The 144179-nt window shown below is 40.8% G+C and overlaps 5 protein-coding genes and 2 long non-coding RNA genes across 32 annotated transcripts; 3 read left to right on the forward strand and 4 right to left on the reverse strand.

Annotated features, from left to right (window-relative positions):
- Nucleotides 1-28137: 28137 nt before the first annotated feature.
- Nucleotides 28138-48018, reverse strand: LOC116698303 (TBC1 domain family, member 4). 7 transcript variants are annotated; one of them, XM_032530139.1, is made up of 21 exons: nucleotides 47837-48018; nucleotides 46470-46559; nucleotides 45929-46033; nucleotides 45670-45802; nucleotides 45396-45487; nucleotides 45120-45230; nucleotides 44158-44280; nucleotides 43499-43558; nucleotides 41167-41384; nucleotides 40527-40679; nucleotides 38820-38977; nucleotides 38167-38379; nucleotides 36774-36776; nucleotides 36161-36322; nucleotides 35897-36055; nucleotides 35582-35682; nucleotides 35322-35465; nucleotides 33496-33655; nucleotides 33202-33371; nucleotides 31385-31561; nucleotides 28138-30682 (listed from the first exon to the last, which is right to left on the reverse strand). In XM_032530139.1, exons 1-21 carry the CDS (start codon nucleotides 47846-47848, stop codon nucleotides 30452-30454), a joined length of 2775 nt encoding a protein of 924 aa, XP_032386030.1. In that variant the 5' UTR covers nucleotides 47849-48018; the 3' UTR covers nucleotides 28138-30451. The 7 variants fall into 7 exon arrangements, with proteins under 7 accessions (XP_032386030.1, XP_032386033.1, XP_032386032.1 ...); XM_032530142.1 differs by lacking the exon at nucleotides 40527-40679; XM_032530141.1 differs by lacking the exon at nucleotides 36774-36776.
- Nucleotides 48019-48701: 683 nt separating this feature from the next.
- On the reverse strand, nucleotides 48702-59804 carry LOC116698304 (TBC1 domain family member 4-like). The gene is made up of 3 exons (XM_032530148.1): nucleotides 58771-59804; nucleotides 49080-49208; nucleotides 48702-48996 (listed from the first exon to the last, which is right to left on the reverse strand). Exons 1-3 carry the CDS (start codon nucleotides 59167-59169, stop codon nucleotides 48730-48732), a joined length of 795 nt encoding a protein of 264 aa, XP_032386039.1. The 5' UTR covers nucleotides 59170-59804; the 3' UTR covers nucleotides 48702-48729.
- Nucleotides 59065-60814, forward strand: LOC116698306 (uncharacterized). Its single transcript, XR_004334180.1, has 2 exons — nucleotides 59065-59271; nucleotides 59773-60814. It is a non-coding gene; the product is annotated as an uncharacterized LOC116698306 (long non-coding RNA).
- commd6 (COMM domain containing 6) lies at nucleotides 60288-64183 on the reverse strand. Of its 2 annotated transcripts, none has more exons than XM_032530150.1 (7): nucleotides 63915-64183; nucleotides 62736-62794; nucleotides 62287-62349; nucleotides 62113-62189; nucleotides 61620-61788; nucleotides 61368-61520; nucleotides 60288-61293 (listed from the first exon to the last, which is right to left on the reverse strand). In XM_032530150.1, the coding sequence occupies exons 1-7, from the start codon at nucleotides 63937-63939 to the stop codon at nucleotides 61243-61245; spliced, it is 597 nt and encodes a 198-aa protein (XP_032386041.1). In that variant the 5' UTR covers nucleotides 63940-64183; the 3' UTR covers nucleotides 60288-61242. The 2 variants fall into 2 exon arrangements, with proteins under 2 accessions (XP_032386041.1, XP_032386040.1); XM_032530149.1 differs by having other exon boundaries at nucleotides 62113-62192.
- Nucleotides 64184-66860: 2677 nt separating this feature from the next.
- On the forward strand, nucleotides 66861-70688 carry uchl3 (ubiquitin carboxyl-terminal esterase L3 (ubiquitin thiolesterase)). Its single transcript, XM_032530172.1, has 9 exons — nucleotides 66861-67026; nucleotides 67203-67214; nucleotides 67997-68125; nucleotides 68243-68399; nucleotides 68761-68846; nucleotides 69512-69559; nucleotides 69690-69765; nucleotides 69941-69999; nucleotides 70077-70688. Exons 1-9 carry the CDS (start codon nucleotides 66985-66987, stop codon nucleotides 70164-70166), a joined length of 699 nt encoding a protein of 232 aa, XP_032386063.1. The 5' UTR covers nucleotides 66861-66984; the 3' UTR covers nucleotides 70167-70688.
- On the reverse strand, nucleotides 70250-71045 carry LOC116698310 (uncharacterized). Its single transcript, XR_004334181.1, has 2 exons — nucleotides 71006-71045; nucleotides 70250-70370 (listed from the first exon to the last, which is right to left on the reverse strand). It is a non-coding gene; the product is annotated as an uncharacterized LOC116698310 (long non-coding RNA).
- Nucleotides 71046-71763: 718 nt separating this feature from the next.
- lmo7a (LIM domain 7a) lies at nucleotides 71764-120678 on the forward strand. Of its 19 annotated transcripts, XM_032530153.1 has the most exons (32): nucleotides 71847-71991; nucleotides 72228-72342; nucleotides 78205-78275; nucleotides 80131-80200; nucleotides 86523-86629; nucleotides 95002-95032; nucleotides 96230-96343; nucleotides 97268-97478; nucleotides 98251-98500; nucleotides 102985-103014; nucleotides 103746-103860; nucleotides 104718-104854; nucleotides 105396-106086; nucleotides 106598-106885; nucleotides 107285-107399; nucleotides 109083-109244; nucleotides 110120-110301; nucleotides 110395-110458; nucleotides 110804-110860; nucleotides 111151-111192; nucleotides 112178-112203; nucleotides 112600-112707; nucleotides 114515-114601; nucleotides 115096-115484; nucleotides 115711-115767; nucleotides 116771-116826; nucleotides 117051-117209; nucleotides 117611-117794; nucleotides 118068-118379; nucleotides 119178-119286; nucleotides 119777-119879; nucleotides 119966-120678. In XM_032530153.1, exons 2-32 carry the CDS (start codon nucleotides 72274-72276, stop codon nucleotides 119986-119988), a joined length of 4419 nt encoding a protein of 1472 aa, XP_032386044.1. In that variant the 5' UTR covers nucleotides 71847-71991; nucleotides 72228-72273; the 3' UTR covers nucleotides 119989-120678. The 19 variants fall into 19 exon arrangements, with proteins under 19 accessions (XP_032386060.1, XP_032386059.1, XP_032386043.1 ...); XM_032530152.1 differs by having other exon boundaries at nucleotides 71767-72342; XM_032530159.1 differs by having other exon boundaries at nucleotides 71767-72342; nucleotides 110201-110301.
- Nucleotides 120679-144179: the final 23501 nt, after the last annotated feature.

The following is a 144179-nucleotide window of genomic DNA, read 5'->3' on the forward strand; positions in this document are numbered from 1 at the left end:
AAGCTCATTGTGGGACTGGCTTTAGTGGCTGTAATTCTGCACCAAGGTTACATTTTGGGAAAGAGACATCAGATATGATATTAGGGGATCAGTAAAGCCTATATAAAAGCATCCAAAGAGCACCATGTCATGGGACCTTTAAGTTTGTATGAACAATATCTATTATTTCTTTCCTCTCGGTTGTCTCGGTTGTATTTTAGTTTCTGGTCCAACAGTAAAATGTCACATTTCTGCCTGCTGTTTAAAGGACCAGCCTTGAATAACATGCTGGAACATTCCCCAGTAATGATTGCTTTTAAAATATCTTCTATGTAGTGAGCCACCGTACCCATGTCATTTTACTCCCGGTGTCTCCGGCTCGATAAAAGGTATCTCTGTGGTATAAAAGGCTGATGCTGCTCATTGCCCACAGCCAGTCCCCTGGGAGCTTTAATTAAGGTAAGGAAGCAGGACCCATCTACGTGGCTGATAGAGGCCAATACCTACTCTACATTGTGCTTTATTGTGGGGCTGGAGAAGCATGATTGAGAGAGCCAGAGATGATACAGAGACTGAGAGAGAAAAAATACTATTTTCAGTAGTACAGTGAGGCTGGTCCAACTGCTGCCCACTTAATATTCATTCTGTTTCACTTGAGATACAGTAAGTCTTGTGTTTGCAATGAATGGAGGATAAAATGGTTGGGTGGAGACGAGACGATGGCGCGAAGGGGATGGAGGACGAGATTAATAAGGTTAAATAGGCAGGATAGAGGTATGGTTCTATAAGGTTGAATTAAGAAGTGTATTTTGTGGCTGCCTGAATAAGGAGGGGCTCTAGGTGTCCAATGGGAAGAGGAGTTGGTTGAATGAATGGATGAACAGAATAATGGAGAGGAGGGATGATCTGGCAGTGGTGTAAATTCTACTGGGATATAATTGTAAGATACAAAACCAATCAGCTATTGAAGACTGGTTAAATATTGCTTTAAATATTTTTAATTTTTAAGCATTTTGATAAAGAGTTGTGTACGTGGAGTTAGACGATTTTAGATATCATTACCTGAAGATTGCGTGTCTGAATACATATTTAAAAACAATGTAGCCTGCCAGAATAATTGAGTTTTACGTCAGTTTCACCCATTTTGTATTTAATCGTGGTGAAATAAGACTGTGTTAAACAATATCAGTGAACCTCCAAAATAGCTTTTTTTGTGTGTGTTTCCATGACACCTACTACAGCAGCCATAAGCACAGCCAACTACCAACCAATCACACCATAAGAACAGCTCTTAGGGTAAAAGAAAGCCCAAACAGAACTGGAAATGCACTACATTTAACTGCACACACAGCTAAATGCACACTGGATTTATTTTAGTTGCAACTGAAGCTGCATGAAAACATCATGTATGTGCATGTTGCAGCAATTTAAACCAATACAACATGCTTTTTTAGTTACACATTCAAACTCCCTCCAATGTCAATTTCTTCTCTGCTTAATCTGACATACTTGCTGTCCAAAAACCTGTTGTTTTTAAGCGATCAGTAAATCTGCACAATGCTGTTCAATTGCCTAAAACCACAGACACACAGACATATAGTTACTCATCTCACAGTCTTGAGTGCATTGATACATGGCAATTAATTCATATTAATATGACATTGCCAATCTCAGAGAAAAAAATCTGATTTGTGTGATGAGAGGGCTGGCTAGTTAATAGGCGCTTTGAAGGCTCTGTGTGTGATGGAACATTAATGTAACATCAGCTGTAGGCCCAGTGATGATCCTTATAATGACGTCCTGAGGAGTTCTTTCAAAAGAAATCCTTGCTGTGTAACTGGTGCCCCAGGAGCCTTGGCATGTGTTGAAGGAAGGCAGGCGGAGTGGAGCACAAACAGGCGCTTCGAGGGAGATGGAAGAGGGAGGAGTGTGGACATAAAAAAAGAGGAGGAAGCTGCAGAGATCTTTTGAGAAGAGTGTGAAGAGGAAGAAGAATGACAAGGGATGGTGGGAGATGGTCTGAGGGACAATGGGGGAGGGATCAGGAATGGGAAGGGAGGTATCTGAAGGGGGTCGTTGCTCCAGTCAGAGCTCCCTGTGTCATCCTGGTGCACCTAGTAGGGTTTAACACCAGAGACGCCTCTCCCAAGGCTACGTCCACTCAAAAAGGTTGCTAATGTGTGACCCTGGGGTGGGAGCAGTTCAAAGGAGGTGTGGGTGTTTGGGGGCATCATTTGAGGAGCGGCATAATAAGCTGTAAGACATCATCAAGGGCATTATCATTACACACTTTTTCCTTGCATCATTTGACCCAATCTCATCAAATTATTGTAACACCATTCATCATTTAGTCACACCAGCAAAATGTCTACACTCAGTGGGCAAGTATTCTTACTGTGCAAAGGAAGCCTGTATTTTTCTCAGTAAAAATGGAAGGGAAAGAAGTGTGGTGTGAAATGTTGCAAGTGAACAATGTGATGCTCCCTTCCTGTTGTCTCCGGCTGAACTTTAGACCCTGGCCTGAAAGAACAGACATACCAGACAAGGAAGTAGGAAGCAGAGAAGCAAAACACAACCTGTTACTGTACAGCCAGGATGGAGGAAGGGAGGTGGAACGGGGGACAATCTCCTAATATTTGTTGACTTGGAGGACATCACTATAATCAATACACTAAAAACACATATTGCATTCCATTTTGAAGGACACACGGTGGAATTTAATTTACCGCTTTCATTTATTTTTGCATATGCTTTGAATAGAATATCAAAAGAGTAATAGAATCAACAGGACAACAAAAAGTATAAAGTGGCTGCAAGAAAACTGAGAGTGAAGAGTAAACATGAAACCTTGAAAGTAGGATGGACAAGAATAGTCATACTGTCAGACAGTCTTGATTTCTAGGCAATAAAGTGCTCACCCATGGAGCTTCTCTTTATCCCCTGCAGTCCCACTCTGCTCTCACTGTGAATGCCCAACACAATAGGGCCACATACACAAAATAAGAATTACTTTCAGCTTCACAAGTCAAAGTTTTTTTGTCCTCCAGAATGAAATCTGAGATGCACACGACTCTCTTTCTGTCTGCTACACAGGTTTGCTAAAAGAGAATACTACCACAGCCTTATACAACATTTTTGACTCGACGCTCAATAATGGAATTTAATTGCATTGACATTTGTGTACTTGCTTGATTTCTCAAAACTCTGCATCACACAGACAAATACAATCCTATTCACAATCCACATATGATTACATTTCACAACAAGGTGTCATGTTTGCTGCTGCTGCTTTGTTCAAGCAGAAAATATTTTTTCTTGCAGTACAAAAACGTCTAACAGTGTCACTCAAGAACTCCTTATGCTACAGTCAGGGATGTGCAGCAGCCTATATAGTGAGCGTGTCACAATGTTTTTTTTCTTTCATGTCAGAATCATTTTGAAAAATTAAAATCATTGTTATGTTTAGATAGCCCCTGCAGATATGTTTTAAGAAAATATTCTGCTTGGAAAAAAATAATTAGTGTAACATTTGTTTCCAAAAAAAACGTATTGTTAAAGTAAATGAATAATCTGAATCAGTATGTGAAAACAGTCTTCTAGTACCAAACTCTGCACATGCGCGCCTAGGTAAAGTACCAATGAGCCAAGCAAAAAAAGAATTGCTTTCTGTCTTTTGCTTCAGATAATGTCTTAATCATGCAATTATTTTATGTGATTACACATTGTATTAGTTAGGATGACCCCTGGCCTTTCCTGCCATTCTGACCTTGTTTTTCCGCTACCTGGTGGCAGGGTTCGTGCCAACTTCAGCTTGGGCAACTTCGTGCAAACACCTGGGCCAGTGTGCCCAGTCTGGAGAGCCCTGGATGCTTCCAACTGTCTATTCCTTCCATGCAGGCACTTGTTTCTTTATGTTGCAGTTCCTCTTAGGTTCTTCTCTTTATTGTGTTTACACTCACCCCACAACACAGTTCCTCCACTCTCATGCACCCCCTTCAGAAATGATTCCACTGACCTCCACTCTCTGTGTGCTTTTTGTACCTTTGTTGTGTAACCTATTTAATTAATCTCACTTTGTTTAATAAATTACTTTTTTTAACTTTGAAAAATGTGTCTCCCACTTTGTCATGTCTTTTACGAGCCAGGTTGTTCTTAATTCTTTATTCCTCTGTAATAGCACAGATTCATACTTTCTTATGTACCTCCGTATTGTTCTTGTTTGACACAGATGTTCCATGACTTTACCTTCTATTAATTCATACCCGGATGTTTTCAAATCACAATTAACAGAACATTGACTATAAACAGTGTATAAAACATACTTTATGTGATTGAGATTGATTTTTGATGATGAATCTGCTACAGATGTACAGATCCTTTTATTAACTAATTCATTTGAAAATACCAAACATGTCCGGGTTTTTATTAAAGTAAACTTGAGGATTCTGCCATTTATTTTTTTATATGTTGTGTTTTCTCTGATCCTGCAGAAGATTCATATGATGCAATAACTTGGTGACTTTGAATTAATTCAATGTAATTTAGATGATTTCTTTTTCAAAACAGATTGCTGAATTTTCACAGTGAATGAGGGTTTGGACATGGAAGTGGATGCAGTGCATACAGTATGCAACTCAAGAGTATGCACTTTACTACAACTACTATACAACAGTGTGTAGCTAATCTTAGGTTTATACCCCCACTGGGACCTCCACATCAGATCTAACTACCTTCCCAGATGTATTGGCCCCTCGGTCTCTCTTAATCTGATATGGATATTATAAAAAAGAAGTAAGAAGTAAATTATATATATATGTATATATCATGTGCATCTGTCATGAACTTATAGCTTCCAAGCAAGCAGCGATGTGGTCTATGACATTGGTGGGTTCATTATTAAAGTGACAGGAAAGACAGACAGGAGTAGCTGAAATGCTCTTAAACAATAAAACACACTGTTGGAGTATGACACTTTACGATTTACAAAGTACAATTTAGCCCCGTTTCCATTGCCTTCAATGTTGTGTAAGTGTCACGTGTATATGCAGCTGCAAGTAGAAGAAAAGAATACAGTAAGATAGTGACAAATGAGAAGTAGATAGAAGAGGAAATGAACACCAGAGAAATCCAGAAGAAAAGCAAAACTGAGAAATGGACTGTTAGGACATCTGCTTGCTCTGGGAGCCTCCCCAGGTCTAGTGGCCATGCATGCATGTGTCTGTGTGCATGCGTGTGTTTGTCCAGGCGTCAGTACACCTGCACAGACTGAGTGGGTTGGCTCAGTGGGTTGGCTCAGTGGGCTGGCTTGGAGCTCCGTGGATCCCCCTCCAGGCCAGCTCTCTGTCAGGCCCTGCCAAGGTCAGCCTCCTGCCAGGGGGGGAAGGGTTGGGGGGGGGGGAACGCTTCAGCATGACCACCAGGGCCTCTGCACGCTGTGTCTAATAGCAACCGCAAAGCTTTTGTACACATGCACACACACACACACCACACACACACACACACACACACACACACACACACACACACACACACACACACACACATACACACACTCCTAAAATGAACTTTAACATCAATGCAGAGTCACAATAAATTCTAGACATAGAAATACAATCAAGGAAGGGAGTGCTTGTAGCAAGCCTATTGCATTTTCACTCTACAAATAAGACAAACGAAAAGAGACGGAAATAGTTTGAATTAGCTGACAAAGGAACTATAGCTGCAGAGCTTAAGAGGATGAAAGGGTAGCTTGGAAAGTAACAAGGCATCCTGTGTGTTTTATAACTGCTAGCTCCGTATTATGTCCATTCCATAGCTATTCATTACCTGGATCAGCTTTCTAGGTGGCTAGACCCAGGGTGGAGCCTCAGACACTGAAGCCACCCTGAAATTCCAGAGTCACTTATGTACACACAAGAAGAGCTACAAGGAATATCATGCAAAGGCTGTAAATTTCATATCAGGCATCAGCAAATGCAAAACCACTGAGTGACAATGCAACACAATGACACTCATGTGGGGAAGGTTCACTGTTGGCATATCTTCAGGTTTACTCTTTGTTGTTTTGAGTTTTGACCAGAAGATACAGTGAGGAGTGGCTCAGCGAGAGATAAGCTTCCTCACATAGCAATGGGGACACCTGATTTGTATGGCAGCATTGAAGTAATTATCCACTGCCACTCCTCCACATCCCCGCTGCTGTCGAGCCTGTCATCAACACTGGTGTGTGTGTGTGTGTGTGGTGTGTGTGTGTGTGTGTGTGTGTGTGTGTGTGTGTGTGTGTGTGCGTGCGTGTGAAGCAGGGGCTGATCAGCCACCAGAGCCCTCAGTGTTGCTCTTTTGTTGCTCTTTTCCCAGCCAGCAGCCCTTTGGTTTTGTTGCGGCAAGACCTCGTGTTGTTCCCCTTTGGCAGCTCGACCCCTCCCAGACTCTCCCCCCTCACCTCCTTCTTCCCCTCACCTCCCTCTGCCTCACCTCCCTCAACTCCCTCCCAGGCGTTGGGTATAGAGGGAACAGCCAGTGCTCTCCAAACACAAGGACAGAAGCTGCCAGCAGGTAGCCATGGCAACAGCTTCTCTCTCACCCGCCACTTCCCCGCTTGGTAAAAGGGAGTGTGGAAAATTGCTGGGCCCCTCTCTCCTCTCTACGCTCTCACACAGTCCAAATTAGACGGGTCACAGTGTTTTTCTGGCACCCGTTTAAATAATCATAGAGATGGATGTGCGTAGAGGGAGAAGGAGGAAGAAAGAGAGGTGAGGCGGGGGCATGCCAAGAAAGTAGAATGGGGGTGTTAATCGAAAAGACGCAGATTGCTGCACAACAAATGATTTTTTTCCAGACATAAGACTGTGGTGGGTGTAGACAAGGATGCTTGAGATATTTGCAAGCCATGGTGCAGAACTTATCTTGCTAATGCAAGTGCAGGAGGGAAGGCTCAAGTCGTAATAATTTCAATAGCTGCGTCTCAGTGAGAGGATGTGAATGTCTGGGAGACAAATCAATTCCTTTTTTTCGAGCTGAAGGTTCTTTTGCAGATCCATCTCTGTAACTTGCAGTTTAGTGTCTGAAACATCAGAACAACGTACGTGAACAGTAGTGAATATCCAGACCTCTCTAACTCTTGTTTGCTTATACGTTGCCATTGGCAGATATACAGTACAGCAGAGGTCTTACACACTTTTTATGGCACACATGTTTCTATGCACTTCTGCTGCCAGCTGATGTAAAGCTCTTGGTGTCCTTCGGACAGTTTATGTATCTAGGCAGAGGTGCTGATATTAGGAAACAAGAAATTGCATGATGGAAAACCCAGAAATGTTTTCTTTTCATGAGCTCCTGACACAGGCCTCCTCTGGCTTAATAGCATGCTGGCTTTCGAAAATAATTCAACCCTGCTTATTTTCTACTTGATTTACTCTGTGCAAACCTTCCCACATCAGGCCAGGTTTTGATATTAAGCCAATTTCAGCAATATGTTAAGTCTGCACCAGCAGCCGAAAGAAAACTTTAGAATACAGCCACAGGATTACATCACAGCCAAACAATGTCTATTTTTACCCCAGCTCAAGTTTTTCTTACTTCCAGGAATTTCCAAAACAGGAGAAATCTGAAAGATTGAGCACAGTGCTGCAAAAAATGAATTTAACCGCAGTCATAAAAGCAGGGTCATGACAGGGATTAAACATCATCCAGGGGTGTTTGGAGTTGTAATATATGAGGGTTGAGACAGGGCAGGTCTGTGTAGAAACAACTAGTTCCAGGTTTTTATCCCAGAAGGTTGCATTGTTGAAAAAGTTTTAATACATTGAAATATGCGAAATGTGAAACATTCTAGTACTATTCTAACATGAAATACAGTAATTTATTGAACCGGTTTATTCTATCTAGTTTGGTCCCTTATTATAAGAAAAAGTGTAAGAAACCTTTCAACGAATGCTCTTGCTTTAACATTTTGCTTTGACTGTTTTACGGTTTTAATGTGAAGACAAACGATTGATGAATCATTTCCAAAGAGAAGCAAAAATGCAGAAGTAATGCATATGTCATTACAAGAATGTTTTCATCAAGTGGACATGCTGTTTGCATTAGGTAAGTAACAGACAGTTGTAGCTTACCTAGCGTATCTAAGGTGAATGGTGGAAAAGTTCTCACTATTGGGAGGTGATTGGAGACCCTGAATGCGAGGTTCATGACATGATGTTCAGGTGCTGCCCCGAATTGTAGAGACACAATATTATGTCTGCTGTGTGTGTGGGTGTGAATGTGGGTGCTCTCACAAGCTTGCTTGACTTTTCCACATTAATACCAGATGGCCCTTCCCATCATGGCCAATGAAGGAATTCAGCTGGCAGGACCCTTTCTGTTCATGGTCAGTGTGTGTGTGTGTGTGTGTGTGTGTGGTGTGTGTGTGTGTGTGTGTGTGTGTGTGTGTGTGTGTGTGTGTGTGTGTGTGTGTGTGTGGTGTGTGTGTGTCTCCTTGTGCTCCTTCTCTCCCACCACACACTGACCATTTGTATTCTGGGCAAACAGATGAGGCTCCAGGCCCGCTGCCCTGCTCCCCTGCAGCCTGTCCCCCCGGGAGGGCATCTGTGGGTCTGCACTGGGCAGATAGGGCAGACCCAACATGGCAGCACTTTAAAGACCACCTTACTGGTCCGCAGAGAGGTTATGTGTTTGGATTTGGGTGTGTGGGCCTCAGTGTTGGCCTGCTGAGATATCCTGCCTTCCATTTCTTTGTTTCGAGCGGTTTCTTTTTCTGAACAGAATTCTGGGGGAAAAGAAATCCCCTGACTCCTGTGTGAATCTCAAAAACGTCCATACAGTGGTAGTCATTGCTTACTGTTTTTAAAAAACCCTAATGACATTTCATTGTATGGTAAAACATAGTGAAACTGTATGATTTAAAATAAACTGATGACAGAAAAACACTGGGAGTGATCAGGATTCTCCATCACACACTTAGTAGTCACTCAGAGAGGGCATGTCTCCATCCTCTCCGAAAACATGCGTGGTCAGTCCATAAGTGTTGTTTGAGAGAGTATTTAAATTCAAACTTAGAGTGGCTCATTTAAAATAACCCAAGCATCTCTGATAGACCCCTATTTTTAACCCCCACCCCCTCATTCATCCATCCATCCATCTTCGTCCGCTTATCGGGTCGCAGGGGGAGCAGCTCCAGCAGGGGACCCCAAACTTCCCTTTCCCGAGCCACATTAACCAGCGTCGACTGGGGGATCCCGAGGCGTTCCCAGGCCTGGTTGGAGATATAATCCCTCCATCTAGTCCTGGGTCTTCCCTGAGGCCTCCTCCAAGCTGGACATGCCTGGAACACCTCCCTAGGGAGGCACCCAGGAGGCATCACTACCAGATGCCCGGACCACCTCAATTGGCTCCTTTCGACGTAAAGGAAGCGGCTCCACTCCGAGCTCCTCACGGATGACAGAGCTTCTCACCCTTTCTCTAAGGGAGACGCCAGTCACCCTCCTAAGGAAACCAATTTCGGCCACCTGTACCTTGGATCTTGTTCTTTCAGTCATGACCCAGCCTTCATGACCATAGGTGAGGGTAGGAACGAAAACTGACCAGTAGATCGAGAGCTTTGCCTTCTGGCTCAGCTCTCCTTTTGTCACAACGGTGTGATAAATTAAATGTAATGCCGCACCCGCTGCCGACCAATCTCCCGCTGCATTGTCCACTCACTCGCGAACAAGACCCCAAGGTATTTAAACTCCTTCACTTGGGGTGAGGACTCACTCCCTACCTGAAGAAGGCACTTCATCACTTTCCTGCTGAGAACCATGGCCTCAGATTTAGAGGTGCTGATCCTCATCCCAGCCGCTTCACACTCGGCTGTGAACCGATCCAGTGAGTGCTGAAGGTCACAGGCCGAAGATGCCATCAGGACCACCCCCTCTCCACAGCTATTCACCCTACAAGCAATATTTGTTGATTTGCAGTAACACACATAAAACCACAAATACACACTCGCACTGCAAAATTGTGCATGTGTAGAAGTCTCAGCACACACACACACACACACACACACACACACACACACACACACACACACAACACACACACACACACACACACACACAGACAGAGGGTGCCGAGCCATAAAGGAATGCAGAGCGGTATAATCACAGCATCATCAGCTCTGTCCTCTGAGAGAGCGGGCCAATAATGCCCCTCTAATTGAATAACTTATCCACAGCTATTTCCCAGGGGGCCAAGCTGCAAGGCACAGTCGCAGAGAGAGGGGGGCAGATGGCGCTGAACAGAGCAGATCAGCATCCTCCAAGTACCACAATGAAAGGTGGAGTTAGACAAACACACATGATCACTCAGTATATTGCATTCATGCTTACGGGCGGCAACATTCTGTCCATTTTATTTCACATTTCCAACAATTGACAAATAAACCAACATATACTGTGTAAATGCCCTTTAAGTCAGCACTACTGTATCTGATAAATAACTAAGCACTGAATCGTCTGCTTCTATTAAAGCACATAGCTCCGTCTTTGTTGCCTTTTTTCTTTTAAAGCATTGTTGAATCTCACTGTGTATGTCGATGAGAGCAGGGCTTCTCTCTTATGTGAGGCTGAAAAGCCTGCTATATCCCCAAGCCTCAGGGTGAGGATAATTCCCCTTAAGACCTCCCAAATTCTGGATCCTTGTTCAGCCACCCTTGGGCTCACATCAGGGGGTAACTATACATTCTGTTTCCTTTTCTCCCTTTAGACAGCATACCACCCTGGGAGAGAACACACATGTTGTACATAATACTTTCCATGTAAGCGTTGTTGCATTTTGATCATGCATCCTTCTGATTCTCAGTGGGAAGAAATTGTATCTCCAAACTGGAAATGCATTGGCCGGTCCTTCTACAACCTTACAGTATGTATGCCTACAATAAAGCTGAGCTCAGTACGAACTATGCCACATGGCAACTCCTCATTGTGCCATTTTGATTGAACAGAGATCTTGAGTCCTGATGATTCAGTGTGTTTTTGCCAGCTAACTAGCTGAACTCCTCTCTGGTGAGTTGTACCTCATCAACATGCATGATATCAACCCAGGTCGATACCTTTATGCCCACAAGCAGAGTTGAAGTCAATGGAATTTTTATTAGGAAACAATAATGGGAGGAGGGGGTATGAGGTGGAGAAAAAGAAAGCGAGGTGTAAGGAGAGGTAGTACATTGATTTACCCTTCATAGTTCGTTGCACTACATTTACCCAGCAGAGTGCTCAAATTAGTGCCCTCCAGCTCTCTCCCAATTAGTTTCCACAGAGACAAGGTGTAGAGCTAGTCACTGGCCTCATTACCTCTCCTCTCTCCTTCTCTCTCCCCCTCTTTCTCACTGAGTAAACCACCCTCTAACTCTCTTTCTCTCTGTTTTTAGTTTTCCCCTCTCTTCAGCCTTCAGCCTCTCTCATCTCCTCCACTTTTTTGCATTTCAGTCCTCCCCAGCCTTTATTTGTGCTTTCTCTGTCTGTCTCTCCAGTTCAACATTTATTTCTCTGTGTTTAAAGTGGGGAGCAGGCTGAGGAGAGTACATTCATCACTAGGCAAAGGAAGTGGAGTTGGTTGCCAGAGACTCAACCACCTGATGAAGAATAGATGATGTTTTTCTTTTGTCGCGTGACTCTGTGGAGCTCTGTAGTTCAGCACAGTCAAGGATACTGTATGAAATTTCCTGCTAATTCAAAAGAGAAATCCTTTTAGCACATTTTTGTGTTAACTTTACCGAAAGATGCACATGCAACATACAATAATTATTTCTGATTTGTGTTCAACAATTAAGCATGTAAATGGTTCACAAGGTTTATAGATATGTTTGTTTTGACAGCCTTTTTATCCCTCGTTTTTTTCCATGTTATGCAACTACAGACTCATTTTTGTATTCTGACAGTGATGTATTTACTCTTGTTTTTCTGTTGGAGTTTGAATAGCTAGAGGTGGCCTTCTTTTAGTTGTTTGTCCTCACTAAAGGACAATATCCACGTACATTATAGACATTTTTATAACACTTCATTGTCATTTTGTCTCATCATTGCCAGGTGTCCGATCCCACAACAGTGATTTCTTTGTATCTATAAAATGCAATGTATTGCATTGTGAGATTGTAAGCAGAAAGAAGCGTACACACCGTGGACACATTTTTTGTTCCACTTAAAATAAAAATATATCCAGCTACCCAACCTTTAAGCTAATTAAATTTCTTTAGCTTGGAAAGTTTTCCTTAACAAAAGGGCTTGATAATATTTTAGATATTTAACTGTCTATCATTAACATGTTATGTAATGCTACTGTATTGCCTGCTTTATTTGAACAAGGACAATGCATAAAGAAAATTAACCTTATTAGAAACGAGTAGAGATGTAGTGTACTGGGTTTTAGCAAATTGCTATTCCTGCCCTGAGCCCCGTGGTAGATATTACAAGAAGATTAGACAACTTGCAAGTGGTTGACCATTGTTTGTTGAATTGTTATTTCTGAGCGGAGTGTAACAAAGTTCCTTAGGGGAGGCAGAGCATTATGAATGATTTTAAAGATTAAGCAAACATTGAGTGCATGATATAAAATTTCAAAATTGTACAGATTATATGTAGCAAATATACTACACTAGTGATATTGACATGTTTTTGTATCATGCATTCCAAGAGCGTTTATTTAATGACTCGAGTGGTCATTAGACTTGTCATACAGTAAGGGTAAGAAAGACTCATTGCATTTAAATAAATGTGATCAACTACAAGTGAACATTTGCATGGTAAGATTTTATTGTGTTACCAAGCTTTTTAATATGCTGTTTGAGGTCAAGAGTTGGATCACGAGTGACACTCAAGTATTTAAACATGTTTTTATTCTTTGTTTCTAAGTTTGTATCTATTGGAGAAGTACAGAGTTACTATCTTTCCAACATTTAGAGTAAGACAAGAGTCATTTAGGAATTCCGCAACATTTTCCATTTCCTTTGATAATTTTGTGGTGACTTCTAATGTGTTTTCACATGGTTGTTTAGCACAGAGTTTCGTCTGCATACATTATATTTCAAGATCATTGCAAACAAATGGGAGATTATATTTAAGAGCAGTGGTTCTAAAATCAAGCCTTGTGGCACTCCCAAGTTTTTATGGGTTGTTTATCTGCGCACACTGTTGTCAGCCACTTAGGTATGATTTAATCCAGTTGTGTGCAGTTAGCAGTCAGCCAGTTTGTTGAGTAGTATTTAATGGTTTACTGCATCAAACACATGTATCAAGCAACATGTCAAGCACCCCTTCTTTATACTTTTGCTTAGACTTAAAGGAAGTCGCAGCATGCCGTGTCAGTTTTTCTGAGACCTAATTGCATAGAGTGTAAAAAGGAATCAAGGTGTAAAATCAGTTGTTCTGCTACCACCTTACCAATGACCATTGACATGGCATGGAGTACGTTGATGTCTCTAGAGTTGCTTGTATACATTATAGCCAGTCAAGGTACTTGGAAAAGTGGTCTCATTAATAGATATGTTTATTATTTGAGTTATAGGGGAGGTTATGCTTTCTTTATTTATTTATTTTTTAGAAAAGCATTACTGTATATGTTCGTTGCATTTCGGTTGAATATGGTTGAGTGGATTATGTTGACCTTTGTCTCATTTGCCTGTGTCGTAATTTAAGCAGATGTAGCCTAACATGGCTAAGTCTTAACTGAAAACAGAGAGTAGCAAAACAAATGTAGATTTGTATCTTAAAATTAGAATCAATTTCTTACAAATACTATGATGTGATCCCTTTTGGTAATACCTTGGCCTTCCATTGGAACAAACACTTTTTGCCTGCAAAAAAAGCAAACACCTTCTTGCTCAATCGCACCCCCTAGAGATTTCTCCTCCTTTCCCTCCCTCTATGTATAAACCAAGAGAGAATCTGGGTGAGGTGTCAGGCCAATGTACTGCCTGCAACAAAAAAGCCGCCCTGTCCACCCCAGACCCAGATGTTCCTTATTGATCCCCCTGTGGTTTTGGCTGAATGTAACTGGTCTATCTATCTATCTATCTATCTATCTATCTATCTATCTACATATCTCTCTCTCTCTCTATCTCTCTCTCTCTCTCTCTCTCTCTCTCTCTTTCTCTCTTACAGCATGTCTAGTCAAAGCTGGTCGAAGTGCTGTTTCCACTCTGAAGTTTATAATGCATCTTTCTCCCTCAATCCCTCCCTCATGTCCACAATGCTGTCTTGCTCAGCCCCTCTTGGCTGTTTCTGGTTACATTAATAATGTAGCATGCCTCACTGTATGATGTTGCATTGGGTTGCTGTGGCACCACAGAGAGGCTGTCTACCTTTCTGGGAGACGCTGCAACTGGTTGCCAAGGAGTTGGTTTCAGGGAGAAGGCAAGGAGGAGGAGGAGTGTAAAGTAGAGGTCTGGCAAAGAGAGAGAAAACGGCAAAGACAAAGAGAGTGAGAGGAAACAGACTGGGAGTGTGAGAGGGAAAAAGAGTAAAAGAGAGAAAGCATATCAGTTGGAAAAAAGGCAGACTGAGCAAGGCAAGCCAGTACTAGCTCATACTAAACCGTTGCTCATCACGATCTGCACATATCTAAATCTGAAATAAATTCTAAAACAAAACACACACAAAAAACAGACAAAGCAGGTGGGATACTTCTGAAGGCAGGTTTAGTGTAAGAAATACAACACAGGTATGCTGGTTGTCAAATGTTCTTTGGTGTAATGTGGTTGGTACTGTGGAGTTTTGTGGATTACACTGTTGTTAGAAATGTTTTTACTGAGCTTACTAGGTAGTATAAAATGGCCCTTGAATTCCCAAAAGAAATGACCAAGTTTATATTTTAACTTTCTTTGTAAATTATTATGTTTTCACGTAAGAAAAGAAATACCATAAATTATTTAGATGTGTAGTTTGTAGACTGCATTGTGGGTGGAACATGTCATTCACTGTGCATATTTATGGCATTACAAGCATAGACATGGTTCCTGAAGGAATTGATGGATTGAGCTGCTTGTCAATTTCTTACTTAAAGGTATTTCCCTATAACCACCAGGTTTAAGGCTGTGTACACACACATATTGTCATATACAGATCCACCATAACTGCTTGATATGTATGTGAAAGCTGACTCTACGCCTTCCAGCCCTAGCACAGTATTTTTGACGTGGTTAATCTGATTCTGTAGCAAGGGTAACGCAAGCAAGGGTTGTGTCAGAGATGTCTCTTTTTACCAGTGAGCTGCTCCTACATCAATGAGATTGTCTTTATCTGCCTGCTTGCAGCTTGGGCTCAGATTCTGCCCTCTATATACGGGCGCTGGGTCGTGGGAGGCATGTGGGCGAAGGTGCGTGGCATCCGGCCTAATGCACAGCCTGGAGAGAAATACTAACACTTCATATTCACTGTGACTTCAACACTGCCACAGTTGAGGCTCACACATTTGGATAGAGATTTTCAGTGAATGAGTCACAGGTTTGAAAGATATTTCATGGGACATGGTCTTCTAATTTAGTGGTGGTGTAAAATGAAAAGAGTCAAATGCAAACCGATTGCAGTCATCCATGTAGCATTGTCAGCCGCACAAGAGAATGGTGTGCTAGGTGTCATCAGTTTTAGTAGAAAAATACTGTTTATAAAAGTCTTGCCACAAACTGCCTCTCCTCAGACCCCAGGACTGCCTCATGTTTGACTCAGGATATTTCCCGCTGTATCACATTCCACTGTTGTTCCGTTATTCGTGACCGGTTCCCTGCCTCATCCTGCCGAAACGGTCCCATAAACTCACATCCAACCCTGAAGTCCTCCCTATGCAGGGGGCATTCCAGAAGTGTTACTTTTCTAAAGCCTTTCACCACATTCAAAGAAACACATACATACTGTACATGCAGACACACTGTGCTGTTACCCTTGCCCTAAAAATACAAGAAAAAAGCAAAAACTTGTGTTTTTAATATTGTAACAAAACCATACAACAGGAATCATGCACTATTTTAACTCAGATTTGTTTAATTGTATACACCTTTGGCTTTATTACAGTATATAAATCAGTACTACCCAATGTTGTATGTTTCTTGTTCAAGGACATTCTGTCAAATGGAGATCTACTATCAATGTGATCTTTTTAACCCCACAAACTATTGAAAAAAGGGCTATTCACATAATGTCATATGCTTGCTTCACTTCTCACTTGACTTCATAAATGATACATGTTTCCTCAACTCAGTTAATCTAAACTGTATGGAAATTTTATCGAGAACATTTGTGAGATTGTTTTTGACTTTTTTATCACTAAAGGTAAATAACAAGTCTTCACTTCATACTGCCTCGTGTCTGTTGGCTGTTTTACACTGTCAACTTCCCTATTGACAGTTCCCTATTAGCAGTACACGTTTGAGACATTGGTGTCTCTTATCAGTCTAGGCAGTGGAATGATATCACAACTTATTATGCTGTTTACATTAATTACTGTATACTCTAATTTGATGCAGGTGGTAATTTGATGTTTAGTAGTCAGTGACATTTTGTAATGAGTGTGCTTCAATTTTTATTTAAGGTACAACAAGCCTGGCAAATGCCTGGCACCCAAAAGTTTTAACTCATCCACCATCTTAACATTTTCTCCCCTACATCTGTAAAGGAGCAAGTGCACATATGGTGGTCAGTGTGTTCAGACAAACTCTTGTGGTGTTCCCAAGTGAACTCTGCACATCAATTATTCAGTTCGATCACCTAGCCTTCCTTCCTGCTGTAGAGGGACCTGCTTTGCTGTACAGGCAGGCGCAGACAGGGAGGATGGGGGCAGCCCTGTAGATAGCCTGACTGGAGTCGAAAGAGGGCTGGAACAGGAGCAGTCATTGAAGTTTCCCCAAGAGTATGGACATAGGAGAGGATAACAAGACCCTAGGGTGGCTGGTGTGGGCCCTCACTCTTCAAAAACCATAAATGTATTCCCCTTCATCCAGACATATCTACAGTCTGTGTCAGCAAAACAATACACACACACACCCAGCTTTGTTGGAACAGAGATTTTTCACTTTTTGTTTTACCCTATACTTTGTTCAGAACTTAAAATATAAGATAAGATAACAAAATATTTTACAAACTTGTTCTTAATTTTTTTTTACTACCAATCTGATGCAGTAACATTTTACTCTGGAACCATCTTACAATGCCAAACTTTTGCAAGGCAACCAAATAACCCCATTTTATCCAAAAACACATATCACAAACCTTCTTTTTGCTGACCTAAAGTGGTTTAGCTTCTCACCTTACTGCAGTGATGTAGAGGTGTACCCCAGTATGTGGCAGTACACTGGGATGGCAATCTTAGGTGATACTTAGTTTAAAGTGCCACAGAGTTAATTTCTGACCTAGTCTCGCTTTACCAGACCCTCCTTCAAAGCGTGCTGAAGGAGGGTCTGGCTACTTGACATAGCATTCGCGGATGGGAGGAAAACATGCTCTGGTTTAGTGGCATTTCTTTAAACCGATCGGAATTGTCATGGGCGGTGCTACACTCTGCACAGAGCCTCTGCAATATAGTTGTGCAAGAGAAAACTCAGATTGGACAGATAGTCTAGCTAGCTGTCTCAATTTACCATGCAGAGATCTGAGCAGTAGTCAACAATAGTCCTCATTTATCCACCAAATTCCAACACAATAAAAGCGGAAGGAAATTGAAAATATGTGCATCCGGTGGAATTTCCTGCGGCACCAGAGCAATCCCGGAAGTCTAACGTCAAAGACTACTTCTGACCTAACCCAACCGCACCAATCATTAAAGGTGCAACAGATTTCAAACTTTTAATGAGGGCAATGAAACACTGCTTTTCAGTCTGGTGTGTAGTTCAAGATTTTGGGATACATGTTTATTTGCTTTCTTGATACCATGTCCGCATGGTAATTATGTAGGCTTACTGAAGTCCGCAGCCAGTTAGCTTAGCTTAGCATTGAGACTATAAAGGGAAAACAACTTGTGCTGAACTATTTTTGGTTGGAATTAGTTGCCAAGCAACCAGCAGAACCTTCAGAAGGCTACTGGTCCTGGCTAACAAACCAAGGTACTATTTTTTGTTTTTGCTTTGTTTTTTAACTTTGGATATTGCCCGGCTAGCTGTGTCCCCCTGTTTCCAGTCTGTATGTTAAGCTAAGCTAAACAGCTGCTAGCTCTAGCTGTATATTTGATGTACAGACATGAGAGAGGCATCTGTCTTCTCATCTAACGGTTGGCAAGAACACAAATATTTCCCAAAATGTAGCATTAATAAGTTACTCTTTCATGTTGTAAAATAACACAATAAATGTCATATTTTACTTGCAAAGCTACTTCCTGGCTTATCTTTGACCCTATTGTACTTTCAAGAAGCATAAAACAGTTTCACAATGCAGAGCATTTACGCTCATTTTCGTTTATTTAGGTAAACTGGAGACTTGTTTTAAATCTGCCTGGTTTTCAGAAAACTTGTGTTACCTGAGCAATGCCAAGCCAGTGGTGTCACCACATCCCTATGTCCATGCAATCAAATGCGGTGTGTAAAATTTGGTCCAAAACAGCTTCAAATTAAAATTCACACATATTCACACACCAATGTTGCATCATCGGGAGTAACTCAAGGTTCAGTTTTTGCTCAAGGACACTTCGGCATGGGACTGCAGGGCCAGGGTTCGAACCACAGACCTTCAGATTGTTAGATGACCGCTGTACCACTGGAACCACATCAGAAATAATTGAAATAATGAGCATAGTTAAAACGGACAGAGGAAAGCAGGCACAGGTCTTGTTTTCATTTTAAGCCCATCACCAAAGTAATTTTAGCTACAACACCACAGAACAAAGCAACCAAAAATTGTAATGTGAAATGTGTCCAGCAGTTGACTTGGCGATCCAACACCTTTGTGTATTGTGCAGATGTACAGAGAAGCATTTAAAAGAGCCATAACTAACTGAATGACTCCTGAGGGAGGCTGTTCTGACTGACGTATGTGTCTTTGGGGTCTAACTGCACAGGACTGTTGTTCTCCCTTGTATGCCTGCCTGGCCTGTTGGGCCCAATACCACGGCTTTCCAGAAAGACCCCCAAGCGATGCTGCATTCAGCCAGGCTGAGCAGTAAGCTGAAATTAAAGCTGTTTCACTGTGGTTAAATAGTTGGACAGTGAGAGCATGGGGTGGCCCCAAGTCAAGGCTAAGGCTGTCTGGGCTAGTGAGTGGAAATCTGAAAAAAGGCTAGGGTTTGGGGAGGAGAAAGGGAAACATGCAAAAAAAAGGATTAGGGTACCTGGTTAGAAGGATTTTTCGGATTCTGATGAGAAGGAAAAGATAAGAAATGTATGTAGATGTTTTCTGTAGTACTTCAGATCTACTGTACTGTCACTGCTCGTTCGCCTGCTTGGATAGCAGCACACTGGGAAGGAATGCATTACATAAGATATTTGCTCAACAGGACATACATAGTGTTAGCATGTCCAGTGGTCATCTAAATGGAAACAGGAGAGGCTGAAAGAAATTTGATAGTGTTTTACAAAAAAAGTATATACATATTAATACATATATATATATATATGTTATCCAGATGCCATGTAAAAATACATCAGCATCTATCATCTAACAATTTTAATAATTGCTTTCAGTTTTTCCAATTGTTCTATAATTAGTTGGTAGTAATACAGCTGGAAAAGCTGATCATGTGGTTTTCTGAGGGTTAGTTGCCTGTGGCTGGACTTCAGCCACAAAGTTGGAAGTGTTTATTGAATTATATAACTGCTTGGCATAAATCTGGGCTAAGGAGCAAGGGGTGGATCTCCAAGGTCCCCCCTCCCATTGCTTGCTGGGTTTGACCCTAAGTCCGGCCCACATTCTTCACCCTCTGTTCACTGCGTTTTGAGGGGATCTGTGTATTTTTCACAGGCCATTCTCTTAAGGGGGCTCAATACAAAACATTATCAAACTGCACAACGTTCACAGATGATTTAATCCCTGGGCCCTAAAGCATACACCGAAAGAATCACGCATGATTGTGATCACAACATTGTACTTGCTGTTATTTTATTTTTTTATGCATGTTGGATACTGTACAAGAGAAACGTTTTCTTAATGTTTCAGGCCACAGTGAATTGGCCACACATAATGACTGGAATGGAAAAGAGTGTACTCCTAAGCCAAGTTCCTTTAAATCCACAGGGGTTCATGCAATGTATGGATCAGTCTTCCAGGAGGAAAGCGAGCCAAGACATCTGTGTGACTAGCAGGGACTGATCCCTTCTACAAGAACACTGTGAAGAAGAGAACCAGGATTATCTGGTCACATTGCATATCCCAGGCATGTATACTCTTCACAATAGTACATACCCTGCCTCGCTGATATCCATTAAGTGCTCTGTGTCAAATTTATAATGCAATTTAAATAATGCATCCCAATCGGCATTACTGTTAGATACACACACATATTTGTGAGGTGGAACTCTTCTGTGGACAAGCATTTATAATCTTATCTGAAATTGTGCAGTAAGGGAAACTTTCAGTGAGAATGTATCTTTCCCTCCAATAATCCACACTGTGTGGAGGTTTTCATTATCCACTATCCACTGTGTTCCTGTTCAGTGGGGTCTCTGTGCCCAGTTGAGAATCCAACTAGCCTGAGGGTAAAAGGATGGTAACGGGGATGACGGGAAAACAGGGTTAAAATATTTCATTGCATTATGTTTTACACTTGCAATAATGCAGTAAAAGTGAAGATTATTTCATCACCGCATGATTGCGATATCCAACATGCTTGTAATTTGACTTTGTAGTGTGAGTAAATCAGCGATTTAGGCAATTGTGAATGGCTATTGGGAGAAACAGTGAATTCATGCCTGAAACTATGACATAAAGCAGTACTGTGCTAGTGATTTACTAGCACAGCTAGCTTTACTGAGATTTGTCAGTGGACATAGAGGTTCCTTTTGATATTGTTGCATTCAGAATATCTACAGTATATTGTGCAAGTACATGTGATGCGTACATGACAAGAGTCTGTGTTTGTACATGCAGGAGCGTACAGGAATGGAGCTTGTGTTCTCACATATGTGACCTCCTGTGTCCTAGAATGTTGCCTCCACCCAACCACACCCCCGTTACACACACATACACACACACACACACACACACACACCGCACAGACAAACACACACACGTATTCCACCCTAGACAGGCCAGGTTGCCAGAGCTACACAAACTCCCACCCATTAGCGGCAGGATTCCAGGATAACCATGGCAACCAGTCTCTCACCCCCGGGGAGACGAGCAGTAGAACTGAAAGGCTCCATTCAATTTCCACATCCCAGTACAGCACTCACAAAAGAACACACATGCACACTTTTTCACACACTAACACACACTCACTGACAAGCACAAACACACACTGACTGACAAGCACACACATACACACACACACACACTCTCACACACACAGACATGGACACGTCCAACGCAACCCACTTGCTCTAACAGCCTCGCAGTCACTCCAGCCTTCCCTGCCTGCCTCCACTGGGGTGAGTGGGAGCTTGTTAGAGAGACCGCACACTACATCCTCTCACCCACGGTTCTGGACTGCACATACACAGCGCACCAGTGAAGCATTAATTACACCTCACTCATTGTGATTAGACACACTATTAGAGGAAGCCGACAGACTCTTTATTTCATACATAAAGATTACGTTTTTCTGTCTCTGTCACATGGCAGACACAGGGAGGTGAGATTGGTATCATGTAGAGTAATTTTCTTTGACGCTTTTTTTTTTTACATTATCTCTTCTGTGCACAGACATTAAAACACAGGTTTGAGAGAAATTATATACATAGAGCAAAATTGGTATGTGATAGGTGCGGTTACAGTATCAATTCAGTGGCTAATAAGGATGTATTTATGATTGCTGGTGAAACCTCCACCATCCCACTTGAGTGAGGGCAGTATGCTTCCCAAGTCTCCGGTGTCTCAAACAGCCAAATGTACTCGCTGGGTATAACCAAGAGAAGAAAGAAAATGTCAATGACGCACAGTGGGAAATCAACTTCTAAGTACCACAGATAGTATCACAGGAAATGAGGTAGAGAGGCATTGGGGTGGAAGAGAATTGGTAGGAAGGGGTTATTATAAAAGGAGCACATTATGAGATCCTGAGAGCGAAAAATGAAGGAAGGCAATGAGGAGGTACGGGCAGAAAGAGACTGTCATAGAAATGTAATTGATGGACAAACAGAGTTCAGAAGCGCAGGGTGTTTATTTTTTCCTGTTCACATTAGAGCCTACACAAACCATTAGATGTGTGTGCAGCTTGAATCAATTTGAAAAAGATCTATTCAAGAAGATCTTGAATGGCAAGCATACAGCACTCAGCCTCTTATCAGCACAATACTTGTTTTCTGTTATCTTGATGGCAGATAGTGAGGAGGTGAAGATGTACGAGGGTGCACAGCCGTGTCTTGTTAAGATGGATGGACAGGTGGGAAGACTGGCAAAGTATAGGTCAGCAAATATGATAAAAGGATGTAATGCTGTTTTGGAAACAATGCAGGGAGGGAGGAAGTGAGATCTGGAACAAGGGAGGGAGGAAGGGAGCGTGAAGTTAGGCTGGCACTAATGACGGGTACGCCCAGGGCCACACAAGTACAGCTGTCTACCCTCCCAACTTCAGCCATGTCAGAACAACACAATAAAACCCAGTGTGTTAGTCTGTGCTTACAAGAACAGCTGGGTGGCTTGGTGAAAAGGAAAAAAAGTGAGAGAGGAGAATTGTGAATCACCAAATCCTATCATCTCGGCCTTGAGCTGGTAGAGTTCCTTGAACAAAACCCAGTGATGCTCAGGGAGGCTGGTTTAGAAATGAGCCAGTGGTGGGGGACACTTAAACCCCTGGCAGCCTCTGCTTGGACAAATCATTTTGCTTTCACAAAGTTTCAAGAGGCTGACGTCAGAATGTGTCCAGAGTGCACTGAGTCACACACATGCAGGCCCACCACCTTGTCTATGCGTTGGTGCCCTTAGTGCCCTTGTGAAAAGGATGTGCGTACAAACATTGCATGATGTCAAAAGTACTTCACCAACCTCACCTCACATCAAAGAGAGTCCCTTACCACTGATATCATTCACCCATGTCCTACAGGGCTTAACCCTGAACACACAAACAGATAAAGTCAGCTCAAAAGACTTGATCTTTACATATATCATTTGCACTTTTATTGGACAGACCTACAGTACATGTAGGAGGATATCTGCCTGTCTGACTCATTCCATTTCTGTCTGACCACCTCCTCCTTCCAGCAATCTCTTTGTCTCTCGCTGTCTCTTTCTCCTCCTCTCTCGCCTGTGTTTGTCTTACAGTTTTTTTTTTTGATTGCTTAAACACTATTTTGAAAGCAGGGACCGGTTTTTCAAAACACTATACACACTTGAGACAACCACACACCCAGAATCAGCAGAACACCTCAGACCCTTTGCAAAATGAGACACTCTTGCAAAAACTATACACTAATTTATAAAAAAATAAAATAAACATATGTTGACTTAATTCAGTTTAAACCAGTTGAACACTGCTGTTGCTAACCTAAAACACTTTTAGCAATTCTATTTCTCAGTAATTAGAGTACTGTAAATGAAGTACACAGAGAAAGTGCAAATACACAATAAGTTTACCAAACACTACACAAGACCAATACTGCAGACTGAGGAAAATAGAATTTATTTCTCTTCATATACCCAAATCAGTCAACATGTCAACATGGAGAATCACAACAAAACATGCCCCAGTTGTCACACACCTACTACAGTAGTGTGCATAACTATGTTAACTCAGCAAACATAAAATACTGTATCCAGTATAGGTTACCATTACAGACAACAACAAAAAAGTACAGAAAATACTAGGCAATATCCCTTTTTTAAGCAGGATCTGGCCAGAGAATTTCATCAACATCACAGCAACTATCCTCATTGGCAAGACAACGTGGGAAGAACCGTCTTGAATGTTGAATCCATCCTTGCACAGCTACAAGTCAACCTGTTCACAGGTGTCCTCCATGGCTTGAATGAGGGGTACCTCTTCCTCTACCACCTTCTCCTCTGTGGATTCCCCCTTTCACCATCCCTCTTCTTCTGACTCCTTTCATTTTGGTTGAAGGCAGGTGAACTTACCTGCTCCACCTGAAAGTGTGTCTACAATTAAGCAATCATGTGTTTACACACCTGATGGCTGGGTTACACAGATTGTCTTTGGAATTGCAAGAAATTGACATTGTGATATACTTCTGTGTCTAATGAATACAAATGTGTTTAGTGTTTTGCAGATCACTGTGATTTTTAAATTTCAAAAAGTGTGAAGTTGACATTGTGCTTATAGTGGTGCACATCTGGGCCAATGTTTTGCTCCTTGAGTGTAAGGTTTGATAGTTGTGTGATACTTTTAATTTCAGTGTGTAATCATTGCTGAGGTGATGTGGGCCAGGTAGAGCCAGTGGATGATGTGATTAGAAGCGTCTCAGGCGCAAAGTATGTACTCTGATCATTCCAGTCACCTGGGGATTTGTTGAGGATCTCCAGGTGGAAAATGGCCTCAATAAGATCTTCTAGTTACTTACGGTGTTTAAGCCTCACCTCTTTTTTGGCCTTTATTTTTTTTTAAAGTGTCAGCAACAATGCTGCCCAAGATGTCTGTGAGCACGGTCATTGAGCATAGAGACCAGAGGGAATAGAGGGTTAGGTTAGAACGTCTTTGGCAATTTAAAATGTCTGTGTGTGTAGTATATACATATATATCTGTAATCTCCATTTGTGCGTGTGTGTGTGTGTGTGTGTAATGATGCTGAGTGTGTTTTTCAGGCCTCCAGAGGCTACGCAGATGAATGAAGCATTGGATCAGGTAAGCCGGGCGATACTCCCAAGCATGCGCTGCAGCTGGTCCCGAGGGATTTTAAGTAGTGTGTCTGCCAGACTGTTGGGGGGCAGGGTGGGGGGAGTAGCTCTTATCAGAAAAAAAAGATGAAGATGGTTTAGACATGACAGGCGTGTCATTAATCACAAAATTCTCCAGGCAGTGTTCTGCTCACAATGGAGAGAACCAAAGGAATGGACTTGAGTAGTCATTGGAATACGGGGTGTGTGTGTGTGTGTGTGTGTGTGTGTGTGTGTGTGTGTGTGTGTGTGTGTGTTTTGTTCTGTGTTACTTCTGTGGCTTAATTATTGCCAAATTCTCTATTCCTTCTTCCTTTCTTTGCTATGGTCATTTACCATGAGCCCCTCTGGCAGCTATATCCATGACAGGTACAGCGAGAGAAAAGACTCTGTAGGAAGCAAATCTGTCACCGTGCTAACTAAAACATGTCAGTGCGGTGGTGGTAGTGCTGTGTGTCTGTGTGCCCCCTTGTGCGTTCCTGTGCAGTGTGGATAGCTGATTGGAACCCAAGGCTGCTGCAGTGGAGAATGTATTTCATAGCTTTTGAGAAGGAAGAGACAAGGAAGGAGCTTTGAAAGACCTGGAGCAGCCGGTGTATCTGCAAAGTAGGGGGATAGGGGGAAAGATAGGGAGAGAAATCAAGGCATAGCTAAACTATGAAATGCAGTCAAATGTGTCTGTGAGTGTGTGTGTGTGTGTGTGTGTGTGTGTGTGTGTGTGTGTGTGTGTGTGTGTGTGTGTGTGTGTGTGTGTGTGTGTGTGTGTGTTGTGTGTGTGTGTGTGTTCCTGGCCTCCGGGGAGCCAACTCCTCTCTCTGGACTAGACAGAGCCCACCTGAGTCTCTTTCCCACCCCTCCAGCTGTTTCCTTCTCGACATCTAACCCCCAACCCCCATCACTCTTATCTCCATCCTCCAAAGTCAGTAACTCCCCATCTCTGCAGCCAAGCCTGCTGCTTAAATGAGCTCATTCACTGTACAGTGCTGATGTATTTCTACAGTCACATAATGTTTTTGTATTATAACCACATTATTGCTTTGAATTGTATTGTGGATAACTGTGCTGCAAGGGAAAAGATCAGCTATTCCATGACCTGGAATGCTTTACAGTGACAGCTGTAGCCCAGTGTTTTCTACTGAAACAACTCTAGCTTTTAGACTGCGCCACAAGAAGAGCAGTATGAATTCCCATATAAGGCAGGAGGACCCTTTCTAACTCCTTCTCCCTCCTCATTCTCCTCCTCCACGCTCCCTCTTCTACCCCTTCACTTTCAGCAACCAGCTCACACTGTCAGCTCACTCTTCCCTTTCTGCAAAGGCCAGGTCTAATGCCCTTACAACACACACACAAATTATATATATATATATATATATATATACACACACACACACATATAGTAGTCCTTTTGGTGCCTTTTTCCTGTTTTGTCTGGTAAATTTAGATAACTGTACAGACATCTAAAAGCGAAAGAGGGGGCACCTGTAACGCTTAAAGGTGTAACATTACGAGTGGCCGCTGTTCTGACTCGGGTGCCCGGGGAACCCACCAACAATTACATTAGCATTAGCATCATTTCAACAAGTTAATAAAGCACTGAAACGATTTTGGAAAGATTATTTTTTAGGTACAATAGAATCTTTGGTGTTAAGATCGATCAACATTGAAATCAATCACTATTAATAAATAAGGTATCTGTTGTATTACAGTGTTGCAAAGTGGGAAGTAATCGATGACAAAACGATGCCATGTGGCAGCAAAAAATTATTACGTTTACTTAGGACCCCCCTCCCCCTCCCCCCCAAAAAAAGAATCAAGGTTTTTATTGAATCGTGGATCAAAAATCGTGAACCAAACCGAACAAACATCGTTACAGCCCTATCTATATATATATATATAATATATATATATATATATATATATATATATATATATATATATATATATGTCATTTGTGTTTTCAGTCTGTCATACCTGTCTGGACATCTGCATGCTACATTTTCATCTGTAAGCTCCACAATACAGTTAATATTATACCAAATCTTCAGATCAAGCCTCACAATACCAATGGGAGGTAGGAGGAGAGCGGGAAGCAGAGTGGGAGGTAGAGATGGATTGAAAGATGAATACAGTGAAGACGAAGAGAAAGTCAAAAACACAAACAGAGCTGATAAGACCTTCGGCAGAGGAAGTGTCGTTCTCAGCCAATCCCCAGTAGACTCCCAGTATCTCTTCCCCTGCTGCAGGATGTGTTCTTGTGTGGGAATACGCAAGGAATGTAGCCCCTTTTGTTTAGTGTGCGATAGGCTCCTGCTTGGCAGTCATTTGTGTGCCTTACTGTATGTGTGACAAGCTCCAGGCTTGGCAGAGGCTGATCAGAGCAACACTCAGACCTTTCTGGGTAAGACCCTCCTAGGAAAACAATGACTGGTCTTATGGCTGCTAGCTTTCAAAGCCTCTCCTTGGCTGATGGAGCTCCTGCTGGGCTCTCACTGTGGTTCATAATGATAGACTACATTAAACAAAGGGCTAAGGAAGCACCAGTCGCTCCCATTATTTTTTGTCTGAGGTACCCCTTGCCATGTCACCATTCATCCGTTGTTTTCACCATTTATCCAATATAATACTTTTAATGTTAGCTAACTATTTCAAGTATTTCAGTTTATCAAACATGTTCACTATCAGTACACTTTCCATATCTATTTCAACCATTTATCCATTTGTTTTAGATAAATGTTAAGACTTGCTAAATTGTTTACTAATTTTCATGCACTCTCAAACGCAATGCAATACATAGTAGTCTGGCTGGGAGTCCCTGATCCACATCAAAGAGGTTTTATCAAACTCACGTTTTTTCTGTATTTAATTTGTCAGAAATCAAGCATGTGAGGAATATTGATTTAATTCACAACAATATGGCCTATTCAGAAATGTAGACATGGTTGAACGTTTGGGATACTTTGTAAAGGGGAACATTTTACAGAGGATTTTTGTTTCCCACTGGAGACCTGTAGTTCTCTATGCTCAAGGCATTAACAAAGAACTTTAAATAGACTCTCTAAAACTGCCGAAGCCTACCTTGGCCTTTTACGCAATAATACGTCTACACACAGAGACCATTTCAGCTTCAGGCAGCATCCTACACTTGAATGCTACCTTGCAGAGCAGGAAAGGAACATGAGTTCTTTATGAGAGTTTAACTGACTAGTAAAGACATGAGTAGACAGAAAACAAGGCAAGGTGAAGTTTATTGAAGAATTCTGTTTTTGTGTAGCCCTCATGTTGACAGAAAACAATCCATCTATTATTAAGTGTCTTTCCTTACAACACAGTGATACAAGCACTATTTAGTAGTCAGGATCACTGTTAAAATAAAGAACCTTTGCTAACCACAAGGATGCGCTTAACAGATATCGACAAAATGGTCTCATATCTCCGATGAATTATTATTCATCGGAGATATTATTTATTTTTGGCACAAAGGAATACGATGAGTTTTTACTGCCAATATTTGGTGTCTTTTTAAGCTTTTGTCCTAGTACACACCTAAAGAAAGCTGAAAAGGTGTAGTGACAAAAAAGTAATCACATTTCACATCACAGCATTTTGGATTCATTCATTTTTGAAAAGCAACCACATATTTAGTTTAATTGTCAATTCAATTATGCACAAATACTGCAGATAAGCAAAAGAGGCAGGAAAGGTGTGTAGGACAGAATCCTACGTATCCTTTAACAGATTTCGGAATACATTGTTTGATATATTTCACTTTCTGAACTGTTGAGAGAGCTCCTGCTGTTCAGAGGTGAACATTTCTCCACTATTTATGAAAGGTTTGGTGCAAACCTTTCAAAAACAGAATTTCCAAAAACAGAATTACTGCAGCTCCTGTGACTTAGCAAAAGTAAGCAAGTCTCTGGGTATATGCAAAGACCCAGGATTGCTGAACATATTGCATTGTATGCCAAAGGATATGTCTGCTTGGACTACATTTTGAGAATAAAAACTTTACACTGAAACGGACACAAATGTGTCACCAAGGACAGAAAGACGTTAGTAAGTACTTTTCATGACCTTGGTTTCAATGTAAGGCTGCTTTATGAAAGCGGAGTCAAGCCCAGGACCGTTTTGCTTTCAATAAGAACTGCCGATGGTGAGTCAGACAGGGAGGTGGGATAAAACAAAACTAATGAGAGCCAGGGAAGCCTTGCTGAACTCATTTAAACTGTCTGCCAATACAGTCAGACAGTTCACTGCACAGCTTGTTTGTATGCAAGTGTGTGTGTGTGTACATATACTGTATATATTACCAAGCATCAGGGGAGACTACCCCATTCAAAAAGGAAACTGATTAGCGTCTTCTTCTTTTCTGATTTACGTGTTGTCTTGAATTCTTTAGCCAAACCACACTAGCTGTTTGTAGACACGCCTTCCAGAAATACAGGAAGAGAGGGTGTTGCTACTTTTGTCACACCTCTGGCTGACAAAAACAAAAATGTCATACAAAACTTTTAGTACAGAAGCATGTGGTGTACATTCACATCGCTCCTCTTTTTGGTGCCTCCTGGGGTTCTTAAATTCTGCCTCGGTGTCTGAATGTGTTGCTCAAACAAGGCAACACCGCGGTCAGTCACACAGGAAACTGAGAAGGCAGACGACCTCACGTCCTGCCTGAGATTTGGAAGAAACACTTCCTCTTTAAAAAGCAGTAAGTGCACGTTTTAGAGATCTCTCACTTGAAGGCAGTGGTGCGGTGCAGGGGGATGAGCAACAAGATACCATATATGTCAGATGAAATTTAAAGCCTAATATGGCAGACAGGCAGTCAGATGTCTCTGTTGTGAAAAGAATGTTATCTCAATGATCTTTGGAGAGAAATTGCATTCACACATTTCAAGTGAATACAAGGAAATGACAAAGCAATGTGATTACTCTGGGGCAGAGTTTCCATCACAGACACAAGTTCAAAAACAACAATAACAATGGGGCATCAACTCAAGGATTATGCACATCGGTAACGGCTAGAAGTTGAACCTGAAGTCCAAAAGATTGTTTGCTAACACAAACAACTTCTGTTCAATGCTTTTGTGGTGCTACTAAGACTCAGTAACTACATCAAGGCAGTGCTCAAAAGAGATTAGCAGAGGCAGACATATTTCTCTTGTATCAATCTTGAAAATCTCCCCGTGGTTACAAAAAAGATCTGAATAAGAAAGTGCATCTCAATTTCACCTACAAACTGGCAGTGAAACAGATCAGAAAGAACAGCAGCTTTGATGCACTGATAGAACAGTCTGTTTGCTAATATAACTGAAACCATCCTCCCACTGCTCGGATGTAAGCTGACGAATACCATGTAGATTTCCCATACAGACTGCACATCTTAAGTCCAGACATCACACATTTATAAAAGCCTGCTACTCTTGTGCAGCAGTACAACAATAGCGGTGGAGCTCAGCAGCCATCCAATAAAGCAGGCTCCATTTGTTCACTTCAGTCTCTGCCTGTGCATCTGTCCAGAGCAGACAGCCCCCTGGTTGCCATCAGGGCTTCTTGGCTACAGTTTTGGCTTTCCCATTGGGTCCTGTTTTGATCTGGGTCATCTCCACATCTGTCAGGGCGTCAGGGGGAAGGCATGAGCGCATGCGTTCAATGGTCTTCTGGTGAGCTGCCCTCTCCTGCTCCAGAGAGCGAATCATGTGCTTCATTTTGCTCTCCCGAGAAAGGAAGTTCTCTACATTCGTCTCCAGTGTCTGAATCTTCTGCCGTGCAGCCTTGAGGACACAAACATTGTACCTCAGTGAATACAGGGCGCACCACAAAGACAGACATTTGGACAGAGGGTAAACACAAAGCAGAGTCGGCACATGACGTTGTACCAGAACCATAGCACAAAATCTCAACCAAAGTGCCTTCAAATAAGATTGCAGTTCATACAGAATCCAGACTTTGTGTAATTCCCTTGTTAAATGCTGTAGTAACAGTTATCCAACACAAGTCTAAGAGTCACTGATTTTTCTTTGTCACATCAGATATGAGAGCAGCTCAACTCTTTGAACCTAATTAATACGAGGGCCGTCAGGTATGACTTAGTACAACACATCCCACTACACAGATTCCCAAACTACTAATCAAAATGTTAAGAGCATTTAAAGAGAATATAGTGTACAATCCCTTTGTCTTGCTATCATTTTGCATTGATTTTTTTTCTTGTGTTATAGTGCCATCTATGGGTAGTCTTTGTGGATCTCTAAAAAACATTTTGACAGAACTGTTCACCAGCCCATCAAAAGAAGGAATTAGAAACTGACCAGTAAACTAAATACCTCCCGCAATTACACATTAAGTCCCTTAATAATCAAACATTAAAATAATGAATATCATTATAAATTATAGTCCCAGCATTTGTAGTTGTTTCCCAAAACTATTGATAATGAAAGGTAACAATTGAGGAGAGCAATGTCTCTCTTCCTTACCTGAAGTTTTTCCAGCAGGTCCATGTTCTGTTTCTTTAACTGCACATTGGTCTTTTCAAGTTTGTCGAGCCGGTCGGAGTCGTCAGGCAGCGGCCCGGAATCCAACATCTCATCCTGCAGGACATGGTACTCCACCTCGTACGCATGCAGCTGCTTGGAGATGTCCATCTCCATTACCTGGCAAACAACAGGTTATACAGTAAGACAGATGGCAAAAAACTGACAAGTCATTATAGTAAATGTAAATGCTGTATTTATAAAGCGCTTTTCCAGTCTTAACAACTGCTCAAAGCGCTTTTACATCTACAGGGAACATTCACCATTCACACACATTCATACACTGTGGCCGGGGCTGCCGTACAAGGTGCCACCTGCTCATCAGATAAATTTTCACACACATTCACACTCTGATGCGCAGCACCGGGGGCAACTCGGGGTTCAGTATCTTGCCCAAGGACACTTCGGCAATGACTGCAGGGGCGGGGATCGAACCACCAACCTTCCGATTGGCAGGCAACCGCCTATTATAGTATAATGATATGGTTACAAAAACTAATGGCAAGGTCCAGCAAAATAAGTCTGTATAAAGAGTTTAAAGTCAGTGATTTGAAAGAGTGACATCTTTAGGAGGAATAAATGGGCTTTGAGTTAAATGCCACACACCTGCTGGGGAAGCTGGAAAGTATTGAGAGACGGAGCAGCACATTGTGGATTTTGGTATATGCATGGGATTTGAATAGAAAATAGAATAGAATGTCTTTATTGTCATTATACACATGTGCAATACCTATGCAACGAGATTGAATATAACATAGAATAAAATATAAGTAGTGCAAAAGAAAGGGGGGGGAGGCTATATACATGTATAAAAAAAAGTAAGAAAGAAAAATATGGTTTGAATACGCATTATGAAAATATTATTACTCATTTGATGACAACAACAACAAAAATTACAATAGTGCCAACCTTATCCACTTTTCTTTAATTGCAGGATACTATTTGCCCACAGTCAAATCTTGAAAAAGTGACAATCAAATCTCTACTTTTTGAAAAAAGAAAACTATTGTGTTACAAGTTAAAGGGTTTGAAAAATCGGTTTTATTTATGACTAAATCCATTCAGTAATAGTACTTTTGCCAGGAGGTACTGTAATAGAGTAGTGCAACAGTATAAATTATCTTAATAACTGAACATCACCAAAGCAATTCTTCTATATACGGCAAATACACATACAATCAAAATGTTATGGTTATAGTTTTCTTTGCAGTAAAGTCGGGAAATTTACATTTTATTTGTATTTTTTATTTGTTCTCCTCTCCAGATTGATCTAATCCTTTATTTAAACATGTTTCATTAAGATTGTGTCTTGCATTACTGTAAGTAGGAATACTGGATTTTTAATAATGTGACACCTCTTAACACATTTTCCACTATCACAAGAATCAAGAACCTATCAGCTTACCACTACAATAAAGCTGTGGTTAAAAGACCACTCATGAACAAAGATTAAGTGGACATTCATCATTGTGTCCAATGATCTGGAAACCTGGGACTGTATGTCACCCTTTTTTTTAAACTTCCCACTCTTTTTGTTTTCGTAGATAATTTTTTGGGCAGTTTTAGGCCTTTATTTCCACAAAACAGATTAAGACATGAAAGGGGAGAGATAGGGGGAATGACATGCAGTAAAGGGTCGCAGGTCAGAGACCAACCCGCAGCCACCAACCAGCAGCCACCGCATCGAGGAGTAAACCTTTATATATGTGCGCCTGCTTTACCAATTGACCTAACCCGGCCACTAACTTCCCACTCTGTACCTTTGCAATGGTCTGCTCCATCTGAGTCTGAGTGAGGGCGGGAAGTGTAGTCTTCAGGAAGTCTACAATGCTCTCAAACGTGTCACACTCCACTATCTCCCCCTCATGGCTGCTCAGCAGACAGAGGGCCACTTTAAAGATGGCCCCGGTCCCTTGCACAAATACAAAATCTGAAAAAAATCAAACACAGCACAACAATAAAACACCAATGTTTAACAACCTTTTTTCTTTAAGTTGTAACTATTACAGAGCAATTTAAATGTCAACCTCCTATAGATATATATACATATATACCAAAGACGCGGGACACAAAGTTGAGGGGGAACTGTGAGGCGAAGAGAGTGAGGAACCACGGCGCTGCGTAGAGGCTCGGGCAGATCTCGTGCTCCTCGAAGTGATTGTACAATTCGCGATGGTAGTCGTGTAACAATCTGGAGAGCTGGTACATCTGAACCTGGGAAAAAAAAGACAGTGTGCATGGGCATAAACAGACACATTTAAACAGATGATGAAACACACAGGACAAAACATGTTGTGCGAGAACAAACTGGTATATCTGGATCTGCAGGGGACAGAGTACCACTGACCAATCTGAGAATTATTAGCTGGCGGATGAACATTTACCCAAGCTGGGAGCTCCTTAAAGTATCACCAGTGTTGTTTTAGAGACTTGCTCAGACACGCATCGAGAGCCAGCATTTGATGAGCTGTCCTAACTCTCTAACAATGTATTACAGTAATCCTGACAAGTGCGACCGTGAAATGCACAGCAGACTGAAATGAGAAGCAGAAGTTAGCTCAAGCTAAAATTAGAATGTTATCAGTCTCACAATTTCCTGACCGTTACAAAGAAGACAAATAATACCTTAACCTCCTCGTACTGAACCACTGCACAGAGAAAATGGCACAATTCCCTTTTTTTGTTTTGCAACCTTGGGATAGGTCTTAAAAGAACAGAACTGCAGAGTAGAAAGAGCCAAGAGAGCTCTGCTTGGCTAAATGGTTACATGTTATAGATTAAACATTACCACGCCTGCTGATGTTTTCACAGGTCAGCTGATGTTTAACAGAAACTAACAGAGCAGACATGCAGGTGTGGTTTAAATAAGAGGTGGAGACACTTGACTACTGTTTGATGTTACTAAACTAACTACTCCCACAAGGCCTTTTACAGCAGGCAGATGACAGCTAAAATGTGAATGTTAAAGTCCAAATGTGCTTGTTACTCACATACTGTTTTAACGAGTTGAAAATGTACTGTACACATTTTTATAACACTTACGTGTGAAGCCACTGTGTGTAGAGTTCTTATGTGATTAAAGCTGTTTCATTATTCCAAACCAAAATGCTCCAATTATTAGGAGCCCAAGTTATTATTAGATGATAAAATTAGCCAATCCTAGTGAAAACTGAAGCTATCTATGTATTGCTGTTGTTGTTTTTTGTTGGTATTCATAGTGGCTTTAATGTTTAGAGGATTTAACTTCCTGCAGTTGCCAATGTTCACGTGATTACCACTTTATTTACAGTATGGTAATCGCTGTAATTTTGCTACTATTGAGATTTAGAGCCATGGTTCTGGTACAAAGTCATCCAAGTGCAGACTCTGTGCTTTATGTTAACCCTCATCCAAATGTCTGTCTTTGTGGTGCACCCTGTATTTACTGGGGCACAATGTCTGTGTCCTCCAGGCTGCACGGCAGAAGATTCAGACACTGGAGACGAGTGTAGAGAGCTGCAGCGGACTGAACCAATCGGCGTCCTGTGAGGAGCTACTGGCAGCTATGGGAGTGGTTTAGGTGTGTTTAGCGACTGCAACAAAATGACAATGCTGAACGTGATAGACAGATGGTTCATCAAATCACCTGCCAGGTATTTTTGTAAAGTGCATGCCCTTTTCAAATGGTGGCTTATCAGACAACAAGCCATCTGGTGCTTCAGGTTACTAGTTTGGCTCTAATTTGACCTTTTTGAAATTGATTTTTGTTGCAACATGTAAATATGCCTTATTCTGATCCCTAAATTATCTTGCAGGATATTGTACACAAATGTTACCACATAGTAACAAGATCCTTCAACATGTTCTAATATGTGGTCCTCCCACCCATTCATATACTGACCTGCAGAGAGACCATATCAGGTCTGAACTGCTGCCTGATGCCAAGGTCATACATGAGGAACTTCAACATGTCAAAGGCCTGTTCTTCGCTCATGTGCAGCAGCAGCACTCCAGCCACAAAGCTGATACCCTGGCAGTAGCCAACCTGTGTGGCACAAAAAAAGAGCACAAAATATGTACAACCAAATGTCATGACATTCACCACAATGTGGCATTACAGTGATGCACTGTGGGGAGAAGAAACAGGATTATAGTATGTACCTCTGTATCCAGCAGAGAATATGCTTTCAGGAGGTTGTAGAGGGAAAGTTGCCCTGCACCCAGCTGGGCTGAGAAGTACTGATGGGTAGGAAAGGTCCGGCCTGAGCATGTATGCAGAAAAGATATAATTATTCACTTTCTGTGAGATTTTAATGTGATAAGGCATTAGAGATAATCTTTCTAAACAAAAATAAGAAGAATAACAACCAAACTCCTAAGTCAACTACTTCCCCTGAAATATTTAACAAATTCCATGACTTTTCTTTGTTTTCTGCAACTGTGAGGACCCCCTTTTTTTCACAATTATATGCACACCTAGATCCACCAAAATAGAATGCTGCTGTGCGGTGAGCTGCTTGAGCAGGTCATGGTAGGGGGTGTCTGGGGCTTGCTGACGCTGGGGCAGCTTGTGACGCAGCCGGTGCTGATGGGAAAGGAGCAACCAGACCTCCCCACGCCTGCTCTTGGGAACACCTGCACACAAAAATAAAGTGAGCTCATTCAAAAATTCACACACGTACAGCTCGTACATGAGGACGTCTTCACAACTGATTTTCTCACACACACACGCACACGCACCTTGGCAGAGTGCACGATACATCTCCTCCTCGTCCTGTGGAACTGTTGTCCTGCCCGGGGCAGTCAGTTTTCTCTCCCACAATGCCTGTGCCTCTTTGGAGCATGGGCCAACTTCCTGGTAGTTCAGCTTTATCTTGCGGATGTGCAGCTCATCCCTGCTCGCTACAACACAATCACCAAAACAAAAAGAGATAAAAGAACATATTTAACGTACATTTTATCAGTTAAGATTCTCTTGTCGCACCAGAAAATCAATACAACCAACAAAAGGAGGCCTGTACTTCATAAAAGATTAAAAACTTTTAGCTGAGGAAAAGACACCCGATGTGAGAGCAAGCGTGGATATAATATACTAAGGCATTTTGTCACCAGTTACCATGGAAAGCCTACCACGTAAACACAAGCCATAATACCCACATTAACATCAACGATCCATCCTTATTATGTTGGAGGCATGGAGAAGCTCCATCAAGATGGAGTGGGGAGAGGCACAGCAGACAAAAGAAACAAAAACATCACCATAAAGGTACGATCGTCCCTAAACATGCAACACCCGAAATCATGCAAAACATCCATCTGGTTTGATCCCCAGGACTGCTTTTATATTTCTTACCTTCTATTGAAAACGGTTATTCAGTTAGGTCCTCAGACCAGCATTGGTGTCATAGTAACAAACAAAGGGAAAGAGATGTGTTGGTATAATATAATGTAATGTAACGGCTACAAATAGCTACAGCTTTTATTCCATTTCCTCCCTTTCTCTGAAAGCAAGCTGTTCATTTGTCCATTTGTTTAAGCTAGGGATGCATACAACTGACATTATGACCAGACATTATGGTCTGGTCATTTACAAGATGGGGTTTACTTCACTTCACTGAAAATATGCATTTTTGATTATGAAGTAGCTAATTTAGTGTCTCAAATGGCCTCTATTTCTCCTTATCTACTCCATGCTTCCTTTGTTAGTTCACTTCCTGTTTAGACACAAGTGTTATTTAGGGGAGGACAAAAAAAAAAAAAAGAAATCCAAAAAAAGAAAAAATTGGAATACACCCTAAATAAGCTGGGCCAATAGATGCCGATATTCCAAATACTATATCCTGTTTGTTTAACATTTACTGTTCTCTATTTCTCATACATACACTTTAATCTACTGCTCGTTTGTATGCTTGCATATCTGCATGGGCTCATAACGTGTGTGTACTGTACCACCAAAACATGTTGCTTTAAATACATTTCAGCATTGGACTTCTCAAAATAAACAGAAATGACAGCGTAAGGAGCATCCCTGGCCATGCTTATAAAGCTTTAGTTAGTAACAACAAGACTGTAACTGTTAAGAGTGTGTGATTAAGGCTGAATGTAAAAACATTCATGGGGAGGGGAAGAAAAGGGACAGGAGTGAAAGTTACAAGTAATAAATATCTTTACGACCTTAACAATAAGACCCAGTGTGAGCCAATTTCAAGAGTAACAGTCCCATGACAGATTATAAATACTACCATTGTCTGCAGAGAAACAAATACACTAGATGATATCTGGGAATGATACTGGGAAACGACGGTGAAGACTTCAACAGATGATGAGTTTGATGGTTTCAGGTTAACTGCAGCATTTATTCAAACGGTGAACAAACTCGCAGTACAAGGGAGCCGCTGTTGTACGCACACGCAAGCATCTGCACAAGAGTGACTCCTGAACATCAGAATATCTTATTTATATTCTTCTTGTCCTCCCACATTCCAGTCCATCTATGTCTGTGGGACAGGGTTACCTCAAAACTAACCCTTGTGTGGAAGATCCTTAAAATAGATGAAATACATTTGAAAACCTGCATGCTTAAATATTCCAGCTATTACTAGACATCAACGAATACTGAATGATCTAGCAGCAACAAGACCACGTCACTTAATCATGTTTTTCATATTTATCTTCCATGTGACCAAAGGAAGGATTTGTTTTAGGGCGACTATAATATTTTGTGTACAGTAGTAACTGCAACTCACCCTCCAGTCTCTGGTTCTCCTTTTCCATGCGCAGAAGAAGGATCTGCTGGTGAATGGCAGTCTTCCAGAGGGCCCGGTAGTCAGCCCCTGTCCTCTTAGGCCTCTCCCCAGACAGGGGGTCACCTGCCTGTGGCAGCAGACGCCCAGAAGGATCCAGACTCAAATCCAAGCCACGAGGAGAGAGAGGCAACAGCTCCCTGCCATCAGAGTGGTCTGAAACACAACATCCAAAAACATCATAAGTAAGACACAATATTTCATATGAAAAAAGGTATCTAATGACTGTGTGTGCTAGTTGGTAATGCTTGTTGGTCAATGTTATTAATTTCCTGGATCTGGAAATAATCTGCCAGCTACATTTTTTAAGCTCTCTTGAGTAAGCTAAGAGAGACTATGCTAAAGGCAGGAAAACTGGCCATGAGAACAGGTAGGAGGATCACTTTCACAAGCTTTGTTATCAGTGTTTACCTGACAAGGATGAAGTTGGAAAATTCCTCTCTTTCCTTTCAACCCTTACTGCTTTTTCCATTTATAAAGACAGGAATCAAATGCCTTGTACTCATTTTGAATGCACTTGTAGCTTATTCAGAGCATATTAATTGTGCATCATGTTGCGCCTTGCCTGAACTGTGCATGGGATTGTGTTACCAGACCTGGGTGCTGCATCGATGCAGACGGCTTGTTCATAGGTGAAGCGACCCTCAGGAAGATCTTCTGTCTCCAGGAGACCCTGCGTGGGATCGGAGGGAGGCCCCCACTCACTGAGTCACTGCTGCAGCCAGACAGGGTCCTCTTCCTGTGTTCTCCATTGCTACAAGAGAAGATGCAGCACCACAGACACACAATAAATGACTCAGGTATCATCTAACACCAAAACCCTTTTAACAAACACACATTGTTCAGTTTACAAATGCACATACACCTAACCTCTCCACTCAGGAAACATTATACAAGCTTCTGATCAACAAACTCTCTGATGAGAAATGGTCGAGCTGAACCTTTAAACACGATTTAAAAAAAACATGTACCAGGCATTGACTGATTCCCAATGTCCATGTTATTAGGGCAAAAATGTTAGTGTTAATGTAGTTAATGTAAAATGACAACAGACATCAGCCACTCAAACAGCCACAGCTGAGGCACATGCATGTTTTCTGGAAAAAATATGCTTTTGTTAGTGGAGAAGAAAACTTGGTTGCTGAGCTGCTGGAGGTACTGAAAAACATCATGTTCACTGCTTCATGTTACTTATGTTTCACATTTATCAGAGTCATAATAACCAGGCCTTGAAATTCCACCTTCCAGCGCAACAATGCAGACAATGTAGCGAACAAGGTAGGTGCTGTACTAAATCCTAAAAAGGTTCCATGTTTAAACAGATTAAAAATCCTCACTTGATAGTATAACCTTTTAACATCTGCCAGCAAAAGTCACAAAGAAAGTCAGATAAAAGACATCCCTGTTATTTTACAGGTCAACAGACAAAACAAAAATATGTTCAGATTCAAATACCCAGCAGGTCAAGGCTTTTCAACAGGTTGTCTTTAAACCTTCTCCTATTCATCATCAGAGGCAATGTGCTCCTTTTTCCGCATTATCAACAAATGTGCTCAGAGGATTGGACTGCTATCAGAGGAGAAAAACATCCTGTGGAAATGCCATTTTACAATGGTCCGCCTTAGTGAGTCTCATTTATAATGGAAATGTTAACCTTTACTTTCTGCCATCCAGACACCTAGTAGAGCCTGTCAATGTAGCGCTGAGAGAGAGGAGACTCTGGGGGTACACAGCGGTAAGTCTTCTTTTCCTGAACATACTATATCAGCTGATTGATTAGAGCAGCTGATCATCAACAGCAACCTTTCAAAAATAAATAGATCCCTGAACTGAGTCAGCATGATGCATCACGGATAGCACTGCTCATGAAAGCTAATGGCACGAGTGTAAAGTGCAGTTAATAAAGGCTATACATCCAGGTTAAATACAGTTCTGCCATGCAAAAAAGCTTAAACTTCACATGCAAATACAACAAGAAAGGGGCGGATCAGCATCCCCTTCTACTTCTGAGAGAAACAGGAAAAGGGCGGGTCCAGCTGCAGAGACGATGGGGGGAAAAAAGAAACAGCTGCAAAGTACTTTTACCAATAAAAAGGTTGCTGTGGCTAAACAGGAAAAAGGTGTGAATATACAGGGACAAATGAAGCTGGGGGTTAAAAGGTTTGGACAGCCAACAAGTATGCGGCGTCTGCCATCCCAGCAAAGATCAGTATGTCCTTCCCACCCATCTCATCTGTCCCTCTGTCCCTGGCCGATGTGCTTGGATCTAAGTAGGGAGGGTTTGTCTTAGCACCCCCTCTCACCTCTTGAGGCTCCCACTGTCTGCCAGGGAGCTCAGGGAGCCCAGTGAGCCCTGGTAAAAGCTTTTCAGGAAAGTGGGGGCAGAGAAGGAGGAAGGGAGGCTGTAGGTGGATTCGCTCTCCGAAACGCTGCGTTTTCTCGAGACAGCTATGGGACTGGGCAAGGCAAACATGATTTGCCCACAAGTAAAAAAAAACAAACAAACACATTACACAAAAGAAAGGAGCTTGTGGTCAGAGCACAGAAAAAAACACTGAGGAACACATGAGGGGATCAAACAGTGACAGGAAACTTGTGATGCTATTGTTGAAGGATAGTGGTGCAGGAGGTGGAGAGGTTTTGGACTGATCAAAGTTCTGCCGACAGATTGCATTGTCTGTGTGCATCAAAGGTTAACTAAATATATGGTTGGTGTTAAACTGATTGGACTGATTAAAAGAGAAGCTACAGGTGCTGATTTTTGAAGCAAAGTTAGCATTCGTCATATCTTCAAACAGAAAACTTGCTCCTATAGAAACATTTTAGTACAGTTCACATCCACTCTGCAACATTACCCAACAGACGCATATTCTGCATTGATCGTTCCTTTTTACCACAGCTCAAACTAGGCAGGCAGTGACTGGTAAGTGAGGTGTAAGTTACCTGCCCTGCAGCAGTTCTGGGTTAACAGACTGTTGTCTGCGCAGTGGAGCCTGTTTGCTCTGGTTGGCCAGCTGGCCGTCGAAGGAGATGCGTTTCTTTACAGGAGGATGGCTGAAAGTGTGGGCACGCCGGCGGAAATGCAGGCCGTTTTCCGGGTCGTCGTCATGAATAGCAGGGGGGGAACCTGGAGGGGAGTGACCGGGAGATTCCTCATCTTGCTGAGGAGGACAGAATGTAAAAGAGAAAAAGATGTCAGTGCATAAGTAAGAAACCTTTTACAGAGATTTTATATCGCCATATTTAAGCATAATTGGATTTTCTGATGTGTCCGACTGTTTAACTGAGTGACAGGGAGAAATGATGAGATAATGGTAAATTCATTCATTCATTCATTCATTCATTCAAACCTTTATTTAACCAGGATAAGAAACCTCATTGAGATTAAAAATCTCTTTTACAAGAGTGTCCTGGCTATTGGCAGCAGCGCAGTTTCAAATAGACACAGAGACACTTACAGGTAAATACATACACACACTTTCACTCATCATATTCAAACAACAATGTCACCATAAAAACCTGGGTCCTAAATCAATTTAAAAACAGTGACATACAGACTGCCTTTCTGCAAGGTCCTTTAAAAAGCCTTTAAAAGAATAAAGTGAGACCAACTCCTTCATTCTGAAGGTGATTCCATGCAGAAGGTGCTGCAAAATTAAAGTTTTTTTTGCCAAAGTAATGATAAAAAATTATAACAAATTCCACCCAAATATTCTGCATAACCTAGGTACAAATCAGGCAAAATTAAAATGGTACCAATCAAGCTAAAAGTTTTTGGAAGTGATCCACACACAGCAAAGCCCAAAGTCAAATACAAAAAAAAACATCTCAACTACAGGTATGCACTCACCTAGCCAATGAAACCCTAAATCAAGACTCGTTCCAGGTTTAACTTTCTACTCAACACTCCCGGACTCAGTGTTGCCTCAAGCCTGGTACAACTCCCACATCTATTGTATTCTAATGGACAATGTCCTGTGACTCGCAGCATTACACACTATTGGTCGAACCCTCCAATCTCCTCCCTTGATGCTTTTACAGACCTCCCTCCCTAACATCTGACATGACAGGAGAAATTCAGCAATGGTTGTGCTGCTTTTTTTCCAATAAGCATAGAAAAAACAAAAAAACAGCAAGGTCTAATAGAGCTACTACTAATCCAATGTTAATGACATTGCAGGTTGCAAAAGGTCTGTTAGTCTGCTGCGCACGTGTTCATGCTAGATGTCACTGTCAGCTGAATGGCTTAATTGTGATTTGTAGATTTTAGGAAAACACTGATAAGATAAAGTGACTGAGGGACACTTGTATAGTGCCATGTCCCATGACAGGGCTAAGGAAGAGGAAGCCGGGACAGGCATGGCTCAGCAGTCACACAACTGGACATCCTGCCTTGAATTTCCTGCTCGACATCAGCATCCTGACACAATCCCCAGATGACTAATTATTCGCTTTATCGCGGGGGCAACAACATTCTTCTGACCGCCAATGATATAACAAAGAGGAGCACAGGTGAGCATTGGAAGCAAAGACACCAGAATTTCCTTGTACATCCAGAATACTCACATACAGTGTAATGAGATAATGCCACATCCTTTTGCAACAACAGAAGGGCATCTTAATGACACACATAATGCTTATGAAAACACAAATACTTGGTACACATGTGTAGGGTTTACTTAATAAAATCCCATCACTTGAAGCTGCCACTTGAGGGGCATTTCATATTTCTAGTAAATCTGACATGAAATGATTGTTGCAACAGGCATAAGTAACTCTTATTACACCTACATTGTCCATTTCAGATCTCTGTCCATTAACAACTATAAGCAACACTAGGCGAACATTTTAAATACATCAGTGGAGTGCTCTCAACTACATCATGACTGATGGGAAGTCATACGGACTACATTGCACACTCACTTCACATCCTGCACAGCAGTGACACAGTGGAGCAAACAACCCCAAATGGTTCTCTGACAGCTCTGCAAACGCACCCCCTGCTGTACTGTTCTGTCTTTTGGCCAATGCAGCTGTATCATGAATCAATGTGGAAATAATGTGCAGACACGTCTCCATGTGAGAAAAGAAATGTTGGCAGCCTCCAGCTACTGACATTGATGAAGTGAAAGCACATGCCTATCACACTTGCCCTTTCTTGAGGACAGAGATGGAATAACATGCTTTTAAAAGCCACTGGGTAAAAAGTGAGAATTTCCAGAGTCCCTCGTGTAAAGTTATGGGAATTCTCGTGCTCCCCCTCAAGGACACTTACTCTTTCAAAACTGCTGATGCTTCCCATGCTTCCCAAGCGGCCCCGCATCCGGCTGGCACCCTGGTGAACGAGATGATTTTACAATTTTGCTCAAGTTCCGAAAAACAAATATACAATATACATAAATAATAACAATCCCTTTTCAAAAGTGTACCAATTGTTCATGATAAACAGTGCTGTTTGGATTGTTGAAGGTTGTAAAACAATGATTAGCAATGAATCAGAAAGTCATAAATGGCAAGAAATAAAAAAAGGCTAATGTTTTCTGACTTGATAAAATGAACAATGTTGTTTGGCTAAGTCTCTGAGACAATAACAGATGGCAGCAGAGGTCTCAGATTGCCTGGATCCCTCTACTTAGGAATTATTCTGCTGTCTCACTGGCAGATATGGGTCATTTCAAATCCCCTGCATGACAATGACACAGAAACCGCAACTGATACAAAGTGAAAGCAGAGAGAGACATAAAAGTACACAGCACAGTGGCTATATTCTGTCAGGGGTGGAGAAAAACTAGAGTCAGAGACAGGGAATAAACTGGAAAAGAGGAGACCAAAGTGGTAGATAAAAAAAAAGCAAGATAATAACTTAAGATGGATACGGGGTAAGAAAAGAAAAGGGAACATGTTAAATAAAGAAAAAACTCTCTTGTGACCCACCCTTGAAAAGATGTTCTCCAGGGAGCTGGTAAGGGAGGAGCGTGCTTTATTCTTAAAAATATCAAGTTTAAAGCGACTGCTGGTGGCTGTGATATCTCCCACGGATAAGCTGTTTGCTGCATTCTGTCAGAGAAAACAATTGGCAGAATAAAAAAATATATATAAAAATCACAGAAATAATTAATAAAATGCAACTTTCACTGGGAGCTTTCGGTACACAAAATCGGTAAGCAGACAGTAGCAAACCCCACGGTCAAAAATAATCCTGGATCTGTTGTTCTGCCATTTAAAAATGATATCATTTAAAGACAATCCCTAAGGGCTAGATCATGCCAATGTAATAATCTTCAACCCTTTGATACTTTAATGGCATGCATTTCCGCAGCAACTTGATTCAATTGATATCCAGCTTAGGTCCTATGCAGGAATATTACACTTCCAAATGCTGAAGTGATGAACTTTATATTTAAGATAGCAGCATCAATAGCAGCCATCACAGGGAACTAAAATCTTATAATCTATACTAAAATTCTATGCTACCCTGCAGTCACTCACAAATCAACAAAAGTTGCATCAACAAAAGAAAACCCAGTTTGACTTGCTTGTTGGGATTCAAGAACTCAACCTGTCTTGTTTTGGAGTAAATAAGGATGTTGATTTTTTTCTTTACTCAATGTTTTCTGTTGCCTTTTCTATTTAAAGTTGCTACTATACCAACACAAAAGTCCAGAGGAAACTCTGAGGTCTAGAGGGCTTAGACACATTAAAGTCTGTGCTATTTTGCAAAAAAGAGAAATCTTTTCTGAAACCTTTAAGGTTTAAATTGACTTTTGTCAAATTTCAAGGATGTTGAAAGGCCCTTTTTAAACTTTTTAGGCATTGACACTATACCCTCTCAGTTCTTAGGTAAAATTAAAATGAAATCTCAGGAATCAAATCTACTGTGACTGATTGTTATTTACCTGTGGTGCCTCTCCGATGTGGAGGTGGGACTTCTGTTTGGTTCCACAGAGCTGTCTCAGATGGAGAATCACCAGCTCATTCTCCTCTTGGTCTGAGCCGGGCTTCAATTTCTGCAGATATGGATACACAAACACTTAAAAGCCAAGATGGGGAAAAAACACTGCTTTAAAGCAGATGCAGCAGTCTTGAGAAATGAATCACCAAAAAAACTGTCAATATGTCACACTTTTTCCAGATACTAAAGTGTGCTTTCTCTATGTAGAGCCAAACCTTACCTGAACTCGCTCAAAAATCTCAGCCTGCTCATTGTCAGTCAGCTGGGAGAGATATTTTTGGATAGCTAGCTTTGCACGGGGTGGGTAGAGACCTGGAAACAGAAGAGGAAATGGGAATGCTCTTTTATGTTGCTGTAAGTCTGAGAAACAGTCAATGTTTTTCAAATTTCTTGCGGGAGTCATCCCAAAAGGATTATTAAAAGATAAGTCTAAGTCTAAGTCTATGCATCAGTATATTCATGAGTCAAGCCAGAGAGAGTTTTACTTGGCTTACCTTCAATCCGCTCGCAGAGCTTGTGCAGGCCATGCATGGGGCAGGCTTCACACAGCTGGATCTCAGTCTTGTTGCTCTGTAAGGCGGCTGCAGTAGTGAAGGCCTGCTTCAGCGTCAGCATCACTTCATCCACCTGACACATGCAGGCAAACGTAGGGACAAGACACACACACAAAAAGACAAAACAGATTAAAATATAAGTATCGGGTTAAGGGAGAAAGCTAAAGCAACTTTAATGCACATGTTTTGTGTGACTCACCAGGGACTCACTGGCACACTGGAAAACGTAGCACACATACTGACTGGGACCAGACTCTGATGGGTCCCGACAGATGAATCCAAAATGGTCGGACTGCTTAACACCCTGAGTCAAATTCAAGACAAACAGGAAACTTTGTAATCAGTCTAGCAGTACAAATCATTAAAAAAACTGAGAAGACAGCACATCACTGACACCGTAATGGCTTTTGACATTTTTGGTTATCAAATTCCATTCAATTAGTAAAATGACCACTTTGCTCACACTAAACAGTGCATTACATGCCGAATGTCTATTTAAAGTAGTGGGATTACATCAGGCAGTAACACAAAAGAAAATATTTCTACATCACTATAAAAGATGGGATTTGCCATCAAATTAAGGCTGGAAAATAAAAGGCTTGCTGTGCAGTAAATACAGGCAGTAATGCATTAGATGTCTAGTAAAGAAATGCATAAAATGAGCCTTATTGTTAGGACTGCAGCAGAGACAGAAAAGAGAGGCTTTTTAGTTTAAATACAGCAAGTAAAAATAAACCAACCTGACAGCAGGATGAGATATCTTTGAAGATCTTCTCCAGCACCACTGTTTTGCTGTCTGGACTTATGAGATTTACTTCAAAACGGCCAACCTGTGAAACACAAAAATATATTATGATCAAATCGATACATGCATGAACACATGGAAAAAAGAACTTGCATAAAACAATAATATCTTAATGCTGTTTGTGGATCATGGCTATAAGTTTATTTGAAGACAATTTCATTGTCATGTATCTCATGTCTATTCTGAAACCCGCTCGGTGACGTACATAAACACACTCGGGCACTGTCAACATCAAGGTCATCAAGTCTGCACCAACGATTTTTCCCATAATTGACTGCTATGTGTGTATCATATTGAGCGTTGTGCTCTAGTTTTTAAAATTAGCTTCATAAAAGGAAATGGACATAATGTGTGAGGAATAGCAGCTGGCTCACTCTGCAGCCTGCATGCCTTTCCCAAAGTGGTGGTTTTACATTTACACAGAAGTAGCGCTGAAGTCCCAAATTCTACTAAGGAGTTCCAGCCCTCTAACTGAGGCGGTAACACTGGGCCGACCTAGTCCGTACATAACTGCCAGCCATGAGCACATAAAAGGATTTGCAGTAGCAAGAACTTCAGAACTATATGCAGACAGGGTTTCATTGACAGATGGCCCTAAGCAAGCATTTGGTTTTGTGGTGTGACAGATGGGAGTCAAGTGAAGAACACATCCATCCATCTTATTGACAAAAGGGATGTGTGTGTGTGTGTGGTGTGTGTGTGTGTGTGTGTGTGTGTGTGTGTGTGTGTGTGTGTGTGTGGTGTGTGTGTGTGTGTTGTGTGTGTGTGTGTGTGTAGTTCTGCACATAAACCTAACATCCACTACACTATTGGAAAGAACATGAGAACATCGCTGTTATGATAAAGCTCCTCATCTACAGTCAGCTGGACACAGAGTTAAGAAACCTCTGACACACTCATTCTAAGACCGAGACATTGGCAAAAGTACAGCTCAGCATTAGGGCAGAACGATTTGGGGAAAAAAACAAATTGTGACTGAATGATTCTTTTTTTTTTAAGCTACATATTGCACTTTCTACAACCATGTTAAATGAAGTATTACAAAATAAATTTAAAATCCACTGAAAATGGGACCTTTCTGTAAACAATCTGAGATATGTAACATTATCCCAGCCTTTATCTTACGTAAAAATAATAATAAAAAGAGGAATAACAAATGTTACGCCAAACACGTAACTAAACCTTCATGTTGATTAACCCCGGGCCCTTTTTCGATTACAATTTGCATTTTTTAAATCGGATTTAGATTTGAAAAAAAATTTCATCTTTTAACCCCCAAACAGCATTTTTAAATGTCCTTACCGGAAAGAGCATAGTACGTTTTGCTGAAAGAGGGCGGAAATGGTTGGGTGCACTTGAGTGTCTACGGCTTGGGCCCCGTGACGCCTTCCCCCCTTCTTCTGCAGACTCCCTGCCAGGCTGCGCCGCGTACGGGAAATCCTGGGGGTCCCAAACCCCCAAACCCCAGGATGCCCTGGGGGGAAAGCTCCCGGGTGCCCGACGGGATGTAGAAACTTCCGAAAAATAAACGCAAAAACACAAGCTTTTTTTTTAGATTTTAATACCGACACTTTAACATATTTTACGGGAAAGGCCCCCACATTAAAAACAATTTTTCCAATTCATTTATTTTCCCTTTTTAAATTTACATACAAATTTTACAGAAAAAAAAAGGGAAAAAAAAAGACAATTAAAACTACAAATACTCCTATTTAATACAAGAGCAAACCTTTTTCAAATAACATCTTTTCATGAAGATCAAATGGTGAGGGGTGCTGACTTTTTGCCCAGAAAATGACAGGGGAAAGTTTAAAATACCATGGTGGGAGACAGGGGCCTCAACCCAATCAGGCGGGTTTTTAATGAGCTATTTGGGCTGGCGCGAGGATTTTCGGGGCCACCTTTGGACATTAAAAACACTGTAGCTCAGATCAGCATTTCGCTGTACGGTGCATTTAAATTCTTTGAACAAAAACATTTAGTCAAATCTGAACACTTTTTAAAAAAAGTGGAGCCCCCTTCTGTTAATTGGATTTTCATGTTAACCGTGAACTTTTAAAAACTTTTTAACACATAAAAAGGGGTAGGGGTAGCGAAGGGGAAAGTGGCTGTAAACTGACCAACGCTACTTGCAGATTCAGCTTTGACCTTCTGTAGCAATGTGCATACACATTATTTTGAAAAAACAGCTATTCCTAATCGTCAATCTGCTTGAGACTCTTACCTCCAACTCCCGACATGTCCTCCACTCCAGGGCCTCCGGGGTCTTCTATACTCTCATTCAGAACAGAGGAGAGAGGGTCTCCTTCTTCCCCTATTAACAGCTCCACAGGGGTACTCTCTGTGGACCCTTGCCGACCGCTGAGCAGCCGCAGGCGCTTGCGCTCACCCTCATGCAGACGGAACTTATCGATGCAGTCATCAATGAGGGTGACTGGAGCCTTTTTTTGCAAAACTGTCACCTGGAATTATTTTTAATTCAGAAACATTAATACAACTGCCCAATTGAAAATACTTCATATTTGAGGAGCGCATTCATTTCCACCTTGCCACAGTAAAGCACTTCAAACTTCTGGGAGTTGTAGAAGGCCTCGTCAGCTTCCTGTTTTGGCTTAGCATCTTCCTTTAGGGCTGATTTGGACACTTGGCGAATACTGCTGATCACCTCAGGGACCTGTATGAAAGGAGAGTGGATCAAGGGGATGAGATGAATAGGAAGACATTAACGAGGAAAACCATAACAAACGAGTAAGGGAAGCATACTTGAACGCCAGCAGGGTTTCTCTGCAGCTCTTCCTACAACTGAACAACAACAACATCAACTGCAATAACTCTATTAACGCCAAAGACACAGTTTGTGATTTGTTTCCAGTTTCTATATCAAAAAAAAAAATCACATCACATTAATGCACAAACAGAAGTCAACCCAGAACAGGTAAAAGTATGTTTAGCTGACAGTTGCAGTTCAGCCAGGAACTTGCTTTGATTGACAAATAATATGACCTGACTTCATATTGTGACTTTAAATGACTCAAGGCTAAAATAAAAACAAGGGCACAAGATGTGAACTAACCAAGGCTAGTCAACAGCAGACGGACCGAACACTACATTGGTAACAGAAGTAGGCGAGGAGAGAGTAAACACCCACACAATATAGGACAGAAGACAAAACAAAGAGCTGGACAAAATGAGAGACTTGAAAGGTCACTGAACCTGTTTCTGCTTCACTGTGTGAGGCATTTGCACCTTGTTCAACTCCTGCAGGAACGGCTTGTGCCATGCAAGCAGGGTATCTGTTTCAGTAACATGCATCCAGGAAAAAAAAAAAAAATACAAGTCAAGACAGAAAATGTACGTCTTTCAAAGCACACTCTTAAGCAATACTTAAAAATTTGAAGCAAGACCATCTCTCAGTCGTGGGACACTTACAATTGAGATGACAATTTTGGCAGACAACGCAAATGAAATCCTCCAAGTCCCAGCTCTCTGAAAAGGGAGAGTGCCGAGAACCAGGGACGTAGCCAAGGTCAGCCAAATACCGCATTTAAGACAACAATGAGTGCTTAAACAAACAGTGGCTCCGCGCACTGTACACATCTCTATTGCATCTCTGATAAGAGTTGCCAACAGTCTGTTGAGCAAATATATTTATTATGTAGACCAGGGAAGGAAGTTATGTAACAAAATCAGTCTTACTTCCAAGGTGTAACCAGAACAACAGGATAGAAGCGGGAGGTCAAGTAAACAGGAAAGGAATGATTGTGAATAAAAGAAAACGTCTTGAGAAAGTGTATCCCTGCTTTTCATGGAGGCTAGTTTATGTATGAGACACAGAGATCAAATACTTTTCTGCCACATTGCTCCTGTGGCTGCATGAGCTATTTTAAAGTCCTATTTTCTGCCTGCCCAATGGTTGAGTTGTGGGTGGCTGGTGACAGGGGGCTGCATTGGGATGAGGAAGAGGGCAGGCAGTGGGTGGTTAGTGATACATACTCCGCCATCTGTTCACTCTAACAAAATTGACCTGTGTAATTGATTTTGTAAATGTCGGTTTATGTTTCTGGCATGCTTGAAAACTATAAAAGACTCTTTTGAGAAAACAGAAAACTGGTGAAAAAAAAGGTGCAGAGGACCAATGTTTATTCATAAATGTAAGCACAAAATACCCTTTAAACATGTCCCCCCTATTACTAACAACAATGTGAGATCAAGTCTGCTACCTTTGTGAAAAAAAAAGCATGGGCAAAAGCAGTGCTGACAACGTCAAGGTATTCAGAGGACTTGGCGGCTGAGAATCACAGCTTGCACTGGTCTGATCTGTCATGCAACTAGGCCTGTGCAGGAAAGAAATAACAGCGCCATCTTAACATTTAAAAGGCACTGCTGGTTTATACATGGGGAAGAGGACACACAGCTCATTAGGTCCGATTAATTTTGTAAACAACCCAGTATCGAGGTGCTCATTCTTTGGGTGAAGACAGGCAAAGCTGTTGAATAGAGAGTAGCTGTGTGTTACCCACATAGACTGTATAGTTTTCTACTGGAAATCTATTTAAAAAACTAGCCTCCCACTGTGCCGGTTTTTCGACCTGGTTTTCCCATCTAACCTTCACCCATCATGCCTGGCTTTATCAAACAATATCGGTGACACTGGCTGTGATCCAAAAGCCGGTCTACATAAACGCCAACAGCTTTAGAGCTTAGGAGAAAACAAACATGAGGATTGTCCCTCCAGAGCTGGAGTCCTCACTCTCAGTGCATGACTCAGCTGTGTCAAACCTCTCTACAATAGGCCCTGATAATATCTGATCAAACAGCAGCTGGCAAAGTCTGTTGCCCTTATCAGACGCATTAAGACTAACCAGTTAAGGACGAAACACACCTGCCCACACAATCTGCAAATAGGCCTAATTAGACTTCTTTTAGAGACACACGGGTTATCAATGTGTCCAATACAAGATAAGAATGAAAAGCAGTCACAAACAGAGGCATTGAAGATAATTCTCCATGACAGAAAAGAAGCAATCAGAGATTGCAGCTTTTTGAAGTTATGTAATCAATGTTCTTGCAAAGTTACTCAAAATAAAAATAAAAAGCCAATTGCAGCTGACCACATTTGCCAGAATTTCGAATGTCAAGGTATACCCGTCCAAACAATGAGCCACAAAAAAAAGGAATCGGAAACCGCCTTATAAAATACAGGCAACTTACTTAAAAAAAAAAAAAATAATATAATAATAATAATTAAAGCTGCAAGCAGCGATGGAGGGCCCTCGCTAACCCGCGCAGTCGGGGTTTACTGGACGGACGCCTCTCCTTGCGATCGCCGCGCATTTGCGCGTCACTCGTACCCTGAAAATGTCACCAATGAAAAGTGAACTCCCTGCTGAGTTCACTGATACCTCACACAGCCTATACGTCATCACGTCATTTTCGTGGGAAAGGGGGCGTGGTCGCATCATAAAAGGGGCGTGTCAAACATCACCAATGAAAAAGGAAGTCTCTGCTGAGTTCATTGATACCTCACACAAGCCTATAAGTCATAAGGTCACTATCTGTGAAAGGGGGCGTGGCCGAATCATAAAGGGGCGGGTTCAAACATCACCAATTTAAAAAGGAAGTCTATGCTGAGTTCATTGATACCTCACACAAACCCATACGTCATACAGCTCCCTTTTCTGGGGAAAGGGGGCGTGGCCCAAACAATAGGGGGGCGGGGTCAAACATCACCCAAAAAAAAGGAAAATCTGTGCTGAGTTCAATGGGCACCTCAAAATAAGTATCTATGTACACGTTTAAATGTTATGAAAAAGGGGGCGTGGCCTGAGGGGACTGGGCGTGGTATAAAATAGGGGCCGCCTCCCGTATCACATGTAGACCACACATTCTAAGTTTTATGTAAACGGATGATGTTGTCAATAAGGCATATTTCTTGTTTCCAGATGGTGGCGCTATCTCCAAAACTCCATATTTGGGCCCGTAGGTGTCCTCAGGGCCCGGACTTTGGTGTTTGTGGGAAATTTCAAGCAGATACACAAGTACACGTAGTTACAGCCAATTTCATCTTCATTGCTAAACACTCAAGATGGCCGCCATGGGCCCCGCCCACACCGTATGACGAAAAGTTTTCTTTAATAACTTTTCATCGGGTAACATCTAGGATGATACACACCAAGTTTGAAGATGATCGGGATGAAAATCTCTGAGGGGAGTTCGTTAAAGTATAGCACTTGTCTTTTTGGACTACTTCCTGTTGCCCCCTGGGGGGTAGATTTTAGCCCAATAGCGGGGTAATGTCGTCAGGGGCGGAACTCTGATGAATCGTGGAAAGTTTCAAAACCAAATGGACAACGTCGTCAAGTTTCACCCCTTTTTTTCCCGTTTGGTGGCAACGACAAAATGGCCCCCCCCCCCACGGCCCCGCCCATGACGAAAAGTTTTCTTTAAAATTTTCACGTTAACTGAAGATGACACACCCAAGTTTGGAGGCTAGTTTATGTATGAGACACAGAGATCAAATACTTTTCTGCCACATTGCTCCTGTGGCTGCATGAGCTATTTTAAAGTCCTATTTTCTGCCTGCCCAATGGTTGAGTTGTGGGGTGGCTGGTGACAGGGGGCTGCATTGGGATGAGGAAGAGGGCAGGCAGTGGGTGGTTAGTGATACATACTCCGCCATCTGTTCACTCTAACAAAATTGACCTGTGTAATTGATTTTGTAAATGTCGGTTTATGTTTCTGGCATGCTTGAAAACTATAAAAGACTCTTTTGAGAAAACAGAAAACTGGTGAAAAAAAAAGGTGCAGAGACCAATGTTTATTCATAAATGTAAGCACAAAATACCCTTTAAACATGTCCCCCCTATTTACTAACAACAATGTGAGATCAAGTCTGCTACCTTTGTGAAAAAAAAAGCATGGGCAAAAGCAGTGCTGACAACGTCAAGGTAATTCAGAGGACTTGGCGGCTGAGAATCACAGCTGCACTGGTCTGATCTGTCATGCAACTAGGCCTGTGCAGGAAAGAAATAACAGCGCCATCTTAACATTTAAAGGCACTGCTGGTTTATACATGGGTAAGAGGACACCACAGCATCATTAGGTCCGATTAATTATTTGTAAACAACCCAGTATCGAGGTGCTCATTCTTTGGGTGAAGACAGGCAAAAGCTGTTGAATAGAGAGTAGCTGTGTGTTACCCACATAGACTGTATAGTTTTCTACTGGAAATCTATTTAAAAAACATAGCCTCCCACTGTGCCGGTTCTTCGACCTGGTTTTCCCATCTAACCTTCACCCATCATTGCCTGGCTTTATCAAACAATATCGGTGACACTGGCTGTGATCCAAAAGCCGGTCTACATAAACGCCAACAGCTTTAGAGCTTAGGAGAAAACAAACATGAGGATTGTCCCTCCAGAGCTGGAGTCCTCACTCTCAGTGCATGACTCATGCTGTGTCAAACCTCTCTACAATAGGCCCTGATAATATCTGATCAAACAGCAGCTGGCAAAGTCTGTTGCCCTTATCAGACGCATTAAGACTAACCAGGTTAAGGACGAAACACACCTGCCCACACAATCTGCAAATAGGCCTAATTAGACTTCTTTTAGAGACACACGGGTTATCAATGTGTCAATACAAGATAAGAATGAAAGCAGTCACAAACAGAGGCATTGAAGATAATTCTCCATGACAGAAAAGAAGCAATCAGAGATTGCATGCTTTTTGAAGTTATGTAATCAATGTTCTTGCAAAGTTACTCAAAATAAAAATAAAAGCCAATTGCAGCTGACCACATTTGCCAGAATTTCGAATGTCAAGGTATACCCGTCCAAACCAATGAGCCACAAAAAAAGGAATCGGAAACCGCCTTATAAAATACAGGCAACTTACTTAAAAAAAATAAAATAATAATAATAATAATAATAATAATAAGGTTGCTTGTTCCTGGATAATACTGGCACTTTAAACATCTGTCTTTGTGTGGCTGGAACTCTCCAAGCATTGGCTCTAACAGCACCTCATTGTTGCTGTGAAGTCTTCCCAGTGATTTTCCAACTGCGTAAGGACAAACTGGGCACCATAGTTAAACAAAGTTCGCGTCCTTACTCAAAACAAAGCAAGACAAGTGCTCTTATGTCACCTTTACATGGAAGCTAATATCACAGGGGAAAAACATCCTTTACATCCTAAACTCTTTTAGTTTTTTTTGCATTAAAACAAAACGTTTTCTATGGAAGACCATGTTATGTGTCTTTAATATGTCATTACAGTACAATGTCAGAACAAAACGAATAATATGTCCGTTATAAAAAAAAGATCAGGGGCAGTCAGTTCTCTATTAGCACAAGTTTACTCACAATCAAACAGATATATCCTGCAATTTTGCACCGTCAAACCAATGTATTATATTAGAGCTAAGAAGAGAATCAATTTGAAATAATGGAAACAGTTGACTGTGTTTAGTGACCATATGGAGGTAAAGACAGGCACATTTTCCAAGCATGCACTGCTACTTTAACTTGAATGAACTAAATGCGTTCCCAATGCCCTGTTAACAGATTAAGCACATTGTCTCTCATGACAACCAGATAAGAATCGAAGCGCTTTAGTTTTCATTGTGCAAGAAACGTGATGATGTTCACAGCCAGCTCACCTGTCCTGTCTAACCAAAACTTGCACAGGTGTGACTTAACAGGAGTACAACGCTTCTCAAAAGGCACAGAATAAAAAAGTAATGTCTGTTTTCTTTATGTTACTCCATAACAGATGGTTGACTAAATGCTGATTTAGACTTTTATAGTGCAGACAAGTTTGTCACTCTTGCCCTGACTTGGCTCATGAGTGTGTCCCACTGTCAGTACATGTCACTGAATGATGACCAGCACCCGCCCGACAGCAGAGTCACCCAGTGAGAGATTCCACTGTAGTCTAGTTCCAAGTGAGAGCAGAGGACACCGTGCAGGCTCGGACTGTCTGGGGCAGGTTTGATCACGGCACAATGAAGAGGACTTGAGTCAGTGTTAAATTTGTGTCATGAGAGTCTCACTGAGGACGTAGATGAGTATCCCTAATTTCATCCAAGTAAAATGTTACAATTAAACTCTAAACAAACAGTGTCTGGCAAAACATTGTTTGTAGCCTGTCGTCATGGATACACCAATCAAGAGTACATAAATGCAACAATAGCTGCACTTTTTGCAAAATATCCAATTACAGCTGAATAAAAAACTTTTACTATATATATGAGGACTGAAGTTGCATTTCAAGTTGAAGAAGTCAAACTTGATATTAATTACCCAACCGTTCAAACAAAGGAAGACACACACAATGAGACATCCCCTGTTTATGTGCTTCGTTTGCATTTCTTTTTGTTAAAACTTGATTTTGTTTTCTATGCCTACACAAAATCTAATAGGCAAACTAAGCTCCTCTGCTCTTCGAGACATCATAAGTGTCATTGTAACCTTTCACATCATATTGGGAGATGCCAGGGGTCTTTCCTAAGGCTTTACACAATGTCATGTCTACAACTAAGAATAGATTTTCAAAACATGCCTGCCATTAAAAAATAAAAGCAAAGTCTTATTACCATGTCATCAAAGTAACTTGAGATAAATAGAAAAGTCACAATATTACAACAAGAATGCCTGTATTATAAACAGAAAATACCTTGGTAAATAATCAAATCATTAACAATGAAATGAACCACGTTGTTTTTTTTACATGGCAGCAATGCACTGGTAGAATAACCCATGCATTCCACATGGCCAACCTTGCACATGTTGCTAGCTTGCTGGCTGCCAAACCAGTTCTTGTTGCATAATAATGCTTAATGAGGTATGTTCAAGATGCCTTTCTGACTGTTGGTGAACATTTGGATGTCAGTAGAGAGGCCAGACACCTCGAAAGTGCATCTGGGTGTTGCCTCTTCAGCTCTCAGCTTTCACCAGCAGAGAAACAGCCTGCCAGAGCCCTGCACATACCACAGGAAACATGATACAACGCAGGCGTACTTCAGATCAATGAAAAACGTGAGCATAACTGGATAGCTGTTTTTGACAACATTACTTATGACAGAGGTGGGTAGTAACGAGTTACATTTACTTGAGTAAGTTTTTGAAAAAAAATTGTACTTCTAGGAGTAGTTTTATATCACTATACTTTTACTTGTACTTGAGTAGATTAGTGAAGAATAAACTGTCTTACTCCGCCACATCAGGCTACAATGAGCTCGTTACGTTTCTTTTTACCTCTTTGGTATTCTACGCGTCATTGTTTTTACCCCAGCGTACGTCTCATTTTAATGTTTTTATTTTGACAGAGAGAGAATCTTCCGCTTAAGGCTCTACCACGCGACTGTGTTTCACCAATCAAACGTCGTCGTGCAGTCACGTGACCAAACTCGATCTCAGCGCCGGGACAGGTTAGCTTTACGGTCGTAGCAAATCAAAGATGTCAGAATCAACCGTTGCCAAGGCAACGCAGACCAGGAGGAACCCCCCCGGCCTCATAGTGAAAGCATGGTTGCCTTTTAGGAAAATTGCGAAACAGCAGCTACGTTATGCGGCGCCTTCTGGGTCGACCAAAACAAACGGACATGTGAGCGTTCAACAACTCAACATCTAACCTGAGGAGACGTAGCGGTAGTTTTAGTTTCTGCTGTGGAGAGGTGGATCTTTGTCTTTTAGGTTACATACAGTATGTTTTGCACATGCAGTATCCATCAAAAGAAAAAAAATATTTTGTAATTAATAAATTAATTTTAATTGATTCTATTGATTGGATGAACTATAATTTGCCTAAAGATGATTATTTTGTATTTTTGTCGGTCTGATTGATGCTTGTGTTAAGAAATAAATCAGACGTTACTCAACAGTTACTCACTACTTGAGTAGTTTTTTCATCAAGCACTTTTTTACTCTTACTCAATTATTTGGATGACTACTTTTACTTGAGTCATATTATTCTAAAGTAACAGTACTTTTACTTGAGTACAATTTTTGACTACTCTACCCACCTCTGACTTATGACGGTTTCCTTGTTCATTTGGGAAATGAGAATAAACTAAACAGAGCTGAATTAGAACAACTTTCATGTATTTCTTTCACATCTACAGAAGTGAGATTCACTGTGTTCACTCAGAAGGAATCCCTGCACATGGGTAGGCACTTTTAATGACATTTTCAACATGTTTAGAGGCGAAAAACACGTTTAAAACTTGCCCTGTTTCAGCCTGTTGGATGCTAACTCTAGCAGGAGGATAACACGGTGTAGGCAGCACTGATTGTTTTCGTTTTTCTCTCTATTGACACTCCAAATTTACAAACAACAGAGCTACATGTTGAAATTGACTGGAATTCTCCTTTAAGCATTTCTCATTCACTACCGCAAACATACAGACAGACCAGTGCCACTGGGGTGAGATCTTGAGCACAGTGCCTTACACATACACTATGACCTAAGATACATTTCAACAAAGACCAGAAAACATGAGTGCATATTCTTTTTCAAACACTGACTCCGACGTTCCTGATTTTGGACTGTTTACTACATTTCAGTATATTACTCAAGAGTGGCATGCTGATCAGCATGGAAATGTGCTGACTCGATATTGGGCCTATACTCAGTTGTTGTCACACCAGTCACCAAAGACATTTCTGATCAAATAAAGACAATAGCACAGAGATGGATTAACTTTGCCAAAAATCCAGGGTGCTCCGTTGATCATTCCCACCAACTGGTGGCCTAAATACTTAATACCAAAGCAAACATGTTTGGACCACTGACTAAGCTACTGTGCGTTTAAGATTAAATGACATTGCGGTTACCTAAAGGAGATTGGGATATTCCTTTGTCTTGTGTTTACATTTGGACAGTACATTTTATTATGGGTGTCCATCATAAAGTGTACATAAGTGGGCCTTAATGTAAATCTTGACATCAGTAGGTTTACACCCAGATTTTGACATTGTAGATGTAAATCACTTTTGAAATATCATGAAAACATTACATTGAGAGTTTTGAGCAGTATGGGGTCACTCAAACACACTTAAGTGCCTATAGCAATACTCCAGAAATAATATTTATTATTTGAGTGATGACAGTCCTGATTCCCATATTTTCTTTTCATCAACATTTTTCTTTGCATGCTATTAAGTGTAGACTACTTCTCTCTGCCTGGCAAACTGTTGTCATGTGTCATGGGTATTTTGACACTTGGGCATGCCTACCTGGTTGGGGTCGGAGGCCTTAAAGACGTGACATGACATCTCGGACTCAGGGTTGTCAGGCTGGCCCCGCAGCAGATAGGCAAAATAGGTGAGGTCATTGCTGTTGTGTATGAAGCGAGAGATGAGCTGTGCTTTGTGCTCGAATATAAAGACTGAAGAGTTGTTGCTGTTGGAGGGGACACATCGGACGAAGGGGGGGTTGAGGACCAGCTGAACTTCTCTCGGCTGCACCACGGGGCCGCAGTCGCCTTTCTCACTTTTCCTGCGGATCTCAGCCACCAGCCACGGAAGCATGGGCAGGGTGGTCCGCCTGTCGAGCGACGACCAGCCGATGTAAGTCAGGGCAAACCTCCTGTCGGACTTCAGAGGGCTGTTCTCCCTCTCCTCCTTGCTCTCCATGTCGCCCCGTCAGACTTTCGGCCAAACTCGGTGACAGCGATGTGGGACTAAAGACTACTTTCAAAAATGATGCCGAGCCGATCTGTACCATTTGCAACCAAGGTCAGACGTCGTTGTGTTTAATTTGCAACAGTTTTCATGTCCAGATCCACGGTGAAAGTTCATACAACGAAGCGATTAGCTACTGCACGTGCTCGCCGTGTCGATCAGCAGCAACACTTCATGTTATCAAAATCTCACCGATGGACAGTTTGCTTTCTAGGATTTCAAGAAAATTCATTTATACTGATGTATTTGTAGCTTGCTTCCCTGCACTGTTGTCCACTGTTTGCATGGGCAGTAACTCAAATGCTAAACGGTCATGTACTGTACTGTCCCAACCAAGCTTGCTTAAAACGTGGCTTTGGTTGGCTCCTGTGTAAACAAGTCGCCGAGAAATCGGAATTCTTTGACGCGCTGCGTTGCTCCAGAGCGCACAACGGCGCGGCGCATTGAAACAATCCCAGCTCTAAAATCCTATGAGCTTAGTCGGCGTGGTCGCATTTTTTTTTTTTCGTTTCTGTAATACATACATTGATGCTTGTTTATCGCCTTTTAATGCAGGGTCCCGACTGAGATCCTTTCTTCCACAACGCCTTGGAGGCGGAGCGGCTGTGCGCGTTTATGACCCGCCCAACCATCCCATGTGCTGGAGGAGTGGGCAGGGCAGAGCCGCCGTGCGAAACGTGACAGCACGAAGCTCCACCTTTCTCAACAGTGCATAATAGCAGTGGTGGAATACATTTACTCAAGTGCTGTATATACTTAAGTACAACTTTGATGCACTTACTTTATTTGAGCCACTTTCTACTTCTACTCCACTATATTTCAGAGATTTATTTTGTACTTTTTCACTCTACATTAGTCTGACAGTAGGACGCAAAACACATGTAGTTTATAAAATAAAGTTTATTATAAATTAATCTACCCAACAATATAGGCCTACAAGTACAGCTGATATGATTAGACAAACACTGGAAATTAAATAATTAAAATACTGGAAAGCCTCTTGTATGGTAGTGGGGAAAGTGTTTGCAGCCTCCACTGCACTAGTCCTCCAGGTGCATACCTTTGTTTGCTGTCATCCTACCTACCAAAAGCCTTCACCTGGTAAAATGTGCAGAAGTGGTGAAGACTAGACCTGGCCAATTACTATGTTGGCAGCACAATATGCATTACTTCACTAAGGCAGTTCACACCTGACTGTTTACAAGCAGGCTGTGCTGATTCATAGTCTTGGAAAGCTGTAATCCTATCTGATATGCTTTATGCACTACAGAAGTTCCCATCTACTGAATGCTATAATTCCAAGCACTCCTCCTATCCCCAAAATAGAAACTGTGCCATATATAACCTCATCACCGAGGCAGTAGCCACTGGAGTTCTGCAGCCTACTAAACCCCACAGTACTGGTGAGGACTTAAATGTGTATACCTCAAGGACGTATACATATTTCAACTGTGGACCTTTATATAACACAGGGCAGGCCATCAAATAGACCCCCACTTGATAAAATTGTGTGGTTGTATTTCTGTTCTTTGAGTGTTGACATTGTATTGAATTGACTGTCTACAATGGATTGTGGCGAAAATGGAAATTAATGAGATCCATCCATTTAAAAATGGAATCAAAGACAATCTGCACACCAGATAATCAAAGGATCCATAAATTTGCTGCAGAGCCTGTGGACTCCCCATTAGAACCAATATTAAGACTACAAGACTACCAAAAGTTAGGTCAGAATTTATTCTGGATCCTACATTACAGATTAGTTGGATGGTAAACAGTGACTGACACTAAGCATTTCATTGATTTTGTGCTCTAAGCTGCTGGAGGTTTCCATTTAATGATTGTTACTGCATTATTATGCAATCGGTTTAAAATGGAAAGGGAAAATCAGACAATTGACATTTGGAAAAATTGGTATGTTGTTAAACAGCAAGAAGACACACACCTGTGTCAAGCAGTTCTTCGGTTGGGTAACAAGTTAACTGTTGTGTCATTTTGACTAAAACTCAGGTGAACTTGCAACGATCACACAGTCTCCATAACGGCTGCCATCTCCTTGAACTGCTTGTGAAAGTTCTGCAGAGGACAAAAAAATAATTAATGTAAATAATTACACCAGCACCACTACATTCACATCCAGTAATGCAGACCTGGAACTGTGGAATGGTCATTTCAAAAGACCTCTGACAAATCTGCCCGGAGGGCTCAGCGATCTTTAGCAGTAGGGACACGTACGGGGAGTTGAGAGACCGGCAGGTGTCGGAGCTCACTGCCATGCCGAGCTTCCACTGCATGTCCACTAACTAGAAACATACAGCAAAACAACAAAGTCTCATCGGCCGCAAATATAGGCACAGTCTATGAAATATAGAAACTTTATTGAAAATGAGATGTATACATACCTGGCTGATGCTGAGCATGGCCTGGACCTGCTGCTGAGCATGGACTAATGCACCATGTTCACTCCACAACCTATGCAACACCTGAAGGGAAGCTTTGGGCCACTTTTTACTGCCTTCTTCTAGCCTGGACACAAGGTCATCCCCAGAGAGGTTGCTCTTCCCAGCTGACCTGATGAAACAAATATGAACTATCACAATTCTGCGAACAACAAAGCCCTTCTTTATGTATGATTTAGCCTTTTGCCAGGCGCATAATCCAGGATAAAGGCTGTTAAAGCTCTGTCACACAATTGGAGCCAATGCAATAGAAATGATCTCATTTAGGGGATTTGGAATGAACATGCAAATGCATCAAACTGGACAAACCAATCAATATGTTGGGCCTTAAACAATGACATGAGGAATACATGTGGGCTACACAGGAGAAGACACATTCACCAGATTACAAACAACATTCAGAGGCAAAATAATAAAAAAATAGGACAGAAGATACCTGAATGTTAACAGGAGAAATCTGATAATGTTCTGTAGAGCTTCATGGTCAAGTCTGACTCCAGCTCTTTGAAATTTCTGCCCAGAAAAAAAAAAAAAAACAAGTAATGAAAGAGGAACTTGGGAAGATGGGTTACTATAAGTTGAAAAATGTTCTAAGGAAATATTGACTCACAGAAATTTCAGCTGAATCTACTCCTTTAGTTTGTCCTTGAAGATATGTCAGAATGTGCTGACACTGTGGAGATTATAAGATTAGTTATCACAACTACAGTAGAACCTCTATGGCAACAAAACCACATCCTGTGCAAATTCTGCAGTGTGGCTGCTAATAGCCCTACAACAAACGCTCTTATATTGTAATTAACATCCAGTTGTTAATCCCACTGAGATGTTTGTACCCAAACAACTTTGTGCTGTTGCATGTCTTATAAAAAGAAGTGTAAAGAGGCATGTTGGGTTTACATTGTTGTTTCCGAAATCAATTTTGTGCCTGTCGAAATTTAACAAATACTACAGGCCAACAATTACGCCAGGATGTGCATTGCTTTCCTTCTAAGCACTTTACTCACTTAAACAATAATCAAGTCAATCAGTTCTATGCTAGAGATAAAACATACTTACTGCTTCAGCCAACACATCTGGAGAAAGCTTACAGATGTTGTCCACAACTTTGTTGACACCTAAGTACAGACATTAAGTAAGTCACAGTGTCATGTGAGTCTGTGTTAACCATGATACCTCCAGGCTTCCTGTTTAAAACCAGGCAAGCAACTTCAACTGCAATAGCATTTATGATGTTAATTATGCATTTATGATAAAACTATTACAAATATGTCAGTCTAGCTAGCGTTATCAGTCTTCTTCTTTTTCTCATAATTATAGAATGCATTCAGAAATAATAATTAGGTTAATATTAGTGTTTAATTATATCACATATATAAAAACCAAACGGAAACTGTTCAAAACACAACAAACTCAGGAAGGACATGATCAAAAATAAAAGCACGAACATCAGAAATATATGTATTGTATGTAAATGTATAAATGTATCCAGCCTGCCTATGGTCCCCCAGTGGCTAGAAATAGCAAAAAGTGTAAACCGAGCCCTGGGTATCCTGCTTTGCCTTTGAGAAAATGGAAGCTCAGATGGGCCGATCTGGAATATTGCCCCTTATGAGGTCATAAGGAGCAAGGTTGCCTCCCCTTTCTCTTCTTTGGCCCACACATGAGGGAGAGACATCATGGCTTTCAAACAAGCAAAATGGTAGTTGGTCAAGGCCCCACCCCCAGCCTCCCTATTAGGGGACCACCAAGGTCCATGTAAAAGCATTCAAAGAGCACCATGTCATGGGACCTTTAAGAAAACCGTTTCCCCAAGGTGCGCCTTTGTGTCAAAACGAAGATGGCAGCTGGTTGGCGGTTTGTGTGCGAGCTTCTTTAACTGTCTGTGTGTGCGAGACGCACGATCTTGAGATCGCTAGGCTTCCGCTCTGATTGACGTTAGGCGTGTTGGCAGAGATAACTGGTATCGGTTAGGGCAGAGGGATCTCTCTCTATGGCTCTCCCGGTTGTATCTCATAAAAAACAGGTTGGAGTGGGGCTATGGTTTGGCTCAGCACTCCGTCAGGGGAAACACATACCGACAGGGAAACAGTCAAACACCACACCGCTAATGACGAACTACATTTCCTGGATGGTGCCCAATGCTAGCCTGGCTCTTCCTCCGTCTAGTCAAACTACAATCTACTGGAAAGTGAAAAGACTAGCCTACTAGCTACGTGATCCAAGTTAAAAACCCACCATGCGATTCCTCTGCTGCTGGCATCTTCTCTGTCTGGTTGCAGGTTTTGGCAGTGCTGCCTATTTAGCGACTTGCTCGCCTGGCAACTTTTAAGACCGCTTTAGGGACTTAGCTATAGATCAAATCTGTATTAGGTATTATTACTATTCTTTTCAAACCTCCTAGTGACAAATTGAGTGACTTTATGATGTATGTATGAGACTTTATTGGCAGAGGAACGCCTGTCTTTGCAGTGACTCTTCTTCTTTCTGTTTATGGTCAGGTTGTAAAAAGATGCATACCGCCACCTACTGTATTGGAGCGCGGTTTTCTCTTTCTTTGGAGTTTTACGACAGTTGGCGTTCTTGACGTTACATTACTGCCCCCGTTCCTCAACTTTCTACAATAGAAAAAAAAAAATGATAATAATAAAATGTATTTATTTAGCGCTTTACATTTCACGCAAATACACTTTACAGTAAAAATGTGATCACAAACAACACACACATATAACAAGCATATTAAAAGCAACAAGCAAAAGCAATTACAACAATAACTAACATTGGATAATATGTCAAACTATTGTTGGTGGAAGGCTGATCTGAAGAGGTGTGTTTTGATGAGTGATTTTAAAGCCTCTAGTCTGCCTCCCTGCACATCACTGTCACTTTACCTTGTAACTTTGTCTTGAATGGTTTTTGTATAGTTTCTATTTTTTAAGTAGCCTATTCTAGTTTATATAGCTCTTATTGATTTATTTTTACTTTCCCTATTGATCTACTTGTTTCTGCCTTTGTGCTGCTGCAACCAAATTCCCCCTTCTGGGATCTAGGCTTATCTTAGCAGTGTTTGTTCCAGTGTTAGTGACAGGAATGGATTGCAAAAAATGGATTCAATGTCACCAATAGGCTATTATTGTAGATTATTTCCTGATGAAACAGGTTTTGGTTGCTGTAATGTAATCATTCCTCCTGTTCGTAGTGGGCCTGAAGATATAATTCCTACTGTGTTTTTAATATAAGTGCTGTGGGACCAATTCTATGTTTCAGTCAAATGGAGTCTCCATGAAGTTGGGTGGATGACAAAGTTTGATGCAACTTACTCAAGTCATTGTCTTACACCAGAGTACATACTCTATAAAGACTTATATTAGTCCCTCGGATGGCTGGAGACACCTGGACGGTACTCACCCAGAGTTAACCTACTCGCATAATGAATGGGGACGGTTTAATAGAGTACTGTCTTGGTGTTGGACTTGACTTGAACACACTTGCTTATGGTTTACTAAGACAACTGGCTTTCCAAAAAAGGAAAACCGTAGGTTAAAAAGAGACACATATCAAGTTTAAACATGAACAAAAAACTACTGACAGAATTTATAGCAAAAGAAGTAACTCCATCTTGCCTGTAGAGAATGATCACTAAAAAGCTATCAAAGTGCCAACGATGCACATGTATACACAGTATATGTATGTATACATATATATAAGTTAAAAACTGTTTTGAAAACAATGTATTTCTGTTTATGTTTTTGTTAACAATATATATTTAAAAAAATGGTAAATTGTCTATTCATATCAAAAAGTAGTGGGTGTGGTGTGTATCTCAGACCTCTTTAACCTTGTCCTACTGCCATCTGATATGGGGAAAAGACTGCTTGCACATGCAGTTGCTGGCTGTGGCTAATACCCAGTTTTAGGCCTACACTCATTTGAACAGCAGAGTGACAAACACCCATTGGCAGCATGTGACTGATAGCCTACGTCTGATGCCAAGTGGAGACTGAATTTGAAAATGAATTTGTCTAAATAGATTTGTAGCTACTTACAAGCCTATTCCTATGGCACCTGTTGGCAACCGCACGTGTCGTCAATAAGCTTAAAATGATGTTGGCCACACAGGTAATATTGCTGATTAAGTGACATGCTGAAATCATGTTGGATACCTTTTGATTTTTCTGTAACGGGTATGAATGGATGTAGGTGTGGAACAACCTAAGCCTTTCCTCTCTAAGCGTAGCTCCCATGGCGCCATTTTATTGCTACAAAGCCACCACCCGCTGTTTGCATCCCAGTGACTGCCATTCATTTTGGCGCCACTTTGACAGTGAATAACTTTACATCTGAAGCGTTTCAAGACTCTATTTGTCTATTGTTTATTTCTAAAGAAACACGTCAACGTATAAAAGGCTCCATTACATTGTAGCTCACGTTATGGCTCCGTAGCAGACGTATTTGTAAAAGTAGGCTAACAATAGCGTCATAACCCCGCGACTTACCGTCGCATAGTCGACAAATCACCGTATTGCCAAGAGAAGCCCGCAGATAGTTTTGACGTACATCAGTTGTTTAGGTTTAATTACTAACGTTAACTAGCATGTTAGTTAGCAGTAATTAGCCTGTGTCTATATTATCTCCTAACATAGAGCTACGCTTTCCGTCTCTGCTGATTGGGAATGATTGAGATGTGTCTTGGTACACCTACCAGAAAACTTACAACTTTCAGACACGTTGCTTACGTCACATCTACGGCGTCAAACTCAGTTGGAGGCTGCGCAGTAACGCCTAGCCATCACCGGAAAAGTGCTTCTATTTTCCTTCACTGTTTTTTTATTTTTTTATTTTTTTATTTATAAACAAAGAACAGTTACATTTTTCTTCACTGGTCTCCATCCAGAACAACGGGGTCTGTTGGTCCACTTCTTTAACTGTCTATGGGAACAACCACGAGTGCTGATCTCTCTGAAACACGCCCATGACTCTGGAATGATCCACTGTTGGGCTGGTGGGGTTATACACTCCAAAATACTTTATTTTGCAGACAAAGAGCCATGGCACACTATACACGGTAGAAAAACATCTTGGTTATATTTTTAAACATTTTTAAACATTTGTAAATTGTCTATTCATGTTAGAAAGTAGTGGGTGTGGTGTATGTATGGTTTATAAAAAAGACAATACCCCTGCGCATCATCTAATGGTCAAGGTGCACTTTTCTGACACGGAAGCGATTTCCAGCTGTCAAACAGATTTTGGTAAATCAGTTTCAGCTCTCGGTTAAAAAGAAAATAACAGTCGACGTTACTTCAAAATGGATAGTCCACGCTGGTTGCCCCTAGAGTCGAATCCAGAAGTATGTAATGTTGATAATTCTTGAAACTATATTGTTTAATAAGTCATTCATTCAGAAGCATGTGAGGGCTAGCTAGCTAACTTATAGCTAACGTTTGAACAAAAGCTAAAGCCGGTGTGGCTGCTTTGCTAAATCCAAAAGCAATTTATTCATATTTTCATTTGTGTCTTTTTCAGGTCATGACTAAGGTGAGTATTTTCTTCTGATTTAATTCAACACCAGATGGGTCTGAATAATCTGCGGCAAAGCGTCTAGCAGAGGGGACGAGGCCTACCATCAATGCTACAGCCAACCTAACGTTATCATTAAAGAGTTATGAAGTAAAGTTCTAGCTACTGTCTGATAAACATAAGACAGTAACTAGGCTGCGAAGAATTTGGGACAATTATTAACAGAAGTTATTGCTAATAGCACGCTGTAATGGTAAGCACAGTAATATATATTTTATAAAGTGTTTCCCGAGCATCATACATGAAACAAATTTCAGGGTTCGTTACTCTCCGTGCAGCTGTACGTGATATTTTCTCTATCATCCTGACAGTGTAGCTTCTGACCTGAAGTAAAAATGTCTTAAAGAAGAACTTAAAGAAGCCAAAAGCCCTGAGTAGTAACCCAAGACATCAGGTCCACATTTAAACAATGTCAAGAGGTTGAAAACTCCCTGTAAAACAGCTCGTAACCCATATACTTTTTTTGTGACAAGAGTACCATTTTTTTTATATAAATGGGTGACAGCTGTTATTTTCCAAGGATTTCTAACAGAAGTTTAGTATGCTGGCATGCAGTGAATATTTATTGTTACAGACAGACATTAGCCTTTCTGGGGTTGGGTAGGCATCAGTTGTTCTTCATGGTAATCAAGAGCCAGCTACGTACAACCTTACTTTGAGTTAAACTTGTCTGCCAGGTATTGTTAGGTTAACTTTATGTCCTTTGTATGCATACAAATTTACTCTCAGCTTTTGTGTAGTTTGTCAATTGCTTGGGTATGAAACCAACCTGGCAATTTGGAGATGTATATGGATTGGATCCAGAGCTCCTCAGCATGGTACCAAGACCAGTGTGTGCAGTGCTACTTCTCTTCCCAGTGACAGAGAAGGTACATCTTTGGTGTAAAATGTATTAACCACATTGTCATGATCATAATGGATATCTCCACATTATGCATGCAAACAATGTTCAACAGATAGTTCTCTTCTCTCCTACTGGTGTCCAGTATGAGGCATTCAAGCAAGAAGAGGAAGAGAAACTCAAGGGTCAGGAACAGGAGGTCTCTCCTGACGTCTACTTCATCAAGCAAACTATTGGAAACGCCTGTGGAACGATAGGATTAATTCATGCAGTGGCAAACAACCAGGCTCACCTGGACTTTGGTTAGTATTTAGTCTGTTTACATTAGGGCTGGGAGATATACACACACAGTATATAATGGTTTATACAGTCAAAACAATGTAAAAAGTATGTCATATTTTCACTATATAATTTCTTCTATTTTTTATTTTAGATAAGTCTTTGGGCATTTTAGGCCTGTAATGACAGGACAGCTGAATACGTGAAAGGGGAGAGAGAGGGGTTAATGACACACTGCAAAGGGCCCGCTCCTCCAACTAAGCTATCTCGCCCCCTGCTATATAATTTTTAAAAACACAAAATACCTTACAATACAAAAGTCTCCAACAACACATCAGCCTATGTTTTCTAAAGATTTTACTGCATGTTGTCTTTTTTCCTCAGAGCCCGATTCTGCTCTTAAGAAGTTTATTGAGCAAACCTCTAAAATGACCTCAGAGGAAAGGGCCACTTTTCTGGAAAAAGATGAGGTAAGAAAACACTGAAAAAAGAATCTTTACTCGAGAATAGGGTGATGAAGTGTAAGTTATTCTTTTAAGGGTTTGTGCTCATTGTAGGGCTGGGCAATATATTGATATCACGATATGAGACAAGGTATTGTCTTAGATTTTGGATATCGTAATATTGTGATATGACATAAGTGGTGTCTTACTGGTTTTAAAGGCTGCATTACAGTAAAGTGATGTAGTTTTCTGAACTTACCAGACTGTTGTTCTAGCTGTTATATTATTTGCCTTTACCCACATAGTCATTATATCCACATTACAGATGAATATTTATCTAAAATCTAAGTGTGAAGATATTTTGTTAAAGCACCAATTTTCAAACCTAGAATATCTCCTCGATATCGAGGTATTTGGTCAAGCATATCATGAAATCTGATTTTCTCCCTTTTAAATCACCTATATTGTCTGGTACCTCTTAGGCATTTGCACTTTTGTATAACAACTCTGTAGCTGTTATTTGTTTAATATATAATACTGGCCGTGTGTACATCAAAATCTTAAATGTGTAGGAGATTGGCCAAAATTGCAAAAGACAACACCCTTTATAAAAATAAAAATAAAAAAAAAACTACCAGCGACCACTGCATACCCAGCAAATCATTGGCTTTTTTTCCTACTATCTGTTTCAGAGTATACGTGTTACACATGAATCCAGTGCACAGGAGGGACAGACCGAGGTTTGTGTTGCGTTTTAGACTATCCGTGTTGTCTGAGGATGCTTCTGCCAAACCAACACCACTATTTCTGTGTTGAATGTTACGAATGCTTTGACTGAAAAACGCTTTGTTTAATTCTTCTGTGTTTTAGGCCCCAAGTTTAGACGAGAAAGTGAATCTGCATTTTATAGCTTTTGTAAATGTTGCAGGACAGTTATATGAACTAGGTGAGTTAACCACTGTTCTATCAAATGTATGTCTTCTTGTTGATGGTAATTACTTTGATTCCATATTTAGTGGTTGCGGGTTTGAAGCAAACGGAAAACTTGCTCATAAACTCTCTTCGTTTTTTTCCCCCTTTTTTTCCCCTTTTTTTTTTTTCTTTTCTTCATAAAAACCTAGATGGAAGAAAGCCTTTCCCTATTGTTCATGGAAAAACTTCACAAGATACTTTCCTCGAGGTGAGACATCACAGAATAAAACGAATGAAAAATATCTTCCCAAGTTGCATTTCCTGATGTGTTTGATTGCATTGCAGGATGCCGTTGAAGTTTGTAAGGTCTTCATGGCTCGCGACCCTCAGGAGCTTCGTTTCACCATCATTGCCCTTTCTAAAGATGCATACTGAGAAAACTCCCATGTGTCCCCAGAAAACAAAGAAAACATTACTGCCAAACATTCTTAAGTGCTGAATTTATTGGAAAATTGAATTTTATTTTCAAAATACTTGTGGGGGAACTAAAATGCCAGGGATATCCTTCTGAAGTAATGTTCCATTGTGGTTATACATCACTTGTTACTACCTGGATGAAATTCTAAGAGAATCAAAGTGCTAAGGGAAACTCACCTTCTCTATTACTCTTGGTTCAATGATACATATGTATGTTGTGATTTTTGATCATCCGTCTAACTACATGGTCAAATCCAGCTGAAGAAACATGTTTTACAAGGCTTTAATTTCATCAATAGTTTTTGAAAATAACAGGCAAAATGGTGTTGGATTCAGTAATGTTCTGAAAGGTTATCAAAAAAAAAGTCTCCTGTAAGTGAGGCTAACTGAACAAAACAGACTGTACATCTGTGTGGAAGTTGCCTACATTTTTGTAATAAGAATTAAAAATTCTGTCAAATAAAAGGCAAATTTATTAAACATTTCTCCTGTGGTTCTTCTCTGTTATAGCAACATTTTAGTTACACACATTTATCTATTTACCTTTTGTATAAATTAAACTTATGGGTTAGTGTTAGGTGTTTACAACTTGATCAGGCCGAAGAGAATAAGAAAAATATATTTTGGGAAAATGTAATCCTAAGAAATCCAAAGTGTGGAACAGGCTTATAGATTTGAATGCAGCCAGAAGCCTGCTCTAAAAGTTGCTAAAACCACCCAAATCGGACTGAATCTCATTTTCATTAGTATGGCATACATTGGTAGAGTGGCAGACAACTGAAAAATATTCAAAATACCTCCTGTTAGAAGTATGCCTTTTCTTTTTCTCAAAATGTTAAAGAAATGTTTACATATTTGAAGTCTCTTAATACAAAATGTGACCATATGATGATGGTGATTATTTCTTTTGTTCATGGGCCCATACACCTGATGAGTTTCTTTTACATTTTACAGAAAAGGTTGACTTTTGCAAACTGCTCATGATTTCTTTGTTATATTCAGTCAAAGCCAACCGTGTGTGCTCCACCAAAGGTGGACTTCTTCAGAGGCTATTCTTTAGAAAGTTGTGAAAGAAGTACTTGGATCCTTTTAGGAAAAGTAAAAATACTAATATAGAAAATGTACTCCATTAGAACTAAAAGTCCTACTTTCAAAATGTTATCAGCAAAATATCAGTACGCCTAATATCACTTAGGGCCATGGGTTAGTCAATTACCAATTGAAGGCGTTCCATTTTTCACGAAGTGGTTTTCCAGACTGCATTGCACCCTGACCGCCGCCGCGTGGCGTTGCAGGAAAGAGATTTCTTTTAACAAGAGAGCAGAACTCTTTCAAGTAGAGGAGTTTATCCAGGGACGCAAACTTTTTTTTAAAACATTGGGTTAAACAGTTTCTACTCAGCAGCCCTCATTTTTAATACCATTTTGACCTGAGGAACTGTAATGTGAGAATATATTATAGCTGGTTATGATTCAGTGTCAGACTGTACGGGGAGCAGTGAAAACCTTGGATCAAAAATCATCTTAAGAGGTTATAACCTCTTAAGATCACCTGGGAGCCGATCAAAAGACCCGTGGGTGGTCCTCGGACCCCACTTTGGAAACTCTCCTGCCACAGCCTAATGCAGAGCTCTAACTTCATGAGAAGAGAATCCTGTCAGACGGTGTGAGCGCGGATCGGACTTTGACGACTCGTTAGACCGCTGCATAGCTGGCGTAAACAGCACAGAGTGTGAAAAAAAACCCAAAGAAACCAACCACAGGTGTGTCGGATGAAAGAACAGGTAACAGCAAGGTGACGCAAAGGGAATGCATAACTGTTACACCTTGCATTCAATCAAGGATACGCTGTTGGAAATGAACAATAGACTAGGAGGCATTTTTCCTGAATGAGTAGTGTGATTACACGTTCACCTGTGATGCTCTAGATATTGCTCGACGAGTTTTGAGTGAGTGTTATTGTGTCTGCTTGTTTGGACTGGCCCACATTTTATGTCGCTGGACTTTAAATGCGGGCCACGAAGCGAATTGCCCCCCCAGTGCAGCTCGGATAATACGCGTTTGTGATGGAGTGGCGTCAGCAGTCCACTGTCAGCTACGACGAAGCCTACTTGGAGGCGCAGAGATGGATTGAGGTGAGTAGAAACTATCGCAACACCTTTCTTTACAGTAACTGACAAGACTATTGGAAATCATAAGGTGTAATCAAATTGGCAACTGCTTTTGATCGCCATATTGCAACTCAGGAAAGATTTTACCCTCATGTATGATAGTGCGTGGCTACGATGAGACCTGACATCCTATTCAGGTGAAAACAGGAGTTTTACTATCCAATACATACCTGATTTTGTCTCTTGGGTTTCACTCAGCTGCTTACCCCAAAGTTTCAGGTAATACTAGTCTGGACCAACAGATGCATAGAGGCATGTGTATCCCTTGACCTCATGTCTCAGTTAGACTCAAGTCTATTATTTCAGCCAACATAAATCCCATGGTTTTGAACCACTCCAAGCATTATAGCCATTCCCTCTATCTTATCCGTCTCAGAATACAGGTACCGGTACATTGATTTGACCGCATGAATCATTATTGTTTGCTTGCTGCTTCCTTTGTTGGATCTTGCCCATACCTGCTTATCAGTTTGTTTCCCAGGGTTTATTGAGGCTACAGTTTCAAGCATGTACTGAAGTGAGAAAATCACCATAGCAATCAAGAAAAACATCTATTTTACCACACACCTACTCTGACCACAGATCAGCCCAGATTGGAACTGATAAATTGACTGTGTTGGAGGTTTCCAAATTGCTTATGACACTTGCTATAAAATGTAATACTCGTAGTCATACACAGAATATTCATATTGCTATTTCAGATGTCAAAACTAAAAAAAGGGGGAATCACACACTATGGCTCCTGTGATGTCTATGAAAAGTTCTTCACAATATGTAACAGAGTAAAAGTTTCAACATGTGATTCCTTTTGGCAGAAACTGTTATTTTTACGGTCATAATGTAGGCCTACCTATTAATCAAAATGCAAAACAGCTACCAACTCAACAAAAACCGATCCACCAGCACTTTTTATTTCCAAAATGTCAAATTATTTAAAGTTTCCATCCAACCTCCAGCCAGACTCTCATTCCTTCTTTTCTTTTTACAAGCGGATAAAATTATGTTTCCCCATCTTGCAAATTCTCTTCCCAGCAGGGTGGCGTGGAGCTGCTGCATGTCTGTAACTAAACAAATATTGTTCTTATTTCATGAAGGGTGAATCTGAATTCTTCTGATGTGACATCAGTGTCTCTCCCACTTGCACACTGGCCCATTGTGGTGGCTTACCTCGTGGACGGTGGTGGGGGCATGATCTCAGGCAGGGTCAGGGCGATTAGTGTGAGAGAGCAGGAAGCTGAACAAGTTGAATTTGTCAAAGTATCGGCCATGCTACGAATATATTTACAGCGTAGGAATGAGAGGTTTTGCCATAGGGGAAATACAATAGCAATCAGAGACCAAGTTCTGGCACGAGACAAACACTTTTCCCCTCAAAGACCAAGTTTTGTGGTTATTGGATTCTGCCACTGAATGATTAACAAGCTGCTTGGCTACACAGCACTTTAAACAGAGACATGTGTGCGTGGCGAGGTTGGTGGTATTGTTAAAAAATAGAAGAAATGGTCTGGAGCCTGTCACATGGACACATTCCGGCATTAGCTGCCACGGCTGTGATCATAGTCCCCTCAGAGCTGGCCGGCTGTCAGCACCGGGCGCTGTGTCCTACAACCACAGGGCTGAGTAGAATAATAGAAGTCCTTGTTAATTGAATAGAAAAGCTATAAGTGTGAATGTTTCAACAATTGAGAACAAGTGGCAGTGTTTATGCAACCTATAGGTCAGAAGGTCATGCATATGCCCGCCCGTAAACACAGACAAGTTAGTTTGCTTTTTAGCAGTCCAATCAATGCTTATTTAATATATTCCATCTGTTGCAGTGCTTTTTATGGTTTCACTGATGGTTTTAGCAGACATAACTTGTTGTATGAATGCATCACAAGCATAGTGAAGGAGTGTCAGACATGTCATGCTAGTTTTTCTTTTGTTAAGATTCTAATGGGCAATCATTTATTTTCTCAAAGAGCCACTCAGGAAGGTGTTACCCAAAATACTTAGAATACCTCTAAACAGGTTTTAGGTAGGGCTTCACTACAGAAGTTGATTTTCTTTAAGGTCATGTAATAACCCAGGCCATAATCCGTATAGGATTTCAGCTCAAGTTTTGGTGTTACTCCCCTGCGTTTGTGTTTGGCTGGTTGAAAAGGATTGCATTGTGTTTCTCACATACTCTGGAACAAAGCAGCCAATCAAAGGTAACACGATCTAATGGATTGCTTGTAGTATTGTTACTTATGTGGATGTTGCTGTTATATAACACCAACGCAACTCCAAGAATCTTTAAGGTTTTGGTGTATGGTGTTTGGGAAACAATGTAACACAATGCCACATTGGTGATTGACATTGCTTGAATTTATTATTTTCTTTTTCAATCAATCTGCTGAATATATTCTCACAATTGATTGTTTTTGTTCTTAAAAGTTTAGAAATGTGCCCAATTTAATAACCTAGAGCCCATGGTATAGTCTTTAGATTGTTTTGTTTTATCAGCGGTCCAAAACTCAAAGATATTCCATTTGCAATGAAATAAAACAGACAAAAGTAGCAATTCGACATGTTTGAGAAGAAGGAACCAGACAAGGTTTCCTCTTTCCTTGAATATGTATTCTTTTTTCCCCCTCACTTATCTATTTCTAGTAACTTATGGTGGTCATGCAGCCAATACTCATGAACGGCCTTCTGTGACCAATGTTTTAGTCACCTCACTGTAGCGCCCGTTGGGTGTTTTGACTGTTTAGATAAAGAGCAATTAGAAACTAGGACACATCCATTCAGATGTACTCACGTGAAGCAGTACCTCACACAAGAAGCCATTCACTCGCAGTTTCACGCTGATGGAGGTCTATTTTTCTGATATGGTGATGGAGTTGATACTGATTGCTTCTACAGTGGTATATTTTTCTTGAGTCAGAACCCTGAAATATTTGCAGAAGGTCCCAGTTGCCCTCTGATGAGCCATACCCCTGTCCTCTGCAGAAATATTTTGGGAACAATTAGTGGAAGGGGGGGGGGGGCATACACGCAAACCTTGAATACTGGTTTGCCTTCATGAATAAACAATAGCTGTGGTCACAGACCCAGACCAAGAAAAATCCTGTGATCGGTTTTGTTCCAACGAGACACCATTCTTGGTTCACTGCAATAATAATAATAATAATAATAATAATAATAATAATAATAATAAAAATAATAATAATAATTTGAATTTGAACAATTTAACTTTAAGAGCCCGTAATGAATTCTGAATAACACATTCTATCTTTTTAATGTTGGGGGGGGCACATTTAAAAGCACATTCTTAAGAGGAGCAATGGTGTGGTTTTGCAGGAAGGCAAGCTGTTTCTGAAATTTCTGTTCCTGCTTTAACTCTCCCGTGGTAAATCCGAGTAGCAGTATGTTGTTGCAGATTAGAGTTGTCATCCCACATGGCGGGTTCAACAGGAGGGAGAGGGCACAGCAGGCTGGATCTAAGGGGAGTTAATACCTCTAATGATGATGATTGAGAGGAGAAAACTATTCTGTTACAGCCAGCTTAGTGCAAGCTTCAGTGCTAAGGTGGATCCCACCTCCCACACACCAACTAGGACATAATATCTTAATTATCACATTCATTCTGTTTCTTTGTTACTTTGATATTTTTTCTTACACATTTTCTTATCAAACATCTTAAAGGTGCTCTGCCACAGAAAACCGTTTTTATTGCATTTTTTGAAATATGTTTTGTCCATATGTATTTGTGTTATGTCGTGATTGTGAATATGAACTGCTACCTCGCTGTCCGCTCTAGCCACTGAAAAGATTTTTTTTTTTTACGGAGAAATCAGGCCAATCGGTCTGACGTCATGTTGCCTGAGCTCATTACTATTCATGAGCTTGCCCAGTTGCGCTGGGTAAAGGATACTAATAGCCAGGCTCTCATTGGCTAGCGGTTAGCCAGTCAGAGGCATCTTTGAGTCAGCACCAATATAGATAATAGGTAATCTAAGTGATTGTTTTCTTTCCATCTGCATTGTTTGTTTGCATACATGAATACTAGCTGTTGTCCTCACATACAGAACAGCAGGGGGCAGGATTTCACATGTCAACTGTAGCACCTGACTGTTTATACACTGTACTGTGAAGTTTGTTTACTGTGTGTATGTGTGAATATGTTTGCAGCTTTGCTTGTCTGTGTTCCTGTTTATTGTTTTTCCGTGTCTGGTTCTGATTTTATTTTTGTCAATGAAGGAGGAGTAGGCCAAGATCCCATCATGTTTTGTACACGGATTTCCCAACAGTAGCTTGACTGCATTATGCATTATTCATCTATTACAACATGGTCTAATTCTCTTGTCATGATGGGTATGTAAGGCTATCTCAGTTTATCCAGGGTGCGGTCTAAGGTGTAACACAACTTTGTGTGAAATAATCACTCCTGCCCTCCACAAAATGATGGCCTGTGCTTATCTTTGCCAGTAATTGTCCCAGCTCTGGTCCCTTTTCCTTGAAAGGAAAACGGCACATCCGACCAATGTGGTTTGTGAGACCCATTTGACTTGTTTTGCCTTGGGCGTTAAGTGTGTGCTTGTGTGTGTGCGCTTTGGTTAATGGCAAGCTGTCTTATCTCACTGGGTACTTACAGTATAATATGTGTACTACTCTGCCCTGTTGGTAATGTTAATTAAAGAATTTCCATGCAGTCAGTTCCAATGATAATAAAAATTAGTGACTGTTATGAAACTAATTCTGCAACAATGTGTCAGTCCTCCCAGTTTGTTTCTTTTACTGGGATCATTTAGCAGGATATCTCAAAATCTGGTTTAAGAGAAATATGTTGGAGAGGTAACCCATGGGTCAAGTGATTAGTGTTACGGAGCCAAGATGTTTCAGAAAGTTTTCTACTGCATTACAAAGAATATTTGAGCATTCTTTTCTATTTATTCATGAAGTACTGCATTTACTAGAATGCTACATGTATCCATGTCTATACTCAGATAAAAAAAAAAACTATGGACATTTTCTAAAATAATAAACAAAGAGGATTGTGCAGAATTAGTAGAAGTATGCACTCTAATTACTTTCTAAGGTTATGATTTGTGTTGGATTTAGTAGCTTGGGTACTGATTGTTTAAGATGTTGATTGTGGAAACATTCCAGCAAAACAGAACAGGAAGCTTTGCTAAGGTCTGGCCTTTGGCATGCATTTGATTTGCCATAACACGGTTTGACATGAAAACATTAAAAATAAACCAGTGTTGCCGTTTTGAGTAAATACAGATTGCGAATATGAAAGGCTAGAAATTGTGGATGTAAAAAAGCTACAGATGAGGAGGTTGTTTGTTTCTGTGTGTCTACTGTGTATGTGCATGTGTTTAAGTGTGTAAGCTGGACGGCATGTATCCAGTGTGTGTATGTTTTCCTGCATAATGACTCTTGATGTTCCTGCAGTGGTGGTTTGAGATCATGGGAAAGGCATGAGGCTATAACACATCGCTGTGCCCCTCCAGCGCTCCAGATGCTCCCATAGCCTTGCGGCTTGGGCAGCCTGGCTCCAGCACAGTTTTAGCACAGCTCTCTCGTTTACCAGCGGCTTTTAGCATTAATGTGAGAGAAACGGAGCCCCTCCAGAGCCCCTGGGGAATACCTGAAGAACTGTGCTCAACTCTGTCCCACAGACACTGTAGGAACTCTGGAGGAAATACCTCTGACTTCCTCTGCTACTGTTCTCAACATCCTACCTTTCTTCTCCAACCTCCCCGACCCGACACACATACACTTACCCCCGCCTCCTCTCCTCACCCAACCCTTCTCGCTATTTTTCTCACTGTTTTTGTATCCCTGTTTTTCCAGGCAGTAACCAAGAAAACATTTGGGAGCGACGACTTCCGATCGGCGCTGGAGAATGGGGTTCTGTTGTGTGAGTAAGTACTGTGGTGTACCCAGGCACCTCTCTTAAGCCACTCATTCATATGGAAGCCCTCTGTTCTCCTCTAGGTCTGCGCTCCAACGTAAGTGTTACTGATATTTCCCAGTCAGACCCCCTGTCGGGTCACTGTTTGTTTAATCAGCAACATGAAGAGCCAGTGTTTCCAGACAGCACAAAAGAGGTTGTCTTGTGTAGTTATTGGATCTCTTCAGTGTCAGATCTGCTCTCTGTGGTCTTGAGAATATGAAGTGTAATCTATTTCAAGATGAGTTGGGTTGCCTGTTTGACAGATGTTACAGATCTGTGGATGGGCAGAGTGCCATCCTTTACTTTAATGAGAGCTGTGAGAAGCTGTGTAGTGAATGGAAAGCCTCCAGCTGAAACCACATCGGAGAGCCAGGGCACCCTACTTTCTCATTAGCCCGGATGCATCAAGAGTTTTGATGAGTTAGAGGAACAAATTTATTTAGAATTGACTTTTGCATTGATTCACCAACTGCTCTTTTAAGACTTGTGATGTGTGTGTTTTTGTGTGTGTGTGTGTGTGTGTGTGCGCACGCGCACGCATCATGTCCCTTTTATACATGTATATGTGGGCAGCCTTAGTGGATGGACACAGTGATGTGATTTGCACGAATCAGCAGGGAACAGTAATTGCCAGCAGCCCATGCAGAATCTTCCAAACCTCTATTGGCATCGTTTCAAAGAAGAAGCCCATCATTTTGCTGATTTGAGCCTGACTCTACTGTTTGCTCCCCCTCACAACAACAGAGACACTTTCATTCAGGGTGCTGTCCATGTTTTCTCAGCGTGAGGAAGAGGAAGACAGAGATTAAATCGCTTTCACTTAGAAACTCAGCCTCCATTCCCATTGTGTTGTGGTTATCACAACTGCTTGGAAGAGAATGTTTAGTGTGGGTCGCACACATGATTACATCCTACTTAGGTTGCAAAGTGTGCTATCTGATGAAATAATACCGCTTTCTATTGTTTCACCGCTAAATGAGTAACTTAAATTCACATTCCTTTTGCATTCTTTCTCAGCATCTATTGTCAACCTATTCTCAAACCCCCCATCCAATCTACCCCCAGTCTGTGTGTTGAGAGAGCAGAAGATACCATCTACTTCAACCCTTACTTAGTCTCATGTTGAGCTTGCACAACGCTGTTTTTTTCTTAAAAACATGTAATGGGTGAGATTTTTGCACCTTTTTATATGCAGGTATAGATTTTACATGCAACATGTATGACCAAGTTATATACCTAACTGTATAAAAAACAGTTAATATTAGCTTGACCAACTACAACTTTAAATACTCTTTACTTAGTGCATCCATCCATTAATACATGTGAGAATATAGTGAGAATTCTATCTGCAACAATTTTGATAATCAATTAATCAATCAATTGCAGCCCTTTTCTGAGTATGCTGTAGTATAAAGTATGCATTGTGAATGCAAGACCTGCACAACAGAGTATTTTTTACACTGTGGCATTGTTTTGCATTATATGATGAATTTCTACCTTCCCTTTTTAAAACCCTTTGAATAAATGCGTCATCCGTTACTGTTTTTCTGAGCTGATAAGTGGTGATTCCAGGTTTGTTTGGAGTTGTTCCAGTAGAATATTGTGTGTTTTCAGGAGTGTGTTTACGTCACGGTGCAGCACTAACTATTTACTAAACTTAAACCAGGTGGCCACCATTAAACTAAGTCGTAAACACACAACACTGAGACTTTGCAACACTTTTTTCATTCCTTTTTAATTAGACCAGCCTAGCCAATGACCAAGCCCTTTAACTTACCCTCTCCCTTTCCCTAATATTCTCTCTCTCTTTCTTTTGCTCGCAGTCTGATCAACAAGATCAAGCCTGGTATCATCAAGAGGGTTAACAGACTACCCACACCTATTGCTGGACTGGTAAGTCTCTTTTTTTTCAGCTTAAAGGAATATGCCGTGTGTTGAAATAGGGCTTATTACGGTCTCCCCTAGCTGTAGATAATTTATAATTAATTGAATAATTTATATTCTTTATTCATCCCCTATGGGGAAATTACAATTTACACTTGTTGTTATTACACACTACACACAGACCTGAAATACACACATGCTCAGGTCCCTGAGCGGTTGAGGGGGGTTCAGTGCCTTGGTCAAGAGCACTTTGGTAGTGCCCAGAAGGTGAACTGGCATCTCTCCAGCTACCAGTCCACATTCTGTACTTTGGTCCAACTCTGTGTCCATTACTTGAACCAGTGACCCCCCCCTGTTCCCAACCCAACTCTCTACGGACTGAGCTACTGCCACCCCCCTCAATCAGATAGGTGGGCCAACACATTTTTTGTCTCAGTGCATGTATTGTTTTAGTCCGGTGCAACACTGGCAGCGCCACTGCTAGCTTAGCGTAGTGACTGTAATTCTATGTTGCCGGTTAGCATGTAGTGAGTAACAGTGAGCCAAAAAAAACAAAAAACAAAAACTTAATTTGTTCTTGTGGCCTGCATATTCACAACGAGTTCAAATAGCAATGCAGATATTGATCTAGGACTATATTGGGTGGAAGAAGCCTACAGCCGAACCAGTGCTACATAGCACCGAGATATCAAGCAGCAACTCTGTGTCTAATATGGGTCGAACTATCCCGTAAAATAACAATGCATCATGTTTACAGTAATCACTTACTCTGTGGACAGCTGTTTATTGAGTCCATTACTTCTGGATCTTGACTGTCTCAGAAATTATCCTCCTTGTCCTCACAAAATCCGCCATATTTATTGCCATTCACTGTTTACTGTTGGAAAAATAGCCAGCTATTCACGCCGGGTATGTTAACAGAAGTTGGGGTGTTTAAGGTGATGCGTGATCTCTGCGCTGATTTAGCGGTGCTTTGGCTGTGCTTTCACCCAATATAGTCCCAAGTCAATATCTGCCTAGGAAATCGTCTAGTCTTAATCTGCATGGCTATTTGTACTCTTGTGAATATGCAGTCCACAAGAAGTTATTAGGTTGTTGTTGTTGTTGTTGTTTTTGTTGGCTCATTTTTACTCAACATGCTAACCGGATTCCATTCACCACGCTAATTTAACTAGTGGCTGCCGGTGTTGCACCGTACTAAAACAATGCATGCACTGAGACAAAAAATGCGTTGCCATCTATTTACAGCTAGGGGAGACCGTGATGAGCCCTATTTCAACAAAGGTGGCATATTCCTTTAAATGTAGAACATAGGACATTGCATGTACATTTTGTTATAAGTAAAAAATACCTTAAAGGTTCCATGGCACGAAAATGTCACTTTATGAGGATTTTTAACATTAATATGAGTTCCCCCAGCCTGCCTTTGGTCCCCCAGTGAATAGAAATGGCGATAGGTGTAAACCGAGCCCTGGGTATCCTGCTCGGCCTTTGAGAAAATTAAAGCTTACATAGAACTTTGCTCCTTATGAGGCCATAAGGGGCAAGGTTACCTCCTCCTTTCTCTGCTTTGCCCACCCAGAGAATTTTCCACCCATGAGAGAGAGACATCATGACTTTCAAACGAGCAAAGGGGCAGTTGGTCAAGGCCCACCCCCACCTCCACCTTGCCCCCCCCTCTTTCCTCCTCAAAAGCTACAGACTCAGAAATGGCACATACTAAGGAAAGTTCATTGTGGGACTGGCTCTAGTGGCTGTAATTCTGCACCAAGGCTGAATTTTGGGAAATAGATTTCAAATATGGTATTAAGGGACCATTAAGGTCTATATAAAAGCATCCAAAGAGCACCATGTCATGGGACCTTTGACGCATACTACTAGTTTTTCGTTTACACAGCTTTGGGTCCTGTTATTATTGTTGTAAACATGTCTGTTGTGTTGAGTATGTGTTAAGATGTGAGGAAGCACGCGAGGTGCAGCAGCAGAAGTCGAGCCAACTGGTGACGGGTCTGAGACATGGCTGCCAATGAGAGAGAGGTGTTTGCCTCAGTGACTTGTCGCTCCTCATAACCATCCACACTAATAAGTTCAGTGAACGTGGAGCTGCTTGAAAGGCCACTAGCCGCATTTGAGTGCACCCTAAATATGTTGTCTGCCATGCTTGAGGCTGCGTTCAATCAAAGTCATTTAAGACAAAAAGTCTTTGTACTGGTATATAATTAGGTTTTTGATTGAGTGATGGGAGGGGAGGTCAGAAGGTGGCAGAGTTTGGTTTACGTAATAACCTGTTATTGAATCAGTGTGTCTCAACTTCTTCACCTTTTTAGGCCTGGCAATGTCTTCAAATTGAAGCAGCTTGTGGCAGAGGCCTTCTGGGCCACAGTGGCTCCGTTGTTTTGGGAGTGTCTGCATGCAAGTGCTCGGGAAGTAGAGGTTTGAAAACCCTACCTTAAACCCATCCCTCACAAAGCTCTCTCTTGTGGGAGTAATTGAGTCCAGCTGTCTAGGGGAGTTATGGAGAACCCCAACCTTAACCCAGCCAGTCTGAGTGTATGTCGGTGGGCTGAGTAACACTCAACATGTTTGGCAAGACAATGACAAGTTTGCAGAAGAAGAAACAGACTGGCATTCATGCTAGATGTAAACAGTAAACATGGTATTTGCTGTACCAAACACTGTTCCATCATATCTGTGTTATGCCATAAATCAAATGTCCTGTCAGTTTGTTTTGGACCCTTAGCAATTTAACTGGCTGGGCACCTGCTGAGGTAATGAGGTAAATTATCTTCTCCATCAGTAGCGCTGGTGTGGTATTTCCGAGACTTGGACACAAACCTGAAACCACCTGATCATAAATTCTCCGGCAAATGTGAAAGCTCTTGGTTGGCCAGCGGCTATCAGTTACTGCCAACCACATGGAGAAAAGTGGGGAGCTCTCCAAACAAACATTACTTACTCTCACTCTGCTGTGAGAATAGCAGTCAAGTAGTGTGCTAAGATTGACCTTTATCTCTCATCTCTATAAATACTCACATGTCTGTTCTTTAAGTGATGGAATTAACTGTTTGAAATGTTCAAATTGGATTTTAGCTGTGATCTTTAAAATTGTGAAATAATTTAAGCATTAAATGTATGTCTCAACATAGTAAAGATTTTTGCATAGGGTTTGTCTTCATCTATGCTATTCTTCTCCCCTGAATGTTGTCAGAGAAGAAGAAACTGGTAAAATAATGCTTTTCTAGTATGCCTAACTCTCAAAATGTTGCATTGCATGTGGAAGAAGGGCAAAGAACAAGAGTAATGTTGGTGGTGCCTTTAAAACAATGTAGATACAGTATCACTTAAATCTGTGCGGAATGCAAAGGTCTTTGCAAACATACCTTATTGACACTAAAATATGAACATTTCGTGTCATAGTTGTCCTTTTAGTCTTGCTATCTGAAAGATTTTAGGACTCAAATTGTTAACTTACCAGGCCTCAGCGCTGGTGGAATAAAAAGCCCAGGGAGGGAAAAAAGGGGAAAAACGGAAATCTCTGGTTTTTCGGAATATTTAGCTACATTGGCTTCAAACCCGGGCCTATTCTTTGGCTTCACTTTTGTCCAAGGGAATGTTTCCCATGTCAGCACACTTCTCTGCCTGTTGCCAATCAATCAGTGAATTGTGGGTTTGGGTCAAAGCACCCTGGTTCGGTCCCCGTTCAGCTTTCACCAGTGCTGGGCAGGAAGCCGACAAGTTGTGTGGTGGGTCTGCCAGTTACGTGAGCGGGGGCCCGGATTTGAGGCCCACTGGTCTGAATCCAGAGGGAGGGAGTTAAAGATGACTGCATCAGCCTCTGCCCAACGTAAATACGCTGTAATTGACATGGTTCTGGATGTTCCCGCATACACCAACTCCTTGGTGAGTTGAGGTTAAAGTGGGAGGAGATAAACAGACAGTCTCATGACCCTGAGTGTGTCTTTACTCATCTAAATGCCTCTATAATCATACAATGACAATGACAGGCATTTGACCATGTTTTGTTACTGTATTTGTGTGTATGGGTGCATGCTATGACTGGATTTGACTGTTGGGAAAGGAGGGTATTTTATAGGGTCTGTTTCAGGAGACGCAGCATTTCAAGTATACTTGGTTTATTGTCACAGGACTGAATGTGTAGCCTGATATTTTAACCATAGCTTTGCTTGGTGTTTGAAGGATTACCAAGGGTCAGTTGAGGGTAATTGTAGAGTATGCCCATTTTAGACAAAGAGTACAGTGGAAGAAATAGAGTGACCACAATGTGACCAGTATGGACTGAGATCCTTTTTTTTTTGTCTTACCAAATCAGACACCTTATGAGTCATATCTTTCCGCCTCTTAGTGTGAAATGCTTAATTCAAGGTACTCAAGTCGGCATGAGAGGATTAAAGGCTGCTGGATGGTTTCAGCATATTTAGCAGGATTATGTGCAGGCACAAGTCAGCATAACATTCCTTCATCATTATCTCTGCAGGTTCTGGGACTGGTTGTCTGGGTGGGGGGGAGGGCTTTTATTGTGTTCATAATGCTCTTTGAGGTTAAACGACATTCATACCTACGTAAGTGATATCATTTTTTTTAATATAGGCCATGATTGCATTAAGGTGAGTTTTTGTAATACCAGGGCCTAATGTCCTTTGTGAGATTTTCATTTACATGGCCACAATAATGCTTAGTTGCCTTTTATGGCCTGCGTTCTTTCAGAGAATGGAAATAGTTGCTTAGTTTGTCCACTAAAGAGGACTGTCAAGTTTCTTATTACCTCTGCCAAGGAGGTTATGTTTTCATTTAGTGTTTGTCCATTTGTTAGTATGTTTGTTTGGTTGTTTGTTTTGTCTGTCAAACTTGGTGGAAGGGTACAGCATGGGCCAAGGAGGAACCCACTCAGTTTTGGAGCAAATCTAAATCACGGGGCAGATACAGAAATGATCTTTCACTTTCGTTCACATAGCGGGATGATGATATACTTTGTTATTTCTGACTGTACATGCTGTACACATTGAATAACACCTTTAAATTGTAAGTGTCACTAATAAACGTACATGTAAACTATGTTACACAGACAAGTGAGAGAGATAAAAGTATGTGTGAGATAAAGCAAAACCCATGTAATTAAGTCAGTTACTCAATCCTATTCTGTATAAATCTGGAAAATTACATTATCATGTACTGTATATATTACTAAGACAAAGTGAAAGAAGGGAAGAACTCTTCTGTGTAATAATGAATAAACAGGGGCCCTAGCAACTGTATAAAGAATTGGGGGGGTTTGATCCTTGGCCTGTACGTGCCCACAGTGACCTGTAGGGCCCGTCAAAGTGCCATTCAAGGAGCTGTTAGTATGGGATTTCTGCACAGAGAGGTCAGCCCTGTCCTACCATTTGCTAATAAGCATGTTTGCCATTTAAATATAGAACTAGCTACCCCTTAATTATTTCAGCCCATGTTGAGGCCATGTGTCGTTACATAAAAACCTTCTTAAGCAGATCTGTCCCAACGGGAAGTGCAGATTTACAAACAAGACTCTTGGAAATACAACTGGAAAAAGTCAAAACCCCGGAAAGAAATTGTGTTGTCAAGGTTGAAGATTACTTTGAAACACATGAGATGTGTGTATATTTATAGATTTTGTTTAAATTGTTATTATTTTTCCTATTGTGCATTAAACTTCCATATCTGTGCAAATCATGTGCACACATATAAACTCTATGCAATATGAAATGATTGGCATAGTGTTGGACACTCCCATGTCCTCTTGAGTTGCTTCAGGAAAAATATTTCTTTAGTTTCTGTCACCCGACATGTTTCATAGCAACGAAATGTCTCCAAAATACTCCACCGCCCCACAGATTCCACAGGTATTCTCGAGTAAAGGGCATGGCAAAGAGGGGAGGGGACAGTTTCAGGGTGTGAAGAGAAGGAGACTGCAGTAGGTATTTTGCTCCTGTGTGTGTCAGTCTTGCACTCGCATGGCCGGTTGGGTGGGACATGTGCAAAGCTCTGATGTCATACTTCCTCGTTTGGGTTTTGTCCCCATCCTAACCCAGCCCACAGGTAGCTTTGTTCTGTCAGTCAGCTCCTGTCACGCAGCCTCTCCCCCCTTGCATGTGTGTTTGTGTGTTCTTCCCTGGATCACTTCTCATTTGCTACACACATGCTCCTCCCCGTCCCTCTCTGTTCTCTGCTGATATGAACTTTGGAAGCAATGAGTTGCAAGTTGTGTCCCTGCCAGAAAATTCTTGAGTGATTATTCTTTGCCTCTGCCTCTGAAGGTTGACAACCCTCAACCCCTGCTTTGTTCTTTGTCCAGGACAACCTTAACGTCTTCCTCAAGGCCTGCGGGAAGCTCGGACTAAAGGAAGCACAGCTCTTTCACCCAGGAGATCTTCAGGACTTATCCACAAGAGTTACAGTCAAGTAAGTTCTGATTTTGTGAGCGTTGTAATATATTAATAGTACTGTAACATTTTGGTACCTGTCCTTGCCATTCACAGAGTTTAAGTCCTCCTGTAAGCTGAATCCAAGTCATGTTTCTTCCTTGATTGAACTAATTCTCACCTTCTATTTATGGTCCCATTGAAGACAAAAGTATATGTGACATTTAAATGTAGCTTTCATGCTATACTGTATTCAGAGTATGTGTCTCCTCATGTGAGGGACAATTTGAGCTGCATTTAAAATGGTCTTCTTTCTGTGTGTGTGTGTGTGTGTGTGTGTGTGTGTGTGTGTGTGTGTGTGTGTGTGTGTGTGTGTGTGTGTGTGTGTGTGTGTGTGTGTGTGTGTGTGTTGGCAAGCACTTACTTAAGCACAGCTCTATGTATTTCTTTAAAATATGACAATTGACTCAAAAGACTCAAAAAAGCATGTGCTCTCCAACATGTTTGATCTAATTGATTTCTTTCTTGGTGCAGGTCTAGAAAATCAATTGCAAAATATTAGTAATTGAAATAAATTACAGACTATACATTTTAAAGCATTGTTTTTTGAGTGTGTGAACAGAAAGAAGTTCACATTAGTTGGAGCATGAGTTAGCGAGTGGAACAAAACATGTCAAGATACTACTCCAGTGTTTGTAGTTGTTTTGTTTATGACAGTTGCTCTACTGTCAGTTGCGTGCCGGCCAGAGATGTATGCAGTATGTTGAACAACCTGTTCAGTTTTTACACAGGTGTGCCCTCGAGAGGGAGTGAGGTAAGTCAGAGCTCCGAGCACAATCCATCCACTGTGACACAACACCGCTGTGCAAGCACAAGGAAAGGTGCTTTAGCAGCAATACATGCAGGTTGCTAAACTCAAAGTAGATAGGCACCTAATAACAAATACATCACTGTAGGTGTCAAAATAATACAAGATGATGTCATGAAGTTGTGAGCTTTTTCAAAATGCTGCATACCAGTGGTGCTCCAGTTTCCTTCTGCAACTCTATGTCACTTAGTTGTGCAATTAAAGTCAGTTTGGATTTTCCTTTTAGTATGTTGCCACAACATCTAGGAACATTTTTCCCATGATCCACCCACTCATTTATTCTTCAGTAACATTGACAATGGTGTCAAAACCACAGCCATTGCACAAACACTCAAGGCAGATGCACTGTACGTTGGAATATGAACTCTAAATAAACAAATCTGCCCGCCTCTTATCAAGACACACCCTTTACCCACAGCAGAGGATATGCTGCCCTTAGATACAGCAATATGATTCACTAAATGTCTCATTCAGTGTCGTAAATTTAGAGACAATTGTTTTATGGACCTGTGCTTTATCAGACGTTTCTCTTGCATATCCTTTTCCCATGAAATTTGAGGTAAATAACTTTTGTTCTTAAATGACACAACAACTTCAAACAGTTTTTGCATGAAGTCCTTTTGGTGTCCCAGTCCCACTGTTCTGTTGGAGCTGAGTGTACTGTAGCTCAGCCACCATGTCTGACTGTGTAGGGGGGTTTGGTCATAGGGGGGACTCACTTTCTATTTTTAAGACCTTGGGGTCACTTTGACAAGCAGGATTGTTTGGAATGGTAACAGGACTCAGAAGAAGAGCTTTTAATAGTGTATGGTCTCCTCCCAGAACATTCCCCCTTTGCGTGTGGTCTTTACAGTACACCGGTGTGTTTGTGAAAGTTTGAATGACGTTTGCAGTTGAGGTTGTGGTTTTGTCCTTGTATCATCCAATATGTGAGTCTGTTCATTCAAAGGAAATGACAGACATTGTTATTTGTGTCTTTGATTTCTGCTGCAGCACATTGTTGCACACTGTCACCTGAAACATGCTCAACAGTTGTAGGTTCTCAGTTTTTTAGATGAACCTGCAGCTGCTCTGTCTGTTCCAGCTGAGTGTTTATTTAGTCACAATGAACTGTACAAAGGGAATCTCTTCTTCAAATAGATTTCTCAGTCAATTTTGTTCTTAAATGCAGCATCATTTTATCCCTAACTACAACTCACACTGAGAGAGATGGCACAACATAGGGAAATAATCCCAAACAAGGATGCAGTCGAGCAACCAATGGTTTTATTTCACTGTTGCTTATCAGAGCCTATGTTGCAAATGAGCCCCAGAGAGCAAAGCACAGAGAGAGAGAGAAAGTTGTCCCTATCAGCTGTCTTTGCCCCTGGTGTGTGTCCAACCTTCACTCCCTTTAACCCAGTCTGACAGGTGCTTTGCTCAGCTTCCCTGTTCTCTGTTTCAGCAGCAATAAGGTTTACAGTTATCCTGTTGGGGCTGTAAGTTTCATTTCACCCAATATTTTTTTTTCTCCAGGAAACCCCTTCACTGATACATAAAGCAATCAGCTGCCTTTTATTTACTTCTCTTTACTATCTTTTTATACAATTTTCAGTTTATTTAATTTTATATGTTTTCATATCAAAAAGTTATAGTTACACACAGAGTGAAACTTTAACTTTTGTGTGCGTTAGGTTCCCCATAGTTTTGTATTTGCACTAGAGCTGCAAAGATAGATTATTAATCAAAGTCGAGCAACAGATTTTTAAAAACTGAACTATATTGATGATTGATTAATCGTTTCAGTCATTTAACAAGTAAAATAGCCTAACATTATGAAACATGATGGAGGATTTGTTGCTTTCCTCTCTTTTGATCCATTGATACTTTTAGTTATTAGTATATACATATACACTACCGGTCAAAAGTTTGGGGTCACTTCGAAATTTCCATTGCACTTCATTATAGACAGAATACCAGCTGAGATCAGTTGCATTGTTTTTTTTAACCAGCGCATCAGTTTTCATATTACATTATGTGCTTACATAATTGCAAAAGGGTTCTCCAATGTTTTCTCAGTTAGTTTTTTTTAAATGATATCAGATTAGTAAACAAAATGGGCCTCTGGAACATTGGATGAATGGTTGCTGATAATGGGTAATGTAGATATTGCATTAAAGATCAGCCCCCCCACTCAGATCAGCTGCTATTCTGTCTAACATTGAGTGGAATGGAAATTTGTAAATGGCCCCATACTTTTGACCGATAGTGTATATACTTTATATATACTGTGTATTTATCTTTTTTCTTCTTTTTTTTTTAATTATTCAACACTAGTTCAGTGGAAAAGAAACTTGTCAATCACTTCAGATTGATTGGTCTTATTGAACTCCATGAGAAATGCTAAATTTCACACATTGATATTTTGTGCTTGAACTCTAGTTATTAATTAGGCCAGTATGTTTCTTTTTGCATGAAGCTGTTGTCAGATATTGACTAAGCAAGGTGTGCTGAGAACACAGTTTAATTCATGCTGGTCTGTGTTGCCACGGCAGCCATAAAAGATTGGTCTATTTTGACCTTTGAGCTTTGCAGTTGTTGTAGTATTGGCTTTATCACTACCTGGGGTGCATGTTCACATAATGTTCACACTGTTGTTAAACCTGCTTTCTGACAAAGACGTTTAGTAGCTACAAAGACAATCAATATAAAAATGTGTCATATATGTAACATATACATATAACATGACAAACTGTTGTCATAGAGGAACAGACTGATAAGAGACTGTGTGCTGTTGAGTGATGTGTTCTGGAGGACGTCATAGACGTGTCGTTGAACTATAACCAAGTGCACACACCCAGAGGTGTAATACTGACCGGACTGAATCTGATTCATTGGAGGATATGATTCACTGGCTACTTTAGAACAACTCTGACGGCTTCTAACAGCTGCTCAAGAAATGAGGGCCGTGGGCATTAGAGTGCTTCACATGGATCATGGCATCTTAAACTGCTGTCTTTAACTTCAGTCACTTCCTTTAGACCCTTAGCTGCAATTTGGAAAATCAGCAGCATGGAGTCAAGGCTGGACGAGGACCCCAACTCTTGAGTTGACATAAATGAAACTCTAGAACATGCCAGGATTTCCCTAATGACACAAAATGTCAACTGATTACTGTTTGCTTGACCTCTTTGAATTTTTTAACAAGTGCCATGTTTCATAGACATACTTAAACAGGATATCTCCCTTAGAAGGTGGACATTGCAGTGTGTGTCACCAAGAATACATTCATTATACTGTAACATTACACACTGTATAGTTTTCTGACGGACTCGCATGCCTATTCAGCTTATTACCACCCTTATACCTACTGTATATCACAGCAAGTCTAAGAGGAATCCCAGTATATCTGATCTTACAGACTGTAGATGTTGTAAAACTCAGATGATCAAGTACATTTACTTAAGTATAGTATTTATGATTTATGTACATGTCTGAAGTATTTGCACTGAACGTTACAATTTCCTTTTTTCGCCACTTGATACTTTATACACTGTACTTTGTCTAAGAAGAAAATATTGTACTTTTTACTACACTCACACCTTTATTTGATAGCTGTGGATAAATAGTTACTTTGTCAATATCATTTTACTGATTTAAAAAAAGTAATTCGCAGTTATAGATTAAGCAACCCAACATGCATATAAACGACGTATAATTAGCTTCACCTAAATCGGACATTAAACTGCTGCTAACATATTAACATCAATTATAATAATAATCAAATAACATAAAATACATTATATATATATATATTTTACTTTATAAATACTTAATACTCTACAATGTACCTCTGTGTCTAATCTACTTTTGATACTTAAAGTGGCTATAATTGATATTTTTATAATAATGTATCAAATGACAATGTTAAACCAACTGAACCCACAATTATCTGCAGCTTTATTTTTTTAGCGAGTTTAGAATATATGGCTATGAGTCTAGCTTTTGCGCTGCGACCTTTAGTAACTGAAAGAACAAATCCCCCACTGAGAGGAGTCCAAAGTCTCACTTTTGATTAAGCAAATTATTGACAAGAGTTGACTGCTCACCAAACCGAAAAAAAGGAAACTGCACTGGATCGGCAGGTACATCAAAATACATTGTCCTTTGAGGAATGTAAATTACCCTTTTTAAACAATAAATGAAGGAGTGGTTGTGTGGTGTGACATGATTAGGATTATGCAATGGCATCCCTGGCTCTAGATCAAACCAAATGTTTGAACTACCTGAAGGAATGTGCTGTTTCCCAGACAAATGGAGACTGACTACAGAGCATGTTATCAGAATTTATTCATTTATAACACCAATGTATATTAAGCCTCATGCCATGTGAGTCCTGCTATTAGTTTAAAACATACTGTGGCAAAGTCTGAATGTTCCTGAGTGAAGAAGTGCAGAAATATGCCCTGTATGTCAGTATTTTGGGTGTGGTTCAAGGGTGCTGGCACTGCACGTTCTGGTTTCTTGGTGTTATATGTGGCACTGCCGTCACTTATAGCAGTATTGTGTGAACTGTGGTCAGATTGTGAAACCAAACGACCGATGATGGTGGAAGGCCAATAAAGTTTCTACACCATGGACACAGCCCTGACTGGAAAAGGCCAACACAAGGGTTATATTTGTGCTCCATAGTCGACTTAGAGAGAGAAATGCCAGCCTCACCCTGTTTCCTCGCTCACAGAGACCGCAGTGTGTCCGATAACTATGGCACAATGATGCCCGACACCGTCTTACCCACAGCTGATTTCTCTATTCAAACTCGCCTTCTGTCTACGTTTTTCAGAACTCCCAATGCATGACAGTGGCTGGGTGTGTCTTTAAATCCAAAGAATTTCTTTAGAAGGGAAGAACATAGATGAAGGATGACAAATATGGTGTTGTTGAATGCTGCAGAGCAAGGGATCTTCATTGCAGAGGTATGTTCCTGATCACACATGCACACCCATTTATTTAAGGCTTGGGTACTGGATTTTTTTTGTCTATTGGTTGGTTTATTGTCTCAAAGAAGCAGAGCTTCCTTGATCTTGTTACATGGGTTGAGACACATCCTGTGGTCTAATTTTGTTCCATGAACAGTTTTCACCTTTATGTGTTTGTGTCTTGCTAGAGATTGAGACATCATTTTTGCCTTGTTTGCAGGACAGGGAAGTGATGAACTGAACTGGAAAGATCATGTACTTTAAGTAGTCATTCTTAGTTATTTGTCTAACATTTTAATAGTGGCTCATGGTTCCTCAGTTGTACGTGTTTCTTTGTGTCTTTGGTTTGCATTGGCTGAACAAACTCCTTCAAGTCAGATGAAATTAATTGTATGGATCTGTACAACAGTGTCACAATTTGACAAGATAGAAGTCAATCAGGTTCATAAAAAATATATAATATAGACACCTGTTTAGTTATTATATAATAGGGGCTTGATTAGACTCTAATATTTGATGTATCTATAATTTGTTCAACTGATATTGATTAATCATGTTGCATCTGTGTCGCACTGCGTGGTTGATGATGGTTTAGCCTACAGTGAGTGGCTAACGTTCAAGTAATTGCCTCTTGTATCTTTGCATTTCCCCTGGAAGTTAAAAGAAAAATGAAATCTCTTACTCTTTGACCCGGCAAGAGAGTGGTGATGTGAAAGTCTCTGTAAGCATGCAGAGGTTGAGGCTTATGGCTGAAATGGCTGGTGGAAGTAAGAGTGAGAGCATCCTGTTAATTTGTGATGCTGGAGGGTTTCCTCTCAGAGCACTATGTACTTACTAAATAGCACATATACATTGTCTGATAGGGGTCAGCCACTTTAAAGACCCTGATGTGTGCTGTTTTACTTCGTAAATCAGACATTTTACCTGTAACACAAGAAACAAACCTAACTAAAGATTTCCACTCTAAAAGACAACATTTTATCCTAATGTCATCTTTTTGACATGGTATGTGTTGAACTTCTAATCATATCTGAATGGATAGTGTTCATAAAATTCCTCCTTCTCCTTGTGCCTTGTGCCATTAAGTATAAAAGACCCAATGTGATTATTTTAACTAATAGTACTATTTCACAGAAGCTATTTCTAGTTCCTGTGCAGAACTTGTGTGTTTCAGACTCTGATGACGTTGATGATTGTGCTCAACCATATGAGCACTCATCTGATTTTGTTGAACAGCCCTGAGGCTCTGGTGGCCTGAATATAGCCCTTTAATATATTTCCCTTCAGTTCAGCTATTACCACTAGCCATAAATAGGCATTGAGACGCAGTGTGGTGGCAGTTTTGGTATACAGCTACTTTTTTTCTGAATCTGGCTACCTCTGCTGTAATCTTAGACTTTGTAACTGTATTCTAAGCCACACAAGAGATGGGATTATTTTCTCTTGCCTCTTAAATTTGCAATACGCCAAATTGGCAACCGTCCATTTCAGTTTTCACTGTTGGCCACTGGTGTAACATGACGCATACTGCTGAGAAAGTTGATCTTCTTCCCATCCCACTGGTTTAATCTTTAACTGTTAATCGTGTTTTATGATACAGTCCAAAGTTTTTTCATGTAAAATCTTAATCTGACAAGTAACTATAGCTGTTAGATGAATGCAACGTAGTGAAATGCAGTGAAGTAGAAATATAAAGCAACCGATTCACATTTGTACTTAAGTACAGTATGTGTACCACTGAATGCTATATTGGACAGTCAGTGCTCATGTCTCTGTTTCCTGATTTTAAAGAATGTAAATAATGTGTTATATTATACATCTTTGCTTTGTTTCCTCACCCTGAACCAAGTAACCTATAGGAAGCCGAACATGTTTGATTGACAGCCAGTCATCTGAGGTGGCTACACTATACGTGCATTACATTCTCTGCAGGAGCATTGGTAACATTGCATGCTAGGAAGGGGCTGTATGAAATCCAAGTGCTTATGGGTAGAGAGGCATGTGTGACTATTGCATTACCACATGATAGCAGCAGTGTGTAGCATGCATATGGGATGTGAAGCCTGTACTGTATATCTTACTCTGTCACTGTTATGGTTAATGTATGTACTCTAGATGTTTTAACTGTTTATTGACCTCTCTAAATAAATACTTCAGTCACATTAGGTGACAGGTACAGTACATCATTTACATAAGAAAAAAGGTTGACACTGAGTTTTGTTTGGTTTCACAGGAGTAAAAATGAGCTGGATGTTATTACAGATGCTTGGTTGTGTGATAAGTGTAAAAATAGACACACACACACACACACACACACATACACACACACAAACAAAGACACACATAAACGTAGAACACTTTACTTTATGGCTTACAATTATTTTTCCAGAAACGTGGTAGGTTTTTTTTCTCTCAGCCTTTGTGTTTCTGTGTGAGAGTGGGTGAAGGGCTGGCAGTAGTCTGGATTGTGCTCTCACTTTCCAGCTCTTTCACTGCCCAACACAGAGACAACAAGCATGCCCTCTGTTCTTTTATTGTCAATTTCTCTCACACATACACCTCTGTTTTCTGCTCTTTCTCTCGCAGGCATCAAGAGACCAACAGGAGGCTGAAAAATGTGAGTGGAAAACTATAAGCAATGGTTTTTTTTTCTGAGATCTTGACCTGGTGACCTGTAATTCAGCAATAAAAAAACATAATTTAGCTTCAGTCCTGTTGAGATATTATTGAAGAATATGATCCCTTAAGGGGGAACTCCGATTTTACACATCAAAGTCTGTTTACAGGTGTTGGCAAGTACTACAGACGTGGGAAATACATTTTAAAGTTCTGTACAATATCTGATAAATATCCTTTGTCAGGGATTAAAAAAAAATCTTGGTGTGTAGAGTAGAAAGTAGTGTTCTTATCCGACCTCATCGCTGCTTGAGGCTACATTAGCCGCTTCTAGCATACACACACCCAAATCTCCTTTTTTGGTGGTCAAGTTGCATTGTGGGTAATGTAGGTGCCAGATAGATTTTGACAAGGAAGAAGAATGCTCTAAATATGAATAAGTTATATATTTGGGTTGGCTGCATCAATTTTGATACATTTAAAAAAAAAAAAAAAACTGTCCGTTGAGAGTGCTGTGCTAAATCTGGGGTACTCTTTTAATGTTATACTTTAATACCGTATAGTCCCTTAATTATGTGGTACCATTGTTAAGATGACCTTTAATGCGATGTGTCATTTTAGTGATAAATCAACAAAATAGTATGTGAGGGGTACATAACATAACATAACATGCTTTATTCATTGCACTCACTTTTCTGGGTCATTTTTGTGATGGGAAATGAAAGGGAGACAGCCAGACACTAACCAAGGACATTGCAATTATATGTCAGCAACTTATGTTTGATTGTCCTACATTATTTTCCTGCATCCGGCTGCATAATATAAAACCAAAGACCTGACGTGTCAGTTTCGACCGTGTTGTGTAATAGGGGAGCAGCATCGTTGTTGCTCGATGTAGCAATGATTTTTTGTTTCAGTGCAGCACATTTACCTGCCCAGCCTGAAAATGCACACACAAACAGCAACAATGTATTCTGGATGAGCCTGGAAAGCAGGGCAGAGCATGGGGTGATATCACCTTGTGTCAGTGTAGCAACTATCATAACAATCACCTGCTTTATCACAGTACAGAACATTTATCAGCTAGGAAAAGGTATAGCTATAATCTTATGTATTCTGTCTGGCTTTAAGTATTAATTCCCACATATATTCCACATGTATGGTTTGTGTAATGAGCTATTTGTTTTCTTCTCTCCAGGTACTGATCACAATTTACTGGCTTGGTAGAAGAGCTCAGTGTGAACGTTTCTATGATGGACCTTACCTGAATTTTAAGGCATTTGAGGGCTTATTGGGCACAGCACTATACAAGGTAAAACTGGTGATCCTTATCCAATTGTACACTCTGAGCTGTCTTATCTGTATCATTGTGAAACAAAAGCATAATTTTCTTGTGAAAAAGCAGAAATAGCATGAATGAAATCCTCTTTTACACTCGCTGCCCAGAACATTTCTGTATCCTCCCTGGTATGTCGACTATGTGCAGAAGAATGACTGTTAAAGGCCAAGGGGCCTCAGATTACTGGCCACTAAAACCAAAGTTACGTTAATCATAAATGACCTAATGCCTTGACTTGGCTATTTCAATCTTGTTTACAGCTTCTTTCGTGGAAAAAGCCCGTTTCCCTTCCCCTGCTCGTTCTCGTGTTAAATTTGGCACTTTGCTTTCACATAGATTTATAGGTGGCAGTGTGCCTAGTCCTATAACTCAAGTGACTACGGGGATTTTCAGTAATAGCATTTGGCTACTGTGCATCTTGTACGTTTAGCTATGATAATCCAAGTTCACTGGCGTGGGATTAGGCTGGGTTAAATTTTTGGAGTTGTTGTGTTTGGTCGGATTCAGTGGATTACAGATCTGAAAATCATTTTCTTTTTAAAGTGTCTAACAAGTTTTTGCTTGTTTGTAGCCATGCTGGTTGAAGTGGCTCCAGGGCTTGCTTATGTGTTTACATGTCTTCATACAGTAAACAGTCATCAATGATATATGGGAGATAGCAGAGACAGAGATGGCAGTAAAAACATTGAGGTTATTTTGTTTATATTACATCATGCATTGCCCCTTACAGACAGTATAGGACTGTATGTTTAACTGAGTCTGCAAGAATTACAGGCCAGACAGTACAGACTTCACACTCTACCCGGGAGATTTCCCGTGCACCACACAGACAGTGGAGCTAAATATTTTAATTGGCCTCCTATTATCTGACTGTGTGTGTTTGTGTTCGTATGAAAGGCTCTGCAAGAATCGTCCAGTCAGAAAGGCAGCAACGTCAGAGACAGCGGTTTTGGAGATAGCTGGTACTCAGAGCGAGAGGAGCTCTTCCATCCGAGAGAAGGAGAAGGAGGAGGACACCGGAGAGACGACTCCCTTGACAGCTTGGACTCTTTGGGCTCCCGACCTCAGAGCATCTCATCTGAAACCACTCTTAAAGGAAGCAGCGAGGGTAGGAGACATCATGTCATTTGCATCTATACGCAAAACTTAACATTGTTACCCTTCTAAAGCTGCCTTTTTGGCCTTTAAGAGGTCAAAGGATGTTTTATTTTGTTTTTGTGAATGTTTTTTGTGTTATCCTCGTCACACCCTAGCTGTACATCAAAGAGGTCAGACTTTCCCAATTTCCATCTCTGCATGAATATTTAAAATCAAGTTAAACCATCTAGTCTAGAACTTCAAATATTTGTGAAAAGGGAAGATATGCTGCATCAGAGCCAGAATGTTGCCTCCCATTTGTGTAAACAATTACCTATTGCCATCTAGTGGTATGCTTTTGTAAGTGAATAATTTCACTAAAGAGTCTCCAAAGAAGAAGATATTATATATCAATGCTAAAGCCCGTCTGTGATCTTGTTTCATGACTAAAGTGTAATATGCTTTGAGGGGGGGTGGGAGTTTCGGTCAGTGATCTCAGAGTGATCATCCCCCCTAATAGGAAAGGGCAGTGAGACATTCCACAGCCGTCCACACCGGCTTGTAAATGAAGGGGCCTTCGTTCCCCACCCGGCACCCCTCTGTTACTCCTTAAAAGTCACACCACAATACACAACATTCTCCCATTACTCTTTTCTCTACTCTCACCCCGTTTATTCTTTTTCTTCTTCATAACCCTTGTCAGACCTCACTTTTTTCTTAGTTCTTCTCAGACTTTCTATGTTTACCATACTCTTTTTTTACACCACTTTGTACCCCCCCTCCCCGTTCTGTCTATGCTTCAGGTTGTTGTAGTGACACTGAGGCAGACTCTGTCTACAGGATGGCTGAGAACAAGGACAGTCTAAGTTACCGACGGTCAGTAACCATTACACCCAAGGCCAGTTCCCAGTTTAACCAGTTCCTGCCCACTAAAGACAAAGCCTCAGGCTATGTGCCTGCTCCACTAAGGAAGAAACGGGCCGAACGCAATGAGGACAGCCGGCGCAGCTGGGCCAACCCCTCATCCACAGAGGATGAAGGCACACTCACCAGGTACGGTTACACGCAACAGTTAACACTTTGATGTGTTTTTAGTTCATTTATTTTTTGTTCTTAAAAGCAACGTAACACAAAGGGATCTAGAAGTGTTGTGTTCATACCCAAATACTTGGTTTGTGCTTCAAATGCCTGAAGTTTACATTGTCTCCTCTCCCATCATGTTGGTGTTTGTGATGCTTGTTGTGTTGTCTGTGAATGGTCCATGGTGGTGTGTACTCGTGTTGTGTATCATTTAATGATTGAACAACCTCAGCGAAACAAGGCTTTCCTCTGACTGCTATGACAACAGTCGAGTATCCCAGAGTGCCTTGCCTGAGGCTCATCTACAGTGGGCCTTTGAGTATGAAAGTGGCAGTGATTCGGACGCAGATCGACCGGACCCTGACCTCGTTCTGGATGACCTGGCCAGCAGACGCTTCCACAGCCCCTCCCCAGCTCCGCCCACCAACTTTGCCGTGCCCATCAGTCCCCTGGCAGCAGGAAGGGCATCTGGGGGTAGCAGGGGCCCCGGGCATAAAGTCACCATGATTCCCAGTGTTGCCCCTCAACCAAATGTGACCTCCCTCAGGTCAGAGAACATGAAGCATCAGTGTGACTTTGATGTGCCTGCCTGATGAGATCAAACTAGAACGCTTCTCTTACCCTCAGTTTGCATGGTTAATTGTAACCATGAGCAACATCCTTGGTTGTAGTATGCTGCCTTTTACTGTAACAGTGCTTTATTAGTCAGTTTGTTGGTTTCTGTTTTTCTTTGCGCCTTCTGAATTGGATGAGCTTGGAGGAGTGATTTGAATTAATTAAGACTCAAATCAATCTTTGCCTCCTTTTGCAGTTTGGTTTTGAGCTTGCATTGGTTTGCTAATCCTTGCATCATCTCATTTGAGATTGTTGTGCTCGAGGAATGTGCTCCTCTTTGCGTGACTGGCGTGCTGTACTGCTGCTGAAAAAAAAAGAAATTGACACGTGTGATTGGCTGTCTCTCTTGAGCAGCAGCGGCATCAACAGCGGGGAAACGAAGCCTTTCCAGCCGGGCACTGTGAGGATGGATCACCAATGCCCTGTGTCCACGGACAGCCTGTTCAGGGAGATATGCTATGACTCTGAGGATGAGGACGATGACGTGGGCTATGCTGACCCCATTCAAGATGATCTGTACTCCCGCAAGATGGGCGTCAAACCCCAGCAGGTTGCCAAAGTATCTTATGACAAGTTCTTACCAAAGTTCTGGACGCCCGAAGAAGACATTCACATTCAGAAGATCAAACTGGGCTCCCAGAGGAGACCCTGGTACAAGAAGATGCAGGGCGTCAGGTGTGTGAGGGCATTCAAATCCAGCATGAAACTCTCAGGAATACATTCTTTAAGTTACTATATAGTATGTTTTACAGAGTAGCACTATCATGGATAGAATTAATTCCCTCCTTCTGGCACAATATTTTCCTTCTTTTCTACCTGACACATTGGATTTTGACATATTTAAAAAAAAAACATTGCATGCTAATTTAACCTTCGTAAGATTTAGAATTTGATGTTCTGTCAATCACTTGATTTTCTGTATAGATTCCTCCTACTTACTTTTCTTTCTCTTTCCCTGCCATTTCCTGCCATCTTTCACCTCCCTTTTACCCCCTCTCTGTTTCTGTCCGTTTTCCTCCGTCTACCCTGCGGTCCTCGGCTGTAGCTGTAAGAAGTCGGGCTCTTCGTCAGATGATTCAGACTGTGACATCAGTCCTTGGCTCTCCTCTGCCGCCTCTCCCTCTGGCCCCTCTCTCTCTCACTCCCACACACACAAGGCCTCAGCTCACACCACCCTTGTTGTGGGGAAAAGGTCGATACAGCTGCATGATTGTGACAATGAAGGAATGTTTTAGAGCATCCAAATTTAATAGGAGAAATATAAATGGGCTCCAGTTGGGAATGAGTTTCTGATGATCTGCTTTCTAATGTACTAATAATGAAATACACTATGAAGCTACTGGAGTCTGCCCTAACACGCTTTAGAGCAGTTTGCTTGTACTGACCTTAGTAGAAGATAGCATTATCCTATTATTATTATTACAGTCTATTCTAGTGAAGACTGAACTTTTTTTATAGCAACTAGCATCGCATTTTTATTTCATAGTAGAGTGATTGTAAAATCACAATTTGATCAACTTCTGTTTGACTCAAATATCACCACTATGGCTGGTTGATGTATATCTTCCTCCTTTTCTTGCTCTTTTATCCAGTTCACATGCATGCACTCATCACCTCTGTCCTTTTCTCTCCTTTTGCCCACCCTGCAGTCCTCATATTCCAGCACACACTCTCCCACAACTCCCCAAGATACAGCCCCCTCTGTTAGAGAACCCCCTTCTGGTGTTTGCCCCAGTGGACCCCGCCTCGGGTCCCAGACTGGTCAAATGTGAGAGGTGGCCCCTCCTGGGGCGTCAAGACCCCCGGGAGCCCCCAGACCCCTTTGATTATGAGAGCCTTTACCCTGACTTGGAGAATGATGACATGTTTACTAGGCGAACCCTTGCCTTCCAGTCCAACCCAGACTTGGCTATGATGAAGACTCAGTTGACCGCCAAGCGTCGCCCTTACACGTCTGAGCCGCAACTCAACATCATCACACAGCGACACAGCTGTGTCTGCACCGATGAGATTGATTTCCCTGATATTGAGCAGGATGATGTGGTTTATCGTAAGGAGAAAAACCAGCAAGCTCAGCAACATCGGCCTCTCTCAGGAGCGCCCGACAACTATGCCCCTATGCCCATCCCAGAGCCGTGGGCTCTGCCGCCTAATCTCAAGGCCAGACTCCTGTGCCCCCCATGTCCTCTGACCAAGGAGTCATCAGCAGACAGACAGAATCAGGTTCAGAACGAGATGCGTCCTAAAACAGATGACATGCTTGTTCGGAAACTTGGAGTTTGTTCCGATCAGAGCCAGAGCTCAATGAAAGGCCCATCGGCCAATCAGATGACACCCTCAGTACCTTCTTCTTGCAGCGAAGGTGACCTGCAGAGATGGCAGGCTATCAGGGAAGCCAGTCAGCTAAGACATAGAAAGAGGCTAATGGTGGAGAGGCTGGCTGCTCTGAAGTTGTAAAAACATTGCTGTAACAGTGCCTGTTAGTTTTCTTACATTTTGGACTGTGAAAACTTATTAGTGCCATTTTAGTCTTGGAATATTTATATGCAGATGGTAAAGTGGTCTACACTGCATGTTTATCCAACTTGTAAATGCTTGGTCTAAAAGCCATCACAGTCATAGGTGGAAGTTCTATCTATTTAAGGTCTTCTTCATGAAAACTAATAGGTGCCTTCAGCTTTCACTGCGTCAGTCACACACACCGCAATGAAGGAGCAGCAGAACTTTTACATGTTTTAAATGTTTGTTGTTACCTCAAAATGGAAAAAAACTGTAGTGAAAGTCCCTAGACATTGTCATCATTGGGCTGGTGTTTATGGTTTTCTACATGATGACAATATAGTTGATTTTACCTGAACAACACTTGGTATGTACATGCTGAGTGGATGGTGAGAGAGGACCTACTGCTACTGTGTTCCTGAAGTGTGATTTTCAAACAAAATGACACAAATCTCCAACATCAATTACCAAATTGTTTGGTACATCATCAGACTGAGTTTGCCTGTGATTGGTAAAATATGCAACTTAATAAAGAAAATAGGAGACTTCATGATTTTGTGATAATTACTGCATTGACTTGGCTTTTTGTTGACCTCACTTAACATCTACAGGAACACGGATCTTACCAGAGTTCAATGCTGTTTTTCTCAGGCGAGGGAACTTCACACTGACATGTAAAGCTCAAAGTCCAGCAGCACGAAAGTGTGGAAAGGTTTGAGCCTGAGTTATGGCCAAACATAACGCCTTGAACACACTGACAGCACCAAGCAGGGCAATTAAATGTAGTCTTGTCTGTTGAGCAGAAGTGAAAGCCCATAGAAATTCCCCATGGCTCTGAAAAAAGATGTGACCTGTGGACTCCATAGTAACCTGAGCACAAATCTGCACTGCAGTGTTTGCACATGTACTGACACACACACACACACAAGCACGCACAAAGTGACCGTTTGACCTAAGTCAAGGCCATCTGGATTTTCTTCACTTCCATATGTAAAGCCATGTTTCCAGTGACATCATGCTGGAGTCTCGAGAAAGGCTGCATTGTTTAGAGAAACATAAATGTCTACACACCTCCCCATACAAAGGAAAATAATCAGGGAAAGGAATGGTGATACTGTGCTGTAAGCTCACTATAAACACACCTTGAACTCTAATCTCTTCAGTGTATAAATTAAAATGCAGCAGCGTCAGGTTTTTGCTAGGTTTACAGAGCCCACCAGCTGGGGATGAGCTGGTCTGAGAGCTACCAATTGGCCTCAAGGTTTTGACCAGACCACTCTCATACTCAAGGCTCTTCTGCAGAAATGTGACTTTGTTATGTGTGGTTCTCTTCGGTTTCCTAGACAGCACCAAATGCAAGAGAGTATCGACGGGTGAGTTGATGCGGGCTCCCAGGAATGTGGCACATTTGCATTTGCTCTGGTCTCTTACAGTCGCACCTCGCTGCTCCCTGCTTTTGTGCTGCTGTTCTCACTCACTAGCTGCTAAATGCTGACACACAACACAGTGTATTGTATGGCACAAGGCCAAGTTTACGGTGGGGCGGGGGAAGGGGGGGTCTATTGACAAAGCAACAAAGTGAAAATATGCTGGGTCATCTACCTAAACAGTGGTGTGTCCCAGTGAGAGTTAAATGACTGAGCACTAGTCTGAGCACCCTGATAGCAGTATGAGATAAGTGTAAATCTTAACAAGTAAGCTAAAACTAAGTGCTTTTTTCTGAAGGCTGTGAGTGACTTTGGTCTTTTGCATGACGGTGAGTGCTGTGATTCATTCCTCTAACACACTGAGCTTACATCACTCAGTTTTCTGCAGTCGACCCGTGTGCTGTGTTTGCAAACTAACACTTGGTTACAGGTTAAAGGTCTAGTCCAGCTTATTTTCAGCAACAGCATCCAGACATTTACATGGTGGAAGTTATTTTGACTATTTAAATTTTTCATGGCATATTTTCTACAGTTTATTTATGGTTGCTAACTGTTTTTTTTACCTTGTGTAAAGCTTCTGCCAGGATATGCAAACTAAACGTCCCCTCCACTTCTCCCTTTAGCTACTGATGCCCAGGGTCCTTTTTAAGTACTTTTTAAACACTTTCTTTCCACAGGAGTAAATCAACAAGCGATATCCTGGTTGACCCCACCGTCATCCAGCAGGTTCGCTTCGAAGAGCTGCAGAAGTATCGTGAGCGGATAAAATCCACTGAGGATAAGTGGCAGGATGTGAGTACAATTTATTTACACGCTAACACTGGAGGCTATCTGTTTGCTTACCACCATTCAAGAATCAAGACGAGCTGACTTTGGCAGAGAGAAGTTTTGTTTCCAACCAGAAGTGAAAAGTAAGCACATGATCTAAAGGATCAGTGTGGCAATCAGGACATCAGATGTTATGGTACAGTCTGTGAACCAAGGTGAAAAGAGAGCTGTTTAGATAGAAGCCACATCTGATTGGCGCACCACTGCCCTCTGGCAATGGACTGTCCTCATTTCCAAATCAGTGTCTGTTGCAGGAAACACCACATCCTGTAAATACTCATAACATAATGAATGTGTTATGGTGCAATATAGACAGATGATATAAGACAGAGACCCTAGAATGAAAATTTACTACAGTAATCCATGTAAAGTTGACTCAAGTTATTCCTCGAAAATAATTTCCAAAGGGCAGTGGTGCTCCAGTTTTAAACACCAGTGCTCCATCACAGGTGCTCATTCTTGGGTAAGTAAATTCAAAAACAATTAAAAACTACATCCACATTTTATGACTATCTGTGACAGTGGTGTGTCTCTCAGCAGTCTTATTGGTGTCATGGCAAAATAATGGAGTCTTAAAGCAGCATTTAGGTCACTCAGTCCCCAATACACAGGGGAAGTGAGCCGGGAGGAGCCTAAAGCACACAAATAGAACACCTTCAAATGTAGCCCTTTCAGTTTTTTTGTCTTTCTCTCTCTTCCCCAACTTCACTCCCTTCAGCTGTGCAGTCAGCCATGCAACACAACCAGTTTGTTTTATTTAGATCTGAGCTAAATTGTTACAAAATGGTGCATCAGGTGATCTGGGCTTGCTTTTGCTGCAGGACTTGAGCAAATGGAAAAACCGGCGCAGGAGTGTCAACTCTGATATAGTGAAGAAGAAAGAGGAACGGGAGAAGATAGAGGAGATCACATACAGCAACAGAAGGTCCAAGACCTTCAAGGAGATGCAAGAGGAGAGGTAAGAATTAACATACCTGATCAGGGACTTTGGATAGTGCAGGGATAATGCATTAGGTAATTGGTAGATTTAATGCTATAACATTTTTATTTTCTGATCCTTGTTTTTGCCTTGAAGTAACAGACACTGATTTTGTTCCTCTTTTACACCTTTTTTACCCTCGGAGGGGGATTTTCTGCTAAGGTAATTGAAGAAATGGTGTGTACGAGAAGTTTTGCGTTATTAAACACAGAGACAAGAGGATTATTTGTGCAGGAGTGAATGAGTAGACTGTAATTGTGGCTTCAGTAAGTGTAAAAGTGTAATCTAATCATGGCGTACAACCTGCCTCACCTTTTTCACCCCACCTTTCTCTACCCTCCTCTTTTCAACCTGTGCTCTTCTTTCTGTTTTCCTCCCTGTCACTCACTCCCCTTTATGTCCCCTAAATTGCAATCCTTTCTATCCTCATCCTATTTTTCACCCATCACTGTTCACTTTTTTTTTTTTACTATTTAACTCTTTATCCCATCCCCCTTCTCTTCCTCTGTCCGGTCCACAGAGAAAACAAAGGACAGAACAGCATTGGGGGTCGTCTCCCATCTCTGTCTCACCTGGACAGCGAAGACGTATTTGATACACCTGTAATTACCCCACGTACCCGGACCTTTCCTGCCAGGAGCTACACTATTGACACTCCTTACTGTTCTTCTGAACCCCTTGAGCCTTCTCCAAAAGAGGTCGACCTCCCTGCTGCCTCCCCAGCGACCGGCAAGGCCGCTTCGCCTCCCACCTCATTGGAAGTTGACATTGTGGACAGTCCTGCAGGCAGCGACACCACAACCACCATCACTCCCACGAGCCGCAGCTTTTTCCACAGCTCCCTGTCTCCAGCAGCAGCAGTAGCAGCACCTTTACAGAAGAGTCCAGTCTCAGAACGCACCAGCACAGTCAAGACAGAAGAGACCACAACCACCATCTCCTCTTCTGGCTTCCCACAAAAGGTGCCTGAGCCAAGGACCTCATTGTTGCGCACACAGACTGAGGTGGGGGCCCCCTCCTCTGGTTCTCTGTACAAACAACAACCACAGCCCATCTCAATGGAACCTAAGCCTCCTGGGGTGTCTCGGGTTTCCGCCTCCCTTCCCAGGAGCTACCAGAGATCGGATAGCGCACGTCTAACCTCAGTTATTGCACCAAGGCCCTTCGGAACCCAGTCGTCCCGCCTCACCTCACTCCCCCGAGCCGCTACAGTGAGTACTAGATAATTCTACAACTAAATAAAAACTACCAGTGCAGCACAAAGGGGTTGAATTACATGTAGAGGGTAGGAGGAGACAGTGTTTGTTTGGCAATAAATCTTTGTCTGTGTTGGTCAGATACAATGTTATTTGTTTTGAGTGCATCATTGTTACCCAAGAGTCCGATCTGATTACTGTGTGAATAATGGATGAAGCTGGTGTCTTTATAATGCTAACTCAACTACCAGAGCTGCTATTTTCAGCCTCCCTCACAGTCATTACTGCTAATGTTGTATCAGATCAGTCAGTGTCTGTCAGGAGAAGATTGTGAACTCTAGAAACAGTTTCACACTTACTTAAAGAGTTTGTCCAGTTAATTTCACCCCCATTCTAAGATCTCTTATAGATTTCAATGTATTTTTAAAAAATCAACAAACCTGTGTTGTTCAAGTTCATTCAACGTTATCTCATTTTTAAGTATTAAAGTCTGCATTCTTTGACAATCTCCATTCCCCCGGGACAGACCGACAACTCTCAGAAGCGTGTCAACGGCGACGCCTCTATTTCTAAGAAGTTGTCGGTGCCGAGCCGCTATCACCAGTTCATGACCTCTGAGGACGAGACTCACTCTCAGTCCAGCTCAGCCCACAGCAGTGAGGAGGAGGAGGAGGAGGAGGAAGAGAAGGAGGAGGAGAAAGAAGACAAGACCACAGCAAAGAGCATCACCTCTTCTCAGAGTGTCTCACCTGTCCCTCCTCAGATCAAGAGTGAAGCCCCAGTCAGTGCTGCTCCAGCCAAAGAAACCAGCCAGGTATTTAAGTTCCCCTCTGTTGGTAAAACTAGTCATCTTGTATATTGAAGAGTGTGTTTGTTACACAGATTTATATAATGCTGACAATTTGAACAGTCACTGAATGTATTTTCAGCTGTGTTAAGTGAACCCAAATGCGTCATTAAATAAAATCTTTGCTTCAACCTATTTTCTTATGTAAAAGTGATTAGAAATAATGGAGCTCTGCACTGCAGACATTAAAGAATAGCAACAGGTTCGCATTAAATCAACTGCCATAAATGAATAACTCAAGGCGTTCTTGCCAAAGCACACAGACACACAACCAGACTTCCAGAGTCTGCACTAAGCTGTCTTTTGTGTGGTTGTGAATCGTTGTTGTTCATCTCTACTCATCTGTGTTGGTGTTTGGTTTTTTAGGAGAACTACTGTGAGATGCGGATCAGCCTGAACCAGAAGCCCAACAGCAGCAGAGACTTTGGCTTCCAGGCGACCTGGGACTCGACAGGAGCTCGCATCACGTCCATCCAGCTAGGTAACAACAGCAAAAGATATTTTAAAGAAATACCTTTAAACAAAGGGATTTGTTGGGCAGAGCTTTATTCACCTCACAATGTAATGTGTGATTGTCAGCCAAACTGGCAACCTTAAACTCCAACATTCCCAGTGGTTAAAAAAAAGATCAAACGGGCATTGGTCATATTTCACTCTCACTTAAGTTGACTGATGTATTCATAGATACAGTACAGCGGTACAGTTGGAAACAAGTGCCCAGGCACTGTTTTACAGCCAGGCACTGCTGGATAGTTGTCAGCAGGTTTTCGAGTCCATTGCAGTGGCGATGCCAGACCTATATAGGGCAGCATCTATCTGGGTCAGATTTGCTGGGCCTAAGCCTCACTTTTATACTGAGATTTTTCCACCTTTGCATCTCTGGTAATTTAGTAACGTTTCACAAATACTTTGGACACCCAACGTCAGTGCATGAACTCAAGTTCTCAGTAACTTTTGGTTGCAACACTGATCGTGTCAACCCTGTCAAAGTTTGATCTCATTTTCTTGTCTATATTTATAAGGACATGGAATGAATCACCATTTCTATGTGCCAGTTTTAACCACTTGGCAATTTTTTTCAACAGCAATCCTCCGATTTATTTCAAAACCAATATTGTTGCAGAAATTACAACAAAAGCAAAAACATCAGCATGTATAAGACACAAATCATGCAAAGCAGCAGGAATAAGCTAAACATTCATGCAACAGTAAATTGGCTGTTGAATACATGCAGCCATGTAAAGCAGTGTGGAGCAATTGGAACATAAATGACCAATACTGTTTACTGCATCATGCATGCATTAGCCATGCAGAGCAATGAGACATCAAATCAAATGGTAACAACCAATAGTCTTAATAGGATGGTAGAAAAGTTTGTAAAATGCAGTACTTGAAAGCAATACTTGAGTAAAAGTACAAGTATCTTACCGGAAAACGACTTTGGTAGAATTTAATGTCACCTTTTAGAATATTACTTGAGTAAAAGTCTTAAAGTAAAATCTTAAATTAAATCTGATATTTACTGAACTGAAGTATCAAAAGTACTTTTATGATATTAAATGTATTAGAAGTATTAGAAGTAAAAGTACATCAGGTCTGATAAACAATCAAGAAAAAAACTGTAAAATACTAGTAAATATGTAATACACAGTATGTTCTGTCTGGTTTTACTTGGCTGAAGTAAAAAGTAAAGATGAAAAATGTTGGAAGAGTCAGTTTGTGACTCAGTAGTTTTCAACTTTGTTTAGTATCTGTAACACAAAATACATTTATGTACGTCCATAAAAATGTAGACTGTTTCTATAAAACAAATGTAATGGAAGTTAAAAAAAAATGACATTTTCCAAAACCTTAAAACAGTGGCTTTGTTCCTTTTTTTCTTGGCATGGGAAGGTTTTTTTGTTGATACAGTGTTAAAGTATTCAATTGTGGATTCTATATAGAAAGGATTATTCTGGTGTGAATGAAAACTGTAATTAGAAGTCAATCACATATGTTCTCATAGCAGGAAAATTTTCTGTGCATTCAATTTCAGTGAAATAACTTAAAGGACCACTGCAAGAATAATAACTGTTAGGAGTGTTAACCAACCATAAACCTGCATTGGTAGACTAGATTTGTATACTTTCTTTGTTGCTGATGACATATTCTCTGTCTCGTTCAGGCAGCCCGGCAGAGATGTGCCAGCTTCAGGTCGGAGATGAGGTGTTAACGGTAAACGGGCACCAGGTGGCAGAAATGAGCTACCCAGACTGGAAGTCCTGCATGGAAAAGGCTCTGCAGGAGGGCAGTTTGATTATGGATATACGCCATCATGGCAAGAACAGTGAGTCATCTGAACGCTGTGTGTCTGAAAGTGTGTGTTTGTTTGCGGGAGATTGAATTAACCACTTTAAGGGTTGCATTCCTGGACTGACAGTGCTGCTTATGCTGCGTGCGTTGCTAAACAGTTTTGACACTTTAAATTGGTCCGTTAACTATTGTGAAATCATCCATGAATGATCTCATGACAGCCAAGCAGTGATGGACCTGTAATTTATTTTCCACTCATCTGACAAGGGAAGACTGTTACTGTGTTGACCTCTGTGGTTCTTTTTTATTTCTTATTTCTTTTCTACCTGGATGCATTTTTCTTGTCCTGTTTTCGCTTTCTTTTTCCTTTTACATTTCTACTGGTTGTTTCTTACTTTTTCTGATTTTTCTGTCTCATCAGCATTCCTCTCTGTATACATGCGGTGTTTTCCTTGTGGGGAACTAACCCAGCTCAGGTCTATGGTCCTCTGAGTGTGCTGTTTTCACAGTGTTAGTATAACAGGCTTACTTATACCAACTACGTGAGTGTCATCTTCCTAAGATAATAAACCACCCAGAGTAGCTCCCTTGAACTAACACACAGTACCTGTTGAAATAGTTTGGTGAAGCCCGGTGGTTTTGAGCCTGTTAGAAACACCGTGTGGGTTTATTTAAGCTTTAATAGGCTGCATGGCTGGGGAAGGTTTCTCTGTCACACCCTGCTGCTCTCTATAATAACACCACACCAGCAACCTTATCCCATGCTTTATAGGGTTCTTATTGTAAAACAATTCTATGTCAAATGTATGGGTTTTACATATACACAACTACTGCAAACACACACAGAAATTCATGGTTCTATGTGCAAACGCACATCCTATTTTTTGTCCTTGCATTGTCTGGACGCAGAGTGGGACAGAGATCAACCTTCCCTGCCATTTAAAAGCCATAAGACCATCAATCTGACCAGTACGGATCCGATACTTGTAGGTTCCCCTGACAAAAACACTGTCAGCTCCAGCCTGGATTTCACCTCACGCTCTTCCATGGAAAAGCTGGTGTCCAAAGAGGCTCCCGCCCATCCAGTCGTCGTAAGTGACCCAGAATGAACTCAGCTTTGATCAAGTTTTATTTCTGTATTGCGACCCTTTAATGAATATACACCCTGCCATGTCTCCCCGCAGGACGTGGCTTCAAACGGAGTTAATGGAGGTTTCCGTGAACAGTCGGTGACGATGAGGAACAAAGGTAAAGAGCAGAGCACGCGATCAGAAAAGCTATGGAATTGATCATGACAACCATGAACACAAAAACACACTGATGGGGGGGTGGGTGTCATTATGTTGACTTAGTTTTTGGAGAAACATCTTTGCAAACACTGGACTATTTATCTTTGCAAACACTGGCCTATTGTGAATAACATTGATGGACATTTACTGTGTCTTGTAACAAAACATTATTATAATTGATTATCATACATCCTCAGCAACAAAAAATCATGTATTGGTAATATAAGATGTTATATTCCCTTGTAAAACTTGTTTCTCTCCTCAACTGCCCCTCACTATATCCTGTTTTTCATTTCTCATGTAGAGTCAGAACCCATATCTTTGAAAAACTTAAAACGGAGATCAGAGTTTTTTGAAAAAGGTAAAAAAATAAAAAAGCACGGGCCGAATTTGGGTGGGGTCTTAATAATATTAATGACTTCTGTGTAATCTGGTGGCTGGGTTCTCTGTGCTTTTGTCTCAATGAATTCCTCAGATTCCCTAAGGATTTTTGCATGTTTTTTATCAGTCACATCCTCATGTTCAATTGATAAATAGCCTATTATCAATTGATTATGATCTTTTTGGAGGAATATCCAGGATAAAAATAGATTCCTCCATGGCTTTGGTGCCAAAGCTTAACCTTTGTGCTGTGCCCCTTCCCTCCTTCAGGTGGCTCAGGGTCCAGTGTCAGTGCGCTGGTCTACCTCTGTGGTAAACAGGGTTGAGTGTGCAGTGGCCTCCTCACCTTCGCTTGGTACACTCTGGGACACTGACATGCTTTTCAAACCAAGGGAGCTAGGGCATAATTTCCACTGGGGACACGGGGGACACGTCTTTCAAAGGTCAATTTGACTCTTTTGTATCATCATAGTCCCTAAACCTGTGTAAAAATGCAGGAAATGGGATTCAAGTAGAAAGAAAATATTTTTGGCGGAGGACTCCCAGACCCCTGTTTTGTGTCCACCATGATGAATCATCAGTTCATCATCACAAAAGTCACAACATATTGTATTGAGAAGAAACCCCATAAAAAAAAATGAAAAGAAATCTTAAAACCTTCTGTGTGTGTAAATGCAACTCATTCAAGCTCCAAAGGCAGGACAGCATGTCAGACAATACGCCAGCGTACCAACCACAAATACAAATCTTTGACTCCTGCAGTGTTTGTGGTGTCCAGGTTTAACACATGGTTACACTTTTCACTTTGCTGCGCATGAAGTTAAAAGAATTCCTGTTGCTCTTTTGGCATGCATGTATTGAACCGTATGGTAGCCTTTTCTGACTGGCTGCGCTGTATTTTGCATCTTAAGTATGCATGCTGCTCATATGTGTGTGTCTTACTTTCAGTGTGTTTGATCAATTTATTGATTTTCCTATTCAGAACTATTGGGCTGGTATCCAATGTAAATGTCAAAAAGTGGATGATTTTGAATTGAGGAAATCAGTATCAGTCATAGTGGGTGAAATGTAACCGTTGTTGCTTGAAGGCTTGTTGAAAACATCAATTACTGTGTGTCGATTTAATTGTCATTTTCATTGATGAATTGGCAATTGACTCGACAATTTCAAGTTGAAACTTTAATAAGCCTGTCAACTTTGTGTTGCTGCAGTATATTACCTCAGGGGTAACTTCTCTTCTATTGCTCTGCCTGTGCATGCCAGAAGTATTGACTGGACGATTTTCTTTCTTTTTAAGGAGGATCAGAGTCTGCAATGCCAGATGTGAGTAGTATAATCACTGCATATAGGGCCGTTTTTGTCTTTTGTATGGTGTTTGCTATTCTAGCAGGACAACATCTTTAAAAGCAATGGCACAATTATTACAAAGCCCAGACCTATTATTAAAAATAACGTGTGCACTAGTTCACTTCAAGATGCTGGTTCATTCTGCTTCTTAAGCAAAGTAAAAGTCAACTATGATTGCGAGGGAACTTTAACTAAAAGAGTCTAAGGAAAATGTTGTTGTATGTTGTATGCATTGTAAAGCCCTCTGAGACAAGCTGCGTAGATACAATTGACATGACTTGACAATACCATAAAGTAATTTTGGATGTCATACAGTTGATGGCTGATGTGATGCAGTTGCCTCATTCTCATATGTGTCTTCCTTGTCTGCAGATACCTGTTCCTTCAATCATTCCTTCTTCCAGCCGCTGGTCCTGGGACCCAGAGGAGGAGCGCAAAAGACAAGAGAAATGGCAGAAGGAGCAAGAGCGCCTCCTACAGGTACAAAAAGGCACACTTGTGAAGCAGTGACATTATGTCACAGTATGCACTCCGTTGCCAGTTTATTAGGTACACCTAGCTTGAAATAATGCCTGGTGATAAATCCGCCCTGCAGTACGTCCTAACTTCAGGAAGGTTACAATGTTCTGTTTTAGTTAAGTGTACTAGAGAGGTTCTAGTTGTCTTTGTGGTGCTGTTAGATTGTGTTGTGTTAAACTTGAGAACGCAACAATTCAAATAAATCACAAAACAATGGAATAAGGACACTCAAGGCGGGAGATAAGAAAACAAAAAAACACTATTATAGCCATCAAAGTTTTCTTTAATGCAATGTGTATGATTTTGCTTTTTGTTGTTATATTGTGTGTATCTTTGAGAGACAGATTTACATTACAATAATGTTTTTTTGTGATTCTAAGACTTGGACCGTTTGTATTGAATATAAACAATATTCTTATATTTGGTCTGCCTTCATTGATATAAACACAATGGACAATATACAGTATCACTGAAGTAACAAAGGTAACACCGCTCTGTAATACACATTACAGTTACAACCGCACCAAAAACTATACCTACTAAAATAATCATGAAGCTGAACAACCTGTCTGAATCAGTTTCAATAAAAATGAAACTCAATAACCTTCGTAGGTAAGAATTATTCCAGGACTGTTGTATTAGGCTGCATTAGTTTTAGCCAGGTGTACTTAACACACCTGTAACATAGTGTGTTAATTAATAAAACTGAAAATAACAAATCAACATCTCAATCTATTTGATCTAAAATACCTGACAATCCGACAATGAGGTGAGGCACAGAGCTTGAATAACAGGCTAGGAAGTCCTCACAATCAAAGAAGACTGCACCTTATAGGCTCCAAACTGAAAACTTTAAAGAGCGTACTGGCAGCTAAAAGTAAAACATCTGTCGGGTATCCAACTTGTAGTAGAATCCTATCAAAACATTTTTCCGAGGGTCTATTTCTGGATGGAGATCAAAGGTGTCCAAGCAGAGCGCTGGAGCCAGGAAGGCTTGTTACTCATCCAGTCTTTGTTCCCTGTTGGATATACGGCCTGATTTCATGATGTGCCGGGGAGACATCCTGCCCTGGGCAAGCTTCTCTAGGTTTATCAACTTTTCAGGATGGTTAGATAACATGTAGTTGAGCTTGGAATATAATACAGCTACGATATCTATTTAGTTTTTGTACAAAATACTTTTTCTTCCCACTATACTGTGCAATATTGTCATATACATGTTCATACTTTCTTTTTTTGTGTTCACATGCTTTTTTATTAAACAAACATAAACATAAACACACTAACACATCAGCAGCGTGTTACAGGTAACAGAACAAACATGTAACACCCCCACCCCCCAGGAATATTAGAAAAATATATATACATACACACATCATATACAGTATATACACATATGCAAGACAATATCACCCCATCCTTCCCAGGACCCCGTGGGCTCAGCCTTTTATTGTCTCTGCCGCTAAAAGCCACAAATCCACATTCACCTTTCTAGCTCCATTGATGTGGGCTGTTGAATGTTCCATATAAACTATGTCAAGAAAGGTCAGAAGCCACTGCTTAATGGTCAAAGTGTGTGGGTGCTTCCAGCGCACTGCCACCATTTTCTTTGCAGTTGGAAGCGCAGCAAGGACTATCCTTTTTCTAAGGAAAAAAGATTTATAGTTTGAATTTACCTTTAATTTATATTTTCTTGTGTGTCTGTGACTATGTGCATGCATGTTATTTCATTTGAATGACCTTTAACTGTACGTTCTTTTCTGTCCAGGAGAAATATAAGCGCGACCAGGAGAAGTTGCAGGAGGAGTGGCTGAAGGCTCAGCAGGAGGTTGCCGAGAGTATAAACCAAGAAGAGGTAACATTTTAATATGTATAAATTATGGCCTAATACCTGGAACAGACGGAGGGTAATTAAAGGGGGCAGTAAGTTCTGACCCATAGCAGTAAATTATCTAAATGTATCCAAAGCATTTTAATAGGGTCGTTGATTGAAATTGATATAATTATCAGCCATTACGTGCCTAGGAGCTGGTATGTGCTTTTATAGCAGACGTCCGTTTTACATAAAAGTTGGGGAAAGTAAGAGCAGAACAATGTCTAGTCATGTTGATATTCCCATAGAACATACAACATGTGGGGCTATGCTTCCTCTCATGACAGGAGTTCAGCTCAAAGTTTTGCAACAAAACCTCCCCTTTGATTGGAATTTCCAAACACTTGCTGGTTTGTCACCTCAGGGGATGACATGAGTTCATCCTCTGTTGTTGCAGTTGCTCCTATAGGTCAGATTACTTTAGGCCATCATTGTGGTAAATGCTTCCTTTTTTTGTGGTTTCTTCTCTCTGGCAGCCTGGGAGCCTAGAGATGATCAGACACAGCATCAGCCCATTCCCGTCCCTCTCTACCACCAACCAGCCCACCTCTCCTTCGTGGGAAGAGGAAGAGAGAAAGAAGAAGGAGGAGCAGGAGCGCCAGAAGCAGGCAGAGGAGCAGGAGCGCCAGAGGCAGGCAGAGGAGAGGAGGAAGAGGGAAGAGGAGGAGCGTGAGCTGCAGCGTCTCCAGGAGGAGAGAAAGAGGAAGGAAAGGCAGGAGGAGGAGGAGCGGAAGATGAGGGAGGAGGAAGACCTAAGATGGCAGAGGAGGAGAGAAGAGGAGAGGAAGGAGGCAAGCAGGCGGCAGGAAGCTGCAGAGCAACAGCGCAGAGAGCGGGAGAGAGCATTCGAGCAGCAGCAGCCGTGGTCAGTGAAGACACTGCTCCTCCTATTACCCTCACTCTTTACTCACACAGCTTCCTCATCTGTCCATCATATTGATAATAACACACTGAAGTGAAAAAAACATAACCTGCTTTGTTGTCTGTGCATTAACGTAACTGCAACTAATGTGTTTGCATGTGCTGTGCTCCACCTTTGTGTTTGTGTTACTCTCGTTGCACCTCTCCCTTCACCCTACCCTTCACCAAAGGGCTGATGGCTCCCATGGCTTTGCCAATGTCCAGTCATCACTGTCCTTTACAGACAGGTTAGTACAGGAGGGACTGTGTTTGCATTTATCAAACTGCATCTTAAATCATACTTAAAAGATAATGCTTCTTGTTTACATTGAGCTGGTCGACTATTGGCACTAAAAACACCTGTTTGCTTCCTACCCTATTTTGATTTGATTTTGCCTTAGAGTGATTACAATTTATTGTAGTTTTTAGCATTAATGAGTTGAAAAGGTTATATTGGCAACACGTTATTTTAAGTCCCCCAATTTAGTGTTTATGTGGAGTACAGTATATGAACAATTGATGAACAGAGGCAAGTGTTAACGTATTTTCCCACAACTACAACTCCCCCTGTGGGTACCCATAAGTGGAGAGTAGAAGATGTTATTAATTACTGACAAATATTGCAGCTTAATACGCACTTAGTTCTGCTTAGAACTACAGGATAGTGTGTAAACCATTTATTAGATGTTTGTATACGGCTTATAAATTTGAAATAGGGGGAATTCAAGTGTTTGTATTGGATTTGCTAAATTAATACATCCTCCTTTCACATTAGCTTCCCCACATTTTCAGCTCCAAGATCACCTTCTCTGAGTTCTTTATTTAATTCTCTGCACCAGGAGTTATCTTGGCAACACAATTTGTTCTTTCCTCAACAAAACTGCCAAAACAGTGTCTCACAAGCATACAATACTGCCAAACACCAACATCAGAACTAACAAACAAGAACAATTTGTCACTCACCTGAAAACATATAAACCAGGTACATCCTTTCACATCCTTGTATGTCTTTGAAGCAGGCAATCATGCTTTTCCTTTGTTATATTGTCAACACATTTCTCAGTACAAAACATGAATACATTATTTTTCACTGTGGTATTGCAAATCAAAATACTACTTAGAATACTTGTATTTCATAGTGGTAACAAAAATGGTTGTAAAATATGTTCTATAAAAAGAACTACTGGAAGTATAATTAATTTCTTCTCTTTTTTAATCAGGCCCTAACCGGTATTTTATTTTGTTTGACAGGACAAAATCTAAATCATCTCCCCAGCTTGATGAAGAAGAAAAACCTCAGAGAAAAGGTCAGTTTTCTTGATTTTTTTCCATTAGTTAAGTTCTATTATAGCTGACCTTTAAATGAAAATAAGTGATGGATTGAATGACTGTGAATGCAACAGCAATATGAGTCCAGACATATTAAAGCATTTAAATATTGGCTCGTTATACTCTTCATTCTGATTGTTTTTACAAATGACTCAATGTACGCATGTTGTTGCATACACATGTGGGCTGTACTCTACCGTAGGTGTGTATGTGCAGCCGGGGGGCATGGCTCACTGGCTGCTGGAAGAGCAGCTTAGGAGTGCGCGTGATAAACAGGCCCAGAGTCAGCGGGCTGCATCAGAGCTGGAGACCGAGAGGAGAAACATCCTCAATGCCATGAGATACAGAGAGCCGGAGAGAGGTGGGCTCGGCCCCTGAGCTGCTCTCATTATGACAACTTTGATCAGCCGATCTGTCAATTGTGAAATTTCACCAAATCAAAACTTACAGCTGCTCGATTAACAGCTGACCAATCACATGGTAAATCAATCCGTCGGCCGAGCAGGAAATGACATGCAATAAAAACTCATTGATTGCAGGGATGATTTCTCTCAGGTTCCTTCTATAGCTTTATTGTACTTTTCTGTTTTCAAAAGTGCTGGTCAAGACTGGAGAAACACTGCTTCTACATCATCCAAGTCTCTTTCTTTCTGTTCCATTTTGTCCATGTTCTCTGCCAGTCCTATTCTATTTTTGACTTCCCAGAAACCTTTTTATTTCACCCAGCATAATGTTGAGTTTATCTCTCCTCTCTGGGTGCAGTGACGGGCAGTGGATTGGGTGATAAAAGGAGTCAGCAGTCTGTGTCGCAGGCAGAGCTGGAGCGGCAACAGATCCTGAACGAGATGAAGAAGAAGACTCCGCTGCTGAGGGACAAAAGCTGGATCCGTGAGCGTTCCTCCACCACCACCATGATCCAGGAGTCCGATGTGCCACCCATGCGCAGGTACAGTCTACCCAGCATGAATGAGACTGAACTAATATTATCTCTGTTGTGTGATGCTGGTGGTTGGCTTTTCAAAGTTACTAACATCCTGTTAACTTGTGTTGCGTGCTGAAATTAAAACATTTATTATTCTGGCTACCACTCTGACTTTGTCTTGACAAATTTGATTGGCCCATTGGTAACTATTCAAACATAAAAACAACTGCCGCAGGTACAGTTGGTAGCCAGACATTTGAAATGCCTCTAACGGGCTAACGTGGGTTGGCTTTGCAGAGGTGAGTCTCTTGACAACTTGGACGCCTCCTACAACTCTTGGCGCTCATCATGGACACCCAGAAGTAACTCTTACATCCCAAACTACACTCGGCCTCACTCTGCCCTCTCTGGCAGCACTTCCTTTTACGGTGGTGGGTTAGGGGGCCAGCGGCTTGGCTCTTCCATTCTGCCTTCCTCCTCCTCCATGGGCTCCCTCCGGGGCGGGGCAGGAACCCCCTCTTCCCCTTGGTCCCAGCAGTCGCCTTCCCCCTCACCCTCCTCTCCATCACCCCCGTCTTCTGAGGCTGGCGCCCCCGAGCAGCGGAGCAGGTAAATTCAACAATAATGCTTTGCTTAACACCCCCAACAAGCTGCCTCTAACATCTCACTGGTGTACTGGGTTGCATTATCATAGTCTAGGTGGTGGTGTTGAACCATAACCATAAGCGGTGATGGAAAAGGGCAACTGGACCTCGATTGTTTTGTTCTTGTTTCTACTTTTGAATATATTATTATATGATGTTGTATATGATATTGTTTTAATGTGACATTCTCCATCCGTTCACCCTCCATTTCACAGCTGACTCCGACTATTCAATCTTTTTATTATTATTATTTTTTTTTTTACAGATTTCCAGTTGAATTCTAATTGCACATTCAGCATTGTTTTGAGTTTGTGTGACTCGTGTTCATGTGTTTTGAAGCAACACCCTGTCATTGATATTTAATGAGCATTGTTTCCTCATTATTTATCTCCTCTCGTCAGGAATAAGAAGAAAAAAATGGATGGTTTATATATGACACAAAAATGTTCAATTAAAACTCATCATTAAAAGGATTGTTACAGGTGACTGAAAACTGTAATTAAAAAAAATGCAAAAGCAACTTTAAATAGTTTACAGAATCTTTCAAATGGAGCTTCAATGAGCTTCTGCTCCATTTTAGCAGGGGACATAATTGGCTCCCATCCAAAAGGAATCTTTAACTAAAAGCCAGCATTGGCAAACAAAGTACTTATCAGTTTGTATACCAGTGTGAACATGTGTTTTGTGTGTGTACATGCTTGCATTCATGCATCATGCATGTGAGCTTAGCTCTCGAATCACAGCTGTGCATTCTGTAATCCAGGTCAGTGAGTGGCAGGAAAATCTGTACGTTCTGTGACACCACACTGGGAAAGGGAGCAGCCATGATCATCGAGTCCCTTGGGCTCTGTTATCATTTGGGCTGTTTTAAGGTGAGAGCTGGGCTCGTGTCGGCCCCCGAACACATCATCAACACACCTCGGCCGATCCTCAAAAGCTAACCTGATCACTCCCGACTCTTTTTCTTTTATTACTAACCTGGTCAATCCTGGTGAGTTTCAAGGTCTTGTTTTCTTTACAGCTGAGCAAAGTTGACTTTTTTTCGTGCCAAAACCCGCACGCCAAACTAATCAACCCCTCCCTCCCCTTGTCTCTTTTCACCCATGCTTAATTGTTGATTCTTCCTGGAACTTGGGTCTTCACTTGAGTTTGGACACCAGCATTTGAACAGTGATCCATTCTGCTAAACTTTGTCATTTGACTCTGATTTATTCTTTTCCCTTCATTTTTCTCTTTCTATACATACAATCAAGGGAGCTTCTGTCTCTTCTCATTCCTCTGCCTTTGGACTTGGACACTTTGTCTAGCTTTAAACACCATTTTGGTAGATCTTTAACTCTTCCTTCTCCTAAACTTCTTCAGTGTATCGACTGTAAGTCGGACCTGGGAGGATCGGAAGCCGGGGCTGAAGTCAGAATACGAAACAAGCAGCTGTACTGTAACACCTGCTACATGCGATTCAAAGGTGTGTACGTGATCAATCTGATCAGCATGATGACATGTTGTCTTCTGCTTTCTTTAAGTGTAACATTGTTGGGGTTTTTTTTTCAGCTGGCCAGCCAACCTCTATGTGATGTGACTGTACTCCAGCAGATTGATGAAGAGACTACTTGTGACAACAACCCATGAGCATTTAAGTGAAGCCATTGCAAATAGCTGGGACACTTGGTTTGGACATACTTCCATTTATGACTAGAAAATTTCAGTTGAATCGCTGATGAGAATTATATTTGTGGTTATTGAGAGGTTTTGCTTGCAAAGACGTTATCTACTTTACTGTGTTTATATCATATTAAGTATTACAGTTGTACAAAATGTAAGGGTTCTGCATGCACCGAACTTTTATGTTTTAGCCCCAAAGCTAGTCAAAACGTTAAATTGTCTATAAGATTATTGAGGCAGATCTTTGTAATGTTCTCCAGTGAGAAAGATTTTAGACATCTTGAGAGAGTTTTCAAGGTTTCAATCTCCTCTTCCTCATGTTTCTTTTTCCGAGTCTTGTGGTATTAACACGTTTGTCGACCAATGTATTCCTATCATGTCTATGTGCCTTTTCGTTTGTAACAGGGAGAAGTAATCAAGATTATTTGGAATCTTTCAAAACATATTTAAAATGGTCTGCTTGGATTGCACTTATCTGGAGTTTTCACTGACATATGGAGGATTGTACACACAAGAAGGTTTCCTCGTGAAGATTATATCATACAGAATGGCATTCAGGCAAACAGTATCATTTGTAAATAAAATGACTAAATGCGTCATCTGTGGTTTTGTTTATTTTTCAGCAAATTGCACAATTCTTAATAATGATATTCCAGTACATGATGCAAGGCTTTTCCTGCCTCTCTGTTCAGAAATCATTATACTCTTCTTTCTCTGTCCGTCCCACTCATTCTCTGTAGTGCCACAGTCATAATGAAAGGAATTTCAATGAGCTTTTGTGCAAAGGTTCAGAGGACCTGCCTGCTCTGTGTTCTCTGAAGCCAATTTGTCATGCATATTTCATTCAGTGCACATGCATTACAGTTTGATTACACTTTGATAAGCTATTTTCTTAATATATTCTGTTTGGCTGTTTCATGAAATCATATCTGCATAAGCATACATTGAATATTCATATGAGCAGGGACACTCTTGATTGTTCAGTCTGCAGCTCCCAAATGCATTTAAACAGCAAGGTAAGACATTGTCCCCATTTCCTACGAATGGAATAAGCTCAATTGAAGCAAAATGTGGAAATAAGTTGGGCCAAGCATAAATTGCCTCTGTATTCTTGAGGTGAAGCACAAACAACCCCTGGAGGCAGACATCTCATATTCTTAGATTCCTTTTTTAGATTTTCCTTGCCACTCTCGTGGGAGAGAAAGATTTTAATCCTTATACTTAGAAAAAAAACACGGCCTGAATGGCGCCGAGCAGAGTTGAGTGGCTGAGAAATACAAAACCTTTCAGGATAAGTATTCCATCTTTTTCCTCCAAAGCCGAGGCCACAACCAGCCCTTTTGGAAGGCTTTGATATGAAGTGTGTGTGGTGTGTGTGTGTGTGTGTGTGTGTGTGTGTGTGTGTGTGTGTGTGTGTGTGTGTGTGTGTGTGTGTGTGAGAGAGAGTGTGTGTGTGTGCGCACGATGTAAGAGCTTAAATATGCTTGCTCTTCCCGATATCAAAAACTTAATTCCTGAACAACTCAGTGTGAGCTTCTTTTTAAGGAAGGAAACAAATGTTCACGTTTTCAAGAGATTTCCAATCAGGCTAATGTGGATTGTTTTTCATCTTCCAATCAAAGTCTAGAGTCAATCCAATAATCGTGCTTCATTTCTTCACCACTGGCTTTAAGCTTAGGTGTAGCTTGAACTCGTCAGAAGGGGGCACTGTGATCTTTCATTTTATCATGAAAGACTGAAATAATTCCTTCGGCTGCAACTGGATAGTAACCACTGCTGTTTGCGACTATTTATGAGAATTAGTGGTGCTGTGTCCTTTGAATTTATTATAATAATTAGAATGCATTCTGGAATATCTCATAAGGTTGTGTGGTTTAGTTTTAAACTAACCATAAGTGACACCGGATTTAGGCTCCGAGCTCAATCCGTAGCTTGGCTGTCTCACTGGGACAATCTGATTTTCTAACCTAAATTGCCTTTGTCAGTAGAAACCACATATTCACTAAGTTTTGACCTACAAGTAGATAGTACATATTTTGTTTTAAAGACATCTTATACAAGCAGGAACTTCCTGCTATTTGCCACAGAGGGAATGCTTTTCACACATTAGAGCAGGCACAAGTCACTAATTCACCTGCTTGAACTGATGCTATACTTAGTCATGTAATTGCAGACGTCTCACTAGACCTGTTGCCATGGCTTTCAGGCATCATGCGTACGTTTTCAAGCGCTGTCAAAGTTCAATTAACTGCAGGGATTAAAGAAAATGGACTTTAAGTAAACATAAATTCCCAGCACCTTGGGATGAATCATACTATTTAATTCTCAGTGTAGAATCTTTAACCTGAAAAAGGTGCAGACATGTTGTAAATGATGGCTGGACTGGATTGATTACATTTTGCACATATTGTGACAAACACCTCCATCCTGTCGGCATGTTACTTGATTTGTGTGGCTGCGTTCTTTGCAGGTACTGAAAGTGTGCATAGCAGAGGGTTGTCTGCAAAATGGCAACGTCTGGGCCTTGTGTGCCAGTGCCCCTTAAAAAAAAAAACTGGAATCTTAGTTGCTGGCTCTGTCTCCCCCCTGAGACACACAGTTGGTTTTTGGTTGCTGTTTTGGCTTGTGTTGCTGCACCATACAATATTGCACTCATACACTGCTGAAATCACTGCACATGGCACTGTTAGTTTAAGTTTTCCTCTTATGCATTTCTTTAAATTAGTAAATGATTTGTTAATTGGCTTGGTTGTTTGCATCTCCTTTTTTTTGTCATGGCATGCAGCCCAGCTTGTGACAAACTCTGCAAACCAAATGATAATACAGATGTCATTTTTGCTCAGCAGCATTTAATCTGTTTGCATTCTCACCGTTTGCTTAGGCATTTATTTCATTTCTGTATTTTAGAGTCAATCTTACAACTAAAGGATTTTCCAATAAAAAAAAAGGTCTCATCTTTTAGGTATCTTGTTTATGCATGTGCTCATGTGTACTTCCAGTGGATGCACAATCAGGTTGATCTGCTTTATTTCTGTTGGTGCTACCTGTAGTAAATACGTTGAAAAAGTAGTGTTTATCACTGCTGGGTGTCCTTTACGGGTGGCACAGGTGGCAGGCAATTGTTGATTGTCAGATAATAACCTCTCATCTGCAGACATGAAATCTTTTTTTTCAAACTTGTAAAGAGATATTAATCTGCGACCTTTTGTTTAATGAGGAAATGATCAGCCTAGATCCCTACTTGTCCTCATTACGAATGCTGACTCTAATCCCCGACTCACTAAAGGGCAAAGCCCAAGGGATTTAACTTTAGATCAGAGGTGTGTGTGTTTTTTATAGGACAAGATTCATTTAATGACTAAAAGCTTAAAAGTAAATATTCCATCACAAGTGTAGTAGTTCTCTGAAGAGGTTCGTTAAACATGACTCATCATAGACAATGCTGTATTCTACTCAAATGTTACCGTTTTGACAAAGGAAGAATTTCTTTTCCTGTTTTCAAAAGAGCTGTGTCGGCTGGGAAACAGTCCAACAAGCAAGATGATTATTCATCCTATCGCAGAAAAGAAAAGGAACTAAGAAAAGCTTTTCTTTATATTTCTTAATTCCTATGCATGCTAGAAGACTCCATGCATCCATGTTACAATCAGGAACAAGAACATCTGTGATTTCTCTCACTGACCTTAAAGTGACTCCAATTTATTTCTGTTCCTCTACTTAGTGTCTGAGAAAGGAAAAGTATCACCGGCAACAAGATGTGTTGGAGTTTCTTTTCCAGTTGCCAAGGAAGAGCAAAGAAGTGCAGAAAGTGTTACATGCCTTTCAGATGATAAGACTGCATGGTCACAGCTGGGACACCCTGATATGCTTGAGACCGGGGGACCACGTTTTCTGTCCTCATGTTAATTCATCCTGCTTCACTTGTATAGCTGAGCATGAGCTGGAATACAGATTGTCAGTTAAGCATTCTCCACTCTTTATCTGGTGCTGTTGTGTGTTTCAACCAGTAAAAGATGAACGGAGGAGAGCAGTTATTTAATGAGACTGAATACTATCAAATTTATTAACATGCCTGAAATTATACACTTATTTTCTAATTGCAGCACTACGCCTTCATTAAACCATTAACTCATCCCGTACCGTTTCTTCCGATACTTTCTCAACTGCCAAATGCAATGAACATGCATCATTGTTTAACAACAAAAAAGCCACAATACCCCAATTACTAACTTGGCTTCTAACTATTTAGTTTAAGTTTAGTGTATTCATTTCACAGAACATTAAAAAAAAGAAATACATTGAAGAAATACAAAAATACATGTGAGGGTGTGTTAGAAACCTGTAACGGCTTATGTAAAAACCACAACTAAAGTACATACACAAATGTAGACATACAAAGTAAAAGATACAACTGTGAAATACCTCCACCACTGCGTGCTGTCAGTCTCAAGAATTTCTCCACTGTAGACTCCAGAGATGTCAATAATACTACAAATCTTTAAACCACTTCCAGCATCCTTTTTTAGATCTGTTCTAAATTTCGTAAAAAATTACATCTAGTAAAAGGGCCCATATTATGAAAAAATCATCATCAATTATTTTTTGACACGCATACAAACTTGGAAAAAACAACAACATCCATGCTGTTTGGAGTGAGATACCATGGACAGAAGAAGAAATCGAGGGTGCTAAAGCCCAGTCTGTAGGTACCAGAAGTCCAGATCACTTAAAGTGCTCATATTATGCTCATTTTCAGGTTCATAATTGTATTAAGATTTTGTTCAGAAAATGTTTATGTGGTTTCATTTTCAGAAAACACCACGCCACGCTAGCAACTAGTTGAGCATAATAACATGTGTTACAAAGTGGCAAACGTTTGGCATGGAGGTAAAGGTTGGACTACAATAGAGCTGTTTGGAGCAGCTCTACTGCTCTATACAACTCTATACAAAGGAGCAGCTTTCTAACCCTATAACGTGCACACAAAGCTACATAACACAATAAACGAAAGGGAAAAAGCCAAAAAGCATAATATGAGCTGCTCATATTATGCTTTTTGTAGCGTGCGTCACTCTGTAACACACGTTATAATGCTTTCCCAGCTGCCAGCATGGCACGCCCTCATACTCTGCAACTGACTAGCTAGCTGTGCTGACCTAGCTACAGCGCATGTGCAACTCCCAACAGAGATGGAACAGCAGTGAGATGCCTAACTCGTTAAAAGCTGCAGCAATGTGCAGTACAACAAATACATGTTTTTTTTATTAAACCAAATAAACCTATTCTGAGGTGTAGAGTCCACAGATGGGAACTGCACTGTATGTCTGTCACAAACTGACAGAGAAGTCAACTCACTGTTTACCTCCAGCCTCTACTCCCAACACCTTTTTCTCACTGGTTACCCTGGATTGAAGTTAATTAGAAATGTGTCCAAAATTTAAAAGAGAGGGTGACCCTATCTCAAATCTGCCCTTCATTTGATGTCAGGAGATTCACTTTGACGTTTGCACTGCGCACATTGCTTCAAAGACAGACTGGGTGGCATGATGGTGGTCCTTTTTGTACCTGCCACCCACAAATCCACCGTTATACTCACATTAGCTGACAATGTGTCATTTGGCTTTACAAAATGTACACCAGCTACACTGACAACTTATTTCTATCAAAAGTGACATAAAAAATCAGATCGCTACCATGCATCCCAATTGTCTCTATTGGACATCACCTCTACTTTTCACTCACCGCCTACAGTGCAATACCTACTAGTACACTGGTTAATATCTTACAGCATATATAAACCATAAAAAGAATCTGCCAGAAGTTCTGTTCCAGAGTTAAATTGTGACATGAGATATTTTTTTTAATTTAAAATATCCAGGATTGAAAGAGGTCCAGGCTTTTCACAAGATAACTCTCTTTCTAATATATAGTACCGTTTACTAAACCTCTCCTCCAAACAGCTTGCTTTGCTTCTATGCTTCCAAGGCCAAAATAGCAGTAATTCTAACAACAACATTGTGTTTCTGTTACAGGTTATGTTTTTTTTTCAAAACACTCAGGTTTGTAAAAACCTATGAGTATGTGTAAATATAATACTAAGGCCAGCTCTGCTCTTCAATACACAAACAATGCTGCTTCTTTTCTCTTCAACATGGATCATCAATAGGTAAGCATGCTAACTTTAGCCTCCTATTTGGGGTTTGCATCACAAAATAAAAAATGGGTTATTGTGTGTGTGTGTGTGTGTGTGTGTGTGTGTGTGTGTGTGTGTGTGTGTGTGTGTGTGTGTGTGTGTGTGTGTGTGTGTGTGTGTGTGTGTGTGTGTGTGTATGTGTGGTGTAATATGTAGAGGAGCAGAGTAGACAAAAAAATAATCAGAGCTGTTAAATTAATCTCTGGCAGGACTCTATGTGCCTAAGGGAGCTGTGGAGAGTGTTTGTGACTGTGCATGAGTGCTGCTCATTCACCAGTGGCTGTAGTAATGCCTGGACAGGACCCAGCTTTGCTCTCCTCTCTCTCTCTCTCTCTCTCTCTCTCTCTCTCTCTCTTCTCTCTCTCTCTCTCTCTCTCTCCCTCTCGCTCTCTCTCTCTAGCTAGCTATATGGGCAACTCAGTAATCCTCTGGATAGCCTAAAGCCAACCTGAGGATGAAACAGATCAACACACACTGACAGAAAAACCATTGACTTTCATTATTTCAAAGGATTATGTAACACATGAGAATGAATCATCCCAGAGACTAGAGGGTGTATATACATATGTAGTGTTTTGCTAATTTAGGATATGTTATATGTGATTGGATTCCTTACAACGCTCTTTGCAAATGCAATTGATCACTTTCATTCGTTACGTAACTCATCTGTATGTTCCTCTAATATTAACTATTAAAAAAAGAACTCATAATTTTGGCTTTTTTAACTCAAACATTAGGTATAATTCTATATAAATAAGGGTTATTGACCATGAATTCCTAAAAGTACTGTAAAACTAGTGGTAGTAAGGTGGTGTTAGTGAAAACTAAAAAAAAGTCTAAAAAAGGGACAAAAATGTCAAATGTTTGTCCGTTTTTGACCCGGGAGGACAACACAAGGTTAAGGATATGTAGCCTACTTTTTGAATAACTTCCAAAAAAACAAGCTGTTAAAAATGTCCCCTAAATGTGTGGATTCACCTACCCCTACCTTAATTTGGCCTAAAATAGGACCTTGTTTTGGAACCACTTTAGGCAAAACAGTCTGTTATGTGGATCATTTAATGGCAAATGTTCAGTGTAACAGTCAATTTGGTTGCCAAGTTTTGATAGCCCAGAAAATGCAGTAGGTCATGTTACTGCAACTGACTGTAACTTATGGAAAGAGAGAGTCTGCTTTTAAAGATACACACCTTAAAGCAGCTACAATTGATATTTTTGGCTTTACACAGCTTTTTAGCCAGTTTGAGCTCATTGTTTGGCTTATGTTTGCCCACCACTTTACTATTTTAGTTCACTCTCACCACTGTCCATTTCGGCAGCAGCAGGCAGCTGTTTTCACCGAAAAAAGCTCTAGAAACTCACAGTACACCTGCTCAGCACCTAACAGCAAACACAGTTAGAGACTAACGCATACCTTACAATGTTAGGATTTGAAAACAAGGGAAATCTTCCAGAGCCCTGCCACCTCTACCACTGTCCACATACCCCTTACATTTACTTTACAAAAAAACCCATGACTTTAACCATGCTTGTTGTCAAGTACAGGTAAGCCTCCGTTTGGTGAGATACTTTTAACTTTTAGCATTTTTGGCTTGTACTCCTCAATTCCTCTCATGTTCATCTATCCTTGAATCCTTGCACTCTTTTTTTTTTTTTTTTTCTTCTTCTTCTCTTCTTCTTCTTCTTCTTCTTCTTCTTCTTCTTTAATTGGCTTTTTAACACTAGATGTTTTACATGCTGCCACCTGCTTTACCAAATCAAATGGGAGGGTTGACCGGCATTGACTACAGCTGGTGAACACAGTGAAGCATTTAGCAGCTAAAGAGCCAGATGCAGTATTTTCCTCAGGAGTTGGTAGAGACCAAAAAACAGAGCTAAATTAGAGAGAATGTTAGACTTAGCTAGAAACACAACTCCAAATTAACATAGCAGCTTAATATAGTGGCCAAAAAATCAGTTATCTCAGGTTCAACATAGCCACATTCATTCACACAAGCACAACCCACACTTCCTCTCCTCAATGTGCCTCTCTGTTTCTTTATACTGCCTTTAAAAAATGTATTAAATGAAGTTAGCTGCCAATTCCACCTAAGAATAAAAGTCTCAATCGTGAGTCAGATGCCTTTTTTTGACAGCTCAGTTAGACTAGCTTTCAGGATTATCCCTACAGCTACACACAGTGAAAGATATTGCAGTACAATAGATGACATGAAAAAAATAGAGGGAATCTTTTTTTCAGATTGTATTTCTTCCTTTCTCTGGCTCAAAAAGCTCTTAAAAAGCAAGTTTCTTTTGCTATTTTTTAAGATTCTGGTTTGCGTGGAACATCCCTTTGATTATGTGGAAAACCAAATTGAAGACACATCAGTTTAAAGCTTGCTTTCGTCAGTGCATCTTTTCAGAGCTGCAGACACTTACACAAAGCACCACTTTATGGGGTGGTGATGGCGCAGACTTCTTGAAGCTATATTTGCTACTGCCCCTTGGGTCAAAGACTTTGACTCTGACAAACGGTTTCTGTTTTATGTTGGCTGTCTATCTTGTGGGAAGATCCGACCACCAAAACAGGAAGCATGTAAAGCTAAATTCTCGTAAATAGCCATTATGAGTTCCTGTTTTTCCTTGTGAGGACTGACCTATTGCCTACGCAGTTTATGTGAATGGGATTCAGTGATTTCTGACCCTGTTAATTGTAAGAAATTAAAAGGGAGAAAAAATTATTGCAGTCATAAGTGCTGTGTGATTTATGAAAAGTCTGTTATTCCATTGTATAAAGAAAAGAAGTTGTGTCGCCATTTATCAAATTCAGTACACATTTCACAGTGTAGATATGAGCACAGATTCTTCTGAATTTACCTCTCGTTGCCCTGACAATGAGGATACGTGACATTGAGGAGTAAATAGATTCCTGAAAAAACGGCAAGCCAATCGAAATGGGTCTTTATTGTTGCCACTGCAGCAGGCATATTTCATCTGAAAAGCATGACTAGAACATGAAGCTGTAAGTCCAGTCTTTTGTTTGTGGTCCATTCAACATCATTATCTCCCTTGCAGAGCTGTAATTACTGTATGGTGAATAGCTTTCCAGAACCCATCATTTCCTGCACTGTAAGCTTGTTTTGTTCGTGCTACAACAGAGGAGCTGAGCTATTGTCAATAAAATGATGTTAACAATTTTCATGACAGTAACCCTGGAGAAGGTTTTGTCCCTGTGCCATAAAGAATGAAATGGACATCAATACGAACTTTGGGGATGAAATAGTCCTGACATTCGCTAACGCATAAGAAAATTGACATCAGCTACACTTATTGTGAAGGAGAGAGTGTAAAAGAGCATAATGTCATCAATACACTGTACACGTATAGGGGGTTACTGTGAGGCATAACAGTAAGCAAAACACTTGCTTTATTTGAAATAACCTATTCTTTAAGGCTGCAAATGGGTGGGTTCAACTTTTGCTCTGAAGTCCCAGGCGTACGGGACATTGATACGCCAGCTGCTATCTTCTTCATACTTGACTGCAGGTTTGGGGGGGAATAAAGCTGGAGCAGGAACAGGGCACCCCTCAGGGATTCCTTCCCGAGCCCTCGCTCCTAAATCACTTTTGAACAATTTGTTTTGTTTTGGTTGAATGCTCTACATTTATATTCACATTCTGAAGGCTCTCTGTGGAGATAAAACAAATTCTGTCTCATATCCTTGTTAATTTAAAATAAATACAAAACCTTTGCCGTTACCCCAGTGTACGCAAAGCTAAATAAAAGACTTTCCACCTTAGGGGCAAATGTACATTAAGTGCTCTCTGTTGTTTTTTATTAGCCAAATGTCATTTTTCTTCTCCCAATTTAAATGCATATATAATCTATATTCTCTGAAGAATTCATGTCTGTTAGAATATGTTGTCCTAATTAAACTCTGCAGCAATCCAGACATTGATTAACGTACAAACAACTGTTCCAGGTTTGCTGTACTGTTTATAGACTTGAGCACAAATTCCACGGTTGGGAAACAGTGATATACTCAGACCCCCAGTGGCCCCCTGGCTGTATCCTTGTTTGTTTACAATCCAGCCATTACCTCTCATCATCATTTAACACTGTAAGTGCTCCAGGGTCATAATCAAGGCAAAGAGAAAAGCTAAGCTTATTAGACTGTTTGGCTTGTTAACTTGCTAATGGCCTGGGTGTTTGCTCTAGGTTGTCATGAAAAACATGACTTACGCACATTTGTCTTTAAACTGAATTTCATGCTCTCCTGAGTCAATACTTTATGTCCTTAGGAGGAGAAGATAGGAAGCGTCCTGAGCAAGTGGATCATCCCTGTGTGCCGATCCTGTCTGTTCAGGAAAAACTATTTCAGGAATAAAACTATTCAAATGAAAATGTCATTATCTGTGTTTTAAGATCCTTAAAACTTATCCAAGAGTTTTGCTGCTGTGGTATAGATTTCTATTCTTCCACTTCCAATTCAAACTGGATATAGTGTACCAGGGGCAGGCTATATTAATAAAAGATGTCAGAGTTGTGCACATCATGTGCTGTACTAACTACCTCTTGCCCACTTAAATGAATGGGCAGTTACGTTGAGATCAATACAATTTTGTTTCAGTGTCACTTTATGTCTTTATTTTGTATTCAGTTGGAAGCTCTTGTTTAGTTACACTATTTGTTGATTTATTAAGCTGATCTCTCTATAAAGGCTCCAATAGATTACAATAGACAATTAATACACAATACTGTTACTCTACCTGCTTGCATTTTGTGTTGTCTGGAGCTGCATGCTCCTGGTAGGGTCTCCCATGGCAAAGTGGTGAGGCGCCAGACAAAGAATGGTTCAAAAACCCTATGAGTGAGCGAGGCAGATAGGGAGTGTCCCTGCCCAGAGGAAGCCTGGGGCCCCCATCTGGAGCCAGGCCCAGACGGAAGTTTCGTCAGCATGCGCCTGGTGGCCTGGTGGAATGTCACCTCTCTGTGGGGGAAGGAGCCAGAGCTTGTGCGGGAGGTGGAGTGCTACCAGTTAGATCTGGTGGGGCTTACCTCTACGCATAGTCTCGGTTCTGGAACCATACTCCTTGATAGGGGTTGGACTCTGTCTTACTCCGGAGTTTACCAGGGTGTGACGCACCAGGCGGGTGTGTGGATACTCACAAACCCGCTGCTGAGCGCCACTGCGTTGGAGTTTACCCGGTGGACGAGAGGGTCGCCTCCCTACGCCTGCGGGTGATGGGGGAGAAAACTCTGACTGTTGTTTGTGCACTCATGCACACCAAAATAATACTCCAAAATACTCAAAAAAAGTTTGGAGTATTCGGCCTTCTTGGAGACCTTGAATGGAGTCTTGTATGGGGCTCCAGTAGGGGACTCCATAGTTCTGCTGGTGGACTTCAACGCACCCATGGGCAATGATGGAGATACTTGGAGAGACGTGATTGCCTTATCTAATTGGAATCATCCAAGCTGTGTACAGTAAGGATGGGACGTTGTTGACCTCAACTGAGGAAGAAATAGAGTGGTGGAAGAAGCACTTTGAAGAACTCCTAAATCCAGCTGACACGTCTTCTATGGTAGAGGCAGAGCAGGAGGATGATGGGGGATTGTCGTTAATGTCCCTGGTGAAAGTCGCTGAGGTACTTTAACAACTCCACAGTGGCAAAGCCCCAGGGATTGATGAGCTCTGTCCAGAAATGCTGAAAGCTCTGGGTGTGGAAGGGATGTCTTGGTCTTCAACATTACATGGAAGTCTTGGACAGTGCCTAAGGAGTGGCAGACCAAGGTGGTGGTTCCCCTCTTCAAAAAGGGGGACCAGAGGGTGTGTGCCAATTACAGGGGTGTCACACTTCTCAGCCTCCCTGGTAAAATCTACTCCAAGGTGCTGGAAAGGAGGGTTCGGCCAATAATTGAACCTCGGAGGAATACCCAGGACAAGGTGGAGAGATTACGTCTCCAACTTGGCCTGGGAACGCCTCGGGATCCCCCAGTCGGACCTGGTTGATGTGGCTCGGGAAAAGGAAGTTTGGGATCCCCTGCTGTAGCTGCTGCCCTCGCAACCCGATACCGGATAAGCGGATGAAGATGGATGGATGGATGGTGACACATTCTTCATTCTTTTTTTCTCCAACACTTAGTGACCTAAGCGGCCTGCTTTTCTGCTCGTTGTTAAATGTTGGGTGGTACAAAATAGTTGCCAACCACATTGTTGGATAGATGCAATGTTTCAGTCATGGAAGCCTCATTGATTTTCCAAATTTTGTAAGACATTAACAGATTTTTTTTTACTCTTTACTGATACAACCCACACCCTCCCCATCTCTCCACTAACACCATCTATAGTGTCTTAGTTGTCTGGCAATCACCAGACCAAAACATCTTCTAGCAGAATTCTCTTCTTGTGATATTAGCGTGATTTTCCCGTGGCTCTGTTTAAATTGTTTTGGAGAATAATCCGTTTCTTAATTAACAACGCCACTAAGCCTGGTCGGTTTTTGATAAACACCCGCTTCTCATTGTAATGCAAGCCACTTGAGGGCGTTACAAGCCTGTTTCTCTAAACCGCTGATTGATTTCAATGGGCTTCACATGAATTTTACTGGCTATTTAAAGCTTTCAGATCTCACTGGTAGGGGAAAACAAATCCACCAAGCATGCTTGACTTGTATAATTGTGCTTTTGTTTGAGTAACTTGTGGGTCCAGTTGAAGGAATTGTTTAACATTTTTAGAAATACACTTATTTGTCCTCCTGCCAAAAGTTAGATGAGAAAATTGATTCCACCTTCATGTCTGTGGGTAAAAGTCTGACAAAATCTGACTACTACCTCTAAAGCTCACTAATTAACATGTTATATCTCGTTTGTTTGTTTAGAACAAAAACTTAAGTGTAAAAACTAGAATGTGTGGTTTGGCTTTTACAGGAAGGTTGTGTGTTTGACTCTCATTCGGCTGGGTGCAATATCTTCCTGAATTCTACAGTAGTTGTCTGGAGTAGCAACCTCATGGTGACATCAAGTTCCAGGAATTTACCTCTCCTGGCCAAGAAATACTCCATGAAAGAAATGCCACTTTTCGAAATTGTTTTTGTTTGCAATAAACATACAAGATACAAGTGTTAACTAGTGAGCTTTAGAGGTGCTGTGTTACCTTTGGACAGAGCAAGCTACTGTAGCTGTTTCCCGTTTTCAATCTTTATGCTAAGCTAACCGGCTATTAATGTTCTCATTTAACTCTATGACAGTGATTATTAAGCCAAGTAATAACAGTAAAGTGACTTCTTTAAGCAGAGCAGGAAACATGTGAGGTGGTAGATTGGAAGATAGTGAATTGTTGTGTGTGTATGCTCATCTCACAACTTTTGTTTGTGCATTTGTTCTCCTGTGCCCTTTTGTAATCTCTCCCAGCCAGCACGATTGTTTGACTCAGGAGTGGCAGGTGTTAACCTCTAGTATGGAAATAGATTTAACTTTGATTTGAGACGGCAGATTTTTTTTAACTGATGGGCCATGCCAAAACATCTATCTGCAGAGGATTCACCAGAGGGAACACAGCTGCTGCAGGCTGTATTTCCTCCAGAAACACCACCCTCTGTCTTCCTGACAAACCCTCCCAATCTAATAAGTAATCAATACCACTAATATGCTATTCCATCTGACCTTATGCTGCCTACTGAATGTCTTGCATTGGGTCAATGGCTACCCAGGTAGGGGGAGATTAGCTGGCTAAGTGAGCAGGATGAAGCAGAAGATCAACCCTGGTTGAAGTGTGTTGCTGCCTCAGTCCTGTAAGGGGCTGGTGGGAGGCTGATAGGAAAACCTACTGTTCTGCTCTTCTTCTAGCCATGGAGATCAGATCACAGCTGGAGTTTGAATGTACGGGCACATCTACGCTCTTGTTAAAGTAAAAAATAGGGAATAAAATTCCGGACAGAATAGAACATCTTTAACCCACGATTAGGATTTCTTTTATTCAGTTGCAACAGCAAAATGTTTTCTTCCTTCATCTTTTAAAAGGTTTTGTTGCTCAATTAAATCCATCAATATCCTGATCATTCATGTTCAAAACCGGCTACGTAAATCAATCTACAATATTCAGTATGCATAGAAAACACCAAACTGTACTTTAACTGCTCTTAGGCGCTGATTAGAGTGTCAATTTCCTTCTTCATTTGCTGGCACTACCATTAGGCCATTACATAATTTCTTTATTATATAATCATTCTTTTTCCATAATGGCATCACAGTAGAGGAGCCAAGCTGACAGCCAAGTATCAGTCAGCTCTTATTACCTGTAATTTAAATCAGCATTATTGTTCCCCCATTCAGTGAAAAGCTCATGAAGCTGCAGCTTACAACTTGCTGAGTTTTAGAAAATATCTTACAGATTCACTTACCTCTTTTAATAAGAAATAAAAGGCATGTGTAGGACTGGTAAACTGAATTAACAATACTAAACAAAACATGGCTGTGATATTTTAAATAAAGCTAGGACAGCACTCCAATTTGATTGAAGTATTGTCACACAACTGACGTTTCAGGCAGCACCCTTCTTCAATCGTGTTCCCAGGCAATTACAAACAACAGAAGGTCTCTAGTAATATTTTGAGACAGAAACATGACTGAATATAGCAATTTGAAAAAAAGAGGAAATTCAATATTGCCTAAAACACTCTCAGAGAATTGTACTTGGAAACAACCGGTAATTAGGTCCCTGTAAATTCAATTGACTTCCTTGCCAATTTATGCAAGCATTAATAAGGGTTGAACTGCACAGCACATGGGTAAGTCCATTAGAAGTGGATATTAATTTGGGTTGAATCACCAACTGCCTCCTGCAGTTGAGCTGTTGTCAGCATTTAAACAGTGCCAGGGTGCAGACAGTAGGCTACCTTGTACTGAGTAGAGCTATTCCTACAGGAGCTTCATACACATTCCAGTGCCAAACAGACAGACAACAACAAAGGAGGTTGACAGAGTGCTAAACATTATCAAAGCAGGTTGGGCTGACAAACACAATTCATGGATATACACACAGTGCACAAAAATGAAATAGCCGGAATGCAACACATGGTACAGGGGACATCACAACAGAACTAGTATTTACACATGAGTGTTTGTTTCTAAACACATTAAAACGTCCACTTACAATATCATCTCTCCTTTTCCTGGAAAAAATATTAATAATTGGCTCATAGATGGTGCTGTTTTGATTTTTTTAAATTAATTAGCAAATTTGTTACATGCAAAACTCACTTTTTGTAACTTGTCCTAGAGTGTGAGTCCCATCTGCACAAAAATTAGCACTTATACTCGGTGGACTTTCATGACAAAAATGTATCAAAAGAATTTTGATACGTGCAAAAAATGTGCAAGTTATGGAGGACTTCCTGTAGGGGGCTGTCGAAACAGGAAGTTGCGGATCTTGCCAGGATTAATTCCGATTGCAACAAAACTTGAAACAGTTATTCCACATAGGGGCTTGAGCATCTTTGCCAAATTTTGAGTGAATCCACCGTTAGATGGCGCTGATAGAATTTATTTTATTAATCAGCCACATTGCAATTAATGGGAAACCTACCTTTTTTAAAAGTCTCAGTAGTTTGAGGTGCCCTCAGATGGTCGGGGAGGGCATTTCAGATTTGTGGAGCGGCATTTCAGATAAATGAATAAATAAATAATAATGTTTTCTCCAAAATACATGCAGACTGATGATGCTTACTGAGTAGCCTACTACTAAATCAACCTGAGCTCTGTCTGTATCTCTCCCACTGGACAATGATTATGCTTTTCTATGTAAGCAGTCATGGTTGCCAGCTGTCGGTTGTCCTTTCTGTCCATTGTTGACAAAACAACAAAGGCAAGACCAAAGGCCAGCTGCAAGTTATTAAGAAAAGAACATCCATCGTGGTGTCTCATTAGTAATTCATTGTATGGTGTAAATTATAAAAACCTGGTCCAGCATTAACCTAATAGATCTGAAAACAGTGGCAGCTGACAAACACAATCGATACCCAGTAGGGGTTAAACAAGCAGCACAGAGAGAAGAGATGGTCTAGGACAGTGGATCCCAATCTTTGTGGCTTAAGTGAGCTTTTAAAGAGAAGATGTACGTGTGTCTACTCACGGGTTGCATATTATTGGACCACAAAACTCACAAAAGGCAATGAGGCTTGGATACATAATTAAACTGCAGCATAACATCTTTATTGGAAGAAGAAAAAAACAAGCAGCTGGCATAGTGTTGGTATACATGTTTAATCTCCTGGCACCCTGGTAGCATGACCTTTACGTTTCCAGGAGAAGGTCCCTGAAGGACTGCAGGTTGCTTAAATGTCACCTGTCTCAGTATGATCTGTGTGTGATCTGTGTAAAAAAAAAAAGTACTTGTTGTCATCAACCACAATGTGATCTGTCTGCAGCAGTGAGAGACAATTATTTACTGCTATATGCAACGTCTTCATGGGTTATCTAATGCTCATGCCATTAAACCTGGACTCAAGATAATTGGTGCACTGAGCAAAATAATCAGTACTAAAAAAGATTTGTCAAAAAGGACATTAATACATGCTAGAATTTAGCATGGCTCTCCGCACAGGAACCCCGTAAATGAAGAGTCAAATCCAAATTGGCAATGTTTTCCCAGTGCTTTTAAATCTTTCTCTTTCCACCATCTCATCAAATCCCCCACTTGAATTTGATCCAGTTTAAATGATGAAGAAAATTCTGCCAAATCACACTCACCCCTCTAAACCTACTGCTATTTCCACAAGGGTGTTTTTCTTTGATACAATCTCATTTCCTACCTGCTCCCACTTCACATAATATCAAGATCTTAGCAGAAATTAGTTAGACCTTACGCCACTACAGTTTTGACTGCTTTTAAAATGCTATGAATTCATTGGTGATGACTTCATTAGCTTAAGAAGTAGTGATTAATGTCACTTTATCTTTAGTCCCACTTTGCCAGACCTTCCTCCAAAGCACTTGGAGGAAGGTCTGGCTTGTCCACAAAGAATTATGGGATGGGGAAAAAGGTGCTGTGGGTAACTGGCATTTCTTTGAACCAATTACAATCATCCTGGGCAGTGCTAAGCACCGGGCAGAGCCACTGTGCCGCTGCACAATTATGGTGGCCGACGGGCAAACGCACTGCAACTTAATGAAATACATGCAAATAGACAAAACATAAGAAAACATCTTCATAATTTTGACAACACGTGCAGCATTTAGCAAACACAGCGCAAATATACACAACACGACCAAATACATAAACGCATTGCAAATGGAGAAACAATGTAAAAAGGATCTGGGTGAGAGACTTGTAAACAGGAACAAATATAGAGTCAGAGTCAATACACAAATGGTGTTTGACTGCAGACTGAGTATTCTGCATGAATGGTCAAGATTTATGCACAGTTAAAGGTTTCTCTTAGAGAGTGGGGTCATTGCTCTTTGAATTATCTGAGTATAACAAGCACCACGTTGTCTGCTGGGGGACTCAGGAAACCCTCTGAAGTATCGTCTGAGTGGGACTGCTTTCTTGCAGGTAGCACATGACAATTTAACTATTTTCCAAATTACCTGCCCACCTTTGCTGCATCTCATTCCCCCACTCTCTCCTCTTTCATGTCTTGATTTGTCCTGTAGAATTAAGGGCCTAAAATGCCCCCAAAAATAATCTTTAAAAATACAAAACAATTTTAAATTAATCAAAATCAGAATCAGAATCAGAAATACTTTATTGATCCCCAAAGGGAAAACTCTGTGTTGTAGTTGCACAAAAATTATAATAAGTAGAAATACAAAATAAAAAATAAAAGGGAATTGGATACGTACGGTATTTACATAAAGTGTTTATGATACTTTTTACATAATTCACATAATTCACAAAAAAAAATTTAAAAGAATACACATTATTACACATTAAGAAAATGCACATTCCAATGATGACAGTAGTAGAGACCAAATCTCATTTCTTTCACAGAAATTCATAGTATAAATTTAGGATCTTGAATTTTCTAATCTTAGTATTTCAGCAACAGCTGAAGGCTCTTTTTTTGTTGAAATGTAACATATTCAGCAAAATCAGGCTTTGATGTTCATTTGTCTGTTTAATTTATAGGGGGATGTCGTTCATGTGATATACCACACCCAATACTTGTAAACATTGAACATTGACATAGAAATTGAAAAGGTGGAAATGCATGTGCACATGTCTTTTGCAGGATTACGGCAGCAGTTACATGTATCGTGCCTCCCAAATATATTTAAAAAATTGTTCACTGGTACAATGCCTTCTTGCATCAAAATAACTCCACTGATGCTTGCCAGAACATGCGGTCTAAGCTTTGCCTCGAGGTTGAAATACCAGTGGCAGAACATTTGATTTGGATTTTCAAACCGTCTCTCTGCATCTCTATCAAAAACTACATGGTTGATGAGTTGATGTATTTTAATCTTGAGCATGTCTCTGAAAGTGTTTTAAGGCACATGATGAGCTTTTACATCTTCATCTGTGACTCTTATGTGCCCTTGTGTGTATGTCATGTCAAAATCAAATGCTGTCAGCGGAAAAGAAAGTTTATTCGACCTAGTTATCCAATCAAGCTGTAACCTGTAAACATGTCCTGCAGAGGAGGCGGACAGCTGTCGGAAAAAAGTCAAGCAGATGTTAGATATTTCTTGTTTACCAAGCCAGTACTTCTATAGCTCTCCACACTACATAATCATTTCCCTGCTCATTCCTGAACATGGGAACAACAGCCATTGCTGTGATCACACAAATTACCCTATGGACTTCCTGCATAGCTCATGCTTTAGATCTGTGCTGCTGACAACATTATTCCCTGTCTGAATGCTGGCTTTGATGGATATCACCTGCCTGTCAGACTGTCGGCCTGATTTAGCTCCCTTAAGGGAAGTGTTCTTTCTCTCTTAATAGAACTGCAAAAATGAAAGGAAAATACCAACCAAAAGATGTAATGTCGGGTGGTATTGATTTAGCGTGTGTTACACAATATATGTAGGGACTTACATCAACTCCTCTGGTGTTTGTTCTCCTGCTACAAATAAAGGATTGTCAGACAGCCCAGTGTGCAGATGAGCCATGCAGCAAAGCTCAAGCTGGGTGAAATCACCTGTGAAATGCTGTGTACAGAATGGTTTTCTTTCTGCCAGTTGTTACTTTGAATCTGATATGACATTGAATCTGATACAGACATTGTTTTTCTTTTTTATCTTATCACCACAACAGTCTTGGTGGTTGTATCAGCTTTTGAGTGCTCAGTTGTGATTTGTAGCCTTGAGACTAACAACCTCTTTATGTTTCGTCATTTTTATGTAGTTTGCAGAACACGCAAATGATGTTAGAGCGATATAAGTGACAGAAATTGATAAGATGTTCTTAATTGATCTACCCCTTCAACTATAAGTGTCATGTTTTCTTGTTTTTATTTAGAAGTACAAGGGAGAATGGCCAATTAATAAAAAGCAAAAGAGAGAAGAGCACAAAGGTTTATGCAGAAATGTAAGTGATACACTGAGAGAAAAGTGCAACGAATCATCCCTTTCTGCCAGATTTGCCTTGTTCATTGTGTTTGGGATGTAATTACACAATGCATGGTTGTCTAATGACAACTCTCTTGCGTCTATGTGGTTTGAGTGTTTTTATTGGATCACAGCATTCCTCAAAAGAAAAATGTAACTTCTAGGAAAAAATGGAAAAAGTACCATGTACTTTCCTCATAGACATAATGTTGTGCTTTTCTTTAAAGGTCACATATTACATGTGCAAATACAAATATGTCATACAGCAATGTCCTCAGGGTATTTTAACTTAAATTATCGTTGGACTGAAAATATTTTCAATCTGTTGGCTTTTTGGTAAATTTCCATCCTCTGCAATTTGCCCAAAAGAAATGTGCAAGTCAAACAAAACCAGCAAAATGGTTGTTTCTAATCACTTAATAATAAAGAGAACCAAACCAGCTTTTGAAAGTCAATTGTAGCCTTCTATTGGATAAATTCAGAAGACTTTGGCAGCATAACATGACATAGTATTTGTAATCCATGCCTAAAGAATAATTTGAGAATTTGCCCACATTACATAAGTGGGTAATTTTTTGTGTTTTCCAGAACACTCCTACTGCATAAAATGATCTCTAAATGTTCTTGTACAGTGTATGTTCTTTGATCCAAGTTATTGTAAAAGACGGCAGTATAGTGTGAACGAGTGTGAGCTCAACATGAATCAAGTGACTATCTTAGCTACTGTTACTCTAATTCATTCCAATAATTTTGATACAAAGGAATGTTTTTTTAAGACATACAGCTCTGTGCTCTGTCCAAAGGTACAAAATCCACCTAGCAGGATCTCTAAAGCTCACTAATTAATACGTTATGACTTGTTTATTTAATCTGTACTAAAAAAAATTCCACTGTTTCATTGGGCATGCCAGGCAATTTCTTGACCAGGAGCAGTTGCCAGGCAACCAGTGGAGTCTTCAGGTTTTACGTCATTAAAATAAACTAAGCTAAGGTAACCTAACTGCAGCTGGCTTCAGATACATATTTACTGTACAAACATTATTCACTGACAGGGGAATTGATCTCATCTAACTCTCGGCAAGAAAATGAATTCAAAAACAAAAATGAAACCCCTTTAAATAGCAAAAACCCAGTCAGAGTTCAGTCCAGTGACATGCAGAGCTGCTTGTGGTTTCATTGTAATGCCATAATCCTGCAATAGAACTGGGAAGTGGTCATTCTAAAGGTTGAGCATGTAGAATGAACAAAGTGAGGGTTCATAAGTTGAGATCACGCCACTTTACCGAGAGTTCATCTACGAAAGTCCCTGGTGCACTGAGAATGCTGTTTAGCAAGGCAACTTTAATGGCTAAAAGGGAGACTGGAAGGAAAACCCAAGATGCTGGGGTTTATACACAAGCCTGTAATTTACGTTATTCCTGACATGTTTGTTTTGCACAAGTAGGCTTACATCTATTCTTTAATTGGGTAGAGTATTGTTAAAAGTACATTTGAGTGAATCTGTTTAAGGCTACGTTGGACTTTTGGAGGTAAAAAAAAAAGGATAGCCTTTTATCTGGTAGTATTGTAATTACCATTTCTCATATAGAGCCGTTGCCGCAATTATCCCCAGACTTCCACTTGATTCTGCTTCCCACCGCTGTCCGGAGTAATACATCAATACATTCATCTAGCCTCTTTCTAAACTCAGACGTTAGCATCAGATGCCTTTCATCATTTTTGCTACTGCACCCTGTAATTCTCTCTTCTAAACACAGAAAGCCAGATGTGGAAAACCTGAAACTACAGCGATGGACACCAAAACCAAATCCTCTGAATTTATGTAAATACCACTTGAATGGGAACCACATTCTTGGACACGTAACCCTTTCATTGTGGACTAATTCTCCTCTCGTAGGGTGACTCAGACAATTTCTAAAAACTCCAAAATTTGATCAGAAAAACAACAACATTTCTTACATTATATTAAATTACATTGTACATCATTGAAAGTATGTTGTCAGATATATAAGCCCTTTTTGTTGTTCCCAAAACAGAGATTAAATAAATATGATGCTTCCCCATGAAAAAGAAAAGAGAAATTTTTGTTCACGAGTTGTTTTTGGTGCAGGGATAAAATACAAAAAGCCATCAAAAGTTTCTGAAATCATGTACAAACACACAAATTAAAACTCTGCAGAACATCAAGCAAATCTCTCGCTTGCTTTATAAAGACATCTGATTTGCAATAATACTGGGAATGCGGAGAACATTCAAATGAAAGGCCTCCATGTGAGAAGAGTTTCCTCAGTATATAAAGCAGCTGTGGAAAGGGCATCTTCTTTTTGATGACCGTAATTTTTAAAAGAACTCAGCTGGCATTAAAGGTGGGAGGTTTAATAGCCACATGAACGGATAGAACATGGCCCATTGCATTAGTTTGGAAGCTGCTGATCACAAATGGTGACATTTGCAATTGTCAAGCAGAAGTCTAAAGTAAGCCTACAATGCCCATTAGAAAATTAAACTCTCAAGAACATGGAATGCACTCTCAGCAACATTATTTGCCATATTTGAGACGTGTTCAGATTGATATTACTGGTTTGGTAAAACAATATCACACTCAGCAGGCTCAGCAGGACATAGTGTTTTTCTTTCTCATTTCATGTGTGATATTTTGTCCATGTAATTTAGGTCTTTCACTGAATGCACACATGTTGGCTACAGTGGCTCAAGTTGCTGCCCCATTGCCTTCTTTGGCTGAAGTGTCTCTCTAGTCTGGACCAGATAAATAATGATTGCTTTCACTGATATAATATTTCTGGTGATATTATTTTTTTTGCTGCTGTTATTCTCCAGAGAAAGCTACTATTCATGCCAAGGAACAACATGTATTTCTTCAGTGTTTTTGAGTAAGAACATTTTCTTTTGTGCCCTCTCTTTGCAGTTACTGTATGTTCAACTGAAGCTGAGGTTGTATTTCCAGTACATTCTTACTTGGTTCTTCTTTACCTTCTTATGATCCATTAATAAGTCCATAGACCTGTTTTTATTAGGCATTACATACATTCATACATTCATGCATTCATACATTCATACATACATTCATGCATTCATACATTCATTCATACATTCATTTGCAGTGATTGGGCAACTGCAGAAAATGGTGCTTCTATCTTAACATGATACCACAATAACTGTGCCAGTGAAACTTAACCCAGTCAAAATGATGAAATTATTTATGCTGAGAAAGGTCACATAACACAGTTATATCATTTCATATTTCATATTTTCATATTATATTCATATTTGGGCTACTTTAGCCATTTTCAAAATTCACACATGTTATTCCTATTGTCTAAGACAATTCAAAAATATTAGTAAACATTAACAAATCTTTGCCAAATCAAAAATAGAGTGACACAACTTAAATTTGTGATGGCATCAATCATGAAAGACGGTAATCACTCGACAGACAATGACTCAAGAAAGATGGTATTTAGATGACACTGAGCGCACCAAGGTGAATGTTCTATGTATATTCTGTTTCAGTACTACACCACAATAGAATGAAGCTCAATTGGGTAAAAAAAAAAAAAAAAACATTCTGTGGTTCCACAAAACCAGGCTCCCATCTGTCTAGGGAGCAGGTCCAGACTTTATACTTGATGACATCACAAGTTTGAGACTCACATTTCTGGTTTCTGGCTTTTAGAGAGAATAACTTATGTTAACAAATATTGATTGGCCACGGAAATAACAATAACATTCTTAATTTAAGTCCCCTTTAAGGCCTGCACATGTTGTATAGTATATACTCTATTCTATAATTTGATCATAAAATGCACCTTCAAACATATGCTGTCAGATGTAAGTTAATGTTTAGGTTACACTTTACTTGAAGGTATCTACATAAGAGTGACATTATAAACAAGTCATGACATAACGCTTCTTTTAGTAAGTGTCATTCGGTTTTGTCATGACAAGTTATGGTTAGGGTTAGGGTTCATGTGTCATGTCTTCATGACACTGTCATGTCACTCTTATGTAGATACCTTCAGGTAAAGTGTTACCATTTTTATAAGTTATAAGCACTGCATGCCATTTGCAGGGCGTCATGACTGGTCGGGGTGTATACGGTGTTACTACAATGTGACGGATAAGGTCACAGTGAGTGATGATGAATTAGTTCTGTAATACAAAAATCTAATTTTATTGTAAAAGAAAATTGTGATTAAAACTAAATGGACAATTTGTTTTGATAGATCCTCTTCTTGCTCCTGGGCTCTATTAACACCATGAGCCTTTTTACCCCAATGGACACTGTGATATCATCAACTACCCTCGTATAAGGGCTGACTGGTGCATATCCCTTGTTGTGAAGTCAGGTTTAAAATG

Source organism: Etheostoma spectabile, chromosome 11, assembly GCF_008692095.1.
Source record: "Etheostoma spectabile isolate EspeVRDwgs_2016 chromosome 11, UIUC_Espe_1.0, whole genome shotgun sequence".
In the NCBI taxonomy this organism is placed as follows: domain Eukaryota; kingdom Metazoa; phylum Chordata; class Actinopteri; order Perciformes; family Percidae; genus Etheostoma; species Etheostoma spectabile.

Excerpts from the sequence above, each read along its gene's own strand:
- commd6 (XM_032530149.1), bottom strand. The coding sequence starts at position 63,939 with ATGCCAGCAGCAGAGGAATCGCATG. Across the intron at positions 62,795-63,914 it reads AGCAGCAGAGGAATCGCATG|GTGTCAACAAAGTTGTGGAC; the intron begins GTGGGTTTTTAA and ends GTCTGTACTTAG. Across the intron at positions 61,294-61,367 it reads TGACCATTCCACAGTTCCAG|AACTTTCACAAGCAGTTCAA; the intron begins GTCTGCATTACT and ends TGTCCTCTGCAG.
- uchl3 (XM_032530172.1), top strand. The coding sequence starts at position 66,985 with ATGGATAGTCCACGCTGGTTGCCCCTAGAGTCGAATCCAGAA. Across the intron at positions 68,400-68,760 it reads CCAGGCTCACCTGGACTTTG|AGCCCGATTCTGCTCTTAAG; the intron begins GTTAGTATTTAG and ends TTTTTTCCTCAG. Across the intron at positions 69,560-69,689 it reads CACAGGAGGGACAGACCGAG|GCCCCAAGTTTAGACGAGAA; the intron begins GTTTGTGTTGCG and ends TCTGTGTTTTAG.
- LOC116698304 (XM_032530148.1), bottom strand. The coding sequence starts at position 59,169 with ATGGAGAGCAAGGAGGAGAGGGAGAACAGCCCTCTGAAGTCCGACAGG. Across the intron at positions 49,209-58,770 it reads AGGCCTCCGACCCCAACCAG|GTCCCTGAGGTGATCAGCAG; the intron begins GTAGGCATGCCC and ends CCTTTCATACAG. Across the intron at positions 48,997-49,079 it reads AAGTGCTTTACTGTGGCAAG|GTGACAGTTTTGCAAAAAAA; the intron begins GTGGAAATGAAT and ends AAATAATTCCAG.
- lmo7a (XM_032530152.1), top strand. The coding sequence starts at position 72,274 with ATGGAGTGGCGTCAGCAGTCCACTGTCAGCTACGACGAAGCCTACTTG. Across the intron at positions 111,193-112,177 it reads TGCGCTGGTCTACCTCTGTG|GAGGATCAGAGTCTGCAATG; the intron begins GTAAACAGGGTT and ends TTTCTTTTTAAG. Across the intron at positions 112,708-114,514 it reads AGCAAGAGCGCCTCCTACAG|GAGAAATATAAGCGCGACCA; the intron begins GTACAAAAAGGC and ends TTTTCTGTCCAG.
- LOC116698303 (XM_032530139.1), bottom strand. Across the intron at positions 43,559-44,157 it reads TGGAGAACATCTTTTCAAGG|GGTGCCAGCCGGATGCGGGG; the intron begins GTGGGTCACAAG and ends CTCGTTCACCAG. Across the intron at positions 40,680-41,166 it reads CCAGAACTGCTGCAGGGCAG|TCCCATAGCTGTCTCGAGAA; the intron begins GTAACTTACACC and ends TGCCTTGCCCAG.